This window comes from Magnolia sinica, chromosome 6 (genome assembly GCF_029962835.1).
Source record: "Magnolia sinica isolate HGM2019 chromosome 6, MsV1, whole genome shotgun sequence".
Classification (NCBI taxonomy): Eukaryota; Viridiplantae; Streptophyta; class Magnoliopsida; order Magnoliales; family Magnoliaceae; genus Magnolia; species Magnolia sinica.
In genome coordinates, this window is record NC_080578.1 from 33557494 (window position 1) to 33701672 (window position 144179).

Sequence of the window (144179 nt, forward strand, 5' to 3'; positions counted from 1 at the left end):
ATGACTTAAGGTTCAGTGAAAGGAAAAAAAAACAGCGGTATGTGAATTTTTCGATGAAATCACACTACCAAATGGTTTGGTTAAGATTAGACGCAAGTATTGTAAAACTCTTTACAGCTAGTATTTTGGTTCTTCTATTACTCATTATTAGAGTCATCTTGATGAATGTGCGAAGAGACCAATGTTGAGAGTCAAATATTGCATATTAACCTCCATTTATATCTTGGTTTTATGAACATGATAATACTTAATGTTTTGTTTTATTCATGTTTGTGTTGCAAGGTGAATTTAAGATCTTGGATTGAAAAGGGTCCTAAAAGCAGGGATTTGATGCTCAAGAATCACTAAGGCAAGAGATGGATCTTAAGAGATCAAGATTAAAGAATTCACATGCCAAAGATCTAAGAAAACTAAGTAAGGAATGAAGAAAATCAAAGAATTGAAGTAAAGAAAAAGAATTTTGAAATTGTCCTAAAAAAGCATATTCTGAAACTCTGGGTCATTTTGTGAAATTACGCAGAGTGAAGTCTAGTTTGGAAAACTGCGCAGAGTAAAGTCTATTTTAATAAATTGTGTAAATTTGATGTGGTTTTTAGAGTTTTTCAACTAGGTGCAAAAGTTGAAGTTCCACAACTATAAATAGGACTCCCTAGGATGTTCCTAAGATCTTTGAGGGTTTAAGAGGTGGAGCAAAAGGGTGGAGAAAACGTCGTCAAAAGTTTTTCTTTTTCATTCTTAGTTGTTTTCATATTTTTCTTAAGAGACTTTGGTCCAATTATGTCTGTGGTTGGCTAAACCTCTTAGTTAGGGCTAAGAGGTGAAGCTTATAGCATGATGGGATGTTTCTCTTACTTTAATTCATGTTTATGTTGAACTCCATGGATTTTAATTTGGTATTTAAGGAATACTTTTAGTTTTTAATGGTTTATTGTGACTCAAATTATAGTAAATCTGCAATAACTTTGAGTATCTTCTTTTCCTGATTTGAGATTGTGAAATTAGTAAGTCCTATTGTTCACCTCGCCCCTTGGGCATGGTAGAGTAATGGAATCCTTCTTAATCTTCACAATTTTCTTGCTTTGAGATTATGAGATTGGTAAATCCTATTGTTTACCATTGTCTCCTGGGCATGGTTAGGTGATGGAATCCCTACCAATTATCATAGTTCTCCTTCATTGAGAATTAGGTCAATAAAAGGTCAAATTTAGTTTTATTGATATATTTTCTAATTGGATAGGATAGGACTACAATTCTAATTGTGTTACTTGAATCAAGCAAAAGGGCTCCCTGATCACTACAAATAGATCCTTAGCACCCTAGTTCTCACCTTTAAATTCTTAGTTTTAATAATTTAATTCACAATCACTCTCTCAATCACTTCAGAATTAGTTTTACATCTTTTTCTAGTTCTACTTCTAGTTAATTTTAGAAATATACAAGATCAGTCCCTATGGATTCTACCTCGGTCTTACTAAGATTATTACTACATTTTGACCCTACACTTGGGGTTGTGAACAAGTTTTTGGCACCGTTACTGGGGATTGACAGTTGCAATTTCTGGATTTGATTAGTTTTGGAATTAACTTCCTATTTCTAGATTTAAGAACTTTTTAAATTTATTTTTTAAAACTAATTTGTTTTTAGGACTAATGTTTTGTTTCGTTTTTAAGTTAGGATTTTTCTGGATTTTTTTTTTGGACTAACATTGTTTTCTATTTTGTAGGATCCTAGCATAGAACTCTCCAAACTGGTAAACTCGTTCTAACTTCTCCTCTACTTACTTTCTATATTGCTGTAAGATTTTTTTCTCTTTCATTTTATTTTATGTTAGGATTAGGTTCAGGATTAGGATTTCACCATGTATATACAAGAGTGGGAACGTTGGTATGCTGAGCTAGTTTTAGAGAATGCGAGAAATTGTGAAGGGTTGTTAGATGATTATGTTAGAAAATAACTTATGTCTCAAAATTTTTCTAAAACCATCATCGAGAACCAACCAGAATATAATGCTCCATCGATTAAGAAGTCCTTATGTGATCATAGGCAGGAGAATAATTGCACCCCATAGATTAAGAAAACAGTACATGATTGTTAGGGTTATCATAATTATGGGAGTGAGAACTATTATCACTCATCAGACAATAAGAAAATAATGAGAGATTATATTATGGGTGATAATATGTACCAACAACCATCAGACTCTCCCACCTATGAACTGTATGGTTATGATCAGTGGAAAAATCAACATTGGAGAAATGAACCAATAATTGATTATAGTGACTATTCTCTTAGATCCCCTACCTTTGAAATCTAACCAGAAACGATCTAAAAAGATTCACATTTGAATTTCATGAACTATCAAGAACAGTTCAACAAATTTGTCGCAGACATGATGAAATCATTGGAAGCAATTGAATTGCGCCTCGATAAGGTTGAAGAGGCTAGGTTATCACAATATCAACCTAATCTACAAATGCAATGTGAGGAAAGTGATCCTAACTCAGTTGTCAAGATACTGAAATTGAGAATGAAGAGTTGGATTGTGTTAACGAGCATACAACTCAATTTCCCTAAGAGTTGATCTCGATGACTATCCAAAGGAATGATCAAGAGACATGGGTGTCTTTTAAATATAATGATACCGACATGCTCCAGTCATATGACACACTTGACTTCAATGAGGAGGGAGAGGCTAGTTTATTCGAGCCTCAACTCATCCTAAGAAAACAGTGTGAGGAAAGTGATCTCATCCCACTTATGAACTGTACTGAATTGAAAGATGATACGTATGTGGATGAGAATCATGAGTTTATAGCCCAAGATTCACTGGAATTGATTTCAATTATGGTTCAGGAAAGTGATCACGAGATACAGGACATTGTTGACCATAATGATCTACTCCATCCATCTGACACATTTGATTTACATGTGGAGGAAGAATCTCTTCTAAGTGAACCGCATGACTCTTTTGAGGCGTGTGTAGACCACTTCCCTGATTTAGATTATAATATGATTAGGGAGATGGACAAGTTGCTCAAGATGACTCTAGAATTTAAAACCACTTAGTTAAGACCAGCTTCTGAGTCGTCAACACTTGGCGATATAATGCCTCTACTGAGTAGTAATAATGAATAGAGTCTTCACATTAATGCACCTACTGATCCACAATCTGTCAATGCAGGGAAGGACAAGATGTATCCGGTGAGAATTGACTCTCACCAAGGTTAAGACCGAGAGATCATGTTTCCCTTTATTCTAAGAGAAGATAAAGGAATCATTGGGCATATCAACACAGACCTCAATGTGAAAAATGAGCCTCTCTCAACTGACTCTCTCAACTTTGTGAAAGATCGCTTGATATATTTTATAGATTCAAATGATCCCATGATAAAAGAAATAATGGATGCCTTACAAAACAATACCTTGGTGGTTGTTACTAACCAAGAGAACCCTTATTCTGAAGCCCCTCCTTCCACAGATCTTGAATGTTTACCATTAAGGGAGGATGAGCTGAAAGTTGAACCGAAGCCTAAAACTTCGGAATATGTTGAGACTACATCACCTACTAAGAATTTCTTTAAATTTTATCTACTTGTAGTCTTTAATTCACCATGTTGCACTAACTTTGAAACTTTCTATCTCAAGTGAATCATATGTACTTTGGACACCTCAGGAGATTAAAAGGAAACTTTATGCTGAGGTCTACAAATTTCTCTGAAAATTTATGCTCCAGTACATCTAAGCCTATTGCAAAAGGGGCTTTTGGATGATCTTGTTGAGAAACCTATGAAAAATTTATCAAGATATTGGCCGGAGGAAGAACCTTGCAGCATGAGTGAGTAGGTTTCCCTTGTTTTCCTAGTTAGGTTTACTACTTTCAAAGAATTTAGGATTATGATAGTTTGCTTTCTGCTGTTTTAAGATAGATTGCTTTCCACTGTTTAGGATAGTTTACATATTGTCTGTTCGGTCTTTTGTTGTAACCCATCTTCACATTGAGATCATTAGAAAAGCCTAAAAAATTTCTTATTTGGGTATTATCTTTCCATCACTTCCCTTTTCTTTTCATTGCCTTTTTTACATTACATACTTATTTCTTTTACATTGAGGACAATGTAGATTTTAGGTTGGGGGTGTGGATTAGACAAGCTAATCAGTGTTTTCTTAGTCTTTGGGCAAAAATTGTGAAAAATTGGAAAATTTTAAAAAAATTAGAATTACAAGATGCTTAATGTTGATACCTTATGTCTCTTGGAGTTTAATCACTTGGGAGATCTCAAAATTAAGTTAAGTCATTAATTCTCGATTAGAAGTTTTAAATATTGATCGAGTCATGATTTCACATTCACATCCAACTTACACATTAAAGTGTCAGTTTGATATTGAATTGTTAACTTGATGATTATTAAGCATGGAAGGAACCAACCTGGAGAATTTGTCCATCATGTTCAATAAGGAAAATTGAAAAGAAAGAAAAAGAAAATACCCAGCTAAAAAAATAGTTGTCGTCGAAAAGGGCAACCTATTAAAGATCTTTAAAAAGATCGACATAATGTGAAAGCCATCGATGGAAAAATCAAAAGCTAGAAGAATAAAAGATGGAATTAAAATATGAACTGTAAGGCAAGTTTCGGTTTAGGTTTTGGTTATCCTGGATGCTCTTTTAACTATTAATGTTATCATGAAAGTGAAGAACTGAACCTTGGATTGTGATAAGTCTAGACTTCACAATACACCTATGGAACTTAATGTTTGGAATTGTTCTAATTGGAGGATTAATGCTTTCAACTTGATTATGAAACTTACCGAGTACTACACAACATTGATGTATTTTAGAATTCTATTATCTGGATTATTTTTTTATAAAAAACCACTTGAGCTTATAGAAATTATCTTGTGGTTCTCGAAATATTTTTTGCATACTTTGCCCGGGACTAGCAAAATGCTGGTCGGCGATTGTGGCGAGGGTCAAATATTGTATCTTATCCCTCATTTATATCTTAGTTTTATGAACATGATAATGCTTAATATTCTATTTTACTCATGTTTGTGTTGCAAGGTGAATTTAAGAGCTTGGATTAAAAAGGGTACTAAAAGCATGGATTTGATGCTTAAGAATCACCAAGGCAAAGGATGGATCTTAGGAGATAAATATTGAAGAGTTCACATGCCAAAGATCCAAGAAAACTAAGTGAGGAATGAAAAAAATCAAAGATTTAAAGTAAAGAAAAGGAATTCTGAAATTGTCCTGAAAATCATATTTTGAAACTCTGAGTCATTTTGTGAAATTGCGCAAAGTGAAGTCTATTTTGAGAAACTGTGCAGAGTGAAGTCTATTTTAGCAAACTACTTAAATTTGAGGTAGTTTCTAAATTTTTTCAACTAGGTGCAAAAGTTGAAGTTCCACAACTATAAATAAGACTCTCTAGGATGTTCTTAGGATCTTTAAGGGTTTAAGGAGTGGAGCAAAAGGGTGGAGAAGCTGTCACCAAGAGTTTTTCTTTTTCTTCCTTAGTTATTTTCATATTTTTCTTAAGAGACTTTAGTCCAATTATGTCTATGGTTGGCTAAACCTCTTAGCTAAGGCTAAGAGGTGAAGCTTGTAGTATGATTGTAACGCCCCAAAAATCGGGGGTCGAGCAGAAGCTTAACTCCCGAGTTTCAACGCATCACTTATACAACATAGATAATAATGTTTAAATGTTGTCTATATTAGTGCATTAAACATGAGTGAGATTATACTAAAATAGCATATCATACTCCAAAGACAATTAGATTACGCAAGCGGAAGACTGTGATAAATATATACATTACATAAGTAGTTGTAAACCCCTAGAGTATGACCATGTGACCAGGCTGAATGTATACATGTTTGTTCCAAAATATATAAAATGACCAAATGTAATGTCCAACTAGTTTATATCCATGTAATCCCGTTGACGCAACTCCAGGCCTACATAGACCCGCTAGAGAGTTGCATGTAGGAGAACTCCTCGTCGTCATAAAAGTCAGGCTCCACCTCGTAAGCCTCGCTATCACCTATAGCTACAACAGTATCTGGTTGGTGTTTTAAAACATCATCTCAGAGTGGGAGTGAGTGATCAACTCAGTGGTACTATAAGGCAAAGGTTAATATGTTATCAATTTAATCAAGTAGTAATGATAAAGCAGTACAATAATCATATCCTAAGTACTCTTATTAATGCAGGAATGATATGTTGTAATGATGCATGCCCTCGCCCGCACTCCCTCAGCGACATCATCTCACGATCGCTGCATGCACCACTCCGGACACGTGCACTTCCTCACCAAATCACATGCAATGTGGTGCATGATCGTGTTAGCCAATACTTAATTAGGTTTATTCATACCGATGATCCATATAGGGTCGTCAATCCTAGTTAATCACATACGATAGGCAAGTTATAGGGCAACATCACCCCTGATTTAAAAATAGTAGACAGGCAAGTTCAGGTCGCTACAGGAGTCTCGTCACCTCGGCGTAGGCCTAGTTTATACTCAAGATCAATACGGGAAAGGCTCGTCACCTTAACGTAGGCCGACAGCTCGGATACAGTGTCTCATACCACCGTATTCTGCTCATGAGTTTGGGTTGCTCAATTGACACTACGGGGAGGCTCGTCACCCCAGCGTAAGCCGACAGCTCAACTACGGTGTCCCATACTACCATGCTCAGCTCATGAGTCTTAGCGGATCATGGTACCAAGGTTAAATGGACTTTTCACTAGTAACTGGTACCTTAGATTCAAGCAGTAGCATCCATACATGGTGAATATACATTAGGCCAATCAGGTTATTTTACAAGCTTGACTGGTACTAGTGCACGTTGCATTAATCGACATGGAGCGCATACGCACTCCTCGTGGCCTAACCACTGTCGATAATCATCGTATGACTCGGATTCATCGAGCGTATCCGTTATGGCAAAACTAGTTCGGCCACTGATCGTAAACCATTACCGATTGTCTGGACTACGTATTAGTCCCAACCATACTCAAACACAATAGGCATTCATATGTAATAGTTAAACAGCATGTGACAGCCAATTCAGATATACATCTCATTTGAGTATTTTAACAAACACAAAGTGCACATGTTGTTGTACATAGGCATTTCATCCATAAAGCACGTAGTAGCAAGATAGGTTACATGAAGGAAACTGTAACTATAGATAAGGTAATTGAGAATCCTATCTCAACACCCTCATTAAATACATTTCAACAAGCATTTTCTCATTTAGATATTTTATCAAACACTTAGACTGCACATATCAACATACATGTAATAAGTTAGTTATAGCATATATTATAGCAAACCCTTTCACAAAGGAGTAGTTGCACATACAACAATCATGTATTCTCAATCAATACTCATGGCAAGCACAAATCATAATTCTATATTCATTCAAACATTTCAACAAACACATGGAATGCACTATATTCAACATAGTTCATATATATGTGTAATATACGAGAAACATCACATCTAAATACAAGTGACAGCATTCAAGTCAGCAATAAATCATTAACTGACATTGAAAGCCTTGAAAACCATAACCTAAATGTTTATAATCCACACATTTCATCGATACGCCGATTACGAACTCAGTTCGTACACTACGTCTTTGTCTACGGCACAACGGCTACCTAAATCATGAAATAGGTTAGTTATTTCACCGATTCCTTTATTTGGATTCCTAAAACAGATTAAGGTTAGGATTTTTTGCCCAAAAATAGATTCGAATTTGACGGTGTAGCAACACAGGAGAGATGATTCGGCCCGTGGAGTGGTGGGAATGAATCCCAGCAACTATTTCTCTCTCTCCTCCCTCTCTCTCTTCTCCTCACTCTTTTCTCCTCTTTTCTCTTTTCTCTCTCCTAGGATTAGGAAATTCATATGGAATGAGAGAGGGGTGGGTTAAGGCCCTTATATAGGCCTAGAACTGATGTCAATGGCCCCAGGGCCATAGTATACTTAGGTTATAGGCAAAAGTCGTCTGTTTCGGGCCAACGGAGCTCATCTGGAGGTCCATTTCTTGCATACAGTCCAGAGAAAGTTCCCTAACAATGGATCTATGTCAGGTTAAGATTTTGGTCAGATCAAATTTGTAGATCGACCATGGAGGACCAGTTTCAGTTCAACGACCATCGTCACTCGATCAGGGCCACAAGTACACTGATAAGTGTTGACAAATTTTCCTGATCCGAGGGTGTAATTGGGTCAGAATCAGATGGTCTGAAATCTTAAATTTGGCCTGCAAACAAATAGCCCAATTCACTTAAGTTTGAGTTTATTTCCTAAAGATATTTGTATTTCTCACACACTTCGCTTCAGGCTCAAGTTGTGCATTTTTAGATACTATTTGAACTTGATTCCCGAGATGGTTGTCAAGCCCAGTAAGGCGGTCAAAATTGTTTAGTTTCGCAATAATCGGACTTTCGACATGCAGTCCAGGTCTGATACGGAGTTTCAGTATGCTCCCGAGAGCAATTAGGTTTTGAGATCGATCCTAGGTTCTTATATAATGTAGAGTTAGCGATTCTACTGGTTTTAGATCTTGCAGTTTGTATAAAAAGTAGTTCAAGCTAATCTACTAATTAATTTAGTCTAGTACTTAATTAATTTTCGTTTAATTTCTACATAATTTGATCCTTAGTGATTTCTGCCTGAGGTGGTACTCGGGTCTTTGTACGAATTTTTTCGAGACATTATAGTGATGGGATGTTTCTCTTGCTTTAATTCATGTTTATGTTGAACTCTACGGACTCTAATTTGTCATTTAAGGAATACTTTCAGTTTTTGATGGTTTATTGTGACTCAAATTACAGTAGATCCGCAATAGCTTTGAGTATCTTTGTTGAGACTCAAATATTTCATAATTTTCCCCATTTATATCTTGGTTTTATGAACATGAATCAGCTTAAGGTTCTATTTTACTCATGTATGTGTTGCAAGGTGAATTTAAGAGCTTGGATTGAAAAAATGTGCTAAAAACATGAATTTGATGCTCAAGAATCACCAAGGCAAGGGATGGCTCTTAAGAAACTAAGATTGAAGAATTCACATGCCAAAGATTCAAGAAAACCATGTGAGGAATGAAGAGAATCAAAGATTTGAAGTGAAGAATCCTAAAATCATCCTGAAAAAGTGTATTCTGAAGTTCTGAAGTCTATTTTAGAAAACTGTGCAGAGTGAAGTCTGTTTTAACAAACTGTGCAACGAGAAGTCTATTTTGAAAAACTAACTGAAATTTGAGGCGGTTTCTAGAGTTTTCTAACTTTATACGCAAATTGGAGTTCTCCACTTATAAATAGGACTTCTTATGGCATTCCTAAGCATCATTCAAGGCATCACAAAGCAAGATTTAGGGTTTTTAAAGAGTTTTTAATTTTATTAAAGTTTTATAAGTTGTTTTTCATTTTAGATTTTTTATTTGCATTCATTTATTTCTTGTTTCTTTCTTTCTCTATTATAATGATGTTTTTTCTAAGTTCCCTCTAGCCCAAGCTAGAAGGGAAGCACATGGGTTTAATAATTCTTTAAGTTATGATAATTGATTGTTTTAATGATGAGAAGAATAGAGTATGCATGTTATCTATTATTTAGGTTTAGTTTTTTTTTTAATCCTAATGTGATATGTTTCCATCAATGAGGATAGGCTTACCCTAGATCAATTAAATTTCCTAGATAGGAGAGGTTCTCAACCTGTTATATTTCTTTAATTTTCATTATCTTATAAATATGAATTCTTAAAATCACTGATGCTTGAGAATATATATCAATGGTACAAATCTATGATTTTCTAATCTTTTATATCATTTATTAAAATCTTTAAATTATTTTATTTTCCGATTAGGCCGACCATAGTGCTCGGATCCTAATTATGTTATCCATGTCATCATGATTTTGGAACATTAACTTATGTGTGGAACTTTGAAGCTTGGGTGCTGTTGTAATTCAGTTGAATTACTTCCATTCAAAACTCCTAAAATCAAATCATCAGTTTAGTTTTCTTTTATTACTTAATTTGTTTTGCATTTGATTTTCTCATTCTCACAACTCATCTCCCTGTGGGATCGACCCTGGATTCACGGGTTATTACTTACGAACCTCTGCACTTGGAGGCAAGCAATTAAGTTTTTGGCGTCGTTGCCAGGGAGAGATTGAGATAGATTAGATCTATGCAAGATAGCTAAGGTAAGTTCTTTTCTAAGGTAAGTTCTCTTCTAAACCCTCCAAATTTTTTGTAGATTTTCTTTTTTTTCTTTGAAAGTAAATTCAGTTGGTCGTTCAAGCACTAACTATGACATAAGGTTGTCCTGCTTGGGATTTTATCACCCAAGTGCTATTGTTGTCCTACAGTTGTTATTTGATCATAAAGATCATCCATTGAATCTATTTTCCAGATTAATATAGTTTAATTTTTGCATTAGTTTTACTTTTGTTGATTTATTTTTTATTTTTATTCTGTGGATTGAACCCTCATGGTCGGCCCTACTGCCTGGGTTATTGATTTATTTTGCTTTGTGGATTGAACCCTCATGGTCGGCCCTGCCCCCTGGGTTGTTGATATATTTTTTGCTTTGTGGATTGAACCCTCATGGCCGGCCCTACTGCTTGGGTTATTGATTTATTTTTTTACTTTGTGGACTAAACCCTCATGGTCGGCCCTACTGCCTGGGTTGTTGATTTATTTTTGCTTTGTGGATTGAACCCTCATGATCGGCCCTGCCGCGTGGGTTGTTGATTTATTTTTCTTTATGGATTGAACCCTCATGGTCAGCCCTACCGCCTAGGTTATTAGTTAAGTTTTTATTTTTATTTTAAGTATCATACTTGCTATTTGAATTAGTGGTATTTGTTGTGTGGCATTGATGGTTTATGTCCTGTTGGAGTAGGGATAAATTAAAAAAAAAAATCGACACTTATCCGAAGCCGGACTAGTTCCAGGCCTTTATCATTCACCTAGAAGAGGCACTCAACATCACTTGGATTTCATAGCAGACCCAGTTGATAATCCAAATCCAAATCCAAATTTTGCAGATCCAACTATAAATCAAAACAGAGAAAATCAACCTAATCCTCCCCTTGAGGATGAAAATGGAGTTCATAGGAATGTGTTAAACCAACCACAGACTTTACGTGAACGTCTACACCCTGAGAGATCAACTTTACCATCTTGCATAGTGTTCCCTAATCACACAGGAAACATTGATTTTAAACCAGGTATGATTCAATTGATTCATAAATTTAATGGCTTGGATTCTGAAAGCCCCTACTTGCACCTCAAGGACTTTGAGGAAGTAATTGCAACATTATAAGTAAACAATGGTAATAAGGATGTACTTAAGCTTAGGTCATTCTCACTTTCTCTAAAGGATTGGGCCAAAGCATGGTTCAACTCTCTAAAACCTAATACCATCACTATATGGCAAGCCTTAAGTAGAGAGTTTTTGAAAAAATTCTTTCCTAAGCAAAAAACAAATACACTTAAACGGGAAATCACGTCATTCTCCCAAAAGGGGAATGAACTATTTTTCCAAGCTTGGGAGCCCTTTAAAGACCTTCTACTTGTCCACATCATGGCTATGAACCATGACACGTGATTGATGCGTTCCAAAGGGGCTCACCATGGATACCCGTCAGTTCATAGAGATGATGTGTGATGGAACCTTTCTTGACAAGGATCATAATGAGGCTTGGGATTTTCTATATATGTTAGCAGAGAATATGCAGACATTGGATGTCTCTGCTAAACCAGACCAAACTAGACCCATTCCTAAAGAGAAAGCGAGGATGTATGTCCTAAGAGAGGAAGACGACCTTAATGCAAAATTCGCTGCATTAGATAGAAAGATCGAAGCCTTGAAAATTATGAAGGTTGATATGGTTAAAGCAAACACTTCATTAGATAATTTTTATAGCATTTGTGGTGGTACAGACCATGACACAAAGTATTGTCCAATAATCCCAGTTGTACAAAATATCACGCATGAGCAAGCAAATGCAATAAATAACTACCAAAGGTCAGTTATGCAACCAATAGGAAACACGTATAATCCAAATTGGTGTAACCATCCTAATCTTAGTTGGAGGAATGAACCACAAATTAATGCACCCAATGCACCTCAAATGCCTCCACAAAACAACTTATTTGGGGCACCTAACAATGCACCATATGTACCCCCGCTAAAGCGATCATCTATGAAGGATGCATTAACTGCATTCATGAACTCTCAAGCTCAAATGAATCAGTCTCTAATCCAATCAAATCAGGAATTAAAAATGGTTATGGCTAGGACTGAGACTCAACTAAATGCTAGGGAAAAAGGCACCCTTCCTTCTCAACCTGTGCCAAATCTTAGAAACACACATTTCATTGGAGACTCAAATCCAAGTAAGCTACATCATGAACAAGCTAAGGCTATCATTACCTTGAGAAGTAGAAAAGAAGTCGATAACAAGATAATGCAACCGGTAGACATACCGGAGGATGAGCCACTATTTCAAGAGAATGATGAACCGGCTATGGTTTAAGAGCCGTAACAACAAAAGGATAAAGAAACTAAGTCATATGAGCCTCCAGTTCCATTCTCATCTAGACTTTAGAATCCAACTTTTCCCATGAAATATGAAGAGGTGTTGGATATGCTCCAAAAGGTTACTGTCAATATTCATCTGCTTGATGCCATTAGACAAATTCCATTATATGCTAAATATCTCAAGGACTTGTGCACTGTAAAGAGAAAATTAAATGTGCACAAAAAGGCCTTTCTTACTGAGAAAGTGAGCGCTATCATTCAACAAAGGGCCGTACCTAAATATAAAAACCTGGGAAGTCCCACTATTCCTTGTATTATTAGGAATTTTCAAATTGAGCATGCTTTCTAGATTTGGGTGCAAGTGTCAACTTAGAACCTTATTCGGTTTACAAACAAATGGGGTTAGGCGAGCTTAAACCAACCACGATTACACTCCAACTTGCTGACCGCTTTATTAAGGTACCAAAGGGAATTTTAGAGGACGTGCTAGTCTAAATAGAGAAATTCTACTTCCCCGTGGATTTTACTGTACTAGACACTGAACCATGTATAAACGCTAGCGCTCAGGTTCCCATCATTTAAGTCGCCCATTCCTAGCAACTTCAAATGCAATCATAAATTACAGGAATGGAATGATGAACTTGTCTTTTGGTAACATGACTCTAGAGGTAAATATTTTCAATCTATGTAAGCAACCCATTGATAATAATGAAATCCATGAGCTGAATTTCATGGACTGCTTGATAGAAGAAGAGGAATTGGAACCTAGTCTAACTAAGGAATTGATTCAAGTGTTTAGGGACTTGAAAAATTCTGATTTAGAAAAAGTGCTTGCTAAAATTTGTGATGATAATGAGAGCACTACCACCCAAGACATTGGTATGTACCAATGGAGACCGCGCACTCAAATCCTATCTATCGAGGACTCGCAACCTCTGCCATCATCAACCAATGTTCCAAAGCTTGATTTAAAACCACTACCAAATAAACTTAAGTATGTATAATTAGGTAAAAATAAAACTTATCCTGCGATGATCTCTTCATTTTTTAGATAAGGTGTGAGACCCGTATCCTAGCCTGTACCATTCCATAGGCTTCCGCGGTCCTCCCGGTCGAACTCTGACGACCCGTGATCTATTATCGGTATTTGCACGCGATCCTGAGTCGTGTCCCATATATCAGAGTTGGCTTGACTAGAGACTTGTATCTTTGTGACTGCGCCATTGCGCTAAGGCAATACCCGGGCCAGGAGATGTGGGCCCACGTTCAGTTCGAGGAAAACATCGCATGTTGCTAATCCCAAGAGAATTCATCACATCAATCCCATCAATCATATCAATCAAGTACACATCACTCACACCCATCCCCAAGTACAACTATGCATTCCCAAAGTCAACTATCTCTCTTACACAAGTACTCCCATCACTCACTCCCCCATCACTGACATCTCTCATCTCTCTCATCTCTCTTATCTCTCTCATTTCTCCCAAGCAAGGAATCGTCCAACCTCGATGAGAGAGCTTGGAGTGGCCCACCTTCCTACCTCCCATCTCCACCATCCAAGATTCATCTCGACCGTTGACTCTCATCCATTGGAGCTCTAAAATGCGTTGATGGAAGGAGAAGTCCATGATCAAAGGTGGGTGATTTTTTTTGTTTGGATTTGATGATTAGAGGACCCACATGTGGTGGAACCCATCTTGATGTATGCAATGTATAGGGAGAGCCCATAGTGGCGGGGTCCTTCCCCTCTCACATTTCTCTCTCTCTCTCTCTCCCACTCTTTCTCACTCTTCACCTTATGTTGTGGACCCCACTGTGATGTATGATCCACGTCGTTCCATCCGTGGGGCCCACCTCGCTAGCCTATCCGCCCGAACAGATCTGGATGAAGGAAAATACAAATATCGGTTGATGTGGAATGTGGGTCCACCTTGATGGCACGTGTGGCCCACACATACGCGGGACCCACCTGCCATGGAGACGTGTTGGCTAGGCACCATACAGCAGTTGTATAGCGGCTGTAAAATAATCCAAACTGTCCGTGAATGGACGTCCAACCCTGGACGTTTTCAGGATATGTTATATACTATAATATATATATATATATATATATATATATATATATATGTATATATATATATGGCGTATACACATATTTGTATATGGTGGGCCCCATGTGGGACCCACCTACTGGATGTTGGTTGGTACTTCTCTCACCAACACATCCTGAGAACCCCAACCATCCATCTGTTTCATCCAGCTAATTCATAGATGGATGATGTACATGCCTCATATATTATATATAATGTATATAATATATTATATAATATTTATGCATGAGATAGAGAATGCTGTAGTGGATGGTCCACCACGTGGGACCCACTTGCATGAAGTGGATTGGCTGGTCTACAGCACACCAGCTATGTTAGCTGGTGTATTGACGTCAGCATCTGGGTCTGATCATCTAGACCATCCATCTATGTGGACCCCACCTCCCATCAGCGATGTAATGACACTAGTAAGTTTCGTGGACCCCACACGGATGTTTGTATCTACACCGTCCATTTTGGAAGGTGCACGTGGAGTCCACATGATGTATGGGCCTTATTCTCACTGTCCAGGTGGGCAGGACGGTGGGACCCACCTTCTGTGTATTTATTTTATACCCACACTGTTCATCTGTTCCATCCAGCCATCCATCTGGACATTTTGCTGGATGGGGTTCCCTTTGATTTATGTACTGTATATGCACACCGTCCATCTGGATAGTGCTGCATGGGCCACCCTATGATGTATGTGTTACATCCAAACCGCCCATTCATTTGGTGGACTCGTCTTAAGGCTTGAGACTAAAAATAAGGCAGATCTAGTTATCAGGTGGACCACACTGTAGAAATAATAGAATTGAATGTCTACCATTGAAACACCCCTTTGGGATTACAGAAGTTTTGAATTAATATAATATTTGTTTTTCCCTCCCTGTTCAGGTTCTTGTGACCTTATGACTAGACTGGATGGAAAATAAATACTATGGTGGGGCCCACTGGAATTCAGCAGTGGAAATCCTTATCACCACTGCCATTTGTGGTATGGTCCAGATGATCCTTGGGATATGATTCATTTTTGTGATAATGCTCTAAAATGATTTCTAGCTATAGATGAATGGTGTGGTTTGTTTGGGCCCATTTGATTCGTCCCATTTGATTCGGCCCATTTGATATGGCCCATTTGACTCAGCCCATTTGATGTATTTGGGGCCCTTGAGTGAGGCCCCATGATGATGTATGAGGCCCATTGGTGCGGCTCATCCATGAGGCCCATCATGATGCATATTTGAGGCCCATGTGATAGGGCCCACCTTCCTTGTATTTAAGGCCCATATGATGGGGCCCACCTGCTTGAATCTGAGGCCATGGGCAAGGCCCATTGTGATGTACTCGTGGTCTATGGGCAAGACCCATTGTGATATGTATTAGGCCCATGATGCGTGACCCTTTTGATGTATTCGAGGCCCAGATATGTAGCCCATTTGATGCATATGAGACTCATGTGTAGGGACCACATGTTATGTATTTGAGGCCCATGGGTTATAACCCATTATTATGTACTGAGGCCCATGGGTCGTGACCCATTGAGATGTATTTTCAACCCATATGACATGGCCCATTGTGATATATTTTTGGCCCATTTGGTAAGGCCCAATGAGATGTATTTTCAGCCCATATGGCGTGGCCATTGTGATGTTTTTGTAGCCCATTTAATGAGGCCCATTATGATGCACATTAGGCCCAAGGGTTGTGGCCCGTGCAATGTATTTAAGGCCCATGTGCAAGGCCCACCGGTTGTGTATGTAGCCCTTATATGAGGCCCATTGTGATGTATATTAGGCCTTTGTGTGAGGTCATGGGCCCACTTTATGTTTGGCTCTATGTGGGCCACTGCTTGGGAGCGATGTTGGTTGAATGTCTACATTGATGGGCCATGATGGTTGGATGTCCACATTGTGACCTTCCCTTAGGCCTTGTTAGGTTCATTCTCACCGATTCCGATTGTCGAGGCCGATTTCGATTGTCGAGGCCGATTCTGATTGTCGAGGCCGATTCCGATTGTCGAGGCTGATTCTGATTGTCGAGGCCGATTCCGATTGTCGAGGCCGATTGTTGAGGCCAATTTCGATTGTCGAGGTCGATTCCAATTGTCAATATCAATTCTGATTATTGAGGCCGATTGTATAAGCCGATTTTCGAGGTTAATTATCAAGGCTGATTCTAATTGTCGAGGTCGATTGACGAGGCCGGATATCGAGGTCGATTGTCGAGGCCCAGTGTGATGTATATACGGCCCGTATTTGAATTGTGATGTGCATTTGACCCATGTTTGAGGCCCAATGTGATGTATATGCGGCCCGAATTTGAGGCCCGTTGTGATGTGTATTCAGCCCGTGTTTAAGGCCCAATGTGATGTATATGAGGCCTATGTGATGAGGCCTATTGTAACACCCTGAAAATTGGGGGTCGTGCATACGCTCGGCTCCCAAGTTCCCAAGTGTCACTTACAACAAATTTTACTAATTTACGTTTAATCAGGCTTAAAATGCGCAACGTGGAATTCCTTGGAACATGAAGTACAATCACAACTAGTCTACTGAAATGAAAGAGGTCAACATATATAGGTCCAAAAGAATATAAAAGGGTCGCGCAAGGCATTGCCTGACAAAATTACAAAAATATGTCCAAAAAGAATGATAAGCCAAGTTCACCACTCAGTGATCCACAATAGGCTACTAATCTATGGCGAACCGCCCATCAGCTGGAAGTAGGACAGCTTATCCTCCTCGTCAATGCCAACACCGCTCGGCTCCTCGAACTCATCACTACCTACAGCTATTAAAGAGTCTGGTTGGTGTTTTAAAACACCGTCCCAGAATGGGAGTGAGTGATCAAATCAGTGGGTGTTATTAGTCTTAAGTCATAACAAACATCAATTATATTATGAATTTAATGAAAGGCAATCATTCAGAAATACCTAACTAATCTTGTTAATGCATATGCATGATAGATGATATGATGCATGCCCTCGCCACAACACTCCCTCAAGCGACTCCGTCTAACGATCGTGTATGACCAACACTCCCTTAGAGCGACCTCGATTGCCAAGTCGCCAACCTAGCTAGTGTGATGCGATGATAATGTTAGCCAAGTTCTTAGTTAATTCCATTCATCCAGCAGGTTAAAAAAACTGATACACCTCACGTATCAAATGCCCTAAACTGGTTGTGATGCCAAGGCCCCCCAATGTGAGAGGCCCGGGCACCGCCATCCTTGATCCTGTCAGGTTCCTCATCCCTGACTTCAAGCACATAGGGAGTACCAGGAAGAAGGGATCGCTCGCGGTCACTACGGGGAGGCGCATCACCCGAGCGTAGGCCGACAGCTCCGATACAGTGTCCCATTCCACCATGCCCAGCTCAGGAGGCGGTGGATCGGTTGCAATTTGGTTAGCGATGGGCTACAATGGTTGTAGGGTGTCCAGGCTCCATATATCTGTGAGCAAACATGGTTAACATACAAGGTTGGTCAGCCAATAGACTAGACCACATGATTTCAGGCAAGTACGTGGCGGAACAACATCAGGTACGAGCAACCCATGTAGTCTAACTACTGTCGCCCACATGCACTTGCCCAAATCCATGGGTTTAGCCTCAAGACAGACCTACTAACAGGGCCATCTTTGCTCTTCTCGTATTCCTGACCAACCCTAAGGGTTTGGGTGGTGATTCATCACATGCCAACTAACAGGGTTATCAACTAGCATAAACAACATCATGTTCTCATACACCTCCACATGCAATTCAGAATCTCCTAGCAAGAGAGCTAACAATATCATGAATAAAGGTGCATGTGTGTTGTGTGGATTGGTGAGGAAGTTAAGCACTTCCTACATCTCATAGAATCAAAATGCACAAAAGGTAATAAGGCATACATGCTATAGGGCAACATCATGTGAAGAAAACCAAACAAGACATAAACATGAGATCATCAATTCGTACCAAATCATGTGAGAGGCAAGGATAACATCATATGAGAAATCAACATGTAATACAATTCTATACAATTCCAAACAACCCAACAATTCCTAGGTTTTTTTCCCTGGATTCTCCAAATGCATCATCCATACAAACAAAATCATTAGACTCATACTACAATTGGTGCTAGGCCACCAAAGATTAATAGTCTGCACATATGGATCGTTGAAGGCTTTAGAAAATAATCTAGGGTCGCCAAACTCGCGGGTCAATTCGTATAGATCCTGAGCCAAATAAACTTGCATGTTAGGATCACATGCATTTCCTAGCTCAACCCCAAAGATTACAAAAAAAAATGGGTGCTTACCTCCCCAATCAGATGGAAGTGGGTTGCAGTTGTGGATATGGGAAAGGGGAAGGTATTTCTTTAAGGTTCCAAGCTTCCTTTGGCCCCACCTCCTACCACACACTCCTTTCCTTCCTTCTTCCTCTCTCTTTCTCCTCCTTTCTCCTCTTTCTCTTCTCCCTTTTCTCTCCTCTCTCTCATTCTCTAGGGTAAAATCGTATGAGGAGAGGGGGTGCCCAAATGAGGCCCTTTTATAATATCAGATTTTGTGTAAATGGCCCCAAGGGCTAGGTTTTTACTATACTAGACCTATGGGAGGATCTTTCTAAGCTCTAGGGCCCACTATAGGGCGTAGGAGTTGACACCAACCGTTGGATAGTTGGCCCTAATGATGATCTGCGTATGTATATGATCAGCTTGCCATTTGGATGCGTCGATCGACAGATATTATTAGAAGTCTGTTCAACGGTCACCGATAGTCGATCGGGGTCGCGGCTATACGGATATGAGTAGGAAAATATCCTTACTCCATGGGTAAAGTTTGGTTGTAAACCGATGGTCCAAAATTCTCAACTTTGCATAAGAGTGGATGACCCAATTCACTTAAGTTCCAACTCCTTTCTTTGGGGTATTTGCGCTTCTCATGCACTTGTCCTTTGGCTCAAGTTGAACGGTTCTAGGCAGTACCCAGGTCCGACTCCCGCGATGGACGTCAAGCCCAGTAAGACGGACATTATTCTATAGTTTTGGAACTAGTGGCCCACCAACGAGCGGTTTAGAGCTTGTTCGAAGAATCGGGGCATTTCTGAAATGAATTTGGTAGTGAGATTTCTCATGGGCAATGATTAGGTTTTAGATTAACTATGTTCATAGTGTGGCTTATTTATAACTAGTGAAAGTGGAGATTTGGTCATGATTACTCTAAACCATCGATTTTAGGCTAAAAGAGTAACGGGGTTGATTTGGTCTATTATTCAAGATCCGAGCCTTATTTGACTCGGCCCCGATTAGATCTTTAATTGAATCATGATTTTCTTGATTAGTTAGCGATGAGTCGGTTAGATTTGGGTCCTTTGTGAGTAAATCATGGGGCTACACCTGATGTTCAAGTGATCGAGCGGATTTGTTGGCTTATTACGGTTGATTAATCGGACTTATGTGGTTCTTTACTGGTACCAGCCGTGTATAACTAACATTGAGTGCTAATGGTCAGTAAGTGATATTATAAGCTAATTACAGAAGAAAATTTTAAGGATTTTTGGAAATCCAAAACAATTAAAAATCCAGGAAGTTACAATCTACCCCCCTTAAAAATAATTTCATCCCCGAAATTGCCTAAGGGTAATAAGTAAAGATATTATCATTTCATTTGCCTAAGTTTTATTGATTTCAAGTTTATATGCATGGTAAGGTGTATACTATCTATACTAGTTTGGCTCATTTTAGTCTACCCCCCTTAAAACTTTTTCGCCCTAATGGTTTACTACAATTTATTTATTTATCTATTTATTTTTTTTAAAGATTTGAATTCATCATAACGATTTCCCTTTATCTAGAGTAAAAATATTTGTTTTCAATGTTCAACCCACACGGAGAGACGGTTGTAGTAGGCTTGAACTTGATACGTCGATCATCTACCTGACCAGGGTAGAAGATTTATTGTATCCCTTCTTTGTCCTGGTGGATCCTGGTCTTTTGTTCGGTCAAAGCAATGAGTCCATTGGTAGTTGCACAGGATTGAGAATTGGGTCAAGCCACAAATACTTCGCAAGTGTATACCTCCGTAATTCCCTAGTCCGATCAATCTAAATGTTTAGGGAATGACCATCATTAGAAAGTTTAAATATCCTATATATAAGGTTGTCATTTGGTTCATGGTCTAAGAGAGTCCTCGTTTCGATTTATGTCCAAATTGGGGGTTAATAAATCTCTCAATATGCCTATGGTCAAAGATCACCCTAAAAAGTTTCTATAGGCACAAAATTTTATATGAATTACCATTGTATGCAACGACATTTTCTCTAGCCTACCTACTGTGTCCAGATATTTCTCTATAGTAACCCAATCATATATACTAATTTATATCCTTTCCTTTCCTATAGACTATATAGTAAGTTGCTCATGCAATTCAATTATTGAATCATTAATGATTGAAAAACAAAGAGGAAGGGAATTGGGAATCGTAATTGGAAGGAAAGGGTTGAGCACTTCTAAGCAAATGGTGGTATAGGTTCAATGAAGAGAAGCAAACTCCTCAACAACTAATGTTGGAATTATATGTTTAAGCAAATAGGGATTGGTTTTTGTAAATGGCTTCTCAAGGCAGAGGGTTTATCATTTGGATATAAGCAAGTTAGGTTCCTCATTATGGGATTTTGAAAGGGTGGAAGTACTAATGAGTGGGGGTATCCATATCTTGGTCACCATTTTGGAATGATATTTGGGCTAAGGATGATCTCATTTCATGAGAGGAGGCGCCCACACCATGTACTCATCACGGGAATTATGGTTTGGAAACATTACATGTTGTTGAAACCAAAAGCACCACAAGATAAGTAGCCTTGGGAATCTAATGATCATCTTGAATGGGGTTGATGGGGATGTCTTCGAGTTCCATTGGAAGCTACAGATATGGTTCACAATTTCATCAAAAGTACTCTTCCCTTCTTGAATTCAAGGGAAAGATTCTGGAATATGACGGCCTTCTTGAACGGAGTTGAGGTGGATGTTTATGAGTCTGACTAGAAGTATGACTCCTCTCCACGAGTAGAAGTGTGGATACTTGTCTCAGCCTAGGTTAGTTAGTACCTTAATGTGGAGTGTCATAGAAAAAGAAATATTATCTATGACTAATTTTGAGAAAAGTCACATTTCCTCTCTTACGTGTGCTTACTGGGTGTTAACTGCAGCAAACATAGTATATGGAATGCAATTTTGATGACAATAGGAGTGGAAATGAGAAATTTGTTAAGATTGATGGACAACTATCCCACAGCGACTGTCTGATATGTTGGCCTATAATTTATGAAAACCAGATATTGAGAAGGATCTTGTTCATTGAATTTGAGTTGGGTAGCTATAGTGGAGATTTGCATCTAGAGTTTTCATGTGATTAGCTATAAGACCAGCTACACTTTATAGATAGAATATTAGGCAGTCAAGAAGCAATATATTCATAGGATGTGTAGCAAAAATAAGGATGTTGAAGTGGACGCGTGGTAAGTTAAGGAAGGATAGATTTAGAAATGGATGCTTTACGTATAGTATGTTCGGCAATCAAGAAACAACACATTAGTAGAATGAGTGTAGCTAAATGTGGATGTGAAAGTGGATGAGTGGCAAAATGACGTAGGGTATAATTCAGAATGAATGAATTTATCAAACTTATGAGTAGCACCAACAAGTATTAAGATGAGGGAAAGTCATCACAATTACCAGAAAAATTATTAGAGTTCTAGAGGTGACCGTTGTCTAAACTAATGATTCATCATTAAGTTTTAAAATGTCTATATTTATTATAACACTTCTTATACTTGTAGTACTTGAATTATTTTAAAAAACTTTATGATGATTTATCATTAAGTTTCAAGTCATCCTATAAAATTTCATATTATTTGGAGTTGTAAATAAATTATTAAAATTCTAGGATCAACAGTTGTCTGAAATTAATAATTTTTGGACAGTTTATAGATCATCTTAACTTTAACTATATTATAATTTTTATTTTATTTTTTATTATTTTTATATAAAATTATACTTATCAAGTTTTAATCTGACTTTTCAATCACCTAAATTAGAGTTGTAACGAAGGAGATATGAATTTTTGAATTTGACCCAAAATTGCAGAAATTTCTGGCGGGGCAACTTGGGTCGGGAAAGGTCACGCGGGCTGGGCGGGGTCACGTGGGTTGGGCGGGGTCACGTCGGGCCGGGCAGGGTCACACGGGCTGGGTGGGGTCACGCCGACCACCTGGAGAGTTGGGTAGGGTCACGCCAGGCCTATGGAGAGTCCACTTTAGAACGCGGTTTCCTGGGCACTGGTGAGGCCCCCCAGGGTGTGCCATATATGAATTTGAGCTAGGAGAAGCTAATCTACACAATGGGACTATCTATTTTATAAACTTCCTCTCAGTTAGTGGCCAAAACTCATTTTTTCTTCAGTTTCACTATTTTCGATAAATTTTCATTCACCCCCAACTTCTTATTCCCAAATGGGTCGAATCTATCAAATTTGGCCTGATATTCGCTCATTTGGTCTAGGACAATGATTTTGACTGTCAAATCATTCAGTCTCCGGCTCGTTTCTATCAATGTCCCGGGAAAATTAAAGGACAGAGTGAATGTAGGTGAAGATTTTAAGGGGATAGGAATTTGGTCTTAGGCCTATTTGGCCAGTAATATTCAGCTATACTAAATGGAATTACAATGTCAATCCCAGCTCAAGATTGGGAATGGCATGTCTGAAATGAGTGTGGGATGGGACTCAAATTTATTTCACAGGCTTTGCTAAATGAGTCTTGTGTTGGAAGGTGTAATGTGGGATTTCTAATTCCCAAGATGATGAATTTCTAAGTATAATTGGGAAGGAAGACTCGGGATTTACCCTTAATTGATATATTCCAACAGGGCATTATAAAACATAGGATGCACTCATCACAGGGACAATACCTTACACCTGCATTTATCGTTACTCTAAAACTCATTTCACCCTAATCCCACCTATTTCAGTTAGCACGACGGGCCCTAGGAATATGGTGGACTAAACTAGCTAAATTTTCTAGTTAATCGAATCGAATCTTGCCTTCAAGTTCCCAATTTCTTGCCCAGGAATGGGCCATGGCACACTGTAAGACTCTCGGATCCTCTTCTGTAGCATTACTATTCCCTCTATCACTACTCATTACTAACTCCTTGGAAGTCCTACCTTCTGTCTACAATTGTTCGTTCAAGGTTTGGGATGGTCCCTAGCGTTCTAAGTCCTAGTTGCCTTTTCTATTTTGTATCCTCTCAAGTCAGCGAACGCGTTAGTGAGTTCATGACCCATGGCCCAATGGATTCTAAACTATTGTTCTGATAACATCTTGTAACACCCTGAAAATTAGGGGTCGTGCATACGCTCGGCTCCCAAGTTGCCGGGTGTCACTTACAACAAATTTTACTAATTTGCGTTTAATCAGGCTTAAAATGCGCAGCGTGGAATTCCTTGGAATATGAAGTACAATCACAACTAGTCTACTGAAATGAAAGAGGTCAACATATACAGGTCCAAAAGAATATAAAAGGGTCGCGCAAGGCATTGCCCCACAGAATTACAAAAATATGTCCAAAAAGAATGATAAGCCGAGTTCACCACTCAGCGATCCACAATAGGCTGTTAATCTATGGCGAACCGCCCATCAGCTGGAAGTAGGACAGCTCATCTTCCTCGTCAATGTAGCACTGCTCGGCTCCTCGAACTCATCGCTACCTATAGCTACTAAAGAGTCTGGTTGGTGTTTTAAAATACCGTCCCAAAGTGGGAGTGAGTGATCAACTCAGTGGGTGCTATTAGTCTTAAGTCGTAACAAACATCAATTATATTATGAATTTAATGAAAGGCAATCATTCAGAAACACCTAACTAATCTTGTTAATGCATATGCATGATAGATGATATAATGCATGCCCTCGCCACAACACTCCCTCAAGCGACTCTGTCTAATGATCGCGTATGACCAACACTCCCTCAGAGCGACCTTGGCTGCCGAGTTGCCAACCTAGCTAGTGCGATGCAATGATATTGTTAGCCAAGTTCTTAGTTAATTACATTCATCCAGCAGGTTAAGAAAACTGATACACCCCATATATCAAATGCCCTGAACTGGTTGCGGTGCCAAGGCCCCTCAATGTGCGAGGCCCGGGCACCGCGATCCTTGATCCCTTCGGGTTCCCCATCCCCAACTTCAACCACATGGGGGGTGTTAAGAAGAAGGGATAGCTCGCGGTCACTACGGGGAGGCGTGTCACCCTAGCATAGGTCGACAGCTCAGACACATTGTCCCATTCCACCATGCCCGGCTCACGAGGTGGTAGATCGGTTGCAATTTGGTTATCGATGGGCTACAACAATTGTAGGGTGTCTAGGTTCCATATATATGTGAGCAAACATGGTTAACATATAAGGTTGGTCAGCCAGTAGACTAGACCACATGAGTTCAGGCAAGTACATGGCGGAACAGCATCAGGTACGAGCGACCCATGTAGTCTAACTATTGTCGCCCATACGCACTCGTCCAAATCCATGGGTTTAGCCTCAAGACGGACTTAGCAACAGGGTCGTCTTCGCTCTTCTCGTATTCCTGACCAACCCTAAGGGTTTGGGTGGTGATTCATCACATGCCAACTAAAAGGGTTATTAACTAGCATAAACAACATCATGATCTCATACACCTCCACATACAATTCAGAATCTCCTAGCAAGGGAGGCTAACAATATCATGAATAAAGGTGCATGTGTGTTGTGTGGATTGGTGAGGAAGTTAAGCACTTCCTACATCTCATAGAATCAAAATGCACAAGAGTTAATAAGGCATACATGCTATAGGGCAACATCATGTGAAGAAAACCAAATAAGACAAACATGAATCATTAATTCGTACCAAATCATGTGAGAGGCAAGGACAACATCATATGAGAAATCAACATGTAATACAATTCCAAACAACCCAACAATTCCTAGATTTTTTTTTCCCTAGATTCTCCAAATGCATCATCCATACAAACAAAATCATTAGACTTATACTACAATTGGTGCTAGGCCACCAAAGATTAATAGTCTGCACATATGGATTGTTGAAGGCTTTAGAAAACGATCTAGGGTCGCCAAACTCGCAGGTCAATTCATATAGATCCTGAGCCAAATGAACTTGCATGTTAGGATCACATGCATTTCCTAGCTCAACCCCAAAGATTACAAAAACATGGGTGCTTACCTCCCCAATCGGATGGAAGTGGGTTGCAATTATGGATATGGGAAAGGAGAAGGTATTTCTCTAAGATTCCAAGCTTCCTTGGGCCCCACCTCCTACCACACACTCCTTTCCTTCCTTCTTCCTCTCTCTTTCTCCTCCTTTCTCCTCCTTTCTCCTCTTCTCTTCTCCCTTTTCTCTCTTCTCTCTTTCCTTCTCTAGGGCAAAATCGTATGAGGAGAGGGGGCACCCAAATGAGGCCCTTTTATAATGCCAGATTTGGTGTAAATGGCCTCAATGGCTAGGTTTTTACTATACTAGACCTATGAGAGGGTCCTTCTAAGCTCTAGGGCCCACTATAGGGCGTAGGAGTCGACACCAACCGTTAGATAGTTGGCCCTAATGATGATCTACGTATGTATATGATCGGCTCGCCATTTGGATGCGTCGATCGATAGATATGATTAGAAGTCTATTCAATGGTCACCGATAGTCGATCGGGGCCGCGGCTATATGAATATGAGTAGGGAAATATCCTTACTCCACGAGTAAAGTTTGGTCGTAAATCGATGGTCCAAAATCTTCAACTTTGCATAAGAGTGGATGACCCAATTCACTTAAGTTCCAACTCCTTTCTTTGGGGTATTTGCGCTTCTCATGCACTCATCCTTTGGCTCAAGTTGAGCGTTTCTGGGCAGTACCCAGGTCCAACTCCTGTGATGGACATCAAGCCCAGTAAGACGGACATTATTTTATAGTTTTAGAACTAGTGGCCCACCAACGAGCGGTTTAGAGCTTGTTCGGAGAATTGGAGCATTTCTGAAATGAATTTGGTAGTGACATTTCTCATGGGCAATGATTAGGGTTTAGATTAACTATGTTCATAGTGTGGCTTATTTATAACTAGTGAAAGTGGAGATTTGGTCATGTTACTCTAAACCATCGGTTTTAGGCTAAAAGAGTAACGGGGTTGATTTGGTTTATTATTTAAGATCCGGGCCTTATCTGACTCGGCCCCGGTTAGATCTTTAATTGAATCATGATTGTCGTGATTAGTTAACAATGGGTTGATTAGATTTGGGTCCTTTGTGAGTAAATCATGGGGCTACACCTGATGTTCAAGTGATCGGGTGGATTCGTTGGCTTCCTACGGTTGATTTATCGGACTTGTGTGGTTCTTTACTGGTACCAGCCGTGTACAACTAACATTGAGTGCTAATGGTCAGTAAGTGATATTATAAGCTAATTACATAAGAAAATTTCAAGGATTTTTGAAAATCCAAAACAGTGAAAAATCTAGGATGTTACACCCATTGTGATGCATTTGAGGGCCAGGCGATGGAGCTCATTGTGATGTATGTTAGGCCGATGTGAAAGGCCCATCGTGATGTGTATTAATCTCTTGAGTGAGGCCCATGGTGTTGTATATTTGGCCCTTATGTGAGACCATGGGTCCACTATATGTTACGCTTTATGTGGGCCATTCCTTGGGGGTAATGCTGGTTAAATGTCCACATTATCAAGGTCGACTGTCGATGTCGGTTATTGATACTAATTATGAGTATGTGACAACATAGCATCATAATAAATGCTCATACACATCATTTGCATGTTTGGTATGAGATATGATTGACCATTGTATATGTCATAGCGCCGGTGGTTTATGGGACTCCCTAATAGGCAGAGTTATCCCACATGAGCGCACAGTTGCGTAGGATTGATGCATGATTGGACTTCATGACTCATGCATCTTATATTGTGTGTTGTGATTATTGTACGCCCTAACAACATCAGGGCCATAGCCTCCATATGCATATCGTAGATGGCTAGATGGGACACCGAAAATATGTTATTAGCATTGGGCTGCCATAAATGACCCTAGATGAAAATCCCTAAACCTCTGAGTTCAGGAGACGGCCCAATGTCAAGACCGAGTGGGTATATGATCGCATGAGGGTCGTATATAGTAGGTCGCGTCTCTCACTGTGTCGTGGTCGGTTGGGAGGGGGTATAGCCTTACCCGTCCAATGGTAGGGGGCATAGCTAGGCTGAGTTTGACTAGCTCGTGATTCAGTCCGCTATCGAAGTGCCGGGTAGATATTAGCTGACTACTGGCCAGGCGGATAGTGAGATCTCTTCCACGTACATGGTTGCGTGTCCAGTGGGTGGTAATTGCATGTAGAGTATACTAGACCCCGGTGATGATCCCATAGATGTACAGTAGTGATTTGTGGACTAATTGAGCAGGAGTTATGTACTCAGCATTATACTCATTCATTCATTCATTCACTATCCACTTGGGTTGGTGGTGCATTATTTGTTACGTGTATCGTCACAATGGTCAGGATTTTAGTTGAGACGCATGACTAGCTTGAGATTAGGAGTTTACCACATTGAGTCTGACTATCCAAATTAGGTATGGGACTAGTTTGGATAGAAGTCCCTTGTGATGGACCCCAAGCCTGCGATACTACGTACTACCATCCCAACTTCACACTCCAGCATGGTTATTCCATTCACACTGCATATTGCATTACATCCATGGTATATGCCATTTTGGGTTACTGTGTTTCTACATTTATATGGTCTAGATACGGCTGACGGTATTCGTGAACTCATCAAGAATTGTATATTGCATTGCATCCTCGACATATAATATTTGGATCTTTATGACTCCTCATTTGCATAGCTAATCTGTATTGCGTACTCTGATATTGTTTGACTCGTGGACTTGTCAGTATTTTCGCTTACTCTGATATCATATGATTCATGATCTTACCAGTATTTTTGATATTATATGATTATGGCATTGTATTAAATACCTGACACTTACCTTGTGCACACACTTTCACCACCCTCTAAGCTTTTTATAAGCTTATGCATGATAAATGCGTGCAGGTGATGTTAGGTCGCAGCAGTGTTGAGCTTGGAGCGTGCAGCGGATTCCTGGAACTTTGATTTCGATATATGTATTTCCCTTTCAGCATTGTATTCAAATGTTTATATTAGTGGATATGTGATGATAATGTGATCTTTGTGATTTGGGTAAACTTGTGTTATGCTTCTTACGGGATAAATGTACATTGAAAAATCCTCCTTGTAGGATCCTAGGATCGGAACCTAGCGTATAGGCGCTAGGAGCCGAGAATGGGGTACTACGGAGGCTGTCGGCACCGGATTCAACGATTGAAAATTTTGTGAGCCCAGTTTCCAAGTTTGGGGCGTAACACAAGGATGAAGAGATTAAATTATTAAATGTTCTAGGAGACCACAAAGGAGCCTTGGGCTAGACCATTTCTGATATAAATGGTATAAGCCCTTCTATATGCACCCATCGAATCCACCTCGATGAGGACGCCAAACTAATTAGACAACCTCAAAGGTGTTTCAATCCAAACATGATGCAAGTTATAAAAAATGAGGTGATCAAATTATTTGATGTGGGAATCATCTACCTAATATCCGATAGTGTTTGGGTGAGTCCAACTCAAGTAGTCCCAAAGAAATCTAGAATAACTAATGTATAGAATTCTAATAATGAACTCATACCAACACGTGTCACCACTGGTTGGTGTGTTTGCATTGACTATAGAAAATTGAACCAGGTCACAAAGAAAGACCATTTCCCTCTACCATTCATTAATTAAGTTTTAGAGAGGGTAGTAAGTCACTCCTTCTATAGTTTTCTTGATGGATATTCTGGATATAACCAAATAGAGATATCCTTGTAAGACTAAGAGAAAATCACGTTCACTTGTCCATTTAGCACGTTTACTTTCAAATGGATGCCATTTGGATTGTGTAACGCCCCAGCAACTTTCCAACGGTGTATGTTAAGTATTTTTTTTCAAATATGGTTAAGAAGTTTCTTGCGGTTTTCATGGACGACTTCTCTATATTTGGGAGTAGTTTTGAGGAATGCTTCCATAATTTATCTCTTATCTTATTTAGGTGTGAAGAGAAGCACCTTGTCTTAAATTGGGAGAAATGTCATTTTATGGTTCAAAAAGGAATTTTTTTAGGCCATGTTATCTCCAAAAATGGAATTGAGGTAGATCGCTCAAAACTCGATGTTATTGTTAATCTACCTATCCCCCGAACTGTTAGAGATATTAGATCACTTCTAAGGCATGCTGATTTTTATAAAAGATTCATCAAGGACTTTAGTGCCATTACTAGACCCTTGACTAATCTTTTTCAAAAGGATGTTCCATTTAAGTGGATAGATGAGTGTGCAAGTGCCTTTAATAAAATTAAATCTCCCTTACCATTGCACATATCATGCGTCCACCAGATTGGACACTTCCTTGTGAAGTAATGTGCGATGCAAGTGATTATGCCATAGGGGCTGTTTTGGGTCAAAGGAAAGATAAATGGCCCTACGTTATTCACTATGCGAGTAGAACTCTAAACTAACTGCTCAACAACTGAAAAAGAGTTACTTGCAGTAACTTCTGCTTTAGATAAGTTTAGGTCTTACTTGCTGGGATCCAAAGTGGTCATTTTCACGAACCACTCGGCTTTGAAATATTTGTTATCTAAGAAGGATGTAAAGCTGAGACTTTTGAGATGGATTCTCCTACTCCAAGATTTTGACTTAGAGATAAAAGATAAGAAATGAGTAGAAAACATAGTGGTCGATCACCTTTCCAGATTGGTGTTAAATGATTCCACTGAGGAGATGCATATCCAGGACACTTTTCCTAATGAACAATTATTTACGATCTCCAAATTGTCTTGGTATGTGGATATAGTGAACTATCTTGTAATGAAAAAAATGCCCTATCATTGGAAGTCAAAAGATAGGAAGCATTTTAAACTGAGGTTAGGAACTTCTTCTGGGATGATTCGTATTTATATAAATATGAGACTGATCAAATTTTTAGACGTTGTGTCCCAGATGATGAAGTTCAGAGTGTTATTTCTTTTTGCCACATGGAAGCATATGGTGGCCATTTTTTTGCTAAGAAAACTATTGCAAAAATCTTACAATGTGATTTTTACTGGTCCACCATGTTTAAAGACACCCATGCTTTCTGTGTTGTTTTTGATAGATGTCAAATGTTAGGAAGAGTGTCCTGGTGCAACATAATGCCTTTATCCCCAATTTTACCATTGGAGATATTTGATTGTTGGAGTGTTGATTTTATGGGCCCATCTTCATATATTGGTTGGTGTGGACTATGTTTCATAGTGGATTGAGGTAGTTCCAAGTACGACCAATGACAACAAAGTGGTCATACGATTCCTCAAGGAAAATATTTTTTTATAGATTTAGAACTACAAAGGCTATCATTAGTGATGGCGGGTCTCACTTTTGCAATAGGACATTCGAGGCTTTGATGAAGAAATATGGCATCAAGCATAAAGTGAGCACCCCATACCACCCACAAACTAGTGGGCAAGCTGAGATTTCTAATCGAAAAATCAAACACATTTTATGTAAAACTATAAGGTTAGATAGAAAGGATCGGTCCCTCAGACTGTCTGACACTTTATAGGCTTATAGGACTGCTTATAAGACTCCGATTGGAATGTCCCCATACAGATTGGTGTATGAGAAGGCTTGCCACTTGCCTGTGGAATTGGAACATAGAGCCTACTGGGTAATAAAGAAATTAATCTTTGATATGGACCAAGCAAGTGGGCAAAGGAAATTAGAGTTGAATGAATTAGAGGAGCCGAGGAGAGACCCCTATGAAAATTCTAAAATCTATAAAAAGAGAACCAAAGCTTTTCATGACAAAAACATCATGAGGAAGAATTTTAAACCTCAGCAAAAGGTCCTGTTGTACAATTCTCGTCTCCAGTTCTTTCCGAGAAAGTTAAGATAAAGATGGACAGGCCCCTTCATTTTGAAGAATGTTTATACTCATGGGGCTGTTAAAATTAAAAATTCACGTAATAGCAATGTGTACAAGGTTAATGGTTAGAAATTGAAACCTTATGTGGAAAACTTTCATTTGGAAAAGGAGTCTAACTCTCTTTATGAGCCAGAAATTCGGATTGATGCTCCTAGTTTGACGGAGCATTTGTGTAGGATTTGTGTCATATTCAATTTTTTTAGTGTCACCTAGCAGGTGAGTTCTTCATAATAGGTACTATCTGCTCTTTTTTTTATTTTTATTGTTCTCTGTATTACATTATCATTACATTAGGGACAATGTAGATTTTAGGTTCGGGGGTGTGGATAGTCATCCATGTGAGTTTTTTTAGGTTTCAGTTTATTTTTTTATTTTTATTTTTTTAAGGTTTCAGTTAGGTTTAAGTTTATTTTTTTAAGGTTTATGGAAAAAAAATTAACATTTTCAAAATAACATTTTTATATAAAAAAATGTGAACATGATATTATGTGAATTCCAAAGGCAAAATTAATACTTAGTCTAGATCGATAGTAGTCAGAATTCTGATAACTGAAAATTACAGACTTGAGTTCAATTATCTAATCACTAGTTTAAAGTGAGTTATAATTTAATGTACTGAATTAACAATACACCCTAGCTAACTAAGTGAGGAATATGATATGTGAACTAGAATAACATATTTTGATTCAAATAAGGTTGAATGAACTAGTACTATTGATATATGCTTAAAAGAGAGAATATTAAAGAAAAAAAAAAGTGATGAAAAAAAAATTATTATAAAGCATGAATGCAATGACCATAACAGTCGTGTAAGTAATCCGAAGTAAGGATACCTAAGTATCCATTACTGTTACCATTACAAGTACGTTACCTTATGTTATGAAGCAAACCCGGTGGGAATCTCCATCTAAGGGTGGTCTATAATAATGAGGATATAATGATAAATGAAGAAATGTCATGAAGAAAATGAGATAACTAGAGATTTCATATTCTTAGGATGATTGAAAGGAATTAGGATAGGGAACATGTATATTTCTCAAAGTTAGACTACTGTCACGAGCACCCAAGTATATTGGATCATAACTATTCTAAATTTTGATTAGGTCTTTGAACTCAAGGATGTAATGGATTAAGAAATTGAGATTCTAATTAACTTCAGACATAGAGCAAGTATTGATTTGTTTTGGAATTCACATGATGAATGGAGGCATAATTGTATAAATTTTTGAGTGTTGAACTATTTTTCATGTTTTCAATATTTGTGGGTAACATTTCTGAAAACCCTCATGAGACTATAACTTGTCCACTAGGAGAAACCTAGTGGTTTAAAGGCTTGTTGCATATGATAAATGCAATCGAAATTACCTGTGAAAGTGTAGTTAAAAAAAATTTCGTTTTAATTTTGTTTCGAGAATTAATTTTAATTTTTATTTTTTTTACTTATTTTGCTCGGGACTAGCAAAATGCTGGTTGGGGGGGTGTGTTGAGACTCAAATATTGCATAATTTCTCCCATTTATATCTTAGTTTTATGAACATGAATCAACTTAATGTTTTATTTTACTCGTGTATGTGTTGCAAGGTGAATTTAAGAGCTTGAATTGAAAAAATGTGCTAAAAGCATGGATTTGATGCTCAAGAATCACTAAGGCAAGAGATAGATCTTAGGAAACCAATATTGAAGAATTCATATGCCAAAGAACCAAGAAAACCAAGTGAGGAATGAAGAGAATCAAATATTTGAAGTGAAGAATCCTGAAATCAACCTGAAAAAGTGTATTCTGAAGTTCTGAAGTCTTTTTTTAAAAAAAAAAAACTACACAGAGTGAAGTCTGTTTTAACAAACTATACAATGAGAAGTCTATTTTGAAAAACTGCATAAATTTGAGGCGGTTTCTAGAGTTTTCTAACTTTGTACAAAAATTGGAGTTCCCCACTTATAAATAGAACTTCCCATGGCATTCCTAAGCATCATTCAAGTTATCCCAAAGCAAGATTTAGGGTTTTTAAAGAGTTTTTAATTTTATTAAAGTTTTATAAGTTATTTTTTTATTTTAGATTTTTTTATTTGCATTTATTTCTTTCTTGTTGCTTTCTTTCTCTAATAATTATGTTTTTCTAAGTTCCCTCTAGCCCATGCTAGAAGGGAAGCACATGAGTTTAATAATTCTTTAAGTTATGATAATTGATTGTTTTAATGATGAGAAGAATGGTGTATGCATGTTATCTATTGTTTAGGTTTAGTTTTTTTTTAAATCCTAATGTGATATGTTTCCATCATATGAGATCCACATTAATGGATAGGTTTACCCTAGATCAATTAGATTTCCTAAATAAGAGAAGTTCTCAACCTGTTATATTTCTTTAATTTTCATTATCTTATAAATATGAATTCTTAAAATCATTGGCGCTTGAGAATATATATCAATGGTGCAAATTCATGATTTTCTAATCTTTTATATCGTTTATTAAAATATTTAAACTATTTTATTTTTTGATTAAGCCGACCATAATGCTCAGATCCTAGTTGTGTTATCCAAGTCATCATGATTTTGGAACATTAACATATGTGTGGAACTTTAAAATTTGAGTGTTGTTTTAATTCAGTTGAATTATATCTATTTAAAACTCCTAAAATCAAATCATTAGTTTAGTGTTTTTTTTTTTTTTTTTTGCATTTGATTTTTTCATTCTCACAATTCATCTTCCTGTGGGATCGACCCTGTATTCACGGGATATTACTTATAAACCTCTGCATTTAGAGGCAAGCAATCAATCTTCTGTTCCTGATTTGAGATTGTGAAACTAATAAGTCCTGTTGTTCACCATCATCCCTTGGGCAAGGTAAGGTGATGGAATCCTTCCTAATCTTCACAATTCTCCTACTTTGAGATTATGAGATTGGTAAATCCTGTTGTTTGCCATTGTCTCTTGGGCATGGTTTGGTGATGGAATCCCTGCCAATTATCATAATTCTCCTTTTTTTTTTTACACACGCACACACACACCCCCACACACTCATGTCCCGTAGTGGGATTTCGCCACCTATGGATACTGGAACCCTTGATTGGGTGTTAAAACTCCTAAGAGTCTACCACCGGAGTAAGAGTAAGGATTCATCATAGTTCTCCTTCATTGAGAATTAGGTCAATGGAAGTTCAGATTTGGTTTTATTGATATATTTTCCAATTGGATAGGATAGGACTCCAATTCTAATTGTGTTACTTGAATCAAGCAAGAGGGCTCCCTGATCACTCCAAGTGGATCCTTAGCACCCTAGTTCCCACCTTTAAATTCTTAGTTTTAATTACTTAATTCACAATTACTCTCTCAATCACTTCAAAATTAGTTTTACATCTTCTTCTAGTTTTGCTTCTAGTTAATTTCAGAAACGCACAAGATCAGTCCCTGTGGATTCGACCTTGGTCTTACCAAGATTATTACTACATCACGACCCTATACTTGGGGTTGTGAACAACTATGTCGATGGGTGGAGTCTAGTAACTACTTTCATTTACCGCTTCTAAAAATGACGACTCTCAAGTTACACTCTCCACCTAAAAGTATGATTAAGAAAAGCTGAAAGAGTGGTATGTAAAATTGGTAATATTTAATGAGAAGTTGTTTAGCATGGTAGAAAGAAAAGTTTTTATGAATTTTTACAATTGATAGTGCATGAGGATGTATACAATTGAGAAAGTAAACTTGAAATCTTTTTAAGCATCCTTATCAAGAATAAGTTTGACTTCAGATATGTGGATGGCATCGAATTAAAGAAATGAATATATTTAATTAACTACACACTTCATTGATGCAGATTTAAAACTCCAAAAGAAGATTATAAACTTACGCTACATTACTCCTCATACTAGTGTGGTAATGTCGGACTGTATTTACAATTGTCTTGTTGAGTGGAGCATCAAAAATAAAATTTCTTTAATAATTTTTTATAATGCCCCTTCCAATGACACTTTGCTTTCGTTCTTACGTAATCAATTCAAGGCATTTGAAAATTTATTCTTTGGTGGTAAAATATTCCAAATCAAATGTTGTGCCCACATACTAAACTTGATTGTACAAGAAAGGCTGAAAGCAATTGACTATACGATCACCAACATACGAGATAACATTAAATATATAAGAGGGTTACCTTCAAGCTTGAGTACGTGAAATGATATAATTAACGTTTGGATTTAAAATGTAAAAAGAAGTTGAAGTTGGATGTTTGCACGTACTGGAATTTAACTTATGAAGTGTTGGATACTGCTTTATAATTTAAAGTTGCATTCCCTAAATTTGTGGCGCATGATCAAATGTACACATACATGCTTAGTGATAAAGACTGAACAAAAGATGAACATGTTTATTAATTTCTCAAAGTCTTCTATGACCACATGAAGATTTTATTTTTTATTTTAAATAAGTATCATACTGCAAATTAGTTTCTTGTAAAAATTATTTTCATTATGGACACTCTAAAAAAATGTGTTGATGAGGGTCCATACACACACACACACACACACAAGTGATGACTCTGGTAATGCAAATGAAATTCAACAAGTATTGGGCTGACTGTCACTTGTTAATGGTCATTGTAGCTGTTATGTATCCACGGTATAAGATGACAATGGTTAGGTATATTTTCAAGTCCATTTATTTCAATTCTGAAAGAGTTCCAGTGGAGGCCGTCATTATTGATGTTGTAGTTGAAGAGTTGTTAACATCATATGTTGGTATTTTTGCTGCAACATTCATTACAATAGTTACTCCTCAATCTATGTCTAGTACTTCTAATGGAAGAAAGCGACTTCATGATTTTATATCCTTTTTAAACAAAGAAGAAACAGAGATGTAGAAAATTGAATCAAAAGTAGAGAAGTATCTAAAAGAGCTGGTTATACAGTTACAAGAAGATGATTTTGATGTTTTGTAATAGTGGAAGTCGAGAGCTTGTAAATACCCTAGACTTTTGGTAATAGCATGAGATATATTGTCAATTCCAATTTCGACTGTGGCATCAAAATCAGCTTTTAGCATGGAGAGTAAGGTTGTGAGAAAGTATCAAAGTTCACTCGCCCTAAAAACAGTTAAAAGCACTGATATGTACATAAGATTGGTTGCATTTAGTTTGGGGCAGTAGCAATTTCGATGTTGAGAAGAATGATGATGAGAATGCAAGTCAAGACGAGAATGCATCTAAAATTGCATGAATGAATATATGCTTTTAAAGTTTTGTATAAGTTTTCATATTTTATAATATATTTTCACTTTTTAAACTCGATGTTGTGCTATTTAGATAGTATATTTAAGACTTATTATTATTATTTTTTAAATGTCATGGCATGTGAGACATTTTGAACTTAATATTATTGACTTTTAATTTGTATTTTGTATTAAAAAATATAATAAATTGAGGTAGGCTCGACTCGACTTAAAGTAAACTCACCTCGAAAGATTTGGCAAACAACCCAAACTCCAATGGAAAGCTTGAGTGTGAGCTCCAAAAGAGCATGGATGAGTCAAGTCAAGCTTGGCCCACCTTGATTCAACTCAACTTAGCTAACGTATACACCTAATTTTACACCACTAGCCAAAGAATTGCACAGGTCCAAAGCTCAAGTGTACCCACCACGGAAAACCAACTCATACCATTAAAAACTTCCTAAGGTTATAAAAGTTTTCGATCAAGCTGATATTCGTGTTTGCCCTTATTCCATGTCCGTGTTAACTTATAAACAGGTTGGATCTCAAATAAACGTGATGGTGGACCCTAAGAAGGTTTCAACGGTGGTCGTCACTACCCCCAGTTTTTCTGTGGTGGGTATACTTGAGCTTTGGATCTGCCTCATTCTTTGGATCATCACTTAAAATGATCTCTCCAAATGGATGGATAGTGCAAATACATGAGGGTGGGGCCCACAGAACATGGTGACGTCACGCTACTGTCGGGTTCAGTAGCTAATCCGCATCCAATTGTTAAAACAAACCCCCATAAAAATCGGGTGGGGCCCACAAAATGTGGTGATGTCATGCTATTGTCGGGTTCAGTAGCTAATCCGCATTCAATTGTTAAAACAAACCGCCGTAAAAATCTACGTCGATTGTGGCCTATAAATGGAAGTTCCAAAGAGAATGCAATAACGTTTCATATTCAATTGAAAAAACTATATATATATATATACACAGAGAGAGAGAGAGAGAGAGAGAGAGAGAGAGAGAGAGTAATGGTCTCCTACAAACCATACCGCAAGGAATTTATGTGTGAGCCTTCATGTAAGCTGTAAGATGAGGAGAGTGGATGGGATTCAGCTACATTGAGAGAGGGAGAGTCTTTAAAAAAAAAAAAAAAGACTCTCTCCTACACTCGTGAGACACTCTTGGAATTGCAAACGGATTTCACGCAAAAGGCTTTCGTTGGAAGATCCTGCGCAAGGATTCTGTGTGGGGCCCACTATGATGTTTGTGATAAATCCAACATGTCCATATATTTTTCTAAATCATTTTAGGATATGCGACCAAAACTGAGGAGGATCCAAAACTTAAATGGATCACATGAGATGAAATAGTGAGGATTTAGTGACCACTGTTGAAACATTCATATGGCTACAAAAGTTTTGTATCGGTTTAAGTTTCCGGTGTTTTCATTTCATCTCAGTGAAAATGACCTTATAAACGGTTTGGATGGAATATAAACATCAAGGTGGAGCCTAGGATGGTTTCAACGGTAAGCATTCCTTTCCCCAATGTTTCATCTTGTATGGCCCACTTGAGTTTTGGATCCTCCTTATTTTTGATATAATGTCCTAAAATGATATCTAAAAATGAATGGACTGGTTGGATTTGACACAAACATCACATTGGGACCCACAAAGAATCCTTGCCTAGGATCTTAATGGGTAAGGATTTAGGAGGAAATCCGCATCCCTTGGAATTGGGAAACTGATTGGCTACTCCCCTGCCACCGACCAATGGCAGGTGGTCAGTGCTATGTGGGCCCCACCATGATGTATGTGTTTCATCTATGCCATCCATCTATTTTTTTAGATCATTTTATGGTATGAGACCAAAAATGGGGTATATCCCAATCTCAAGTGGACCACATTACAGGAAACAACGTTGAATGGACGTTGACCGTTAAAATTCTTTTGGCGGCCATAAAAGTTTTGGATCAAGCTGATCTTTGTTTTTTCCCTTCATATGGGTTTGTATGACCTAATCAATAGATTGGATGTCAAATAAACAGTACAGTGGGACCTAGGATGATTTTAACGGTGGATATCCAATCATTACTGGTTTCATGTGGTGTGGTCCATCTGAGATTTATATTCCTCTTATTTCTGAGTTCAAGTGCTAAAATGATATTTAAAAATGGATGAACAGAATGGATGAAACATGTACATCATGGTGGGGCCCACAGAGCACCGACCGCCAGCCATTGGGCTGGTGGCAAGGGAGTAGGATGACTGACGTCACTAAGCTCTGTGAGTCGCACCATGATGTATGTGTTGTATCCATACTGTCTATCCATTTGGAGAGATCATTATATGGCATGAAACAAAGAATGAGGTGGATCTAAAGCTCAAGTGGACCCCACCACAGAAAACAGTGGGGGTAGTGACACTCATTGTTGAAACATTTCTAATGCCCACCATGATGTATTTTTGAGATCCAAACTGTTCATAAGTTAACATAGAGATAGAGGAAGTGAAAACACAGATATAAGCTTGATCGAAAACTTCTATGGCCCCTATAAACGGTTTGGATGGAATATAAACAACAAAATGGAGCCTAGGAAAGTTTCAACTGTAGGCATTCCTTTCCCCTCTGTTTCATCTCGTATGGCCCATTCAAGTTTTGGATCCTCCTCATTTTTGGTCGCATGTCTTACAATGAGCTCGAAAAAAGGATGGACATGTTGGATTTATTACAAACATCATAGTGGGCTAACATCCATTTAACACTGTGTTCCTGTAATGTGGTCCACTTGAGAATGGGATATACCCCATTTTTGGTCTCATGCCATAAAATGATCTATAAAAATAGATGGACAAGAAAGATGAAACACGTACATCATGGTGGGGCCCACATAGCACCGACCACCCACCATTGTCTGGTGGCAGGGGAGTATCCAATCCGTTTCCCGAGGACTTGGATATCCTGCTGAAGCCTTTCCCATTAAGATCCTGCGCAAGGATTCTGTGTGGGGCCCACTGTGATGTTTGTGTGAAATCTAACTAGTCCATTCATTTTTAGGTATAATTTTAGGACATTATACCAAAAATGAGGAGGATCCAAAAGTCAAGTGGGCCATACGAGATGAAACATTAGGGAAAGGAATGCTTACGGTTGAAACCTTCTTAGGCTCCACCTTGATGTTTATATTCCATCCAAACCGTTTATAAGGTCATTTTCATTGAAATGAAATGAAAACACTGGGAACTTAAACCGATACAAAACTTTTGTTCATATATGAATGTTTCAACGGGGGTCACTAAATCCCCACTGTTTCATCTTATGTAGCCCATTTAAGTTTTGGATCCTCCTCATTTTTTGTCGCATGTCCTAAAATGATTTCAAAAAACAGATGGACGGGTTGGATTTATCAATTTATCACAAACATCATAGTGGGCCTCATACATAATCCTTATCGTGGATCTCCCAATGAAAAGCTTCGCCGTGAATTTCGCTTTCAATTCCAAGAGTCTTTCCGCAAGCACAAGAGTCTTTTTTTTTTTTTAATAAAGACTCTCCGTCTCTCAATGCAACTGAATCCCAGCTGCTCTCCTCATTTTACGACTTACATGAAGGTTGATACACAAATTCCTTACGATATAATTTGCGGGAGACCATTACTATATATATATATATATATATATATATATAGCAGTGATCTGTTTGGTCATACGATCGGAAATAATTCTTTGGTCATTCTCCATCAACAGGCGGACTCAATGGACCAATGGCGAAGATCACCAAACCATGGGTCCGACTGTTAAGAACTGAAACTGACTGTATACTGTGCAAAACATCCGTGCCACGTAGTTGATCCCAACTCCTGCCCGCTCATTTCCCGCGAAGGAAGGAGCCGTACGATTTTGTTTTCCCTCTGTCACGATACAGGATCTACCGTGCGTCGCCACCCACTGGGGCCCACATGCCGATTGATGTAACTATTCGAACCGTCCATGTTGTGGACTCTATTATGTGCGGGTCAGTTTTAGAAAGTTATACTGAACGGATGATTGTTACACAACTATCTGTAGATGAATTTAGAACAATTAAAAGAAAATTTTCAATGGTTCATATTCAACACTAAAAATCAGCAGTTATGATCATCAAGAAAGAGTAACTATTAGCTAATAGCTAATTTGTAATAATAATGGTAATATGGACGGTTCAGATCGTCGGACAATCTCAGCATCTGGGCCCTAGTAGGTGGCGACGCACGCTGAATCACAAGTTGAGACGGGCCAAAACGAACTGATTTGCTTGTTTCTTTCCGTTCGTTTCAAACATCTGGATCTGTTCTTCCGGCGTATCCTAACGTACGCACCCCGCTCACCTTAGCTTTGTAGGGTTACTCACTTCCTAATTGAATTGAAATTATTAGTAATGAAAAGATAAAATTTCCACATTCGATAAAATTTCCAAATTCTCATTCCCTTTTCGGATTTCAACGCAATTGTTGATTTCGATTCATTTCAATGCTCATTTTAGGTATATGAAGGGATGGATACTAAACGATTCTAGGGTTCTTGATACGATCCAGATTGTTCCAACATGTCTCGACCCACTTTTCCACCACACATTCACAAGTCGAAGATTCTCGGTGATAAATACGTAAGATGTGTTGATGTGTTGATTTTCTTCTCTGATCTATCTTTGTATCTGTTTTTGATTTTTCAATGAATCTCGTTTTGCATGTTTTGTGTTGAATTCAGCATTTTGTTTTGTGAGTTTGGTGTAGATGATTGGAGATGAGATTGGGAGAGGAGCATCCGGACGAGTATATAAAGGGTTGGATTTGGAGAATGGGGATTTTGTTGCAATTAAGCAAATCTCGTTGGAGAATATCTGTGAGGAGGATCTCAATGTTATCATGGTCTGTTTTCTCTGTGAAGTGCATGGTTTTGTTGAAGATGAATGCCAGACATTTTCGTTTTGGGTTTTACATGTATGGCCTTCCTTTAGTGTTCCAGACCGCTGGTCAAGTGGGCCCCATTGCAAACAGCCAATGTTGATAGGAACTCCCCCAGTGGATAACTTCTAAATTGTAATTATGGGCCTGCACATGGACTGATATAAAGAAACATAGCCAATGGTTTGAATGCAACAGGAAGTCCACCAGTCAAATAGCTGGGATTGCGTGGCATAACTTTCTCTGGTCCATTGTCAATCTACTATGGGGCCCACCTGATGAACTGTTTGGGTCACTGAAAAGCAGAACCTAGCTTGAGTGAAGAATTAGTAATTCAGGTCTAGCATTGTATTCTACCTGTTTGCTACTTCTGTTTCAATCAATGTAGAATTGCAACTCAAAGTTTGAATTTCGTCGAACTTTGGACTTGTGACATGACTTACAACCAGAGATGGAGGAAGAGAAGGCGTGAAACAAGTGAAAGCCTTTACTAATTACCAAAATGAAAATACCAGAGGTGCTTAGAAACTCAAACTCTATATGAATATCGAACGTTAGTCTCTGTTCAAATCTTCCTTTCGCCTATTGCGAGTTCAATATCTACAGTGACAATTTCAAATGCCTCCATGATGGTGTAAACCTTGATGTTCTAGCATACCAAGGCTACTTTCTTTTCTTCATCATTTTCTCCAAGTTCTGTTCACACAGAAGTGAACAGCAATCTTCCTTTTGCTGCATTAGAAGTTCAATTTCTACAGTGATAATTTCAAATGCCTTAACAAAGACGTATATCTTGATTCATTCTATCTTGCATGTATTCTAGCAATACAAAGGCTACTTACTATTCTTAGTCATTTTCTCCAAGGACGGTTTGTTCACACAGAGCATGAAGCACCTATAGTGCTTCTTTGAAACAATGGTTAGGTTAGGAAGGTGGATTATGACACACATAGAAAGAATCCTCAAACTACCCTCACAGTTCATTCAATTCTCTTTGAACCATCCTAGTCGCTTGAGTCTTTTGTCTAACTGCCAACTTAATCTGATGATACACTGCTCCTGAAGTTTTAACAGTCAAAAGCAGAGTTGTTGTGGTTGGACTCTTTGCAGCGTAAGCCTCAGGCAGCCAAAGGCATTAGCCTAAAAAAAAGCTCAATTAAATAATTGTCATAAAAATAGGAAATAAGGGAAAAAGCTAAAAAGAAATAGAACGGAGACAATAAAATAAATTATGATGAATGAAATATGAACTGTGTATACATCTATATATTAAGAAATGAAATTGTGAAGATCCAAGCTAGACAGAATGAAGGCGAGTTGGAACAAGAACCACAGAAAACTTTAAGAAACAATCCCTCTGGCTCCAAGTTCTGGGAGAAGTATGCAGACGAAAGGTTTTTCGAAATGAATAAAAGTTCAGAAGGCATATGAAGACATTTCATTGAATCTATAAAAATGGTATTTATATTGTAAGAATTATTGGTAATGTTTAGGCATATTTTTTACTATATGGTACATTTAAAGAAAAGGCATGTGCTATTTTCCAGAACTAGAATCCTACAACAGAGCCAACATGCTTCAAACTCAAAAGTTCATGGGAGTGTTAGTTTTTAAGTGAGAGTCAATTGATTTAAACTTTTGAAATGACAATGTTTACCTTGTGAGTCTCACCATCTTTTGTTTTCCTTTTGTAACACACTTTCATTGGTGGAAACAATCCTTACATCAGCAAGAAATCGATCTGCTGAAGGTACCTTCTTTCCTGTTGACACTTTTCTAATAGGGATATTAACTCCTTTATCCTGCATTGAATTACTTTTAACTTCTTCTTCTTCTTCTTTTTTGTAAATAATTTCATTCATATTCACATTTTGTGCGACATGCATCTCTGTTGTCAAATATTCCATCATCATAAATCATGCCAGTGCTTATTGTAGTCAACACTCTCTGATGAGTGGTGAACCATGCCTGGCACTACCTGATATTGATTTGATTAGTCGGTCTGCATTCTGGTTCAAGGGGAGTCTAGACTCGCTTGAGTCTTATAGGATGTGTGGTGTATGTGTGGAGTATTTTATTATGTATGGGTGTGTGTTATGTTTTGCTGCTCACTCAAGACACTATATCATTTTGTTATGGGTTTTGTAATAAAAGATTGGGGTGAGAGATTATCTAATCTCTACACTACCTCTTGCTTCTCTCTCAAATTTCCCTTCTTCTCTTTGCCTTCTCACACAATGTGATTTATTACATCATTTCAAAGCAAGTGGATTAGATCCACACCTTCAAAGGGGTTAAAAAAAACCTGACCTGTAACAGTAAAATACTCCACACATACACCTACATCCATACACATGCATACACAAATACACAATCTCCTACATGTCTAATGTAGATATTAGCTGACTCAATTATGTTCCAGAATTGTTGATATTGGATCTGGCAGCCATGCAATACAGTATTAGATACAGGAGATTTCAGACCACAGTTTTTTACGTTTATTGAATCCATTGTCTTCTATTGCAGATTCTGAATCATAAAAATATTGTGAAATATCTTGGATCCTTAAACACGAAGACTGACCTTAACATAATCCTTGAGTAAGTGGCATTAAATTGTCATTTGATGTTTGTTTCCTTTTCCTTCATGTGCTCTTCTCAAGTGGCAATGGTGCTGTTGATTTATTGAGAAGTTGTTGAAGTAATCTCGCATTAAAAAATACATGCAGTTATATAAGTGAGTGGAGTTCATGTAGGTATGTGGAAAATGGCTCACTTGATAACATTATCAAGCCAAGCAAATTTGGACCTTTCCCTGAAACGTTGGCAGCAGTTTATATCGCTCAGGTTTGCATATAAGTTAGCATTTTCTGCACTATCTTTAAGTTCTTGATACCTGAACACTAATCTCATCATGAACAGGTCTTGGAAGGTTTGGTATATCTACATGAACAAGGTGTAATTCATAGAGATATCAAGGGTGCTAACATATTGACAACCAAAGAGGTAATCATAAGCAAAGACCATTGGTTTCAATGCTACAGATTTCGTATGGATATTTTAATCTCTATGAGTCGTTAACACAACCTACCCCAATCAATTGGTACAAGGCTTAGATGATGATAATAATGATGAGTCATAAGCACCTTTCTGTGTGACTACTAGGTCTCTTTCCACAAAATGTGCCACACTTTTAGGGCATGTTTGGATACATGAAATCCAAGGGAAAAAACAATAATTATCCAATGATGATTTCTACTAGAACTATTGAAACATGGATTCCAATTTTGAGTTCTTGTTCGGGTAGGAAATGGAAATCTCATATTCCTCTCACAATACTCACCTAGTTTCTTCTTCCAAGAATCTGAATTATGGAAGATTGTAATGATTGTTTGGTGGAATCCACCCTTTTCTTTGCTATCCATACAACATAAATTGTCACATCTTCAAAGCAAACCCACCCTTTTCCTTTTCCACTACTTGGAATGGAAGCCATGGTTTCCAAATGGCCTTAGAGGAAACAATTTTTGCCACATAATTTTATCAGAGGTTCACTTTTGCATCTTATTTCCTCTCACCTTTGCCACCAAACTTTCCAAAAGTCTCAAAATTGTTTTTACCTGTTTTATTATATCTTCGTAAGCTGTCCCCTAACACGCTCTGACAAATCAACAACATCATTGACTTCTCTAGTAACATGGAAATGACTTCCCTTTTGCCATCAAAGTTTAGATTTAGGTCTTTTCAGAAAATCAACTGACCTATTCTTATCATGAGTGACGTTTGGGCTGCCTTCATTGCATCCTCCACCAAAGGCTAGATTACCCAAACACACCCTTCTATAATGAACTGTGGATCTGCACCATAGCTCTGCAGGATTAGTAGAGGGGGCACACTAATTTTCAGTATGGTTATGGTTTTAAAAAGGAAATCAATATTGGTGCATCTTATCCAAGTTGAATAGTGCACCATGGCAATTAAATAATTAGTTTAGATTTCTAGTATCTGTTTTTGTGTAGGTTGCTACAAACTGAATCATCTGGTGCAAAACAAACATTGAGGACTAATTAAACTGCAAAGCAAGGGTTGAGTCCTTTATATTATTGGAACTGAGAAATCATGCAATCAAAAGCAGAAAGATGATTAATCATTGTTCACATTGTTCCTTGGTGGGATGGAAGTGAATGCAATGGGTTTGCTGGTCTATTGGTCAAAACACAGACTGGGGACGAGATGAATAAAGCACAAAAGTCACCATATCATTGAAACACCCTGCAGTAGTATCAGTTCTTTTTACCAGTGGTGGAGTCTGCCTCCAATCGTTCCTCTAACCAAGATAAACTAAGCTGGTTGGCCGCAAGGAAGGAATCTCTCCCCAGCTGGACTGGAAGTTACAAGGGAGGAAAAGAAAAGGGCTACTGCTGGGAGCACGCAGACTTGACCAAAGACGCCAATGTAAAAGAAAAGGCTAGTCAGCTGGTAGGAGGGCTCAGAAACTAAACCAACTGGACTAGTGGGTTGGATCGAGGTAGGTTTAAAACAATAAGCCTCCTATGAGATGGAGCAGAGCTTCAATTCTCTTGAAAGAGGTCCTCTTGTTGGGTTGTCGTGTCATGGTCATGAGCCTTGGGATGGATGAGGGACCCTCCTTATATAGGCTAACAATGGATGAGTTTGGTGAATACAAAGAACCACATATCCACCAGGCTCAGCTTGAACCAATAAGGCATTGCCACATCAGAGCTGTGATAAGTAACCAAAACAATTGATACTGACCAGATAAGATGGGATTTATGTACCATAATTCCAAGCCTGCTAGTAGGCCGGGTACATGTGGGAGAATTAGAGGGAAGTTCTATAATGGTTGTAGGTTCCAAAAGGCATTCCTTTGAGTCACCAGTATTAGGTTGTTTGACATACTGAACAAATGAAATTGACCTTTTGCTTTTGCTCCTTGATATAGGAGTAGGACTATTTGGAGACCATAACACCTATAGTGCACCATGTTCTTAGAAGTAGTTCTTTGCATTTGTGCATTCTAGGTCAGTCCTTTTTGCTTTTTTAATAACGTCCATTTATTTATCTTGTGTGACAATTGACCTGAATTAAAGATTTTGAACTATGATATTTTCAGGGTCTTGTTAAACTTACTGATTTTGGAGTTGCAACAAAACTAAATGGGTCAGGTGTTAATACAACTTTTGTTGCTGGAACACCATATTGGATGGCCCCCGAGGTAGTCTCAAAATATTGTTTGATCATATCAATAATGATTTGGCTAAATCCCAGATTGATGGATAGCATAGTTTATAAAGCCTTCTTAGAAATGGAAGTTTGACCTTTAAGATGATGCTGAAATTTGTTTGTATCTAATTCATTATTCATGTGTTAAAACTACCTTATTGGAGAAAGCATTATAGAAATCAGTGGATCCTTTGTTTAGACCTGTTAACAATGTTGCAAGGCTCTATTGTCATGGACTATAATTGATTTTGCAGGCTAGACTATAAATTATGTTACTCTGCAACATGAGAGCTTATTTTCTCTTCACAAACTTTTTCTTTTTCTTTCCATTTATTCCTGTGACTTGTTTGAAACCCCTCATCCCACAAGGCCCTTCCACGTCTTTGGATTTTGAGTGCAAGGTCTAAAATTTGGAATGTGCAACAACCTGGTGCTACTTTCCTATGGTTCTAAAATTACTGTGGCGATAGCACCATTACACGCTGGTAGCTGTAATTAGCTGGACGGTTGGGAAATCTTAATGCTTAGGCTTCTCACAAGATATTCCACGTGACTGCGCACTCTAGCATGGGACCCCTCATAAGGCATGACCCTCTTATTACATGCACATTTCACATGTTAAGACCCTGATTTGCTCATGCTTATAAATTCTTTTCCTTTGGAATTACTCTTAAGAGCATGTTTGGATATGTGGAATCCAAGGAAAGTAAAATAATAATTTTCTATTCATGATCTCCATGAGCATTATTGCAACATGGATTCCAAGTTTAGAGTTCTTGCTTGGATAGTAAGTGGAAATATCATATTCCTCTCACAGTAATCAACCTAGTTTCTTGTGCTAAGAATCAAATTATGGAAAATTGTATTAATTGCTTTGTGGAATCCATCTTTTCCTTTTCAATCCAAACAAAAGAAATGGTCACGTCGAAGGAAAACCCTTTTCCTTTTCCATTGTTTGGCATGGAATCCTTGGTATCCAAACATGGCCATAGTTTCCCCAAGCCACATATGAATAGAAATTAATCTTGAACATGACTTATATATTGTGATGAGTCAAAGAGTAGATATTTTCAAATTTGGAATGTAGGTTACCACAATTAATTAGCGGCCGATGTCAATGGTGGGCTTCACCAGATGCAACTCTGTGAAGAGTGATGTTTCCAAGGAAACAATTATTATCTATTAATGTCCCATTGTAAACCTTACATGAAGGTGTATTGATATTAGTAATTTTAAATGCAGTTGAAATTGGTTGAATAATGTAATTAGAAGGTTTGACTAACACATTGAATATCATTATAGACTGTATATATGGAAATTAAGTGTGTCTATTTTTATTTAAAAGCTCAGAAAATGATCAATCATGACGTTTTCTTTGCAAAATGTGGTGGTAAATCTCTGCTGCAATTTGAGTTGAAGGGAGTTCAAGCCTGTGTAATGGTTGATAACAACAGGAGCATTATGGTTGCCTTTATAAAATAAAATAAAATAAAATAAAAAAACTTGAATATCTTGTTCATATTTCCCTCATAGTTTAAAACCTGGAAAACTAGACTCAATTCAATATCCAGCCCAGTTATGTGGACTCAAAGACTCGACCGAGTCTTTATTTGATTTGACTCCAGATTTAATTAAGTGATATTTAAGATAACAATGAGTATTTAAAACAGAGACAAGTATTTTAAATGGCCAAATGAAAGCAACTTGTAAGATTTGGCCCATTGGTGGTGTGGCATGATACTCTTATTTGAGGTTGAGGGTTCAAATCTCAGCCCTCCTGCATTTATTTTAATTCAAAATGATACCCTGTCCGGTGAATGACTTGGTCAAGTCGCGCCAAGTCGGCCGAGTTTTCAAGCCAACTCAGCAAGTCTTGTCGAGACTTGACCAAGTCACTCTATTCAGTCAGTTTCCATGAAATTTGGCTTAAAATCTAGCCAGGTTGAGTTGACTTGAGTTGACCTACCAAGTTTTAGAACTTGGTTTCCTTGGTAATTTTGGCAACTTGTGTGTCAGGTTTTTAACCAGTGGGGTTTTTTGTATCTTAAGAAGAGGGTTCTTTAAACACTGCATGGTTTGTTATCATCCTTACCATCAGACCTGAACTTTTCCAATGGATGGTTAATTGACTACTAAAGAATTCAATAATGCCATAAAAGTAATCTATGCAATCTAATTTATTCTCTTGCTTATCTGGCATCTTCCTTCAAGGAAGAGTTGGTGTGAGTTATAAACTCAAGACATGCCCTTTGTTTGTATACACCTTTGCGGATGGGTATCAGATAAAATTTAGCTGTGGTATATTAAGAATGGTCAATAGGATTCAAGTCTTTCAGGTTATTAATATTTTAGAAAAAATATTTACAAATCTTTAAATGGCATGAAAAATGAATTTGTGCTGGTATAACTGTTTTAGAGCTTGTCAACAACTTTCCATTAGTTCCTTGTCTACAGCTATATCTGTTTCAGTATGCACAATATTTATTATGGAGCAACGATATGGAAAGTCTCGCAGGGGAGCTTATTTATCTGGTTGCAGGTGATTGACCTGTCAGGGTCATGTGCTGCGTCAGACATTTGGAGTGTGGGCTGCACCGTGATAGAGCTTCTCACATGTTTCCCTCCTTACCATGACCTCCCGCATTATGCAGCCCTTTACCGGATTGTTAAGGTTTTTTAGTCAATCTTTTCCATGGATATCACTTTAATTGTGGTCATTTGATTCACAACATGGTGCTTGATTTCTTCAATAAGTGATGCTACTAGGGGCTTTTGTCTTTTTGGATTCTGTTTTTGTTCCTTTTTCCCATTTTTTCTTGTTTAAGTTGTTTGTCATTATTTCTGTTCTTTGGAGTGATGTTCAGATAGTATGTGGTAGTTTTATATGCAGAAGCTGTATCACTTTTTGACATCTTCAGTTGTCAGAAACCTATTAAGTTCATAAACATGAGTTTATTCCTTTTGGTTTTGTTTTAGTCTAAAGTCAGATATTGTGGTACTCAGGATGAGGTGCCTCCAATACCTGCTAACCTGTCACCTGACGTTAGAGATTTTCTGCATCAGTGCTTTAAGAAGGTAGTAGAAATGTCAGTTAGTATTTTTTAATTTCATTCCCTTCTTTTCTTTGTTGCTTGACTTTATTTTAACATTTAAACTTTAAGCCTTTTCTATCATAGTTTTTGCTTTGCATTTTCATGTCTGCTGATTGTTTGCCCACTTCATGCATTTGGTAACATATTATTAACCATTTAATTGCATGGTTTAACATTCAAGAAGCATATCTCAGGATGCTAAGCAGAGACCAGATGCAAGCACATTACTATTGCATCCTTGGATGCAAAACTTATCACGTTCTTTCCAATCTTCTGTCCGGCAAACAGGTGGAACAATGAGGTAACCACATGAAAATCTATCAATTTCTTAGCAAAATTTGTGGAGTGATTACAAGGTGAACAAGTATTTTAACTAACCTGCATTTGTCAGTTATGCAAACCTTGTTTGGGACCAGAATTGTCTACAACTCCTGTTCTACGAAGAATGTAAAAAATCCAAGCTCTGTGGGTTCCACCATTTTCTATATGTAAAATCCATCCATCAGGTAGTGATCATTATATGGACCGTACACACATAAGATAAGCTCAATTAGAAACTCATATGGGCCACACCAATGGGAACAGTGTAAAATAGCTCCCAAAACTGTTAAGTTCATGCAGTGTGGCCTACCTGAATTTTGTATCAGGCTGATTTTGTATCTTCCCTTCATCCTGGTGAGGTACACCTAATTAAGGGGCTTAATGAAAGATGTACACTTTTGTGGTCCCACACAAGAACCTATGGTTGGCATCCTATCCCTATCATTCCATGTAGTGTGGTCCATATGAGTAGTGGATCTAGCTGGTTTTTGGCCTCCGGCCTAATTTTGTGTAGATAACCTGATAGACGGAGTGGATTTCACATATACAACATGGTGAGCCCCAAAAACTTGGTAGGTGTTGTAGAGGGTTCCAGTCCCCTTGTTTGGGACCTTCCAGTGTGGCAGTACCTTCTATGGTCAAATATAAGTTGTTTTGATCAAAGACTAGTCATAATTCATTTACTGTTTATCTACCATTGGCTCAGACATTTTAGTTATGCTATCACTTGGTTTGCTTGATGATAATTAGTTTCTGCAGACCTCTTTTTCCATTGTTTGGTCCCAAAGGATAGTTCAGAAAATGTAAAGCTGGTTTTCTTTCCTGTCTGGCTGACTCTGTAGTATTGTGTCACTTACAGGTTGATGCAAGTTATTTTATTTCCTATTTCTTCATTCATGATCAAAACTTTTGTTTGCTATTCTATGCATTATCCCTGTCCTTTAACCACAATCCTGCAAATGTGGAGGAAATTCCACCCTTTGGGTTCGGGATAGGATCATTTCTTGTGATCCAAGAGAGTTTGAGGGAAGGACCTAAGGTGGCCTCAGTGCAGGAACTGGGGAATGGTTCCCCAATTCCCATATATTGTCAATTAAAGTCTCTTTATATGTACCGCAAATCTTGGTTGGCAGAGCTTCCAAATTCCAAGGCAACAAGGTGTGCTTTGATTCAGGGGTTTGGAAAACACAACCCACATTATGTGGGCTTTCATTTTCCTGTTTTCATCATCACCATCCAGGACTCATCCCAACTATTTGGGATACGCTACATGAATCCTTTTCTGCTAGTCGAGTCTATCAAGGGCCATAATTTCAGTTGGACCATACATCATCAAGTCTTTTCTTACTACCTGCACCCACCATAACTCCTGCCATTCCACTCCATTTTCCTGTATATTCCACCCCATAATCATAGATATGTATGAGGTCCACATATCGTGTCAGCCTTGGGAACTGGTAGTTTCCTAGTGCACCCTAGAATTTGTTGGTGAGTCCTTGTCCTGAATGTTCGTTGTCTATGCACTCTCTTATCAAGAGAAAGAAAAGCCTACTCTCTGTTTTGATGGTTTATTCACTAACGAATTTATGAAACCTGTACCCAGATTTTTTTCTTGTCAAACCTAATGGTTCAAGTTTATTTCAGGAGTACACAGCCAGAAGTTTCAGTGGATTCTGAAATCTCCATTGGAGATGATCAGAGCAATGGTGAAAACCCTACGAGAGAGAGAACCAACAGAGATGCTTCTAACACTGAACCAGTGAGAACACTTGTGACCGTAACCATTTCTCACTTGAAAAATGATTAATGATCACTATTTGCTTGAAACATGTGCATCAATTGACTCCCCAACATTCACATTTTTCATATTTCTGATTATTTGGTTATACTTTAGTGGTAAATGTCTTTTTGCAGATTGACACATCTGACTTCGATGCTTACCGTCTCTAATGTCATCGTTGATCTTGCATGCTTCAGGAACAGGAAGCATTTGGTATGAGGTCTGATAAGGATGTGCTTTCTGATAAAAATCCTACCTCCACTTTCGATGAAAAATCATGCATAAGATCTAGTTCTCATAGGCTTTCATCTACTAGAGTGGATGCTCCTAGCAATCTAACAAGCTCCCATAAGAATTCAAATATGGTAGGTCTGGATGAAAGGACGTTGAATGGGGAGGTGTGCGCTCTAGATTTGAGAAAGGAAGGCATTATGGGTGGAGAATGTGAAGGAGAGGGGAGTTCTGCTCTTCAATCAAAGATTAGAAGATATGGCACACAAAAGGTATAATGCTTATTATGACTTCTTCCTATTTCTTTGTTGGGAAAGAGAGACATTTTACTAAATAAATCCTATTTTAAAGCAAGGTTTCCATGATAGAGTTCGATCTGCTTGTTCATTTTTTATGTTTCTTTTACTAGCATGCTTTCTTAAGTTGTTTATATGACGCAGGACAACCCTAATTATGATGCATGCTCATGGAGATAATTAAACAGCGGAAATAAAAGGAATAAATGATCTAAAATTCTAACAGTAATCATCATAACTGAGAAAGTCATAAAGAAAACATGCAATGGAGCGGGCCATCACTACAACCATGGATTATGGAATTCAATTACTACTTAGGTTGGATCCGGCGAGGGATGAGACCTTCCGATCTTGCATGGTCACACCCAATCGATCAATGAAGATCACTAGTCCGAAGAACCAAGAAGTTTCTCGGATTAGGGATTTGAGAATTTGGGGATTTAGGGTTTAGATCGGTTCTCAAGATTTTGATCGAAGAAGGATTAGCCAAAACTGAAAAATAAAAGGAAGAAAATTATTACCTTGAAGAAGTTGGAGGGGCACAAGAAGAAATTAGAAGAAGAAGATCAAGGGGAGAGAAGAAGCACCATTAGAGAGAAGAGATGAAGGAGGCAACCAAAGGGTTTGCTTTTCATTAATCAATAGTTAAAATTCGAATTTAGGGCCTTAGCCCACTTAAATAAGCAAATAAAGACATAAAATTACTAAAATACCCCTAGAATAAGCAAATAAAGACATAAAATTACTAAAAGACCCCTAACTAAGTCAAAAACACGCAAATAACATAAGTACAGGAAAGTTTGGGCGCTCGGTCTTCTTTCTCCAATCTTCTTTCACATGTGTCTTCCCTGAGTGGGGTCTTCTATATGTCCAATCACATATGAAAGGTCTTCAGCTCCTCAATAGTCGCCTATCCACAAGGACAACACTTGTGGTTGGCGCTTTCTTCGTTGGTACACCTTGAATGCGCTTGTGTCTACATCATTATATTTTCTTGAGCATGTGTTATTTGACTTCATTTTCCTATATTTGGAGATAGCCCTAGAACCATCTCTTTTTGATAAATTACATATGTAAATAAGTATATTCCATTCATCATCATTACTATCATTATCATTGTTGTTGTTGTCGTTGTTGTCATCATGAACGCCTTGTCCAAGCTATTTGGGGTTGAAGGAATTGTATTTTGTATATTGTCTAAACTTCTTTTAAGATGCAAATCCAGAGACATTGTTGGACTGAATGAACATTAGTAAGACATATTAGACTCTATACCAAGCTTTTTACATCCTTGAATGAACATTTCTAGATTAGGCATGGATTTTCAGTGCCTTTCTTTTACCCAATTGTGAATATCATGGATTTGTGGCAATCAAATTGTTTAAAGGACTAATGACATTTGAAATTGAATATGGAGGGCCCACGGGCTATGCACAAAAGCTTGGCAGAGCTAAGGAATGATGGCCATGTCGATTATGACTAATTTAAAATTATGCATTCTTAAAATAAATTGCCTACTTAAACTAATATGCAAATTAACCTAAGCACTACAATTAGCTCTAAGGCTTCCAAGCCATTAGATGGTCCAATCACATAGACTATAAATGATGTGGTAATTAAGCAACTAGTCTATAACATTATAGTGTACATGTGTGCGTGGGAGGTACTAGCTATTAAATCCTAGCATTCTTCTAATCATGCATACATATAATTAAATATTTACCACATAAGCATAATTAAACAAGTGCTTAAATAACAATCCTAAATATAAGCATGTATAGTAATTCGGTTTCCCTACTCCTCTCCCAGCGGACGTACTCAACCCATGAGTGTACCGGATTTTACTATTGGAGTTTTTAAATCTGGTTCACCTCTAACCTTTACAGCCCTACACAAGGACCTTAGCTTACACTCCCATCGAAGGCTCCATCAAGAGACTTTAGTTGGTTTTCTATCGGCTAGCCAACAATCTTGTTCCTAATCCATGGACCTATGTTTACTCCCATTGGAATCTCTCTTGGAAACTAACACATACGCACCCGTATCCGTTGGCCTACACAAGGAGTTTGATTTAGGCCTTACACAAAACCTAGATTTAGGCCCTACACAAGAGCCAAGACCCTACACAAGAACCTAGTTGAGTTTGGCAATTCAAGTTCTAACACTCAATCCTACACAAGGAAGGAGTGCATATAGACTCTTATATATGACAACTTGTTTGATTGAGCCCCTTTTTAGTGCCTTCTCGAGTTGCTTAATCGATGCTTTCTTGTGCTTTAATCATCTCCCCTTTGCTCCCATGATCATGATGCCAATGCTTTTCCAAGGCTTCAGCTCCAAGATCAAAGACCTTACATGTGATGCTTCAATGTGGTGACCAAGGTGATGGGAGGTTAGGTAGAATCTCCTATAACTAATGGGAAGTTGTAAAGCCTAAGGGATTCTACTTGATGAGTCTTTTAGAGGATTTAGACAATGATATTTCTATAGAGGTTGAGTCTAATCTCTAGAAAATGGTGGAGTTCAAGCACATCTTCAAGGTGGAGGTTGGAATCCTCATTAGAGTGTTAATCTTAAGGAAGATAACTTAGAACTTATTGTATTAGAGGCTTGGGATGATGTATATGATCATGAAATAACCTAAGCTTCTATTAAACCAAAGACCCTTCAGATTGCTCGAAGACTAGATATTCTTCTATATAAAGGAATTGAGTTCCAATGGTCATAAAACGGGCAGAAACGGCTAGACATTAGCTTGCTGACCCGAGGCTTTAATCTGTCGAAATATTCAGTCACACATGGTATTTTTCACTGTCCAAATTTTGCCACTTTTGATCTGTCGACCCTCATTTTCGACCGGTCAAACTTAACCTTTGACCTATCAAAATATTTAGTGGCACATGATTTTTCTTGTTGTCTAGTTTTTGCCACTTTCAACCTGTCGACATTCATTTTCAACCAGTTGAACTTGACCTTCGACTTGTCAAAATGGTCTATCCATGGATTGAAAATTTTAGGATAATTTATTTTCTTTTTGTCCTTGATTTTGGCCGTTTCGACCTCTAAAGGCAGTTTTAGACTCCTATGGCTAAGGGATGATCAACAAGCTTTGCCTATGAGGTTAAGGATCACTTAAAGGTTCAAAGGTTTTTTATTTTGGGTTAAGGGTTAGAGTCAGCAAGGCACCATATTTACCTGTTCTTTTCTCTTTAATGCTCTAGCTTCACTTATGTCTTCGGTCTTTAGCTTCTAAGGGTTGAACCGACTACATGACATAAGGACTCGCGTGATTGACAAATAGGGTGTATAAAACAGTGCACTAGCAACATTGCTTCTTGTTAAATGGCTACTTGGTGCTAGTCTTGAGGGCCTATAAGAAGCGACAATGAGAAAAAGAAGGAAAAGAAAGATGGACTAGAGAAACAATGAGAGAGAGAGAGAGAGTGTGTGTGTGTGTGTGTAAGAATATGAGTTGCTTAGGATGCATTGAAATCATAGCCCTCTACTCTTATTTATAATAGAAAAAAGGTGAATGGACCTTATTACATGAACTTATGAATGGGCTCTATGGGCCTTATTCAATAATCAACCCTTTCAACACTCTCCCTCAAGCTGGAGTATCCTAATGAGCCCTAGGTTGGAACAAGGGCTAATATAATCAAACCTAAGAAAGAAAGAAATTCTTCTCTAACATAAGAAGTGAAGGAACTGTTGAACATTAGGAAGGGAGAGAAGGGAAGCACCGCTTGTTGTGAAAGATTAAAATAAGAAAACTCATAGAGTTAAAGAGGAAGAAGAAGGAAAGAACGAAGAAGAAAAAGAAATAGGAAGGAAAGAAGGGAACTATCGATGATTAGGAAGGGAAACAAAAAATACCCAAAAATATGCCATAATAGAAAAATCAGCATACCCTTTCCAAAGCAATACAAAAATCTGCTTCAACAAGAAAAATCCAATAGACCCTAGCCAAAGCAACACAAAAATCTGCTTTAATGGGAAAATCCCAGCAAACACTGCCCAAGGCAACACAAAAATCTACTTCAATAGAAAATTTTCAGCAAATCCTGACTAAGGTAACAAAAAAATTAGCAAGTCCTTTTGAAAAAATCTTTCAAAAAAGGATCAAAGAAGAATAAGAAAAAAAAAAGTGAAGGGAAAACAAGAAAATAAAAAAGAAGAAGAAACCCTAGGAGCACTTAGGCTCTGATACCATGTTAAATGGCTATATGGTGCTAATCATGACGGCCTATGAGAAGCTATAGTGAGAAAAAGAAAGGAGAAGAAAGATGGAAGAGAGACACAATGTGTGTGTGTGTGTGTGTGTGTGAGAGAGAGAGAGAGAGAGAGAGAGAGAGAGAGAGATAACAAGATTATGAGATGCTTAGGGTGTATTGAAACCTTAGCCCTCTACTCTAATTTATAATAATAAAAACGTGAATGGGCCCAATGGGCCTTATTCAACAATCTACCTTACAACACTTCTGAAGGGCATGAATTTAGTAGAACTAATAACATACCAGGAAATGCTTCCCTGTATGATTTTTTCTAGCCGTCCGAAGGAGATAAAGACAAGCAAGAAGCTTCAACCTTTGCCTATTCTTCACATATGAGCCAAAGCAATTTATTTCGTTGTGATGCTAGAAAGGGCATGGAAACAAAATGTAAGGCAAGAAAATGGGAGATGCTAGAAAGGATATGGAAACAAAATCAGTCAAAGTGTTTGATTCCCATATTCCCAAGCAACAACATACCCAAAAATTGTTCAAACAAACAAGGCACAAAATTTTTATAAATAGTTTTTTTTTTTCGTTTCTCTTTATTGTTGTATCTAATCATTAAAGTACAAAAAGTTACACATATAAAAACAAATACACGGCTATGTGTACAAACAAAAATAAAATAGATCCCTCCTCACGAGTTATCACAAAATGTGTTGGTGTTTCTTAGGAATGCCTGACAACTCCACCTCTTCAGTAAGCAAAGAAAATCCCTCTACTTGAGTTCAAACTCCTTAATCTTCCGGCTAAGTCTCTCGTTCTCCTCTCACAAGTGCTGAAGCTTGCCCTAGTAGAAGGAATGAATCGATCAAAGGCTACAAACTTCCTACTCCAAGGAACAAATGTCTCGTTCGCCTATCACAAAGATGATTCAGCCAGGATATCTCAGAAATCAAGTGCCTGTAGGTTGACACTAGAAAGTTAGGATGAAAGGAAGGACATCCTCCTGAAGGATCAATGGAATCAACAACAACTGCCATACTCAAAGAAGATACCATTGGGGTATTTGTGCCATCACTATGTACAATGTCATGCAAAGGCTGCTAACTCGGAAGGTCGCACACAAGGGCCTGCATTGCGATCTAGCGATAATATGCCTTTGTAGCAGAAGAATGCTCCTATCGCTTGTATCCAAGCGTTAAGTTGTTGAGACACACCACCCATATCTCTCAGACCTACCTGTGTAAATGACAACAACACTGAGGAAGTCAAGTGACCCACACGGCCACACCTAAGCAAAGCAAGGGGCATCCTAAAAGGTACTTGAACTAGACGAATAAACAAGATTGGATTGTAGGACCCCTAGAGCTTGACCAAGAGTAGTGGCATCCGATTCGAAAAGCAAATCATTGGGAGCCTTTGCAGCCATGAGGCTTCCCATCACACGGCCCAACTCTAGAACTCCAAAAACCAATGCAAATAGAGCTCTTCACTGGCCTTTACTATTTAGGGGAGAACTGACAACATCACATGCAAAATGTCAGAATGGTGGGTATAGGGCCAAGAGAATACATGTGTTATGCCCAAATACTCCCACAACCAAAGTTGCAAAGGGCTTGCATTAGCATGACAAAGGCAAGGGTTGAGTAAAAAAGGGAATACTAGAAAGATAGAAAAGACCTGCAGGAAAGTACAACATCCGCAGAGAACTTGGGTCTAACTAGAAGACCATGCGGTTAAATAATAGAAAGTCTCAACCAAGATGATGGAGGCAACACTATGGCAACACCAGACCAATTAAAGCACCTCTCATAGGTCCATAACTGAAGATTGTCACTAGCCCGAAAACAACGACTCTGTTGGTATATAGAACATCAAGGCATTATGGAAAGAAGTGAACCAAGTGGGCCTTGGAGCGTCACGAGCAATTGAGAAGTTGTCATACAACATCTCTATAGAAAACAACAAGGCCCCAATAAGATGGTCAGTAGATGGTAGCACTGCCTATATGCTGAAGAATTGCTGCAAGTCCTTCAAACAAACCATTCGAGTTGTGGGAAATGCAAAATCACACTAGGGAGGTAGCTCAACAGGGCTCCTCCAAAGACAGACCAAGTTCCACCCGGTTGAACGCAAAATGTTCAACACGAGAAGCAAATGGTACATGATGGTGCCAAGCATCCACCAAACTAGTGTCACATGGTACAACTGCAAAACCTCTTGAAACCCAAAGTCCTCCAACATGTCTAGCTCACACTCTTCAAGACTGTCAATCCATTGAGATAGACGCTCTGAGCAAGCACAGTAAGGACGGAGTCGGTTAACACAGATAGGCATGCCCTCAACTACCAAAGAGGATGACCAGGATCCAATGAATGAGCCGCCCATTACCAATGGATCGACACTTATAAGCACCGTCACGATCTCATTAAAGAATGTTGCCTCTTTGTCCGCGAACTCATCAAAAAGAGATAGAAGATCATAAAAAATGAAGGGTGAAAATGCCAAAAATGCCACTACTCCAGTCGTTGAAATGAGGATCGTCGCTGGAAGCCATGAAAATGGGAGCAATGGGGAGATTGAAAGGAAGGTATTTGGAGAAGAGGGTAGACGAGGTGAGGAAAAATGGCAGAGCTTGTTGGATTGAAGAGGAAGCCAAGAAGCATAAATCCAATTTCTGCTACCTGCTACAACATTCTCATTCACTACAATAGATGTAGGAGGGAGACAGGAAGTACAAAAACGACACAGAGAAACCAACAGAAATGCAATTTCCACTACCCCTGATCTCGAGGTAACCTGGGAAGCTAGTGAAAATTGAATTTACACTAGCTGTTTGGACCACCATATGAATGGCTAGATGAGGAATTTGGAGGATCTGGGACCCATTGTATGCATGAACAAGTTAAGACGAGACATTCAAGCCACAATAACAATGCATTCATAGGCACAAAGAAAAGAAATGTCTATTGTAAGTCCCATAGGGTCAATTTGTGTAAAGGAAAGGAGAAATAAATCAAAGCAAAGCAGAAACAATAGATCACTCCTTGTCATAATCATTGAGGTGAGGAGCCCAGTATGTGCCCATTGTTAAATCAGAAGCCCTAGAGATCCAAAGCAAGAGGTAAATTGTGGCCCAAAACATAATGAGCATACCACACCGCATAGTCCCTCTTGGGCACAACCAACTCATGAACATCCAACCCAGCCAATGCAGCCCACAGAAACCCCACGCGGCATGTCATCCCAATTCCTCGGCTCTCGGGGAAGTGCTAAAAGGACCCTTGACTCTCCAGTCAGCTGCTAGGACAATAGCTCTCTAAGGTACCACTTGTATGCCTTCAATGCCTCGAGGATTGCATAGTGAAGGGAGAAATCGAAAGTAGCAAGGGCCACCGGTGTGGCGAAAGTAGGAGAGGCACAATAGGGGCATAGGAAAAACTACAAATATGATCAACATGCATAAGCAAGGGTGAAAAAAAAAGTATAGGAAATTATCAAAGTTTAAGAAGCCACTCAGGTCCTTGGCAAAAAGGTTGTCGATCTACAATCGTCACACCACCTCGGACTGGGTCGGGGTCCTGACTTGATTATTTCGCTATGGCTGCATCCGGAAAAGGGGTGTTGGGCTCTTAAGCCAAGGAACACATTGGGGAAAATGGTCATAAACGCACACATGCGAAATTTAAAGCTATTAGGGGGAGCAAGAGTGGTTATGTTAAAAGGAAAAAGGCAAAGAGAAGTGGTGATACCTCGATAAGTGGGTAAAAACCGATGACAGAAATACTGGGCTTGGCTCACCTTGTCTAGGCTGACGAACAAGTGAGCGAGCAATACAAAGCCTAAGTTGTATTGAATTGGGAATTGTGATCGGCCACAAGAAAGAGGAATAGTGGCTCCTAGTGTGTACAAAAGAAGGGCATGAGCCTTCTGTCCCACCTCCTAGGAGGTGGAAACTATGTGGGCAAAAGTATGATGAAGCCACCACAACTTCACATTATGCATGTCAAACTCCTTGGCAGGAGGGGTGAAATGCAGCAAGCCCATGAAGGACTCCTCATTGGACACGACCATCTCTTCCTCATAAGGAAAGGTGGCACCCATGATAGGAATACCCGTTTGAATCAGCACATCTATAGGCACCTGAAGGGTACTTGAAACGTGTGCATCTCCACCCTCCATCTGTCTAGCAAAGAGGTAATCGAGCCGTTACTTATCGAGCCCATTCGCACAAAAAGTAAGGGGCCAAACAGAGAGCAGTCCAATATCATAGACGTGGCTAGGTGTGGCTGGTTTTGCTAGTCATTCAACTTGAGCCAATTTCCCTTAAACTGAAGCTTCAGAGCTGCCATGTTCACTGAAGCATGATGAGACAAGTGCGCTCTGGCATCCTCAGGAATGAAAGCATGATTGACCACCCTAGGAAGGCCTACATGCCATGGCCCCTCGATGCCTTACGCATCACAAGACCACCTGGATGGTCCTGATCAGCTGGATGAAGCTCATGAGAACTCCCCATGGCAAGACATGATCAGCTTGTAAGATAGCCTAACAACTACAACATGTTAGGTATGCGCAATAGATGAGGAAGAAAATTGAAGCCGATCAGATTCATTCAAACAAATTAACCCGATTTGAATAATCTTTCATTAAGACAGCACCAAATTATTGGAAGGAGGGCCTAGATTGAGTTCAATGGTTCTGATTGGACCAATTTGCATAAAGGATGGGCGATGCATGATGGGCTTTGAATGGGACAATGCACATGTAGTTTGGTTGTGTGACAGTTTAACCATGTTGTAGGTCCTAAATAAAAAACAAAATAATAATAATAATCATATTATATATATTTATGTGTGTGTGAATATATAAAGAAATAATATACATTAGATTTTTTTATAAAAGGAGGAAGGAAAGAAAATTTTTAGAGAATTTTTTTTTAAAAAAAAACAAAGGAGAATTAAAAATTCAGGAAAATAAAAAAAACATAAATATTAGAAAATTCAGAAAAATTAGAGAAAAATTCAAAATAAGAAAAATTAGAAAATAAAAAAAATAAATCAAGGAATGATTAGAAAAATTGGGGAAAAAACAAGAAAGCTTGAAGAAATTAGGAAATAAAATAAATATTAGGAAAAATTAGGAAAAAACAAGAAAATTAAATGAAATTAGAAAATATTAGAAAAACTTTAGGAAAAGTCAGAAAAATAAGGGAAGATTCAAAAAAAAATTAGAAAAAGTTCAAAAAATAAAGAAAATCCCAGAAAATTTTGGAAAAAATTAGGAAAATTTAGAATAAATTAGAGAAAATTCAATAAAGGAAAATAAAAAAGTTTAAGGGCTGACCTTCAAGGGTTGACATTCTCGAAGTAGATATCGATCAAGATGGATAGGCCGTAGTTAGATCCCCATAAGGTCGTCAAGTGCACGGGCGATTGCCGCAATCCCATCACCTTCAAGTGTATGCGAGTTATCTGTTCACCATACGATCTGCTAACACCAACACTTGAGTCTCAGTCAATTGAACTACTTTTAAGCCTAGCTAGGATGGTGGGGTGTCCATCACATTGGCATTAAATCGCCTACAACCTCTTAAAGAAGGGTATCTATAAACACCCCACCCTGATGACCAAGTAAATGAAACTAAGCGAAAAACTAAAAGCAACCTGAACCCAAAACCCTTAGGAAACCTACAACCAAATACCCTGTTTATGCTCCCTTTTACCCTTGAAAGCCTACCAAACAACCCCTAACCCAATCCAACTTGACCCAAGGCCTCTCTAGAACCATCTGAACATATAAAAAAAATGGTGAAAATGACTATTGTACGCTAATGGAAAGTCAAAATCCGTTAGCACGATTTAACCAATTAGAAATTGCTATGGAGCACCAGGACTGCAATAGAGCAAGTGGTATGTGTAGATGTGAGCGTAAGAAGTAGAAATCTGCTAGCAAAGGTCAACCAAGCTTCTAAAATATTATGTGCAAATCCTTGGGTTGAAGTGCATCAAGATTTGGGTAATTCTGAGCACCAGCAAGAATCCAATTTCCACTTGGTGTCAGATGACCATTTGCCCCTAATTTCTAGTAAAATTACAAGTTTTACTATTGCTCTAGACAATCCATGGGTAGCACATGTCCAGTGACCAATCAAATCATGTCAAATTATGTTTTTTCTCCTCAACTTTCCATTGAAATTACGTGGATTGTCTACCACGGCACACAGAAGGTGAGCGGAACTTAGAATTACGGCTAAGTCCGGGGTGGGGGGGGCTGTATGCACCAATTAAAAGCAATTGACACTTAGGCTTCCAAGCCAAGTGGGTCCAATTGTATAAACTACAAATGATACAATAAGTCGAGCCACTAGTCTATGTGCGAGAGAGATATTTTGTGTATGTGTGTGTACACAATCAATTAAATGGTTAGCATACAATCCATTTAAGCATTCATATAATTCAACCAATTAAACTTATAAGCATGAATAGAAATGTGCACACATCACAATCGCAACATAAGGATATATAGTGGTTCGGCTACTTGCCTACTCCACTCCTAGTGGACACACTCTCCTCGAGTGTACCAGATTTCACTATTTCGATGGTTTTCAATAGGTTTACTTCTAACCTTTTCAAATGTATACTCCCGTCAAAAGCTCCCATGGAGACATACGCACGTATAATCCCGTCGAAGGCCTACACAAGGACTTGACAAACGTACACTCTAATTAGATGCTTACTCAAGGACTTAACAAACGTACACTCACATCAGAGGCCTACACAAGGACTTACACACATACACTCCTGTTGGTGGCCTACACAAGGACTTGATCGAGTTTGGGTTACAAACTCTATACTCAATCCTACGTAAGGAAAGAATATATGAATTCTAAATCAACAACCTTACTTGTCGGATTGAGCCCCATTGTTGTGTTTTGGTTGAGATGCGTCTTCATTTCTTAAATATACTTCTTTTGTGCTCCCCCGATCTTTGAAGTTGATCTTCTTTTGCTTCCTTGATTTGGCTACCTTGCACTCGATGCGCTCTAGTGAGACTACTAAGGTAATGGGAGGATGTGTAATTTCCTACAACTAATGGATGGTTGGTTTCTAATGGGGATTGACATAGATGGACACTCTAGAGGTTGATAGACATTAATATTTACCTATGAGATTGATGTCTAAACTCTAGAGAAGACTTGAGATCATGTTTTTATATATATAGTAAATGAGCTTGAAATGCTTATTAAAGTGAAGAATCACTAAGAAGATAACATGAATCTCTTTGGTATAGAGCTTAGGAGGTTTGAGGAAGAGTGGAATACATTAGGGCTTTTAATTCACCAAAATCTATCAATTCCACAAAGATCCAGTTTCTAGTTTCATAGAGAAAAGGCTTAAACGGAACTATAACGACTAGTATTGATCGATTGAGCGACCCCTTCGATCGATCGAACTTAATTCGATTATAAGGTAAAAAGCTTGTTGGACACTTTTGTGTACTTCGAATCGATTGAGGTTTTTACGAAATAGGGCAAAAATCTTGTTGGACTATTTTGGTCATCTTCGATTGATCGAGTGAAGGGCCTTCGATCTGTTCGATCAATCAAACTTGTGCATTTTAGTTTTCTTTGTTTTCCACATGATCTAGCTAGCGCAAATCAGTTGATTAAGGGTTTTCCTAATAAAACCAGTCATCTAGGGTAGGTTGTTTTGGAACTAAAGGGGTCTAAGGTTAGGGTCACCAAGTCACCTCAATTTGTATGTTTCTTCACTCATTGATGCTCCAAGTCTTCATGTGTCTTCGATCTTCAGCTTTGAAAGGCTCAACCAACTAATTGACACACTAACACACATGATTGACAAACAAGTGCACTTACATCCATTATTTGCAAGAATGCCATTGGCTCATCTATAAATACCCCCATCCCCTCTCATTTGAAAGGGAGGCTTTGTTCTCTATAAGGAGAAAGAGAGAGTTCAAGAGAGAAGAAACTGAGAAGCATCCTATCCAAGCCATCTACCACATCCTAACTATCAAGTCTACCCGAGACATCAATGTGAGCCATTGCAATGTTTCAGTTCACTAGGGATAGGGTCGGGATTTAAGACCCACCATCATCTTCTCTAAGGAGAAGTGTAGCGGCTCTTATTTCTACTCTCAAATATCCCACATGCACACTCATTAGAGCGGTTCTCCTACCATTTATTTACTTTAGTTGTATACATATATTGTGATGGTTTCCTTCTCATGCACCACCTGCTTATCAACAGGCAGTCCTTAGTCGTATGTTATCTGTCTTGCCGAGTCCTTGGATCCTGACACATCAGAAACCTAGGATCATCTAATCTTGTGTCTTTTCTTTAAATAATAATCTCCTTAGTTATGGTTGATGCGAGCAAACCATCTCCATGACCATGGTCGTGGCCGTAGTTAAGCTTCATTAGGGGTTGTATGATAGCCCAAATTTAGGAGTATTTGGGTGTATTTCAAATCCAAACGTCTCACCTTTTTTGCATTTGGCAGCCAAATATTTGGAATTAAATGAAATCATAGGTATTTGAAATATACGATTTTGTTGTGTTTTGAAATCTCACCTTTCGTTGTAATTCAAGTGTTATTCAAGTGAAATGCCATTTTTGGCTCCTATTTAAAGGCAGGAGAGTCACATGTGTAACAAAGGTGTCACTTGGCTACTAATTTGATGTACCCATGGCATGCTAATGATACCCCAAAACAATCCAATAATCGGCTGCAATATGAGAATCGCATTAATAGAATGATCCAAATTGTCCAAACGTTGGATGGTAAAAAATGGCAATGAGTCACTCATTTGTGATCCTTACATTCTTTGCTCACCCAAGTCTTGGAATTTCCTCATTTTTTGCCAAAGTATATATTTCAATAGCTTATTATAATCATTATGTCAAATATTACATATGGATGTTAAAGCCAATTTAGTTAGTCAAATTCAGGTCCTATGAATATGTTAAAGAATTCCAATGCATTCCAAATACAAGCACCCAAACGGACGGTTTGGATTCCAGTGCATTCCTGCCAAATACAATTAAGGATTCAGAATCACGTTGATTTTAGTGAAACAATGATTTGGATTCCAATGCATTCCAAATACAAGCTCCCAAACAAACCATTAGTGTTTTTCTTTTTTTGTAATCACCATCTCCACCAAAGTTGAGCCATCGTGGTCACCTAGGTTTTGCTCGAAGTTGAGCATCAAGTTCCAATTCGGTCTTAGACCTTATTTGCAACCAATTAGGCAATAAGATATCCATAATCTTTAAATTCCCGAAAATCCCGAAATCCTGCAAAGTAGAGCCTGCTCATGAGTGTGGGCGGAGAAGGGTACTAGCCCCTTCCGTCTCTGTTATCGAGGTCCTTAGAATCCTCAGTCGCAGATCAATCTCAAGAGTCATACAAGTTGAAGGGTATTTGATTCCTCAACGCATTGTAAATCTACAGTTTCGAGCCAACCATAGATTCTGAGATTAACAGGTAGTGGAAGTCAAACGTTCTATTTCACATGACATTAATCACTGCACAAGTAAACAAATATATCACGTTAAAGAAAAAGAGAGTGTGAGGGTACCCCTGCGTGCACTTATCCACAAAACCTATGTTAATTGGACTTCTCCCATCTGAAACTGTAGTCGGTAGGTGATTTTTAAATAACATGCAGTAAGAATAAATTCCAACTTGGAAGAATTTTGGAACAGTCATTTACACTAGAGTAGATGACAATTTTTCTTTTTGTTCCGCTATGCCATTTTTCTGAGTATGAGAACATGTTCTTTGCAGCTCAATTCCATTTTTTTGAACATAGGTGTGGAATTCTGCAGACAAAGGACCAAACGGTTTGATTATTGTGCAGATGTCTTTGTCGAACATGAATTGAAGCCATAGGACTGCTGTTATGCTGAGGAAAATAACCAACAATAATTTTGGAACTCGGTGGATTTTTATTGATATAAGTTCTATAACAAGTAATTTTCATTGAACGACGATTTTCCTTTAGTCATGTCTTCTTTAATAAAGTTAATCATGTAGTGATAAAGAGATTTGTTCAGTCATTTATCTGCAAGGTTTATCTGTATAGTTTTTATAGTCATATACAAAAACTGTGCAGAATAGAAAGATGGCTTTTCGATCTTGGAATGTATCATTCTGGAATTGATAATTGTACCTTTCAAATGGGGCATGGTGCTTGGAATTGATAATTTTTTTCTTTGATGGACCAATTGTCAAGAGACAAGTTTTCCATTTGAATGATAGGAAACCCATTAAATGCTTTTATAGTATATTTCAGGCATAGCAGTAGTAATTTATAAATGCTTTCCTTCTAGCTTTGTAAAGATGCACTAATGTGACCATCATGAGAATTTTAGGAAGTGACTTCCACCACGAGATATCTGCTGGTTCCTATGTCATGGATACAGACCACAGTAAATATTAATGTTGTTGCTGCTTGATTGACCGCATTGAGTTGTGGAGGGTTTACCTTATCATGGACAGCATAAATGCAGATGTCATTGCTCATGACTAATTCAAACAATCTTAATTGTTTTTTTTTTTTTTTTGGGATATTTCCTAGAATTTTACTGCAACCATCTTGTTTTCATTTTTGTTCTTTGTCACCACTAGGATGCTGAGTTCAACAAACTAGTTGGGTCTCTGAAACCGGATGAGCCTGAAGATGTGATTGTGTCAGCCTGTCAGAAACTTATTACTTTCTTTGAAGAATTCCCAGATGAGAAAATTGCTTTTGTCACTCAACATGGTCTGCTTCCTCTAATGGAACTTCTTGAAGTTCCTAAAAATCATGTATGTACTCTCACTTAATTGTTTTTGTTTTTTTTTTAAAATTATTATTTATTATTATTTTTAAATCGTATGTTAACCTACAGTTTGGAGATTGCATGAGGTAATTGTATCCACAAACTTCTTGTTCCAATATCTTTGTTACATTTAAATTTTGAAGTACTTCGATGAACTGAACATGATCTTAAGAAGTTCTTTTACAACTTCAGGTTATATCTTCTGTTCTCCAAATTATCAATCTGATAGTCAAAGAAAATGCCAATTTCCAAGAATATGCTTGTTTCCTAGGTCTCGTGAGTATTTATGTACTCTCTCACTGATTTTTTATGTTCTTCAAACTCTTGTTAGAATGGAGCATGCTCTTGTTGTAGATTGCACTCATTTTATTTAAAACCCTAATCACAGATTCCAGTCATGATGAACTTTGCTGCGCCCAAGTGCCCTCAGGAAGTCCGCATGCAGGCAGCTTATTTCTTGCAGCAGCTATGTGAGTCCAGGTGCGGCTTGCATTTCTTGGTTTAATAGTTTTTAGCTATGCATATTTTTGAATGGAAAATTCTTTAACTATTTCTATTCATTGCAACTGGTGGGTTGACCAGCTCTTCTACACTGCAAATGTTCATTGCATGCCGTGGGATACCCGTTTTGGTGGGTTTCCTAGAGGCTGATTACATAAAATACAGGTAATGCAATCCACTTCCGCTTGGATTTCTAATTCTATTTCTGCTTGGTGTCTATCACAGTTATGTAGTGTTTATGCTTTCCATGTGACTCAAGATGTATTGATCAAGTTCTTTACATCTGCAGGGAGATGATACATCTTGCCATTGACTGCATGTGGCAGGTCTTTAAACTCCCGCACTCAACACAAAGAAAAGATTTTTGCTGTATAGCTGCAATGAATGGAATACTACCTAGGCTGGTCAACACCCTCTATAGTTTGAATGAGGCAACTCGGCTCGCTTCTTCTTCCGATGATGGATCCTTGCCAGCATTTGGTTTAAGTCCACGACCACAATCTGTTCCACAGGATCCTAGCCAACCTCTTTCGAAGCAGGGTGAAACACCACTTTCCTGCTCCAGAAAGCTCGGCCCCCGTGAGGTTATACCTGGAATCAGTGACCATCCTTTGCCAGCAGGAAACCTGGAAAGATCAGCTTCCCATGTCCAGCTGGAAGCCGCAGTCACTTCCTTGCCGGAGCTTGCAAGTGAAGGAGAGGCTGGGAACTCAATAACCAAGGATTCTGCAAAAAATACTTCTCAGGACTGGAAACGTTTGGGTTCATATAAGCACAATTCTTCCCTAGCAGAAGCTGACCTTCATCGACAACAAGGAGTCACTGGTAGAGGTTCTTCTGACAAGCCTCTAAAGCAGGTATCGAATGGTACCCCCAGGATTACTAATTCACTGGCTTCCGAGCAAGATCAGGTTGGACCGTTTCTGAGATTGTTAGAAAAGGAACCACCTTCTCGACATGGCTCTGGTAAGCTCGAGTATGTACGCCAGCAATCTGGTTTAATGAGGCGGGAAAGTAGACTGCCACTTTTACAGACATCTGTGGAAAGGAAATCAGCAGGGGAACTAGATTTCCTGATGGCAGAGTTTGCAGGTAAGTGCCTCTTTCTTAACCTCTGTTTGGTTGCACCAAATATCATGAAATTTGGTGCAACCAAACACACCCTTAATTTTTTGTTCCGCAAATAGTGACTTCAACTTAATACTGTTCTCCCCAAGCTATAGAGGTATTGATAATTTATAGGACCTTCAAATTCTATTTGTATACCTTTTTGGTGAACTAGCTGGGATCAATATGGAACAAATGATTTCAATATGCAACCCAACTTTCTAACCTAAGGCATAAGGTTCAAGCCCCACAGCTTTGGGCCATGTTATTAATGGTAGTTGTTTGTTAGAATGTGAAAGATGAGCTACAGATGTCCTAGAGGGGGGTGAATAGGACTAAACCAATTCCTGATAATTAATCATGGAAAATATATTCTCAATCGCAAAAGGTATTGAAACATTGATTCCAATTAAGTCGTAGGACAACCTTCACCTAAAAACTTTAGATAAGACCCTTATTTCACGACGTCCTTGAAATTAATCTTTCAAAATAATAAAAGCACAGAATATGATAAACAATCACCACAAATACACAGATAATTATAGTGGTTCAGTGTTTAACACAAACCTACTCCACTCCCAAAATTACTACTCCACGTAATTTTGGCTTTCCACTAGTTTCAAGGTTTTCATAGGATCACCCCAACAACCTCTTATAGTTTTTGTGATTTTAACAAGCTTACCATAATAAAACCTCAAGTGATTTTCATGGGCTAACCACCACAGAACCTGATGAGATTTCCATGCAATCTCAACAAAACCAAATGAAATAATAAACTGAAATCAAGTACTTATCTTATTGAAGATGAAGATGTGCAGTGATATTCTTTCTTGGATGATGATGAATCAATGTATGCTCAACCAGAAAGGATCTAGGGATATATAATTTCTCAAATAATAAAACCCTAAAAGCTGCAGATTCAATTCTCTAATCTCAAGTAGAGTATTGCTTACTCTCTAAAATTTCAATCTAACTTAAGAAAGAGAATTGGATAAGCTAAAAACAAAATGGGAATTGCCACACAAATAGCTTGGACAGGACCAGAGTTTATCTCTTTGCTTGAGGAAGAATTATCTCTTTTTTTAAAAAAAAATATATTTTAAACAATGAGAAAAGGTCTCTATTTATAGTCAAAGGATTTGGTTCTTCAGTCAGCCTAAGAATAGATTCATCTGGCCGAATTTCAATGATACTATTCCAACGACTATCAGATTTTGTGGGTTTAGATTTTATTGAAAATTCGGCTGACCCGAATGAAAATTCGGCTGGCCAAATATAGGGTTCGGTTGGCCAAATTTCCCTAAAATCTGAAAATACATGTTATTGGAAACTTGACCCAAGTCACCCTCGGGTTGACCAAGCTAGTTTAGCTAGCCAACTTGCAACTGATTTTACAATTTGAAGTTGTTGGAAACTTGACCTACACTGATGTCGGGCTGACCAGAGTTGAATTCAGCTAGACGAACCTGAGGTTGGGTTGGCTGAACATCCTCAATTTTACATGAAATTTTTTTCCAATTTAAAGTAATAAAAGCCATAATCAAGTACACCATCATATGGTCTTTTTCTAAGGTCATTTTACTTGTAGGTTAGCATACACTTGATTTTTCACTTAAAACCTTTCTGAACTTCTATGAAGTCAAGTCTCGCTTCTTGAAGCGTCGTAGAGGATTGAAGTGCACTGAAGATCCAACCAGTATTTTTTCTATGAAATTTGACAAGTACATGTATGCTTAGGACACTAGCACTTACAATCTCCCCCTTTGTCAATTTCATGACAAAACAATACATACACATCACACTCCACATGCACATCACATTATGAATAATTACAATAGACACAAGGACTCAACAACCAGAAACAAAATACGGCTTTGGATCAAATCTTGAACATCAAATATGTTATATGCTCCACTTGTTCCCCTTGAGAAATATACTCAAGAATACTCAAGAAAATCTTGTTTTCCAAATAAATATGAGATGGTTTCAGATAAACATAAGATTTTCCAATTTCCACAAGATATAGATGATGTAAAAGATGATGTCTCTCCCCATTTCATGTACTTCATATTCATTTTCTAATTTTGTGCAAGAGCTTCCTGAGATACATGTAAAGCATCCATTCTCTGTTCTAAGGAAGATAACCTCTCATCAAAATTAGATGGATGGTAGTCGGAATCATCTTCATCTCCTCGGAATCATCTTCAACTCCTGCAGATTCTTCCTCTAACTCATCGAAGATATCATCCATGTTCATGTCGCCTTCCTACCTTTCATCTTGAACTCCATGTTGCTTGGGTAGAGGCATCAAGTTCATCATATGTAGGTTGGAAGAATTAAATGGTAGTTCGAATTCCGGTGCCTCAATTGATGGAATTTGGACACGGAATTGTAATGCAAGTGATGTCATAAGATGACCAAATGGAAGGGAACCATGCCTGGGATGCATGTGATACTAAATAAAGGAATAACATATGAGGGAAGGAAGACAAATCCTGACTCCAGACCGGTTTTATTTCCCACTCTTGGATAGACATTTGAAGTGAAAATCCGGTGAAGAATGCGGTATTTTAGAAATAGTTTTCCGATAGGTAGGGCATTACCGGATCTCCAATCTGCATCAAAACCACACAAAACACATGCGACTAACTCTTTTTAACAATTAGACATTTTATCTAATAGATTTGCAATAGGAATTCCATCCTCCGCCAAATCAATTTCCATCAAAGAAGCGATGGTCGAGGGTGTAATTGATACTTGTTTCCTCTAAAAATTTAATTTTAAAGAATAATTCATTTTCAATAGATAATTCTAAAATAGATGCATACATTCCTTGCACAATGGACCGATAAGTTGTCCCTCATTGGAGAATTTTTTTTCCCCATCCTACCTCAGATAGGAGATCAAATAGACCGTATTCAGTAACATGATTCAGATTAACTAATCTCTCAATGATGATTCCTCTTGTTCTAAAATCCCCGAAGATTTTCGGGGTCATCCTCCGATGGACGAATGGACCGAACATAATAGGAACCGGATCGGGATGAGGAACCGGCTTGTACTTTGCATACAGCTTGTTTAGGTTAATGTTCCATGAGATTAAACAAGAAGAAATAACGGGAAAACAAGTAGATCAGATTCTATTTGAAAAGCTCACCAAACGGGTTTCAAGATTCAAGGAAAATGGTGAAATCAAGATGCGAATACAAAGATTAACTTAAATCAACAATAAAAAGGACTTAAATACACTTACAATGAAGATATGGAAGATGGATTCGCTGAAGGAAGCACCAGCGAGCCGAAGAAGATGAAGTGGATTTGGGGAAAATGGGTTTTTGGTTTTTCCACTTTTTAAAAAGTGGGGGGCCGCATGCTACTCGGCTGGCCGAACTTCATGTTCGGCTAGCCAAAAATCCATTTTTTTTTTCTCAGATTTTTTTTTTCATTTCATTTGTCTTTTATTTTTCTTTCAAAAATCCAGAATATAAAAAATAAGGATTTAAAGAAAAAAAACCAAAAAAAATATATTAGCATTTAAAAATATTATTTAATAAAACACAAGCCAATATTATTGATGCAGGACATGAAATTTAGATATGATGTGCAAGATTTCATATTTGAGATTACATAGTTCATAAACAATTACACAAATTCCACATCCCACACAAAAGTCCAAATATTCAATTAAGGGGAATCTATGTGGGTCCAGGCCTACACACGTTAGGGCTGGATTAATAAAAATTATGAACTAAACAATACTCAAAGGGAAATAGAAATCATCCACACATGCATGATAATCAATCCCTAATCCAAGGAATTCACCAATTTCAAATCAAGGAACCTTAGGGTGAGAAAAGAGATAGAAATTGAGGATTTAGGGAAATCTAGGGTTAGAGTTTATAAAATTAGGGATGAAAAGAGGAAAACAAGAGAAAAACCTGACCCAGAAATAGCTCCCGCGTGCAGACAGTGCCCCAGGGCTGACGCACGTGTGATGAAGGCCCGCCTTCCCAAATCGGCTTATTAGCCCTGGTCGGCCAGGTTGGGGCTGCAAAACCTCCAAATCTCACGTTGATCCGGGCTATGGTCTGGGCGTAGTGCTCCGTCGAAGTTTCAGCCCTCCTGCAGGGCCAGATTCTGAAAACTGGTTGTGGAGGGATGAATAGCTGCAAAGCAAATGGATTGGGCGTGAAGATGGTTGTGGGAAAGATGAAATAAGATGGTTGTGGGCGTGAAGATGGTTGTAGGAAAGATGATATCTGATGTTAATGTGTTTTGTACGAGAATGTTGGATATGATTTTTGATATATTAATAGCACTTGTGTTATTGCAATACAAATTCATTATATTCTAAATTATGGCATAATCAGCTAGCATTCGTTTCATCCACATAAGCTGAGTGCAGGCATTTCCTACAACGATATATTCCACTTCTTCAATGGATAAGGATACTGAGTTTTGCTTTTTGCTCATTCAGGAGACTAGACAGTTTCCAATATAGAAACGTCCACCACTTGTGGACTTTCTATCATCGATATTTTCTATCCAATATACGTAAGTATATTTTGCTATTTGAATAGGTGTATCATGTAGATACCGGAAACCAAGATTAGTAATGCTCGCAACATACTTGATTATCCATTTGATAGCCGATAAATGCGATTCTTTAGGGTCAAATTGATATCTTGCACAAATACCGACACTAAACAATATATTGGGTCTACTAGTAGTCAAATAAAGTAAACTACCATCTATCAAAAAAAATTAAAAATAAATAAATAAACTACCAATCATACTACGATAGCGACGAGAGTTAATACTTTTACTTGATTCATCCTTGGATAATCTGAGTATTGTACTCATCAGATTATTGAAATTTCTACCTTTTTCGAAACCAAAACTTTTAACCAAATTATGTGCGTATTTGGTTTGGGAGATGAAAATTCAATCTTCGAGTTGCTTAAATTGAAGTCTAAGAATATAATTTAGCTCGCCGACTATACTCATTTCGAATTCCTATTTCATAAGTTCTGCAAACTTAGAGGAAAGATTAGCACAAGTAGATCTATAGATAATATCATCAACATATATTTTCACAATCAAGATATCATATTTTGATTTTTTTTTGACACAGAGTTTTGTCAACACAACCCATCTGAAAATCATGGCCAAGTAAAAATTTCGTCAACTTTTCATACCATGCTCTAAGGGCTTGTTTCAAACCACACAGGACCTTTTTAAGACAATACACATGATCAGGAAGTTTGGGATCTTCAAAACCCTTTGGTTGTTCAACATAAACTTCCTCATTCAAGTCACCGTTTAGAAAAGTACTCTCAACATCCACTTGATATGTTTTTAAATTTTTATAACAAGCAACAAAAATAAACAGTTTGATAGATTCAAGGCAAGTAACTAGAGTAAAGGTTTCATCATAGTCTGTTCGTTCTATTTGAGTATAACCTTGTCCAACTAGTCATGCCTTGTTTCTGATAATATTTCCAAGCTCATCAGATTTATTTTTGAAAATCCACTTGGCTTCAATAAACATGTTTATCAGATGGTCTAGTAACAAGATACCATATGTCATTTCTTACAAATTGATTCAATTTATCTTGCATAGCCAAAATCCAACTTTTATCAGCTAGTGCCTCATTTACATTGTCCGGTTCTATTTGGGAAGTGGAGCAAACATTATTGCAAACATTTTCTAACTGTCTTCTGGTTGGAACACTAGTATGACGGTTACCAAGTATTTGATCAGTTGGATGGTCTTTTACCAACCTTAACTCAGTAGTATCTGATTTAGATGATGGTTCACTTTGATTAATAATAATAATATCATCATCACCATCATCTTGGTGAAGATTGGTATGGATCGACTGGTCATCAATTACGACATTTATTGATTCTTGAATAACCCAGTTCGTTTATTTAAAACACGATATGCATGACTATTTAATCCATATCCTAAGAATATTCCCTCATCGCTTTTTACATCAAATTTTCCCAGATTTTCACGGTCACGTAAAATGTAGCATTTTCTTCTGAAAGTACAGAAATGTTTTACGCTAGGCTTTTTCTCAAACCACATTTCATACGATGTTTTATTTTTTCCAGCACTAATATAAACACGGTTAATTATATAGCATGCAATAATCACAGCTTCAGCCCACATGTATTTAGGCAGTTCCATACTGTTTAGCATTACGTTTTCCATTTCTTGCAATACTCTATTCTTTTCTTCAGCAACTTCATTTTTGCTAAAGTGCTTTTAGAGCTAAGAATTCATGCAATATGCTATAGTCATTACAATATTTCTCAAAATTGCTATTTTCAAATTCAGTTCGATGATTACTTCTTATTTTAATTATGGAAAGTTCTTTTTCAGTCTGGATGCGTCTAATAAGCTTTTTGACTTTGTCAAAAGCATCCGATTTTTCTCTCAAAAATGCTACCTTAGAATATCTAGTGTAGTCATGAACTACTACTAGGAAGTATTTCTTTCCTCCTCTACTCTTCGTTCTTGTTGGTCCAACTAGGTCTATGTGAAGAAGTTCAAGAGGTCTAGTAGTGGATAAGGAGTTCACTTTCTTGTGACAACTCCTAGTTTGCTTATCAACCTGACAAGCATGACATACTTTATTTTCTTTCTTTCCGAGCTTGGGTAAGCCTCGGAAGTGATCTCTTTTGCTCAATTTGTATAGACCTCTATAGTTTACATGTCCAAGACGTTGGTGCCATAATTCAGTCTCGTCTATTTGGACCATGTAATATAAATGATTTGTTGAGCAAGTGTCATCAATGATATAACAATTTTTAGAAGTTTTGCGACCATTTAATATCACATGTCCTTCTTTATTTATTATCTCACATCCATGATCAGAAAATTTTATACTATGATTATTATCACAGATTTGAAATATACTAAGAATGTTATGTTTTAATCCTTCAACATATAACACATTCTCAAATGCAAGTAAATTGGGAAGATGCACATTACCTTTACCGATGATCTTGTAGTTGCTACCATCTTCGAATGTAACATAGCCACCATTGATTTGATTGATATTTGAAAGAATGGCTTTATCACTTGTCATATGTCTAGAACATCTACTGTCTAGGTACCATCTTGAATGACTACTTGCTTTGAAAGCAATATGGATAACAAGAGACTTTACCTTTGGAACCCATTTCATGACGGTTTTAGGCTTTGGAGGGTCTCTTACCTTTTGATGTTTTAGGGAGTTACGATTTCTCATATTTTTGTGTACTCCATTCATACCTGAGTTCGATTTCAACAACTCTTTGAGTAAGTCCACAATTTTATCAGTAAGGGGAGGATTTTTATTTTCTCTCCTTTGATATTTGTGGTTGTTGGCAGATATTTTTACATTAGAGAATTCTTGAAAGGATTTTGGATTTTTGAAGATACTCTTTTTACACTTCAACTCATTTAGAGTTTTTGCTTTACAGCTCGGGAATTCTCTTTTCACAAAGGTAAGTGTAGAATTCTTAGATTTTAGATTGATATCTCTACTATAACCAAGACTAGACTTGTTACCATTCCGGTGAGATGAAGTTAGTAGTTTTTCAAGTTTCTGGTTTCCTTGGGTATATTTCCAAGTATCCTTTGAACTTTGAAGTGAAGAAACTTTAATTTTCAATTTTTCATTCTCAAATTTAAGATTTTGCAGTTCTGAATTTTTCAAACTTAAATTTAGTTTTGATTTTTCAAAATAGTTAGAAAAATGAGATTTTTCCAAAATAACCTTTTCAAGTTCTAATTGTAAATCCTCACTTTTTTTCTTTTGATTTTTTTAATTTTTTTCGCAATTTTACAACTTTCTTTATAAAGACATCATCAGTTGCTTGAAGAAGTTCATTTTTAGAGTCACTTTTGTGAGTTTCATAATTAGATGTTTCACAATCTTCTGAAGAAGTGACTCTGGTTATAGCCATAAAGGCATTATGTTCTTTTACATTTTCCTGATCTGATTCATCAGTTTCTGAATTAGTTTTAGATTTTGATGATTCATCCCAAGTAGCAATTGTGCCCTTTCTTTTTTTTATTTTTCCTTTTTAGGACATTTTGAAGCAAGATGCCCAAATTCAGAGTATATCACAGGCTTTTTTAGTTGTATCATGTGTCATTTCAAGTATATCCCAAGCTTTTTTAGTTGTATCACACGAAATGATTCTTTTAAACTCATCTAGTGATAGAGCACAAGTTATAGGATTCAAGGCTTTTGCATTTGCACTACTTTCATTTTTCTAAGTATTTGTCCATAAGCTATAAGCAATTTCTTTCATGGGCATGGTTTTATCCTTGGCTATTACTTTCATAGTTGGAGGGAACCATTGAGTTACGATGGCTTGCCACACACTTTCATCAATGGATTTGAGGAAGATCCTCATCCTGGCTTTCCAATAAGAGTAATTTGAGCCATCAAAGGGAGGTGGCTCAGATATGGATAAACTTTCGAAATTTGACATCTTATAGCTCTGAATCTAGCTCTAGGAGGTAAATCCCAATAAGAGCAATCTCGCTCTGATATTACTTGAAAGAGAAAGATGAGCTATAGATGTCTTAAAGGGGGTGACTAGGACTAAACCAATTCCTAATAATTAATCGTGGAAAATATATTCTTAGTCATAAAAGGTATTGAAACCATGATTCCAATTAAGTCATAAGACAACCTTCACCTAAAAAGTTTAGGCAATACAACTTTATTTCATGACGTCCTTGAAATCAATCTTTTAAAATAATAAAAGTAGAGAATAAGATAAGCAGTCACCACAAATACATGGAGAATTATAGTAGTTCGGTGTTTAACACACCTACTTCACTCCCAAAATTACTACTCCACGTAATTTTGGCTTTCCACTAGTTTTAAGGTTTTCACAAGATCACTTCAACAACTTCTTATAGTTCTTGTGATATTAACAAGCTTACCATAATAAAACCTCAAGTGATTTTCACGGGCTAACCACCACACAACCCGATGAGATTTCCGAGCAATCTCAACAAACCCAAATGAAATAATAAACTGAAATCAAGTACTTATCTTCTTGAAGACGAAGATGTCGATGCGAAGATATTGATGAAGTCGAAGCTTCAAGTAGAATATTGCTTACTCTCTAATTGAATTTAAATCTAACTTGAGAAAGGGAATTGGATAAGCTAAAAACAAAATAGGAATCACCACACAAATAGCTTGGAAATGACCAGAGTTTCTTTCTTTGCTTGAGGAAGAATTATCTCATTTTTTTGTGTTTCAAACAATGAGAAAATGTCTCTATTTATAGCCAAAGGATTTGGTTATTCGATCAGCCTAAGAATACATTCGACTAGCCGAATTTTAATGATACTATTCCAATGGCTATCAGATCTTGTGAGATTAGATTTTATCGAAAATTTGGCTGACCTGAGCAAAAATTCGGTTGGCTGAATACAAGGTTCGGCTGACCGAATTTCTCTGAAATTCGAAAATACACATTGCTGGAAACTTGACCTGGGTCACCCTCGGGCTGACCCGAGATAAGTTCAGCTAGCCAAACCAAAGGTCGGGCTGGCCAAACATGCAACTGATTTTAGAATTTGAAGTTGCTACAAACTTGACCTAGGCTAATGTCGGGCTTACCCGAGTTGAATTCAGTTGGCCGAACCTGAGATTGGGCTGGCTGAATATCCTCAATTTTACATGAAAAATCTTCACAATATAAAGTAATAAAAACCATGGTCAAGTACACTATCCTTTGGTCTTTTCTAAGGTCATTTTACCTATAGGTTGACATACACTTGATCTTTCACTTGAAACATTTCTGAACTTCTATTCTTGAGATGTCAAGTCATGCTTCTTGAAGTGTCATAGAGTACTGAAGTGTATTGAAGATCCAACCAAAATTAGTCTATGAAATTTGACAACTACATGTGTGCTTAGGACACTAGCACTTATAGAATGTCCTCAATGATTTGCTTGTTCCAATTATCAGTAAGGATATACATGATTCACATTTGTCATTTCTCCTTGTTTTTGCTACTCATCTTTCTTATCAAATGATTCTTGCCCGATTTGTTTGTTTTATTTATTTATTTATTTATTTTTATTTTTTTTTATTTTTAAATGCAATTTGAATTTCATTAGTAGTCATTGTTTATTTTGTCTTTATGACATTTTAAAAATGGTTGGAGGTATGTATCATGATAATGTAATATAATATATTTGGATTTGGTTAACTTGAATTTGTGATGTAATATACTTGGGTTTGGATAACTTACTTGGATACTGCACTCCTAGTTTTCTTTCTGTTTGTGGGGTTAAAACATATTCATTTACATGGTACAGATGTCTCAAGACAGGGAAGAGAAAACAAAAATCTATATTCCAATACTAGTTTTTCACATAAAATAGGTGATAAGAGCTTCAAAACAGCCCGCATGGGGTCAAGAACCTCCGATGAAGGATCTGCTTCTAGATATGAAGTTGCATCTTGGACAACATCGGGCGTACTATCTGGATCTGTCATTCTTAGAGAAAAGGCAGGAAGTATGGCATCATCTGGGGTACTTTCACATACAGCAGCAATGCTAGATGCCGATGTTGCAAGGGAATATCTTGAAAAGGTTGCAGATCTTTTGCTAGAATTTGCTCGAGCAGACACCACAGTAAAATATCGCATGTGTAGCCCAAGCTTGCTGAGTCGTCTCTTCCGTATGTTCAACAGGATAGAGCATCCCATTCTTCTAAAGGTTAGTATGATGACCATTCATGAGGTGACAGGTGGTTATTTCTGCTCTAGTTATATGCATCTGATTCCATGGTGGCATTGCTGCTCATGTTTGGTGTCTAGATACTGAAGTGTATCAATCATTTGTCAACCGATGCAAACTGTTTAGAAAGTCTTCAGCGTGCAAATGCAATCAAACATTTGATTCTGTATCTTGAGCTCCATGATGGTCCATTGATCTCTCAAATACATAATGAAGTGAGTCTTTTTTTTTTTTCTTCCTTCACTCGTGCTATTTTTGTACTTGCTTGGTGCTAATATATCAGCTGAAATATAACCTTTGAGATGTATTGATTATATTTTTTGCTTATTGTTAAGATACCTTTTCTGAAGAAATTGAATGATGCATTAATCCGCTGTGTATGCACACAGGCTCACAAGAGCATGCAGATGTGCCTTTTTAAAAAAAATATATATTGAGATCTTGCATAGTGATTGGGAATATTATTTGTATCAATCAAGAATTTTCTTATATAGGTAGGGAAGCTAAGAAATTGCCACTACCTTAGTTAAAGAAGGCCTTTTGAGATCACCTATTCAGAGTCGTGATCATATTTACCCAAAATGCTGAGATTCCAGTTCGGGTGGCTAAGGCTGGGCTGCCCGGCAGCCATACAGGCCTGAGCTTGGGCCCCTAAACTTGGCCCAAGGGCTGATCTCAGGCTTCAAACCTAGGTCTGGTGTCTAGTCCAGGCCAGGCCGGGCCATGGGCCAATGATGAATGGCCCAGCCTGACCTGATGGTTGTCCATTAATCAAGTGGGTCTCATTCAACTTTCATTTGTAGTTTAAAGGCACTTTTGGATATGAGGTCATGTTTCTATCATCAAAACCATTTATATGATGGGACTCATCGCAATTAGAGGGGATATTGTAAAAATAAAATAAAATAAATTTAGATTTAGATATTTCAAACCTTTAATCATGTCATTCTTTTCCTTACAAGTCGGCCTTGGCCAGCCTGGCCCTGTAGGGCAAGCGCCAGGGCCGAGGACTATTTAGCCCAATTAGGGCCATGGCTAGGCTAGGTCTAGGGTTGGGCTAGGGCCAACCCCAGCCCGGCCCTAGCCTGACCCATTTCCACCTGTAGATTCCAGTTTCTCCTTTTCCATTCTGAATTAGAAAACCATCATTGCATTTTAAATTTGGTTTGCTGCTTTTGTTCATTTTGGGTTCACAGTCCAAATTTTATTCCGTTTAATCAATGCTGACTTTAGTTGAGATGCTTAGGGTGTGTTCTGATGCACAAGTGAATCAGATTGCTGGCTTTCAGTTCAATCAATAGGAAACGACAATTACTAATAATGTATCCTAGCATTGCAAATGAGGATTATTGCCATGAGATTGCAGTTGTTTTATCTTGACCCCACCTTGAAAGAAGCATAATTGCAATTCGGAGTCCACTCCTTCAATATGAATGCTATGAAAGTACAGTTTGGTTATTACTAATTTATTTGACTAATGATTGCATCCAAATTTACCCTTAAGTAGTGGTTCTTCCTGCCTGATTCAATTATTCTAAGGTTTAAATTTCAGGTCATGATCCAATCTAAATTCATTCTAACTGTTTTTTCTCTGTTTAAAGGTCCTCAATGCACTTTTCAATCTTTGCAAGATAAACAAGAAAAGGATGGAGCAAGCAGCGGAAAATGGAATTGTTCCGCACTTGATGCATTTCATCCACTCAGATTCACCATTGAAACAGTGTGCATTGCCTCTTCTGTGTGATATGGCCTATGCATCCAGTAACTCAAGGGAGCAATTAAGGGCTTGTGGCGGTTTGGATGTGTACTTAAGCCTTTTAGATGATGATCTCTGGTCAGTGACAGCATTAGATTCTCTCTCAGTCTGCTTGGCACTTGATAATGATCAGAGAAGAGTAGAACAAGAATTGCTGAAGAAGGAAGCAGTCCAGAAATTGGTGAAGTTCTTCAAATGCTGTCCAGACCAATATTTCATGAACATATTGGAGCCCTTTCTGAAAATCATTACGTATGAATTCTTGTTCTTAACATTGTTAATGAGGGATTGTATGATGCTATTGAATGAAATGGTTTTCATTTTTTTAATCCTGGCAATGGTAAAGGTGGTGTCCATCTTTCAGTAAGCTAAGCCATTGATCTTGTGGTACCTATCATGGGATGGCCTATCAGATTATCCTAGCTGTCTGATGGAAATGGAGAATAACTATCATTGTTTACAGCCACTTTGATGCTCCAATTGGATGTTTAGGACCATCTGATTAGGTTCTCCCCAATCCACCATTTTGGTGCAAAATATGAATTGTTCAGATCACCCAAATCTGGGCCCAAGATGTACAGATTGCTGGGCCAAGCAAAGGCTCTGAAACATCATATATTTCCTCTTTCTTAAGTCATTTTATTTCTTGTTTTCTTTTTATAGAATTCATGGACTTAAGACTGGAATGCAGAAAATCATCCCGAATAAACACAACGTTGGCTGTCAATGGCTTGACACCATTGCTGATCGCAAGACTTGACCATCAAAATGCTATTGCTCGCATCAATCTACTCAAAATGATAAAGGTGAGTTGGAGGATTTTTCCCATCTGTTGTGCTATGGTGTTGTGTATTTTACTTGTATTAACACTGTTAGCGGTGTATACATTTCTTGGTACTGCATGACTGCAAGGAAATTTAGTGAATTAATGCTTTAGCCAGCAGCCAAGCCACTGTTGACTTTGTTGGATAAGAAGTAGGACATTTCTTTCCAAAGGGAGTTTGTCACATGTCGCATTGGTAATTCTCCTAACATGGTTTCAACATCTTCCACCTATTCATTGTCTCTTCCATGGATTAGCCATGCTCGCATTTGTAGTCTTTGAGTCTTCATAACCTAACAACACTCTATGTCGGGGTGGGAAAACTTGACCTGACCTGCCAACCTGACCCAGACCCAATCCTGGAAGTCAGGGTTTGGGTTTACCCATTTTCTATATGGGTTGGGTTTGGACTTTGTTTTTCCACCCAAAATTAGAAGTGTTGGGTTTGAGCTTGTTAGGCTGGACCCAGCGGGTCATGAATATGGCCTGCCCCTTACCTTCTCATTAAATGCTGTGTGTGAGTGTGTCTGGATGGATAGACGGATGGATGGAACCCTGTGGGCCCCACCCTGACATATGTTAGTGAGCCATGGGCCTAAAAATGAGGCCAATCCATTACTTAGGTGGGCCACACCACAAACAACAGTTAAGAGTGGATGCCCGATGGTGTGGCCCACCCAAGTTCTGCACACGGCTGACTTCTGGGACAACTTATAACTTAGAGGGGACCCACCAAATGCACGGTATGGATGTCCAACACCTTGACCTCATGGGAAGCTCCCAATGAGGTCGACCTCATAGTACCTTTTCCATATGTGTGACTCTGTGTATGCATGCATGTGTGATATTTTTATATTCTTCTACAAAATGATTATTTTTTTGTTCTTAATTTATTATTTCACACTTTTAATCAAATGGAGCAGGTAGGTTGGGTTTGGGTCAACCATTTATAGATGGATTGGGTTGGGGTTGAGATTTTCAACCCGTTTCATAAATGGGTTGGGTTTGGCTTGGATGGAACAACTATTAACCTGAATTTCAGGAAGTGTTGGGGCAACATTTATTAATACAAGCTTGCTTGCTTCAAAGATTCCAGTCCACAATCCATGGCTGTCAGAAAAGAGCATAAAAGACAATCCTAGGGTTAGAAAAAGCTCTCATTTGTACAAGGCAAGTTGAAAAGGGAAACCTTGAAAATTGTCCAAGAATGGCTGGGATAGAACCCCTGTATAAACCCTGAAGTCTAATTGGTGGCAGCTTTGACACAAGTTCTGGGAATGAGAGTGTTGAAGCTTGTACTTGAGTCTGCCAAACAAAGAAACCATTATAAGGCAAAAGGGTGAATCATGCTGATGCATTAAACATCAAATTTACGAGGAGTATCACAAGGAACTGACCAGCAACAATAAATAAAATCAATATCAGAATCTCTTGGCTTCAAGAAAACTTGGATCCATTTCTCAATGCCAGTCTGTAGTAGACAAGGCTATACATTTTATTTTTTTTAAATAATGCTGGGAGCACAACATTTCATTCTTATGGCTAATATTAGTAAAGAAAAAGAAGAATATAGCTTGTACAGACAATAAGGGCCCCTCTGGTCAGAAACAGAAAAAGAAAATCATCCCTTAATACATGTGTTTAGGTTTACAGCTCAAGGAGTTTACTGGTTTTATCTTTATTTTCCTTGAAGATATACGGATTCTCCACTTAAGTCTTTTCCTTTCTTCTTTTGGCTTCGGTCTAGGCTTTTACTTGTGGTCCATTTCTGAGTCATTCATGTCAGAAGATTTCTCGAGTGATAGGTTCTGCTGAGAAACAAGGAAAGAGGGAATATAGGTTTTTATTGCAATGGAGAAACCTCATTCAAGATTACATTTGTCGAATGAATGCAAATATCATCTCGTGGGCACAATAAGTGAAGTTGTTTATTGCAGCTATGAAGATGAGGTACAGGCAAAATAGTGCAGCATCTTATCAATGATCATAAAAAGGTAAGGGAAAGAAAAGGGACTAATCCTAGAATTATCTCTTGGTTGTTTCAACATGGCAAAGAAGTCTGGGCCATCCATCTAATCAATACAAAGACGAACATTATTCCATGCCTCTATTGGTTGTACCAGGAAATTGCAAATTATCATCAAGATAACAAGACAACACAAGAACTTTGTATGCACTAAAGACTGTAGATGAATTTTATATGGTGCCAAGGACTATGGATGAGTTGGGTTACGTGACAGGTTGAGGAATTTGCATGTTGACTTGTTTGCCGAATTGAACCAAAAAGATGAGCATAAGCAGGTATAAATGCTTGAGGAAGAGAACTTCAATCCATCATTTTAAGTATCAACGATATCGGCCGATATATCCCACGATATATCTTGTATCCCACCCGTGCGATATGAAATACACAAGTAGTGGAATATATTCCACATGTTCGATCCGGTGAGTATTTTCGATTTTGAATCCTTTTTTTCTGTAAATCATGTTAAATCAATGTGAAATTGTTACAAATCCATGCATGTTTTGCATGAAAAATCATGGATTAGGAACTTCCATTTTATGATTTGGAGGAGATGTATTGAGTTGCTGGAAATTGAAAAGAATAAAAAAATTTCAATTTCTCGCAAATCGGTTGTAATCTTTGTGTCCAAACATGTATGTAACCTGATGTAGTGATTATTCTTCTGTTTTTTAATGTATTTCTTGTGTTTCCACATGTTTTCTTAGATTTATAAATTACATAAATAGACTTTGAATATACTTGCATCAATTCAGTTAGACAACACATAGATTAGGACCCCATACAAAGAAAACCTATTATGTGCACTTTTTTTTTTTTTTTTTTGTAATGTTTTGATTTATAAGTGTGTATTGATGTCTTTTTTTTAACAATCATTAAAGTTTCATTGAAAAATTTGACCAATTTCCCAAGGTTTTCCCAGGTTTCCAACAACAACAATACATTACGCGATACAATTGATATATTCCATGTGATAATCGATACGAATCCATATCCCAAGGGTGCGATATGTAATGCAATATTGATATTTCTAACACTCGTTGGACCCATCCTTGTCATGTCCTGAACCCAACCTAACCTGGCCTGACCTATTGCTACCCCTAGCCTAAATTACCCTGGATAGAAGACAATTCTTATATTGTATAGAGTGGAAAGTGTGCTATTCTTTCCAACCATAATATAAACACCATCTATCTATGACAATAGCCAGATTTTAACTAATAAAATCATAATCCCAGGCTTCAGAGAGCCACATGTATCAAGTTTCTTCTCTCTCACTCAGGATCTTCTCCAGAATTGTGTGCATGATTAGATCTCTTGTTGACATATTAACCCAGACTTTAGGTGTGTTATATGATGCTTGATTAAAAGATATGGATGTTTCTTGTTTGACCATTTGCTATTACCTTCTGATATAACTGGACAATTACAGCAACTATGGTCAACTAACTTTTGGTAGAACCTCAGTCATACAAGATCATCACATGGGACAGGTTTTTGGAGTTATGTCCATCCACCATTGAGGCCCACCGTATGAGCGATTTGGATTGCCAAAAAAAAAAAAGTTGGTGTCCCAAATGATCAACCAAACATCGCATGTCTCTTATAGTCTTAACACATGATTTATTATTATTATTATTTATTTTTATTTTTCTTGCAAATCCATCTTTGCTCAATAGTGACCCTGAAATGTAGGCTAGATTGGAGCAATTTACTGCAAGAATGTTACCATGCAGCTGAATTTTTACACCTCTGTCTTTTCCTTTCACTTGTTACAGCCATGGTTGTTTTCGATTACTGATTTCCACTCCACTGCATTTTGGCAGGCCGTCTATGAGCACCACCCTCGGCCAAAGCAACTCATAGTGGAGAATGACTTGCCTCAGAAACTTCAATGTCTGATTGAAGAGCGCAGAGATGGACAGCCATCCGGAGGCCAGGTCCTAGTCAAACAGTTGGCAACAGCACTGCTTAAAGCACTTCATGTCAACACTGTCCTGTAAATTCAGGTCCACCTCACCCTGTTTCCCCATTTTTATCCATTCTCTTTCTTAGAAAAATTGTAAATATGCTACATTTCCATTCCTTTTGTTCTTCTTTTCCCCCTATGTCCTCTGTTGGAGGAACAAGATAGGGTGAGACAATGCTCTTTTCCACAACTCTTAGGGTGTATAGGCTGCATTTTTCTTCTCATATCCTCTGCTAGAAATCGTATACCTTGTGCTGAGAACCCAAGGTACGGATTTTTATTTTTATTTCATACATGGTGCAGTTGTATATATTGATCATCACATTGCATCTTCAAAAATTTCAAATTTGATTTTTCTTCAGTTCTTGCTTCAAATCCTACCATTGATTAAATGTTACCGTGGCTTCTCTCACGCTTTTGCATGTTTAAGAACAACAGACTGCATGCAGGTTAATGATCACGTACAATCAAAACATGCGGTAATTACCCTATGTTCAAGCTGTTTGGCGACAACGTAATGTATGAGTGCCATCCAAACCGTCCATTGGATGCGATCCCCAATGTTAGGCCTATTTACCAAACTCCAGCCTTATCCAAAACTCAGCCGAACCACATGAAAAGGGGGAACAACAGTGACATTGGCGACAAGGACACCCACCGTATAAACTCCATGATGGAATGTGGGGCCCACGATCCTGTTGTGTACACGCCATCCAACCAATCATCAAGCTCGCCCATCAGGATGAAAGGATACCCTGGAGGTACCGCCGTTACAAAATTTAGGTAGGCCTCAAGAAGTGAATATATGTGTTTTAGGCATGATGTACATCGCTCACTGTGGTGTGTCCCAACTGAGTTTTTGATAGGATGATTCTTGGGATGTAGGGCTCCTATGGGGGGGCTGGATCATGATGTGGGCCCCACACAGTAAGATCATATGCCACGCATGTGATCATTCCCCATGTATAATCGCCACTGTGTTCTATGTCAGTACTAAAGAAATTGAACATTTTTAGTAACCTCTGGTGACCAGGGACTGTTGGTTACTGTATAGTAGGTCACACAATACATTGGGCCCTATTTCTTTCTTTTTTTTCTTTTTTGTTTAATTTTAATCTGGCATGTGGGCCTATGTCCTCTGCCAGTGGGATTATAACGGGGTTTTGCGAGAAACCCTTTTCCTCCCATCAAGAAAAAGCTCAACTGAGTATTGGCGCGGGAGCTTTTTAAAGTGTAGTGCAATGGCTATAGTTATGGCAGACCAAGGGCTACAGCAGGCCACCATCCCTACTAAAAATGGGCACTGTCGGTCTGAATCATGGGTGCGGCCCACCTTTCGATTGTTTTCTCCATGCGCGGTGGCATTTATTTACTGTACATACATTGCGAGTAGTGTTTGGCCAATTGTACCCCTGTAATTAGTAACAGGGAAAAGGAAAAGGCGCATTCAACTGGGGGTATTGTTGTCATGTCAGTTCTCTCGAGTAAATAGCTACTCCCCCTTTCTTCCTCTTTGCAACTGTGTGACATCTACTCTGTACATTTGTTGTGCCTGCTTATGTTAAAGCCCCTTCTCTCTCTATGTAGGTTGCACTTGCCATACCCCTTATATGTGCATTTTCAGTGTGGGATAATAACAGCATACAAAAGATGCTGATATTGTTTTAGAACATACATGACATCTATTATATGTCGTTTTAGGGTTTGTTTGGATTTAGGTGAAGCAAAAGAAAAAAATGTTTCTTGATAAATTTTATTTCCAAGAGTATGAGGGAAAGAAAACATCATTTTTCTTATTTGTTTTTTAATAAGATTTTTTCTAAAAATCTACGATATATTTTTAAAATTTGCTGTTAGGAAAAATATAGTGATTAGCAGGTTAGCACACAGGGAAAATGCCTTTCTTAGGTCGTAGGAGGGGAAACGAATTTATTTATTTTCTAACAAAAATAAAAAATAAAAAAAATGATGTTTTCCACAAATTCCCACAAAAACTTGACAAAGAACATAAAATAATTTTCATTGGAAACGAAATTTCCTTCACATAAATCCAAATAATCCCTCATTGATAATTATTGTATGTCTTTATACATTAATTTTGGAAATTTAATTGTAAGAATGATTGCTTCCATTTCATATCTCATGCCATAACTCGTATCAATCAAATCAGTGTACATATGTAGCAAAAACACAAAGCTTACATAATACCACATTCAATGCATTCCATCATAGATGAATGTGGACCATGATAATGTCATTCACATGGTCTTAACCATCCCATGCCACGCAATGGATGCATGTGTGGCCTTCTCTTTAATTTTACCAGTCCAAAGAAAATTTGCACCTCTGATGATCCCAACCGTCTGATTGTTGAACTTTTCAATTGTCCATTTAAAGGCTAGTGATTGGACAGTATTAGCTGAATCAGCATATTGTTTAAGTGGATCGCCTCGATCAGAAATTAATTCAAACAGATGAACAGACGAGATGAGGGCGTAGACATGGTCAAGACCATGATGTTATCATGATCTGGAGATTCCACGCCACCATCTGCTCACAACACACCTCTCTACCACATGTAGGGTGGTGTCATACCTAAACATATTCAAACCGACCAGTACACGTGGACACTAATGATATATTGTTTCCAGTAATGTTGTTTCCATGTGCTTGGACGTGGTTTTGCTACTGACCCAGCACCAGCCAGCCAGCTGGTGTCACAGCTTTGTGGGCTCCACCATGATGTATCTGATTTATCTACACCGTCCATTCATATTTCCAGGGCAATAAACCCAATTCTCAGGTGGACCACACCACATGAAACAGTGGGAATTGAACGCTTACCATTGAAAACTTTTTAGGGCCAGAGGTTTTGGATGAAGTTGATATTTGTATTTTTCCTTCATCCAGGTTTGTGTGACGTTATCAACAGGTTGGATGAAAAATAAACATTACGATGGGCCCTAGGAAGTTTTCAATGGTAAAAATTCGATCAACACTGTTTTCCTGTATTGTGGTCCACATGAGATTTGGTTCTGTCTCATTTTTAGGCTCATGGCCTAAAATGATTTGGAAAAATGGATGGATGGCATGGATAAAACAGATACATCGTGGTGGGGGCCACAAAACTTTAACATAGCTACCTGACTGGTGTTGGGGTCACTAGCCAAACTTCGTCCCATGTGCGTGCTTTCCCTTATTTGATGCCCTATGCATAACCGTACCTCACTACCCTTCAGATGATGATGGCCTCAAACCCTCGAGTTTTCACAAATGGGGCCCATTTCATGGCCCATCCTCATCAACAGCATGCACCATTTCATTTTTGTCTTATTGAACTGTTTCAAGCCTACGTACTCTTTTTGTTTGAATCGGTTCAATCTTCATCGCAACCGTTCGTTTTTCTTTTTCTTTTCCTTTCTTCCGCAGAAGGTGGGAAAACACTGTCTGAAATCTATTAAATAATACTTGAGATAGAGTACAGAACAGAAAGGGACCAAACCACTCTGTTTATTAGCCAACCACTCTTAGTTTTACTTATTCATTTCAGATTGATTAAATCTCAGAAATCAAAGCCTCTCCTCACTACATACCAATCCTCCATAGCTGATGATTCTCTGGAAAGCCATTTGACCTATGAGAGGCCCACCAGATGGAGTGACGGCCCTGAACTTTGGTTCAGGCATCTATACGCTGGGGCCCACCTAATGAGTAGCTATATATACACTATAATGTGTATTTATTAAATGGTCCACACACTATAATAACACGATGATCAAACCATCCTCATTATTCCTAGATTAACCTTAAATAGCCTGCCATTGAATGCAGCTTACCTTCCATTATTCCATCTCTCTCTCTCTCTCTCCTCATTAAATTCCATTCCTCGATTCTTGTCTCGAGTGGCCAAGATGCATTTCATTTTGACCAAGGTAGTGGGACCCACACCACTCCCCAGTCAATATCCATTGCCCGCACATTGAATTAAAGTTGCCTAGTTTTCTCAGTCCGTGGGTTCCTGTCCATTAGAAAACGGAAAGGGTCTCTTTTCATCCCAGAGGGAAAAAACATTGATACTCCTGACAGAGTGTGACAGTTCATAGGCAGGTAGATGGGCTCTGTACACGTGGCATGCATTTACTAGCATCCAAGACGTTTAAATAGTGGGCCCCAATAAAGATGCGTCGGAGCAAAATGATCACAACCAGAGGATGATCAGGTCTGAGATTGGCGTGGTCAACTGTCCATGTTCAGCACACTAACCACCATTATTCATTGGTCAGGATCATACAACAGATATGATTTTGAGCCACGGCCCATTTATGGAGGACCCCATGACTCCGAATTAGATTAAGGCAAATGTATGCCACGTGTGCAGCATGCATGTGGATGGTGGGTCATTGCATCATCTAGATGATGATCAGACCTTTTCATGCTTTCGTTACTGCCTTTTATAGAAGCTTCATTGATGATAATAATTACTTAGCTATTAGATTTGAATATGAGCCGTTCAAAATTTACTTTTTAATGTTCGAAATTCATCTTCATACACAATCATTCGTTCAAAGAATGTTTCTATGGCTGGCCCAGTAGAGCATAAAAGCTCGAATATGAATTGGTTTTCATATCAATATTTCGAAGTCGATAACTCTAGCATCGGACCCTTTAAAAAACCTCCGACAGCTTATTTCAAATTACCCTTTCTTCGTTTGAGAATGCTTTTGGATTGGTAGGGGAAGGTATCGTACCATCGCACTCTAGTGGCTTCGAGATCTGGACCACTGATCATGTGGGTGTCATCAAGTAGGCAACACGTGTACACAAAATGAAGGAAACGGATTGCCTTTGGCACCCCGTGGCCGAAGCTGTGGGGCCCACCATGATGTATTTGTTTTATCAGGCCTTTCATCTGTTGTCAGCTCATTATTGAGGCAGACCCAAAGCTCAAGTGGACCACACCACAAAATAGTCGTAATTGAACACCCACCGTTGAAAACTTCTTGCGGGCCACAGAAGTTTTGGATCCAGCTTAAATTTGTGCTGGCCCTTTATCCAGGTCTGTGTACCTTATGAACTGGTTGGATGACAAATAAAACATCACGGTGGGCCCCAGGAAGTTTCCAACGGTAGGCGTTCAATCCCCACTGTTTTCTATTTTGTGGTCCACTTGAGCTTGGGATGTGCATCATGTTTTAGCTCATGCCCTAAAATGGATGGACAGCGTGGATAAAACACAATACATTACGGTGGGTCCCACAGCTTGGGACACGTCCCTGTGGCATCCGCTTCCCAAAATGGACAATCAGCAATGCCCACCAACAATCAAGATTGCACATACATGTGGTCTTCTTCCTTGTCAAAGAAACTGGCCTGGTCTTCATGCACACATATAAATGGTGGGGCCAACATGATGAGTGTCGTAGACCTCACACAAGCCTGCCACATTGGCCAGTGGCTAGACCAGGATTCTCACATCGGATTCGTCCCCCCACCACTGATCACATCAAACCATCAGATCATCATCAGAAGAACACAATGCAACAACAGAACTTGCATGATCTCCTTTCCAAGGCTTTTTAATATATTATTTAAAAGCCCATGACCCATCTGTAATCCTTGGATTCCAAATATCCCATCTCTCCATACCCAAAAAGCAAGCAAATGAACATAAAGAAAAAGATTCAACTGAAAGTGATAGGCCAAAGAAAAGATGGTTGGAAAGGAGAAGGAAGAAGAAGGTAGAAAGAGACAACCAACTCCTAACTAATCCTACCTTAAATATAAATCAAGAATGATAATTAACAAAAAATTACAAGTTAATATAATCAGAAGAGCTATCCAAGCCCCCCTGCTTTCTTACTAATCCGAAGCGGATAATCCGATCCAGAGAATATAAAATCACTCTCCGAATTGATCACCACCGCTCATTACAAAAGATTGGTGTCACCAAAATCGCGATTTCAGAGACACCATGAAAGCCTAAAGAGTCAGTTCTTCGAGATCGAATCGGATACCAATTATACATCCGACCTCAGGTTAATACATAAACAAATCTAATTTTTAAATGCTAATGACCAAACAGTAAAAACCCAATTCACCTAACCTAGAGAGCAATGACCAGTAATGCAAAACAATGTATGATGATGGCGGACCGCCACGGCATTGATCTTGATGAAGATGATGGAACCCAATTAGCGAAGCGAGCTCTCCACATTGATGGCCCGTTCTGATGGACAGTCAGAATGCGTGTTTAGGCCCCTCCAGGGGAAGAAACAGGAAATTCCCAACACTTCCTTCTTCCCAATTAGTCGTTTCATTGTCGATGTTAGCCATTCGCACTGGGATAAATTTCCCCATTTATCAAATTAAGCCGTCGAATTCTGCTCAGTGGATGTTACTGGCCCACCTTGGGAAGGACCGGACCCCGCCACTGCAGTTACACCTGTTGCATTCCGCCGGTGGCTGTCACTGATTTCAGTCCTGCCATGGATCCTAACAATCTATGCACATTCTAATGAAATTGAGGTAGATATCTGACCTGTGGTCGCCGCAGCGGAAACAGGGAGCGAAAGGATTCCGGCAGCTCCATGATGCTGAGGCAAATACGGGTATTGTACCATTTGTGGATACTGCATTCCATAGCTGCCCTGTGACTGGCTACTCTGAGCATATTGGGCGTAGTAAGGATAGAAATTATGATAAAATCCGGGACCCGCCGCGTAATAAGGCGAAAATTGGTGCCCTCCATATACACTATAATAACTCTGCATCATTTCAAATTTTATGCTTCTATCACGTAATTCTATCGAAATCAATTGATATTGGATGCATAGAAAGAGAGAATACTAACCATTGGATACATGTTTTCTTGAGAATATCCCGTATACCTGAAACCCAAAATGTAATTCCATTGGAGTGTTTGGTTGCAAAATGGGAATTGAAGAAAGATGAAAAATGAATTTTTCATTTGTCTTTTTTTTTTTTTACCCGTAGGCGGAATAAGGAAATGAGTATTGAGCAGCATGTTGCTGGAAATATGTTGTGGTTGTGCCCTGATAATCGGGTGGGGTGGATCCGGGTGCGGATCTGAACCGACCCGTTCCTGCAAGAAGTATGGATTTTCAGGAGATTGAAATTCATGAATTCTAACTCCACGTGAAAGGAAAACTACAAACCCTGTTGAGGAGTAGATGGGCCGGAACGATGTGCACCGAGGGATGCTAGATTGCAATTCGCACGACGACCGTCGATCACGGGAGATGGGTCCTGGCAGGCTCTCATTGCTGAATCTGGGTCCTTGAAAGTCACCTATAAGAAGGAAGAAAACCAATCAAGATTCACAAATGAAGAAAATGAAAGAATGAGGAGAAAAAGAAAGAAAGACTTACGAATCCATAGCCCTTGGATCTTCCGGTGTTCTTGTCAGTGATAACAACAGCTTCCTGGATCTCTCCAAACTGCTCGAAATACCGCCTCATTGTCTCTCTTTGAGTCTCCCAAGCCAGCCCTCCTACGAAGATCTTCGTATACGTCGTGTCGCCGTACTGCGACTGACCGGCATTGCTTCCGCCGCCGCAACCACCACCCATCTGGAATTGCCGATGCTGAGACATGAAGAATAGAAAAAGAACCCAGCCCAAGAAAACAAAAGAAAATAGGAAAACCCAAATGAAAATTAAATTTTTTTAAAAAAACGAGAAAATCCCCTGTTTTCTCTCTCCCTCCCCTCTTCCTTCGAGCGCATACACGGAGAGAGTGTGTATATATAGAAATGTAGAGGTCTCAATGTCTCGAATGCAAGATCTCATGAACGTATTGTATTAACCTCTTCCTTCTCTGCTTCCAGAGCAACACCTCAGATTCCTCAGCAACGAGAAAATCATTACTTAGAGGAGAAATAGAGAGAGAGAAGGGAAAAGGAGAAGAAGAGAGATGGGAAGATATAAGGAGAGAGAGGAAGAGTACATGTGGGGCCCAGCGACAAGAGTAGCAGAGTCGTCCAATGAATCGAGAGGAGTGAGTTTTTCTATAGTTTTATAATGGGGTTGGATATATGCTTCGCTGGCTTCCAGCCTTCTATTTTCTAACCCAACATTAAATAATTAGTATTATATACGGTACAAATGGTGTATATGCATGATGTGGGGTTGTTGTGGAAAAAAAGCAATATGGAAGAAGATCCCTTCACAATCCCCTCTCTCTCTCTCTCTCTCTCTCTGCAGCTATTCTCGTAACCGAAAAAGCTCAGCAGAGGAGTTGCAAGTCGCACCCCTTTCAAGAAGATTGAGATTATATTAATACAGAAAACGCTTCGCCTCTCTCTCTTTCTATCCCTCACCTTGTTGGAACCCTCCATTCTCGCCGTTCAATGTCCGTAAACCGTCCAAAACTACTTTCAGTACTCCACGGGATATTTCAAAGAATGTGCCCTCCCTACAAGGGAAATCAATGGACAGCAGATAATCTCATTCGATGTATAGATGAAGGTTGCATGATTTTTCCCCATTTGATTGTTTTGACGGCTTGGATGTTCGATGTAAGTTGCGCGTTGGAAGGAAGAAACTGCCGTAGGTGAAAGGTCCCATCCAAGATTTAAAATATGGACCGTTGATCCTTGCCCAGCATTTTGTCATTCAATATATGATCCCAATCCATCATACCTGATTAACGCCCACTAACAAAAAAGGGTGGTTGTTACAGCTCTAATCCTCCCTTACTGAATGTAAACTATTGGGTTTTGATTCCAACATGGCCATTTGATGGTGGGCCCACCAAATGAACGGTTTCGAAACACTAAAAAGGAGGGCTTGCGAACTACAGATTGAGACAGTACGGCGGATCAGGAAAGAAAAAAAATAAATAATAATAAATAAACAAAAGTAAGTAGCGTCCATTTGTCTGAAGGAGTAATAATGGCGGGATGAGCGGCGAGTGAAGAGGGTAATATTAGGTATTAGAGAGGAAGCCAATGAGCTCCACCAGATTATTAAAACCCTCAAACCGAATCATGACTGTCGCTACCACCCAACGGCTTGGACACTGTCCAGATCGGTCAAACCTCTCTCTCTCTCTCTCTCTACCGGCTTGCATGAGCCACTGACTCTAACTCGGCTTGGCTTTTTCTGCTTCTCGTAAAGTCAAAATACCTATTTGCCCATCTGGAGTTATTTGATACTCTGGCAGAGTGCATTAGTCTATAGACGCGCGCTCGTAATCGTACCCGTATAACTCTAGCGAAACTATAGATAGATGACCAACCTGGAATGATAATTACCATACGTTGGAGTTATTCGGGCCTATGGATCACGCGTCATATTTTAGATGTGGATGCTACAATCCAGCGTCATATGTAACTCAGGTGGGTCACACCTAATGGATCGCTGGGGGAATGGGTAGGTGATGCCTTGGTATGGAACTTGTGTGGGGAATGTGTGGTCCACCGTTTTGTTTATATGACATCCGAACCATTCATCAGATATGCCCCAGCAATACGAAGGGGCAACAAAAGAATAAGACCATTTCAAAACTCGGGTAGGCCAAACCACTTGAACATACAGGTTAAAGGCGTGAGTTTGGGGTAAAGATGATAATTTGTTTGTTCGGTCAACACGAGGAGGGACAACAGATGTACGGTTTGGATTCCAAATACATATCACTAGTAGGCCCAGGCAGCACGAAGTCCGCAGTCTGAATCTAGGTGGGCCCCACCATGATGTTTACGAGAAATCTCCACCGTCCATTCGTTTTGCCAGTTCATCTCAAGATATCACACCAAAAATGAGGCATATCCAAAACTCTAGTTAGCCACACGACGCTAAAAGGTGGGGGAGAGAACTGCCTAATGATGAAATCTTCCTGGTCCGCCGTGATGTTTATTTGCCATCCAAGCCGTTCATAAGATCATTCCTTCTGGGATGAACTGCAAACACAAAAATATCAGGCTGATCCAAAAAATTTATAGCCCCACGAATGTTTCAACAGTGGACAATCAATCCTCACTAATTCCTCTTGTGTGGTCCACTTGAGTTTTGGATCTGTTTCACTTGGAGCCTCTTGTCCTAACATGAGCTGGAAAAACGGATAGACGCGTGGATTTCTAACTAACGTCATTGTGGGCCCTACCTAGGTTCCGACTACATGGACTTCCTGAAGTTGCGGCACAAGAAATCCGCGTCTTCGAAGTTATGGTAAATACTCAGATATAAGATATCATTGCCAGTCACCAGCCTTGATGATGTTTCGCTGTAGACAATCCTAACATATGATATGGGATTGATTTATTTTCATCCAACCACCTGATCGGTTGATTGCTTTTCATTTTAACTGTCCATTATATTTCAACCCATCAGTTGCTTTGAACATTATTTTTCTATAAAGGTTTTTTCGTTAACTCAACCATTTCGACATGTACATGGGAAGATATTGCATTGTAAAAAAATTTCAAAGATGTTTTGAGTATTTTTTTTTATATATGAAATTATAGGTAACAGTATGATAAGATTAGAATAGTTGAAAGGAATTCAAAAGTTAACTAAGTAGTTGAGGTTATGCAGGAGATCGACCTAGAGGTAACTGAGACAAAACCTTAGTCGATAAAGTAAAGCAAGTGGTCGATAACCGTACATAAGTGAAAGTAGCGGCAATAGGTTTCCAGAAGCAGATCGGCAATAGGTTCCCGACTAAGAATATAGAAAAGCTGATGAAGAGTTTATATACGCCCAAGCCAAGCAATTTCTTGTCTAGATTGAGAATGTTAATAGATAGATGACTAACCAGATCGAGGTCATGTATCAATTGATGACTATCATTACCGAAAGAGCACCTACAGTGACGCAGTATAATGTCAAATGAAGTTCTGTCGGTAATATGGTTTAGCTACCATCGATACCTCCCCTGCAGCGGAATACCCTTCCCGTTCTGATTTAGGATGGGCAGAATGCTCCGTCACTCACCGAGTTCAGGCGACCAGAGCAGGAGGTTAAAAATTTTATCATAAAGAAGAAAATCAGGATATACCTGAGGGGCAGCCCTTCCTTGAAAATCCACTATATCATGGAAGACAAAATCAAGTAGGCCATGAACCACCTCCAATGGCCAAATCATGCCATTTGAATCGTAACCAAATTATTCAAATGGTTAATGAAGTAGTAGGCCAAGTTCTTGGTTATATTATTACCTCAATCAACCATAAGTCATATTCAGTATGGATTGACCGACAGTCTCCATTGTCATGCCCACTTTTGCTACTTTTCATTCAAGACAGCCGAGTTTGACTTGAACGATTGAATTTGTTGTATCTCGATCAAGATGGCCAAGTTCGACTAGGAAGGCCGGATTTGTCGTTCTTCGATTATGATGGCCGAGTTCAACCAAGACAATTAAAATTGCCATTTTTCGATCAAGATGGCCGAGTTCGACCAAAATGGTTGAATTTGCCATTTTTCGATCATGATGGTCAAGTTCAACTAGGACAGTCAAATTTGTCATTCTTCGATCATGATAACCAAGTTCGACCAAGATAACCAAATTTGCCACTTTTCTCAATCAAGATGGTTAAGTTCGACAAGGATGGTCGAATTTGTCGTTTCTTAAGCAAGATGGCCGAGTTCGACCAAAGGTGAAGCGGTGTGGTAGGGCGGGGGGCAATGTTGTACCCTATTTCTGATTGTTCTCAGAAAACCCAATTGGAAAGGACACATGTAATAGTAAGGGAAAGATATTGTATGTTAAAGATCTTCATGAATGCTTGGAGTATTTTTTTACAAAATCACAACTGATGGGATAATAAGACAGAGAGCTGTTTAAAGGAATTCAAAAGAAAATCAAGTGGCCAAGAGTCATCAAGGAGGTCGACTGAGAAAGAAAGCAAGACAAAACCTTAATTGACAAAGTAAAGTAAGCAGTTAATAGTTGTACGGAAGTAGAAAGAACAGTTGATAAGTGTCCAAAAGTAGATCGAGTGACTAGGAGGCGTCCAAAAGTAGATTGAGAAACTAAGGAAAGCTAGAAAATGAAATATGTCTGAGAAGTTTGGCTGAGCAGTTAAAATGGAAAGATGCAGTCGAGTTGGTAAGGAAAACTAGAGTGGTTTCTAGGACAGGTAGCAAATTTAAAAAGAAGTCTCCAGAAGGCCATGTAGTGCTGAAACAGTTACAATAACCACCAGAGTGTGGGAAGCATCCAAATAATCGGTTTAAGACTATAAATAGTTTGATATTCGGTAAAAGAGGCATCTCATACCAATCAACCAAAATCAAATCTATCTTTCAATTATCTTATGCTCCTTAGCATTATTAGTCATTTACATTCCTTAGTGTAATCGATATTATCTTTCATTTACTTTCGTTAGTGTAATCAGTGGCAGTAATCAAGTAATTGCTAACTTTAGTTGTAATTCGAGTCTATGCTTATACGTTAGATTTGGTTTGAGTATCAAGCAAAGTTCTCAATTCAGAAAGGTGCTATGTAATTGATCTCTACAGTCGACTATAAGAATTTTCTTTTTATTTTATCTATACTGAAAAAATCCTTTCGTACGTAAGACAGAAGTGTAACCTATTTTCAGAGGACGAACCCCACCCTCTTATAATAACCTGATCATCTTAAGAAACACTATGCAAGTGGCTGAATAGGTGACCGACCTTAGTCAATCTCGGTCATATACGGTCGATTTTCGATGTATTTGGCTATCTTGGCGCTTGGGGTCATAGTTGTTCGGTTTAAATTGAGTTGCATAGTCAATTTTGGCATGCCCACACAAATCACGTGACTGAAATTGAGATCAAGTATGTGAGTACCAAGCAAAGCACTTTGGAGAGTATGAGACTTTTCCTCTGACATGATTCTACAGTTTTTCTAACCTGCTACAGCCTAATAAGAGAATATGCTTTACCCATCTAGGTGATTCTTTAGATTGGACACCTCTAGGATCATCTATGGCCTCAAAAATATCAATGAATGGATGATCCTAGCCATTCAATCTGATGAGTATTTTTACAATTGTGAATTGTCCATGCAACTTTCCTTTCAATTTTTCAATCAGTGTTTTGTGTATTGATGAGTGGCAAGTGGGGTGGGCTTGTACAATCCACGTCCAACCTATTTTAGGTTGGGTGTGGGTTGAGCTAGTGACAAATGGGTAAGGGTCTGAGCTTTGAGACTCTGTGCATACACGTGCCTAATATTATGATAGGTATGTTATGGAAAACACATGCATAAGATCATTGTAAGCAAAGGAAAATGACAAAAGAGAAGGAGACTAACTAAAACCCAAAAGGAAAATGAGAAACAAGAGAAAAGAGACAGAGAGCACAACATAAAAATGTGGAAAAAATGACTGCACAATTCGATGGCGATTGCCGTCGAATGCATTTTTAGTTCTTTAATGATAAATGATGTCGATAATTTGAAATTGGGTATTAAAAAATTCAGGTAAGAGAGCCCTCATTTCTACCTCTCATCCTCTCTCCCTCTCCCTCCCTTCGAGCCCTAACCCTAGCCTAGTGCTCTCTCTCTCTCTCTCTCTCTCTCTCTCTCTCTCTCTCTCTCTCTCTCTCAGAGCTCTCATAGCACTCTCTTGGAGATCTCAACGTGTTCATTTCGGCGCTCTATTGGCATTCTCTACTTCTCGACTTACTCCTCTTGGTGCTCTTTGTATCGTAGTAAGCCCAAACCTAGCAGGTGGGACTCACTATAATGTACGTGGGGTTTACTATGGGCCCCATTGTGATGTTAAATTAACTTATTGTTGTTGGAAGTTTGAAGTATTATTTAATTATATATGTAATTTGTCTACTATTTTGGATTTTATGTAATCTGTATACTTTTTGAATTTCATTTAATCTATACAATATTTTGGATTTCATGTAATCTATATACTACTTAGGAGTTCATATAATCTGCACACTAGTTTGGATTTCATATAATCTATCTAATGTTAGGTTTCATGAAATCTATACACTTTTGGATTTCATGTATTATATACACTATTTTAGAGTTCATGTAATCTATCCACTATTGGATTTCATGTAATTTGTACACTATTTTGGAGTTTATGTAATCTCTCCACTTTTGATTTCATGTAATCTGTCTACTTTTGGATGGATTTCATGTGATTTGTACACTATTTTGGAGTTCATGTAATATGTCCAATGTTGGATTTCATGTAATTTATACACTATTTTGGCATTCATGTAATCTCTCCACTTTTGGATTTTATGTAATTTGTCCACTTTTGGATTTCATTTAATTTGTCCACTATTTTGGATTTCATGTAATCTCTGCATTATTTTGGATTTCATATAATATGTACACTATTTTAAACTTCATGTAATCTATCCATTGATGGATTTAATGTAATCTATACACTATTTTGAATTTCATATAATCTGTCTAGTTTAAGCATGAAAAAATTATTCATTATAGCCACAAATGTTTACCTACAAATCATGAAAATTTATTCTAATTAATCGCTTTGAGTTCTAGGGTGCCAAAAATGTCACGCCCCAAACTTGAAAAATAGGCTCACAAATTTTTCAATCGCTGAATCCGGTGCCGACAGCCTCCATAGTACCCCATTCTCGGCTCCCAGCGCCCATACGCCAGATTCCGATCCTGGGATCATACAAGGAGGATTTTCAGTATGAATTTTTTTTTTTTAATGGAGCATAACCACAAGCATAGCCAAGTCACAAAAGAACATCATCATCACATATCCACTAATATAAATATTTGAGTACAATGCTGAAAGGGAAATACGTATGTTAAAAATCAAAACTCTAGAAGACCGCTGCACGCTCCAAGCTCAACGCTGTTGCAACCTAACACCATATGCACACATCTATCGTGCATAAGCTTATAGAAAGCTTAGAGGGTGGTGCAAGTGTGTGTAAGGTAAGTGCCAAGTATATAATGAAGCACATGAATTATAGATCATCGGGATAAATGGAAATACTAACAAGATCATGGATCATACGATATCAGAGTACGCAATGCAGATCGACTATGCAAATGTGGAAGCCAAATATCAGATGTCGGTGATGCAATGTAATATGCAAATCCTACTAAGTCTGTCCAAACCATATAAGTGTAAAAACATAATAACTCAAAATGTTAAGTACTGCGGATGCAATGTAATATGCGGTGCGAATGAAATGACCATGTTGGAATGTGAAGTCGGGATGATAGTACAAAGTATCATAGGCTATGGGGTCCATCACAAGAGACTTCTATCCAAACCAGTCCCATACCTAAATTTGGATAGTTAGACACAATGTAGTAAACTCCTGATCTCAGGTTAGTCGCGCGCCGAACCGAAATCCTGGCTATGCGATAGTACACGTAACACATAGTTACGCACCACCAGCCCGAGTGGATAGTGAATGAATGAATAAATGGATATGCAATTTCTACTCAATAAGTCCACATATCAGTACGGTTGCTCATTGGAAAAATCAACGGGGCCTATTATACTTCACACCGACTGCCTCCTCCCTAGCTGCATAGCCTAGTGGGTAGAAGAGACCTCACTATCCGCCTAGCCAACAGTCTGCCAATACCTACTCGGCATGTCGATTGCGGCTCCATTTACGAGCTGGTCATACTCAGCCTAGCTTATAGCCCCCTCACTCAGGCGGATAAGGTCACGCCCCCTCCCAACCGACCACGACACAGTGGGAGACGCGGCCTACTGGTATTTGGCACTCGAGCGCTCATGTTCCACTCGATCTAGACGTTAGGGCACCTTCTGGCCTCGGAGATTCTGGAATTTACACCCAAGGACATCCTAAGTGCCCACAGTGCTAGAACCAAGTATTTTCGATGTCCCATTTAGCCATCCACAATGTGCCTGTGAAGGCCACAGCCCTGATGTCGGTAGGGCGTACAATGATCAAGTTACATATATGTGAGATGCATGAGTCACACTATCCAGTCATGCAGCAATTCTGCGCGTACGGCGCGATAATGTGGGCACTCCATCTCATAAGGACTCCCGTAAATAGTCTACCTAATGGCGTATGCTATGATCAAACATTCCTCATATCAGGCATACATATGATGTGTATAGGTATGAATTATGGAGTTATACTAAGCATTTTATATGGTGATGAACTATCCTCACAACGAAGATGGGCCTTGATGGCCTACACACAACAAGTATGGGCCTATCAATGGGCCTTAGGGAGAGTTATAATGCATACATTTAACCAACATTTTCTTACAATGTGGACATCAAACCAACATTGCTCCTAAGGCATGGCCCGCTATAAATATCATTACATAAACCATGGTGGAATCACATTCAATGAGCCTCATGTACATCCCATTGAGCCTCGACCCATGGGTCTCCATTACATCAAATGGGCCTCATAAATATCAAGGTGGGCCTTAACAATGGGCCACAAATACATCAAGATGGGCCTTATCACATGGGCCTCATGTATATCAAGGTGGGCCTAAGCAACGGCCTCATACACATTAAGGTGGGCCTCAACAACGGGCTATAAATATGACAAGTGGGCCACATCACATGGGTCATATGTATATCAAATGGGCCACACCAATTGGGCCCCATGCATATCAAAAGGGCCATACCCAAGATAAGTGGTGATAATGATTTTCCACCATTAAAATTCCTAAGTCACACGATAACATTTGTTCCCCATCCAATCTGATCATAAGGTCACAATGACCTGAAAGGGGTTTTAATGGTGGATGGTCAAACCCACTAATTTCCATAGTGTGGTCCACCTAATCCTAGATCTAACTTAGTTTTGAACTCAAGCCTTAAAAATTTCTGTCAAAATGACTGGACAGTTTGGATGCAACACATGCATCAGGGTGGTTCCATAGATGGACAGCGAGGGTGAAATAGGTGGGGCCCACATAACTTGGTGATGTCATGTACACCATCAATATAGCTGGTGTGTGGCACTCCAGCCAACCTGCTTCATAAGGTGGGTCCACACGTGTGGCCCACCATAACATTTATTTTCCATCCAACGTTGATAAGGTCACATAGAAACAAATTTCACAACCCAAAAGGGTTCTAATGGTAGATGTTTAATCAACACTATTTCCTGTTGTGTGGCCCGCCTGATTGACTACTAGATGGCATGGATAGAACGCGTACATCATTGGGTGGCTCCCACTGTCTAGTGCTGTGGACGGTGCGGATAGAACACATACAGCATGGTAGTTTCCACCATCCACAGCCGTGGGCGGTGTGAGTAAAACACATACATCAATGGTGAGTTTCACGTGAGGCCCACCATAATGTTTGTTTGCAATCCAACCCATTGATAAGGTCACACGGACCTGAATGAAAAGAAAAAACAAATTTCATATGGATCTAAAGCTTCTGGGACACCCAAAATGGATTTCAATGGCAGGCGTTAAATCCCATTATTTCCTGTGATGTGGGCTGCCTGAGCCGTGTAAACGGCTGAGTTTTGGAGGGCCCACTACCCTAAGGGCCTCTATCAAAATGCACGGTGCTGATGTTCTCACACATCACGGTGGGGCCCACGGCTGGACCCGTGGTCCCTGCCCGTCGTCCATAGCATAGCAACGCCTGCTGCTCTGTCAGCAGCAACAGGTGCTGGTACCTATTTATATATATATATATATATATATATTGAAAAATTGGTTTTCCTGAGGTTTTTCTGTGGTAGGGCCCACACCAGGGGAATCCACCCCGTCCATTGGCTCCCATGGCTCAAAACAAGCCAAACAAACCCAATATTCTAGGTGTTTTGGCATATAAAATCATCAGGTGATTTTTCAATGGTAAAAATCACAGTTTGCTATGCTATGGCCCACCAGAAATTAGGATCAACTTCATTTTTCGGCTCAACGCCTAAAATGATTTAAGGAATGAAATGGATGGCTTGGATTAAAAACATACATTAAGGGGGGGCCTGTGGGAGTGGTCCACCCCAAAACCAAAAGAAATCGCTTGTTTTTTTTTTTAAATACAATTCATGTCCAGCGTTTTTGGACGCTGGACGGCTTGGCAGGACACATGTGTAAGGTGGGCCACCAAATGATGGATGGTGTGGATACAACACATATGTGAAGTGGGCCTCACCTACAGATGGCTTGGATAAAATATATGCTTCAAGGGGGGTCCATCCAAGTGGGCCACATGGCCATATCATCACATAACAAGAGAGAGAGAGAGAGAGAGAGAGATCGAGGGACACATGATGATGGAGGGACCCCGACACTATGGGCCCTGCCTTACATAATCTATAACATACATCAAGTGGGTCCCATTACATGTGGGCCCACCAAAACAAAAATCAACGGTGGTGATTCCTTCTCCACCCAAAATGGACAGTCTAGATGACCTCTCTTCATGTAAGGAGAAATAAACATCATGATGGGGTCCATGGAGAATGGCCCCATCATGGAATGATCATGAGAATCAAGGTGGGCCATCGGCCACACCTAGGGTCCAAAGTGAGATCCATACCATCAATCGGTAGGCCTCACTTGGCCCATCATAAAAATATGAAAATCTAGCTTATAGAAGCACCCACCGGTCGATCTTCTTGGTCCGACGGAATGCCAATCTCCTTGTGCTTCACTTTGATGGAGGGTGATGAGAGTTAAATGGATAGGATGAAGGATTTTTGGAATCAGGAGTGGGCCACATACATTACACTTTTCTCTCACTTGGGAAAGCAATGGACGTCCACCACTTGCTTAGAAAGTGTCAAGAGAAAGAGAGGGAGAGAGAAGGTTGTAAGGAGAGGTGATGTGTGATGGAGCGATGGAGTGATGGGAAGTGAGTGATGGGGTGATGGGCATGTACTTGACATGTATGGGTGTGTAAGAGACAGAGAGGGAGAGAGTTGACTTTGAGGTTACTTTTTGGGAATGGGACATGTACTTGATGTGTGAGGTGATTGATTGGATTGATTTGACATATCGTAAAGATTCTCTTGGGATTACAAACGCACGGTGTTTTTCCTCGAACTGAACCCGGGCCCACATCTCTTGGTCAGGGTATCGGATCGGTGCGGGAGACGTGACATTGGAACCGCGGCGATGGTGCGGCCGCAATGGTACAAATCTCAGATTAAGCCAACTCAAATCTATAGGATACGACTTAAGGTCACGTGCAAACATCGATTATAAGTCACAGATTGCCAGACTTCGACGGGAAGGATTGCGGGAGTCGATTGAACAGTATGGACTAGGGTACAGGTCTTACAGCTCTCCCCACCTAATAAAAATTTCGTCCTTGAAATTTATACTACCATCGCAGCTAATAAAAAACTCATAAGGAAGTAGGGAACATAACATCATATATAATCAAAACACAATATATCATCATAATCAAACACCTAAGAGATGGGGATAACACCCACGAATCTCAAGCTCTAACTCCCAAGACGCCTTATCAGCACTATGATGATCACATTGAACCTCGAATCCTGGAACAGAAACGATCGAAACTATACAGCCTCACAATATCAATGGTAGGGAGCTATATCAGAAAATCTCTAAGTTATTCGAACTCGAGGATTTAATCATTCTAAGTTCACAACACTCACGCAGTATAAGGTAGCTATCAGCAAATATGTGATGTTATCCTCAGGTATTCCCAAGTTATGCTCTGATACCAACTTTTGTCACGCCCCAAACTCAGAAAACGGGCTCACAAAATTTTTAATTGCCGAATCCGGTGCCGACAGCCTCTGTAGTACCCCATTCTCGACTCTCAGCGCCCATACGCCAGATTCCGATTCTGGGATCCTACAAGGAGGATTTTCAGTATGATTTTTTTTTGTAATGGAGCATAACCACAAGCAAAACCAAGTCACAAAACACATCATCATCACATATCTACTAATATAAATATTTGAGTACAATGCTGAAAGGGAAATACATATGTTAAAAATCAAAACTCTAGAAGACCGCTGCACGCTCCAAGCTCAACACTGTTGCAACCTAACACCACCTGCATGCATCTATCGTGTATAAGCTTATAGAAAGCTTAGAGGGTGATGTAAGTATGTGTAAGGTAAGTGCCAAGTATATAATGAAGCACATAAATCATACATCATCGGGATAAATGGAAATACTAACACGATCATGGATCATACAATATCAGTACGCAATGCGGATTGACTATGCAAATGTGTAAGCCAAATATCAGATGCCGATGATGCAATGTAATATGCAAATCTTACTAAGTCTGTCTAGACCATATAAGTGCAAAAATATAATAACTCAAAATGCTAAGTACTGTGGATGCAATGTAATATGCAGTGTGAATGAAATGACCATACTGGAATGTGAAGTCGGGATGATAGTATGAAATATCACAGGATATGGGGCCCATCACAAGAGACTTCTATCTAAACCAGTCTCATACCTAAATTTGGATAGTCAGACACAATGTGGTGAACTCCTGATCTCAGGTTAGTCGCGCGCACAACCGAAATCCTGGCCATACGATGGTACACGTAACAAATAATTACGCACCACCAGCCCGAGTGGATAGTGAATGAATGAATGAATGGATATGCAATTCCTACTCAATAAGTCCACATATCAGAATGGTTGCTCTCTGGCGAAATCATCGGGGTCTATTACACTCCACACAGACTGCCTCTTCCCTAACTGCACGGCCTAGTGGGTGGAAGAGACCTCACTATCCGCCTAGCCAGCAGTCTGCCAATACCTACTCAGCACGTCGATAGCAGACCTATTTACAAGCTGGTCATACTCAGCCTAGCTTAGAGCCCCCTCACTCGGGCGGATAAGGCCACACCCCCTCCCAACCGACCACGACATAGTAGAAGACGTGACCTACTGGTATTCGGCACTCGGGTGCTCATGTTCTACTCGGTCTAGACATTGGGGCACCTCTTGGCCTCGGAGATTCTGAGATTTTCACTCAAGGACATCCTAAGTGCCCATAGTGCTAGAACCAAGTATTTTTGGTGTCCCATTTAGCCATCCACGATGTGCCTGTGGAGGCTACAACCCTGATGTCGCTAGGGCGTACAATGATCAAGTCACATATATGCGAGATGCATTAGTCACACTATCTAGTCTTGCAGCAATCTTGCGTGTACGACGCGATAATGTGGGCACTCCGTCTCATAAGGAGTCCCGTAAATAGTCTGCCCAATGGCGTATGCTATGATCAAACATTCCTCATATCAGGCATACATATGATGCGTATGGGTATGAATCATGGAGTTATACTAAGCATTTTATATGGTGATGAACTATCCTCACAACAAAGATGGGCCTTGATGGCCTACACACAACAAGTATGAGCCTATAAATGGGCCCTAGGGAGAGTTATAATGCAGACATTTAACCAACATTTTCTTACAATGTGGACGTCAAACCAACATTGCTCTTAAGGCATGGCCTGCCATAAATATCATTACATAAACCATGGTAGAATCACATTCAATAGGCCCCATGTACATCCCATTGGGCCTCGACCCATGGGCCTCCAATACATTAAATGGGCCTCATAAATATCAAGGTGGGCCTAAACAACGGGCCACAAATACATCAAGATAGGCCTTATCACATGGGCCTCATGTATATCAAGGTGGGCCTAAATAATGGGCCATAAATATGACAAGTGGGCCACATCACATGGGCCATATGTATATCAAATGGGCCACACCAATTGGGCCCCATGCATATCAAATGGGCCATACCCAAGATAAGTGGTGATAATGATTTTTCACCATTAAAATTCCCAAGGCACTCGATAACATTTGTTCCCCATCCAATCTGATCATAAGGTCACAATGACTTGAAAGGGGTTTTAATGGTGGACGGTCTAACCCACTGATTTCCATAGTGTGGTCCACCTAATCCTAGATCTAACTTAGTTTTAAACTCAAGCTTTAAAATTTTCTGTCAAAATGACTAGACAATTTGGATGCAACACATGCATCAGGGTGGTTCCATAGATGGACAGTGAGGGTGAAATAGGTGGGGCCCACATAACTTGGTGACATCATATACACCATTAATATAGCTGGTGTGTGGCACTCCAACCAACCTGCTTCATAAGGTGGGTCCACATGTGTGGCCCACCATAACATTTATTTTCCATCCAATGTTGATAAGGTCACACAAAAACAAATTTCACAACCTAAATGGGTTCCACTGTTAGATGTTTAATCAACACTGTTTCCTGTTGTGTGACTCGCCTGATTGACGGCTGGATGGCATGGATAGAACACGTACATCATTGGGTGGATCCCACAGTCCAGTGCTATGGACGGTGTGGACAGAGCACATACAGCATGGTAGTTTCCACCGTCCACAGCCGTGGGCGGTGTGAGTAAAACACATACATCAATGGTGGGTTTCATGTGGGGCCCACCATAACGTTTGTTTGCAATCTAACCCGTTGATAAGGTCACATGGACCTGAATGAAAAGGAAAAATAAATTTCATATGGATCTAAAGCTTCTGGGACACCCAAAATTGATTTCAATGGCAGGCGTTAAATCCCACTGTTTCCTGTGATGTGGGCCGCCTAAGCCATGTAAACGTCTAAGTTTTGGAGGGCCCACTACCCTAAGGGCCTCCACCAAAATGCACGGTGCTGATGTTCTCACACATCACGGTGGGGCCCACGGCTGGGACCCATGGTCCCTACCCGTCCGTCCATAGCGCTGCAGCGCCTGCTGCTCTGTCAGCAGCAGCAGGTGCTGGTACCTATTATATATATATATTTGAAAATTTGGTTTTCTTGAGTTTTTTCTGTGGTAGGGCCCACACCAGGGGAATTCACCTCTTCCATTGGCTCCCATGGCTCAAAACAAGCCAAACAAGCCTAATATTCGAGGTGTTTTGGCGTATAAAATCATCAGGTTATTTTTTAATGGTAAAAATCATAGTTTGCTATGCTATGGCCCACCAGAAATTCGGATCAACTACATTTTTCAACTCAACGCCTAAAATGATCTAAGGAATGAAATGGACGGCTTGGATTAAAGACATACGTCAAGGTGGGGCCTGCGGGAGCGGTCCACCCCAAAACCTAAAGTAATCTCTTTTTTTTTTTGTTTTACCATTCACGTCCAGCGTCTCTGGACGCTGGACGGCTTGGCATGACACATATGTGTAAGGTGGGGCCTGCTCAGGTGGGCCACCAAAGATGGCTTGGATAAAATATATGCTTCAAGGGGGGGTCCATCTAGGTGGGCCACATGGCCATATCATCACATAAAGAGAGAGAGAGAGGGGGAGAGAGAGAGAGAGAGAGGGAGAGAGAGATCGAGGGACATGTGATGATGAAGGGACCCTGGCACTATGAGCCCTCCCTTGCATAATCTATAACATACATCAAGTGGGTCCCTTTACATGTGGGCCCACCAAAATAAAAATCAACGATGGAGATTCCTTCTCCACCCAAAATGGACGGTCTAGATGACCTCTCTTCATGCAAGGAAAAATGAACATCATGATTGGGTCCATGGAGAATGGCCCCATCATGGAATGATTATGAGAATCAAGGTGGGCCATCGGCCACACCTAGGGTCTAAAGTAAGATCCATACCATTAATCGATAGGCCTCACTTGGCCCATCATAAAAACATGAAAATCTAGCCTATAGAAGCACCCACCAGTCGATCTTTTTGGTCCAATGGAAAGCCAATCTCCTTATGCTTCACTTTGGTGGAGGGTGATGAGAGTTGAATGGTTAGGATGAAGGATTTTTGGAATAGGGAGTGGGCCACATACATCACACTTTTCTCTCACTTGGGAAAGCCATGGACATCCACCACTTGCTTTGAAAGTATGAAGAGAAAGAGAGGGAGAGAGAGAAGGTTATAAGGAGAGGTGATGTGTGATGGAGTGATGGGAAGTGAGTGATGGGGTGATGGGCATGTACTTGACATGTATGGGTGTATAAGAGAGAGAGGGAGAGAGTTGACTTTGAGGTTACTTTTTGGGAATGAGACATGTACTTGATATGTGAGGTGATTGATTGGATTGATTTGACATGTCGTAGAGATTCTCTTAGGATTGCAAACGCATGATGTTTTTCCTCGAACTGAACGTGGGCCCACATCTCTCGGTCAGGGTATCGGATCGATGCGGGAGACGCGACATTGGAACCGCGGCAAAGGTGCCATCGCAATGGTACAAGTCTCAGATTAAGCTGACTCAAATCTACAGGATACGACTTAATGTCGCGTGCAAAAATTGATTATAGGTCTCGGATTGCCGGACTTTGACGGGAAGGATCGCGGGAGTCGATGGAACAGTACGGACTAGGGTACGGGTCTTGCAAAAAATCAGTCGCATCCGAAACTCATGCGGGTCCATACCATCTGAAAACATGAAAAATCATATTTTACATATTTAAAAGCACTTAGTGGGGCCTACCTAGGTTTTACAATTGCCTAAAATTTTTTGTGACCTCTAATCCAAGTGGATCACCCATAATGTATAGTTATATGTCAAAACCACATGTCAGCGGGCCTGATATACAATATGGAAGGTTTTAATGGGTGGGTACCCACTCTCAACTGTTGCCTGTGGTGTAGTCCATGGCTCATCATTGAAGGTTGCATTGATTAATGAGATAAATGTTCCTCACACATAATGGTGAGCCCCATTACCCGACCTTATGGAAGATAAATATATATATTTCATCTATTGTTTATATATATATATATATATATATATATATATATATATATATGTAATATATATTATACATATATACTAGTTATACATATATTATTGTAATGCCCCAAAATTCAGGGGTCGAGCATGAACTCGATCCCTGATATTTCGTGTGTCACTTTTTCTTTGCTGAAGTTTAATTTCTATATATGATTACATTGGTATCTAAACAATCATAAAAGTTAACCTAAATAGTGTATACCAATATAAATAAAAGTGTATGCAAGTCGATGATCCAAAATATTCATCCATACAACCATCACATCACAAATTCCACTTAGATGGGGACTCAATATACATGTCAAAAAATGATCAAAGTGTAAATTGTAAGTTGTAAATGTTCCTACCCAAAACCCTCAAAACATCTCGACAATAGAACGAGCCAATCTACAACTGCCAATCTGGCGACTGGAAGTATGAGAACTCCTTCGTGAGGTCCACATACATATCCTTTAAGGCATCAGCCTCTATGGTACCTATGTCAACAAAATCATCTGGTTGGTGTTTTAAAACACTCTCTCAGGTGGGAGTGAGCGATCAAGTTAGTGGTTTCATTATCTTAAGTTACATATGATATCAATACAATTAGGGATAGGCAATGATAGTATTACAAAACATGAAATTCCCTAAGTTGGTTATTAAGGTGCATGGATGACATGATATGTGGATATATGTCCTGGGAGCAATAATAATTTTACTACTTTCTCATCAACAAAATAACCAATTAACTAAATAATGGTTCACCACCAGCATAACCAATAAATGTCATGATATGCATCATTAGCCAAGTAATTATTAATCCCAATTCAATCACAATCAAACAATGGTAAGGGCTCATCACCCATGGATAATCACAAATAAGTTAAGGGCTCATCAGCCAATACAAATCAAGGCAAAAATGCCTCATCAACCAATTCTTATAATAACATGATAGGTTGTCATCGATATCACTAATGACTAAATATCCTAATACGATATGGCACATCACCTCCATTAGTACTCAACGAACATTACGGGAAGGCTCATCACCCTAACATAGTCTGATAGCTCTAGCATAGTGTCTTATACTACCATGCCCGACTCTTGAGTCTTTGTAGGATCGTAACTCACTAACGGTTATGAATGGACTTAATTCACTAATAATAGTGGTATCCTAGACTTCTTTAAGTGTTATAAAATCACCAAGCATAAGAATGATCAAACCATGCATTAGAATGATTTGATCGATAATGGAAGACCTCGGGCAAAACTAACATTAGGAACAAACCATCCCATGTAGTTCCAACTACCATTAGTCATCCGTGTTAAACCCCAGTCGATTGTATAAGTCTGTGATATTCAACCCATGATGGTCATCCATTTACTCAAGTAACTAGCAGGGCTCAATACATCGTAATAATAATTTAACTTATCAAATGCATAACAATAGTCATAAAACAATTTAATATCACATTCGAGTATATCAATTCAATGTATATCAACATAATCTCCCATATATCAATAATCACATATATATACCCCACTAGGGTATATCAATAGAACAAATGTATGAAACATTCTAATCCAATGTATATCAATGTAAACCAATATGCATCAACAACATTTATCAAATGCCATAATAGGGTTCCAATAGAAGGAATTTCATATTGACCAGGCATTTCATCAAACATGTTAACTACTAACAATAATAACATTAGGATTGTAATAATAAGCCAATTAAGGCATCATTATCATATGAATTTCTAATTAATCAATTGACAATCATTGTCTATCACCCTTAAGGGTTGATAAAAGTCAACCTAGTAGAATAGTCTACACCTTAGGAAGTGGTTTCTCAATCTCTGACTTCATAGGGTTCAGTTTTAGGGGAAAACATTGATTCCTAAACAAACACCAAGAACTATATAAAATTAATTCCAATAGGCATAAATTGGAAGATAAGGTACAATTTTTATCTCTGATCGTAAGCAAAGACGAACTAGACAAAGGATTTAGTAACGATTAGGGTTCGATTAAAGAAGTTTGGTGAGAATGAGCACTGAATCTCTCTTGCTCTCACTCTTATTCTTCTTCTCACTATCTTTCTTACCTAAGCTAGGGCATGAAATTCGTATGGAATGGAAGGGCTGCCCAAAATAGTGCCTATTTAGCGCCAAGAGTGGTGCAAAGGGCCCTAATGGCCAGTTAGTTGGTATTGTAACCTTATGGGAGGTTGTTTTTAGCCATTAAGGCCCACTGGGAAGTGTACAGGTTGATCTATGTCATAGGATAGTTGTCTCTAGTGGTTGTCACACCCCAAACTCGGGAATAGGGCTCATTAAATTTTTAGCCACCGAATTCGGTGCCAATAGCCTTTGTAGTACCCCATTCTCGGCTCCCGACTCCCATATGCCAAGTTCCGATCTTGAGATCATATAATGAGGATTTTCAAGGTGGTTTTTTGTGTAAATGAGTATAACTACAAGTGTTCCCAAGTCACAAAACATCGTCACCACATATCGACTAATATAAAATCTTTGAGTAAAATATGGAAGGGAAATACAAAATATAATCAAGAACTAAAAAGACCAGCCTCATACTCTAGGCTCAATGCTGCTTATACGCCCTAGCATTACCTGCATCATAAAAAAATGTGCATAAGCCTCCTATGAAGCTTGAAAGAGTGCGTGTGTGCATGCACAATGCATATGACAAGAATATAAATATTAGGGTATGAAGAAGATGATGAAGGGCTAAGCTGCCAAGTCCATTAATGTTGTTAGTTATACTAAGGCTATGTAATACAAGGCCTACGTGGCCGAGTATCATATGCTAGAGATGCAATGCAAACATGCCAATCCTTAACTAGTCCACATATCAGAAAAGTTTATCACTGGAAACATCACCGGGGTTTAGTACACTCCAACACTGGCTACCACGCATCGCACACATGACCAAGTGAGTGGAAATGACCTCACTATCTTCCTCATCAGTGGTATGTTAATGCTCACCTAACTCACCGATAGTGGATCCATTTCATGAGCTACTTATACTCGACCTAGCTAACAGCTCCCTACCCTCGGGTAGATAAGGTCACAACACTTTCTAACCGACCTTGACACATTGGGAGACGCGGCCTATTGGTATTTGGCACACAGACGCTCATTGTTGAGAGTGAAATATTATATATTTCTCCATATTTATGCTTTAGTTTTATAAACATGAATGCACTTAGTTAATCTAATTAGATGTGTTCTCTTACAAAGTGTTTTTGAGAGATAAGGAGAAAAGGATGCTTAAAGGATGGATTTAATGCTCAAAGAATTACAAAGTGAAGGATTGGATCTATAGAGGTCAAGATTAAAGAATTCAAGAGTCCACAATCTAAGGAAACCAAGCAATGTGAGACCCGTATCATAACCCGTATCGTTCCGTAGGCTTCCACAGTACTCCCGATCGAATTTTGATGATGTACGATCTACTATCGGCATTTGTGCGCAATCCTAAGTCATGTCTCGTATATAAGAGTTGGCTTAACTTGAGACTTGTATCCTTGTGACCTCGTCGTCGCGGTTCCGACATCACGTCTTGCACGCTAAAGCGATACCCAGGCCAAATGATGTGGGCTCGCATTCAGTTTAAGGGAAACACTGTACGTTGCAAATTCCAAGAGAATATGTCCCATCAAATGTCAAGTATACATCTCATCACTCCCATCACTCACACCCATCCCCAGGTACCATACCCATCCCCAAAAGTCAACTCTCCCCATCACCCATCACTCACTCACCCATCCCTCTCTCTCTCTCTTACATCCCATCCTCTCTCTCTCTCTCTCATTTCAAACTCATTCTCCCAAGCAACCATGGGAGGTGGACGTCCAAGCTCTCCATGAGAAAGAGCTAGGTGTGGCCCACCTTCCTACCATCCAATCCCACCCTCCATGATCGATTTCAATTGTTGAAGTCCATCCATTGGAGCTCTAACATGCATTGACGGAAGAAGAGGAGATCTAACGGTGGGTGTTCATAAGCACTTGGTTTTATGATTTAAGGGCCCACATATGGTGGGACCCATCTTGATATATGATTTGTATCAAAGAGGGACCCATAGTGGTGGGGTCCCTTCACTACTCCGATCTTTCTCTCTCTCTCTCTCTCTCTCCATTTTTAATGGAGTGTGTCCTACTTGATCCATACTGTCCACCGAGTGGGCCCACCCGGCAGTCCGTTTGGACGAGCACAATTGGAGGAAAAATACAAATATCAGCTTAATACCAGGCATGTGGCCCACTTGACGTGGAACCACCATGAAGTATGTGATTCATCCACACCGTCCATCTGGGTAGGTGGTGGGATGCCACTGTGATGTGCATAGTTTAAATCCACAGCATTCGTCTAAGCATCCAAAGGGTCTGGACGCTTGGCTCTTTTGAAGATATTATATTATATTATATCATATATATATATATATATATATATATATATACATGATATGTATATATACATGCATATATATGTGGGCCACATGTGTGGGACCCACCTGATGTGCGGCTGGACGGGATCTACTAGGTGTGTCGATTTCATCCACACCGTCCATCCAAGGTGGGGACCCACCATAGTGTATGTGTTTCATCCCCACTGTCCAGCCATTTTTGGACGTGGGACCCACCCACACATACTACACATGTGGGGTAGGGCCCACCTTGATATATGTATTCTATACCTGCACCGTCTATCTGGACGGTGCTATGTGGAGACCACCATGATATGTGTATCATCCACGCTGTCCATCCGTTTTGGATGCGTGGACCCCAGCTATGATGTATGGGTTTAATCCACACCATCCACGCATGTGGGCCCCTCCATGATGTATTGTATATGCAAGCCGTCCACTTGCTAGGTCCTGTGCAGTGGGCAGCTGCTGCTACCCTGCACGTCAACAATTTTGTGGGCCCCACCTTGATGTATGTGGTGTATGCACACCATCCAACAGATCTGGATAGTGGACCACACCATGATGTATTTATTTCATCCACACTGTCCAAATTGTACTGGACAGTGCTGAATAGTGTTTGGACGGTGCTGATTTACTTGGACAATGTTTGAATGGTGCTTATTTACATGGACAATGTTTGGATGGTGCTGATTTACATGGACAACGTTTGGATGGTGTTAAGTTACCTGGACAATGTTTAGATAGTGCTGATCATCATTAGTGGGCCATGTGCCCCATGGAATGATAGTGTACAGTGGTACACATGTTACACCTACAACTATTGAAGTGATTTTAGTGTGGTCCAAGACCATTTAAGGCCCACTAGTGCGGCCCATCCATGAGGCCCATCATGATGTATTTTTGGCCCATGTGTGGGGTCCACTTGTTTGTATTTTTGGCCCAAGTGATGGGGCCCACCTGTTTTGTATTGAAGCCCATATGATGAGGCCCGACTTGATGAACACGATGCCCATTGTGATATGTTGGAGGCCCATGGGATGCAGCCCATTGTGATGTATTTTCGACCCATTCGTACAACCCATTGATGCAACCCACTTGATGTGTATGAGGCCTATTAGTGCGGCCCATGTGATGCGGCCCACTTAATGTGTATGAGGCCCATTAGTGCGGCCCAAGTGATGCGGCCCACTTGATGTATATTAAGGCCCATGGGCTATGACCCATTATGATGTATATTGAGGCCCATGGGTCGTAGCCCATTATAATGTATTTGAGGACTATGGGTCGTGGCCCATGGTGATGTATACTAGGCCCACGAGTGAGGCCCGTCGTGATGTGTATTAGGCCCTTGAGTGAGGCCCATCGTGATGTACATTAGGCCATTGTGTGAGGCCATGGGTCCACTATATGTTTGGATCTATGTGGGCCATTCCTTGGGAGCAATGTTTGTTAAATGTCCAAATTGATGGGCAATGATGGTTAAATGTCCCCATTGTGACCTTCCCTTATGCCGATTGTCAAGGCCGATTTCGATCGTCGAGGCCGATTATTGAGGGTCGAGGCCGATTCTGATTTCGATCGTCGAGGCCGATTATTGAGGCCAATTCCTATTGTCAAGGTTGATTATCGAGGCCGATTCCGATCGTTGAGGCTAATTCCGATTATCGAGGCCGATTCCAATTGTCGAGGCTAATTATCGATATTGATTATCAGTGCAGGTTGTCGATACCGATTATGAGTATGTGATAATATAGCATCATGATACATGCCCATAGGCATCATCTGCATATTTATTATGAGATATGGTTGACCATTGCATATGTCATTGGGCAGGTTGTTTATGGGGCTCCCTGAGAGATGGAGTTGCTCCACATCTGCGTACGGTATGCGCAGGATTGATGCATGATTAGACTATGTGATCCATGCATCTTGTATTTTGTGATATGACCACTGTATGCCTTAGCGACATCAAGGCCATGACCTCCACAGGCATATCGTAGATGGCCAGATGGGACATCAAAAATGTTTAGTTCTAGCATCGAGCCGCCATAGATAGCCTTGGGTGAAAATCCCTAAACCCTCTTGGTAATAGAGATGCCTCAATGTCTAGACCGAGTAGATATATATATGAGCGCATGAGGGTCATATGCCAGTAGGCCGCGTCTCCTACTGTGTCATGGTCAGTTGGGAGGGGGTGTGACCTTACCCGCTTGAGTGAGGGGGCAATATCTAGGTTAATTTTTAACCAGCTTAAGGAATGGGTCCACTATCGACTAGTCGGGCATGATATTGGCAGGCGGATAGTGGGGTCTCTTTCACTTACCCAGTTGTGCACTTGGATAGGGGTGGTAAGCTGGGGTAGAGTGTAATAGACCTCGGTGATGATCTCAAATATGTACGGTATTAATATGTGAATTTATTGAGTAGGAGTTGCATATTCATTCATTCACTATCCACTCGGGCTGGTGGTGCATAACTATTTGTTATGTGTACCTTTGTAATGACCAGGATTTCGGTTGGGGTGCGCGACTAACCTGAGATCAGAACTTACCACATTGTGTTTGACTATCCAAATTTAGGTATGGGACTGGTTTGGATAGAATTCCCTTGTGATGGACCCCACAGCTTGCGATACTATGTACTACCATCCCGAGTTCACTCTAGCTTGGTCATTTCATTCGCATCGCATATTGTCCGTGGCATATGATATTTTGGGTTGCCACGTTTCTGTACTTATATGGCCTAGACGGACTTAGCAGGATCTGCATATTGCATTGCATCCGCAGTATATGATATTTGGCTCATTATGATCTACATTGCGTACTCTGATATTGTATGACTCATGAACTAGTCGGTATTTCCGCTTACTCTGATATTGTATGGTTCATGCAGCGGACTCCTGGAGTTTTAATTTTGACATATGTATTTCTCTTTCAGCATTGTATTCAAAGTTTATATTAGTGGATATATGATGATAATGTTACTTTTGTGATTTGGGTAAACTTGTGGTTATACTTCTTACGAGATAAATGTATGTTGGAAAATCCTCCTTGTAGCATCCCAGGATCGGAACCTACCATGTGGGCGCTGGGAGCCAAGAATGAGGTAAACGGAGGCTGTCAGCATCGGATTCGACGATCGAAATTCTTGTGAGTCCGATTTTCAGGTTTGGGACGTGATAGAAGATGGTATTAGAGCATAACTTGAGAATACCTGAAGATAACATCACATATCTGCTGATAGGTACCCTGCACTCTATGATTGTTGAGTACTTAGAATGGTTAGATCCCTGAGTTCAAATAACTTAAAGATTTTCTGATATAGCTCCCTACCGTTGAGATTATGAGGCTGCATAGTTTATGATCCCGAATCCGAGGATTAGTATGGTTCACCATTCTGTTAAGGACGCGTCTTGGGAGTGCAAGGCTAAGATTAGAAAGCGCTATCTTCATCCTTTTGTAGATTGATTGAGCCTTGACATATATACTTGATGATGTTTCCTCTTCCCTTGCCTGTTCTATAAATTTCGAGGATGAAATTTTTTTAGATGGGGAGAGTTGTGAGACCCATATCCTAGTCCGTACCATTCCATAGGCTTCCACGGTCCTCCCGATCAAATTTCGATGACCCGCGATCTGTTATCGGCATTTGCACGTGATCCTGAGTCGTGTCCCGTATATCAGAGTTGGCTCGACTTGAAACTTGTATCCTTATGACCGCGTCGTCGCTGTGGTTCTGACGTCACGTCTCGTGCGCTGAAGCGATACCCAGGCTAAATGACGTGGGCTTGCATTTAGTTTGAGGAAAATGCCGCGCGTTGCAAATCCCAAGAGAATATGTCCCATGAAATTCAATTACATACCCCATCACTCCCATCACTTACACCCATCCCCAGGTACCATACCCATCCCCAAAAGTCAACTCTCCCCATCACCCATCACTCACTCACCCATCCCTCTCTCTCTTACATCCCATCCTCTCTCTCTCTCATTTCAAACTCATTCTCTTAAGCAACCATGGGAGGTGGATGTCTAAGTTCTCCATGAGAAAGAGCTAGGTGTGGCCTACCCTCCATAATCGATCTCAATCGTTGCAGTCCATTCATTAGAGATCTAGCATGCATTAGTGAAAGAAGGAAGAGGAGATCTAACGATGGGTATTCATAAGCTCATGATTTTGTGATTTGAGGGCCCACATATGATGGGACCCATCTTGATGTACGATTTGTATTAAAGAGGGACCCATAGTGGTGGGGTCCCTTTACTACTCCGATCTTTCTCTCTCTCTCTCTCCATTTTTTTATGGAGTGTGTCCCACTTGATCCATATCGTCCACCGAGTGGGCCCACCAGGCAGTCTGTTTGGATGAACCTGATTAGAGGAAAAATATAAATATCAGCTTAATCCCAGGCGTGTGTCCCACTGGACATGGAACCACCATGAAGTATGTGATTCATCCACACCGTCCATCTGGACAGGTGGTGGGACGCCATTGAGATGTGTATAATTTAAATCCACACCATTCGTCTAAGCGTCTAGAGGGTCAGGACGCTTGGCTCTTTTGAAGATATTATATTATATCGTGTGTATATATATATATATATATATATATATATATATATATATATATATATATATATTGTAAGACTCATATCCTAGTCTGTACTGTTCTGTAGGCTTCCGCGGTCATTCCGGTCAAATTCTGGCGACTCGCGATCTGTAACCGGGGTCTGTGCGTGATCCTGAGATGGATCCTATCGGTCTGAGTCAGCTCAACCTGAGACTTGTACCAGTCTGATCACGCCCTCGCCACGGTTCTGATGTCGTGTCTCTCGCGTCGAGGCGATACCCGAGCCAAGAAATGTGGGCCAGCATTTATTTCGGGGAAAACGCTACGCGTTGCGAATTTCGAGGGAATTTCTACAACATGTCCCATCAATCAATCAATCAATCAACGTCAAGTATAAGCCATACCCCAAGTACAACAACCCATCCCTCCTTTTCCCTTAAGTCAACTCTCTCTCTCCCCTCACCATCCCTCTTTTACAAAAATCAAACTCACCCATACCTTTCCTTACAACCATCCCATCCCTTTAATCCATTACTCCTCTCTCTCTCTCTCTCATTCCCTCTCTTCACTCCCAGGCAACCCAAAATACCACACATCCAAGCTCCTCTCTCCCAATCCAAGTGTGGCCCACCTTCTCATCTCCCATCTCAACCCTTCATCCTTCATCAACCTCCATCAAAAGGCAAGCTAAGGGGCATAGGAGTTCAAGGAGCTAAGGAGAAGGCCTAGAGGTGGGTGATCTACCGTCGTTTTCAATTTTAGGGGCCCACTTGTTGTGGGTCCCACATGATGTATGTATTGTAAAAGAGAGGGCCCATAGTGTCGGGGTCCCTCCATCACCCGATCTTTCTCTCTTTCTCTCTCTCTCTCTTTCATTGTGTGTGATGGTGTGGCTATGTGGCCCACTCGGATGGGCCCCACCTTGGTGTATGTCTCATCCACACCCTTCAGCCATTTTAATGGCCCATCTGAGTAAGGCCCACCTCTTATATGTGTTAAGCCTAAACCGTCCAGCATCTAGGGATGCTAGATGTCAAAAAATATTAGCATGATTCCAAGTCTCTTTGGGTGAACTGCTTGTGTAGACCCCACCTTGTGTATGGGACTAATCCACACCGTCCATTCCATTTCTTAGCTCATTTTAGGCATTGAGCCGAAAAGTGAAGATAATCCGACTATGTGGTGGGCTGAATCCTGGAAAAAATGGAGGTCTTTACTATTAAAATCCACCTGATGTTCCTATACACCAAAATACCCCGGATATTGGGCTTGTTTGGCTTGTCTTGAGCCATAAGAGAGAGTGGATGGAATGGATTCACCTGATGTGGGTCCCACCTAGGAAAATCCTTAGGAAAACATAAAAATTATATATATATATATATATAAAATAAACAAGGCAGCGCCTGCTGTTGCTGCCAACAGTCAGAGGATGCCAACGGTGTCCTGCTACGTCTGACACTGGGATGTGGGTCCCAGCTATGGCCCCACCATGATGTATGTGGAACATCAACACCTTGCACTTTGTGGGCCCCCCTTAGGGCAGCGGGCCGCCCCAAAAATCAATCGTATATGGTGTTCAGGTGGCCCACATTGCAGGGAAGAGTGTTGATTGAACTTCTGCCATTAAAACCCTTTTTGGCGTCTAGAAGTTTTGGATCATCATGAAATTATTTTTTTTTCCTTTTCATTCAGGTCCGTGTGACCCTACCAATAGATTGGATGGAAAACAGACGTTATGGTGGGCCCCACGTGGGACCCACTAGCCGTATGTGCCTTATATCAAGCTGTCCATCCAGCAAAGCTGAGACGGTAGGCCACCTTGATGTATGTATTTCTGTCTAGCCATCCATTTGGACGCTGGACGTTGTAGCTCTCTTTAATAATAATAATAAATATAACAAATAATATTCTGTTATAATATATCCAGTGGGACCCACTGGTGGGATAGATTGGCTGGTGTATTTACTAGTGTGGGGTGTCAGCAAGTTCCGTGGACACCACCATGATATATGTGATATTCCACACCGTCCATTGTTTGACGGTGGACACCACCAGTGATGTATTTGTTTCATCCACACCATCGAGATTGTCTGGGCGGTGCTGGACAATGTTTGGATGGTGGTACGTGGGCCATCGCGTTGCATGTGTTTCATCCACGTTGTCCAATCCAGGGGACGTGGACCCCACCTTGATTCATGTGTTTAGCCGTCCATCAGGACGATTCATTTGGTAGACCCATCTTTGATTTTTTTTTATATAAGCCATCCATCTATTTTACTAGCATGGGACCACCACGATGTATTTATTTCATCCACACCGTCCAGATTGTATTGGATTGTACTATATAGTGTTTGGCGGGGCTAATTTACATAGACAATGTTTGGGTGGTGTTGATTTAGTTGGGAAATGTTTGGACAGTGCTGATCACATTAGTGAACTATGTACCCCTATAATAGTGTACAGTAATACACATGATACACCTACAACTATTGAAATGAATTTTGGTGTAGTCTAAACCCACTTGAGGCCCATTGGTGCGGCCTATCTATGAGGCCCATCATGATATATTTATGGCCCATGTGCGGGCCCATCTGTTTGTATTTTGACCCATGTGAAAGGGCCCACTTGCCTTGTGTTTCGAGGCCCATGTGATAGGCCCACCTACCTTGTATTTAAGACCCATATGATAGGGCCCACTTGCTTGAATCTAAGGCCTAGTAGTCCGGCCCATTGATGCAACCTACTTGATGTGTATGAGGCCCATTAGTGCGGCCCATTGATACAACCCACTTGATGTGTATGAGGCCCATTAGTGCGGCCCATTGATATAACCCACTTGATGTGTATGAGGGCCATTGGTGCGGCCCATTGACGTGGCCCACTTGTCGTATTTAAGGCCCATGGGTTGTAGCCCGTATGATGTATCTAAGGCCCATGTGCAGGGCCCAACTTTATGTATATGTGGCCCTTGAGTAAGGCGCATTGTGTTATATATTAGGCCTTTATATGAGGCCGTGGGCCCAATTTATGTTTAACTCTATGAGGGCCACTGTTTAGGAGTGATGTTGGTTAAATGGCCACATTGGTGGGCAATCCACATTGAGACCTCCCCTTAGGCCTTGTTAGGCCATTCTTATCGATGTCGATTGCCAATTCTGATCATCGAGGCCAAGTATTGATCGATTCCGATTGTTGTGGCCGATTGCCGATTCCGATTGTCGAGGCCAAGTATCGAGGCCAATTTCAATTTATCGAGCCAATTGTATAGGCCGATTCTGATTATCAAGGTCGATTTCGATTGCCGAGGCTGATTGTCGAGACCCATATGATGTATATGTAGCCTGTAGTTGAGGCCTATTGTGATATGTATTCGACCTGTGCGATGTATAAGCAGCCCGTGTTTAAGGCATAATGTGATAAATATGAAGTCTATGTGAAGAGGCCCACCTTGATGTATTTATGGTCATCCATGAGGCCAACCTTGATAAATTTGTAGCTCGTCCATGAGGCCCGACGTGTTGTATATGAGACCCATGTAATGTGGCCCACTTGATGCTTATATGGCCCATATGGTGTATTCGAGGACCCATGAACAGGGCCCACGTCTTATGTATTTGTGGCCTTTGTCAAGGCCCAATATGATGTTTTTATGGCCCACCTTGATATATTAGTGCAGCCCATTGATGCAGCCCACTTGATGTGAATGAGACCCATGTGCAGGGCCCACATGTGAAATGTATATTAGGCCTATAGTGATGTATTTGTGACCCAGTTGATAAGGCCCATTGTGATGTATTTGTGGCCTGTATAGCGAGGCTTGTCATAATGTATATGTAACCCTTGTATGAGACCCATGTGAGAGGCCCATCGTGATGTGTATTAAGCTCTTGAGTGAGGCCCATAGTGCTGTATATTTAGCCCTTGTGTGAGGCCATGGGTCCACTATATGCTAGGCTCTATACAGGTTATTCCTTGGGGGCAATGTTGGTTAAATGTCCACATTGTCGAGGTCGATTGTCGATGCCTGTTATTGATACCGATTATGAGTACTTGACAGCATAGTATCATGATACATGCCCATACACATCATCTGCATGTTTGTGGTTAATCATTGCATATGTCATTGAGCATGTTGTTATGAGACTCCCTGACAGGCAGAGGTTATCTCACATGAGCACACGGTATGTATAGGATTGATGTATGACTGGATTGTATGACTCATGCATCTTTCATTATGATTACTAAATGCCCTAGCGATGTCAGGGCCGTAGCCTCCACAGGCATATCATGGATGGCCAGACGGGACACCGAAAATTTGTTCTAGCATCGGGCTACCATAGATGGACCTGGGTGAAAATTCCTAAACTCTTTTGGTACCAGAGGACGCAATGTCGAGACCGAGTGGATACACGAGCGCCCGAGTGCCAAATACCAGGAAGGGGTGTGACCTTACCCACCCGAGGGTAGGGGCAATACTAAGATGAGTTTGACCAGCTTGTGAATGGGTCTGCCATCAACGTACTGGATAGGTATTGGCAGACTATTGGCTAGGTGGATAGTGAGGTTTCTTACGCTTACTTGGACTGTGCTGCTAGGAGAGGGGCAGTGCCATTTGGAGTGTACTAAACCCCGGTGATGATCCCAGAGAGGAACTGTACTAATATGTGGACTTATTGATCAGGAGTTGCATACTCATTCATTCATTCATTCACTATCCACTCGGGCTAGTGGTTCGCAACTATTTGTTACGTGTACCTTCGTAATAGCTAGGATTTCGGTTGGGGCGCACGACTAACCTGAGATCAGGAGTTTACCACATTGAGTCTGACTATCCAAATTAGGTATGAGACTAGTTTTGATAGAAGTCCATTGTGATGGACCCCATAACATGCGATACTACGTATTACCATCCCAACCTCACACTCCAGCATGGTCATTTCATTCGCACTGCATGTTGCATTACATTCGCAGCATATGGTATGGCTAATGTTATTTGTGTTACTCATCAAAGATGTATATTGCATTGCATCCTCTGCATTTGATATTTGGCTCTCTATGACTCCTCATTTGCATAGTTGATTTGTATTGCGTATTCTAATATTATACGACTCATGGACTAGTCAGTATTTCCGCTTACTTTGTTATCTGTGAATTATGATTTTTCAATACTTTTGTTTACTCTAATAATTCCTGATCTTGCTAGTATTTCTGTTTACTCTAATAATTCATGATCTTGTCAGTATTTCTGCTTATTCAGGCATTGTACGATTTATGGATTACTAGTATTTTCGATATTGTATAATTATGACATTGTATTGAATACTTGCCACTTACCTTGTGCACATGCTTACACCACCCTCTAAGCTTTTTATAAGCTCATGCACGATAGATGCGTGCAGGTGATGTTAGGTTGTAGCAGTGTTGAGCTTGGAGCGTACAGTGGTTTTTTGGAGCTTGATTTTTGATTTATGTATTTCCCTTTCAGGATTATACTTAAATGATTATATTAGTGGATATGTGATGATGATGTTGCCTTTGTGAATTGGGTAATCGTGTGGTTATGCTTATTACGAGTTAAATGTATATATATAAAAAAATCCTCCTTGTAGGATCCCAGGATCAAAATCTGGCATATGGATGTTAGGAGCCGAGAATGGGGTACTATGGAGGCTGTCAGCACCAGATTCGTTGATTGGGATTCTTGAGAATCTGATTTCCAGGTTTGGGGCGTGACATATATACATGATATGTATACACACACACACACACACACACACACACACACACACACACACACACACATATATATATATATATGTGAGCCACGTGGGTGGGACCCACCTGATGTGTGGCTGGACGAGATCCACCAGATGTGTGGATTTCGTCCACACTGTCCATCTAAGGTGGGGACCCACTATAGTGTATGTGTTCCATCCCTACTGTCCAGCCATTTCTGGACGTGGGACCCACCCACACGTACTACACGTGTGGGGTAGGGTGCACCTTGATATATGTATTCTATACCTGTACCGTCTGTCTAGACGGTGTCATGTGGAGACCACCATGATATGTGTATCATCCATGCTGTCCCTCCATTTTAGACGTGTGGACCTCATCTATGATGTATGGATTTAATCCACACCATCCACCTGTGTGGGCCCCTCCATGATGTATTGTATATGCAAGCCGTCCACCTACTGGGTCCTATGTAGCGGGCAGCTGTTGCTGCCCTACACGTCAACAGTTTTGCGGGCCACACCTTGATGTATGTGGTGTATGCACACCATTTAGCAGATCTGGACAGTGGACCACACCATGATGTATTTATTTCATCCACACCATCCAAATTGTACTGGACAGTGTTGGACAGTGTTTAGACGGTGCTAATTTACTTGGACAATGTTTGGATGGTGCTGATTTACTTGGACAATGTTTGGATGGTGCTAATTTACCTGGACAATGTTTGGATAGTACTGATCATCATTAGTGGGCCATGTGCCCCATGGAATGATAGTGTATAGTGATACACATGTTACACCTACAACTATTGAAATGATTTTAGTGTGGTCCAAGCCCATTTGAGGCCCACTAGTGCGGCCCATTCATAAGGCCCATCATGATGTATTTTTGGCCCATGTACGGGGTCCAACTGTTTGTATTTTTGGCCCATGTGATGGGGCCCACCTGTTTTGTATTGAAGCCCATATGATGAGGCTCGACTTTATGAACACGAAGCCCATTGTGATATGTTGGAGGCCCATGGGATGCGGCCCATTGTGATGTATTTTCGGCCCATTAGTACGGCCCATTAATGCACCCCACTTGATGTCTATGGGCCCATTAGTGCGGTCCATGTGATGTGGCCCACTTGATGTATATTAAGGCCTATGGGCTACGATCCATTATGATGTATATTGAGGCCCATTGGTCATAGCCCATTATGATGTATTTGAGGACCACGGGTCATAGCCCATGGTGATGTATACTAGGCCTACGAGTGAGGCCCGTCGTGATGTGTATTAGGCCCTTGAGTGAGGCTCATCGTGATGTACATTAGGCCATTGTGTGAGGCCATGGGCCCACTATCTGTTTGGCTCTATGTGGGCCACTCCTTGGGAGCAATGTTGGTTAAATGTCCACATTGATGGGCGATGATGGTTAAATGTACTCATTGTGAACCTTCCCTTAGGCCAATTGTCGAGACCGATCATTAAGGCCAATTCCCAATGTTGATTCCAATTCCGATCATCGAGGCCGATTCTAATCGTCGAGGCCGATTGTCAAGGTCAATTCCAATTGTCGATTCTGATTTCGATCGTCGAGGCTGATTCTGATTGTCAAGGTTGATTATCGAGGCTGATTCCGATTGTCGAGGCTGATTTCGCTTGTCGAGGCCAATTATCGATGCCGATTATCGGTGCCGGTTGTCAATACCGATTATGAGTATGTGATAGCATATCATCATGATACATGCCCATACGCATTATCTACATGTTTGTTATGAGATGTGGTTGACCATTGCACATGTCATTGGGCAGGTTATTTATAGGGCTCCCTGAGAGATGTAGTTGCCCCACATCCGTGCACAGTATGCGCAGGATTGATGCATGATTGGACTGTGTGATCCATGCATCTTGCATTTTGTGATATGACCACCATACGCCCGAGCAACATTAAGGTCGTGTCCTCCATAGGCATATCGTGGATGGCCAAATGGGACACCAGAAATGTTTGGTTCTAGCATTGGGTCGTCATAGATGGGCTTAGGTGAAAATTCCAAAATCCTCTTGGTACCAAAGGATGCCTCAACGTCTAGACCGAGTGGATATATATATAAACGCATGAGGGCCGTATACTAGTAGGCCGCGTCTCCCATTGTGTCATGGTCGGTTGGGAGGGGGTGTGACCTTACCCGCCTGAGTAAGGTGACAATATCTAGGTTGAGTTTGACCAGCTTGAGGAATGGGTCCATTATCGATGAGTTGGGCTCAATATTGCCAGGCGGATAGTAAGGTCTCTTCCACTTACTCAGTTGTGCATTCGAATAGGGGCGACAAGCTAGCATAGAGTGTAATAGACCTTAGTGATGATCCCAGAGTTGTACGGTACTGATATGTGGATTTATTAAGCAAGAGTTGCATATTCATTCATTCATTCATTATCCACTTGGGCTAGTGGTGCGCAACTATTTGTTACATGTACCTTTGCAATGGCCAGAATTTTGGTTGAGGCATGCGACTAACCTGAGATCAAGACTTTACCACATTGTGTTTGACTATCTAAATTTAGGTATGGGACTGGTTTGGATAAAATTTCCTTGTGATGGACCCCATAGCCTATGATACTACGTACTATCATCCCAACTTCACTCCAGCTTGGTCATTTCATTCGCATCACATATTGCATTACATCCGCGGCAAATGGCATTTTGGGTTGCCACGTTTCTGTACTTATATGGCCTAGACGGACTTAGCAGGATTTGCATATTATATTATATCTGCAGTATATGATATTTGGCTCATTATGATCTGCATTGCGTACTCTGATATTGTATGACTCATGAATTGGTCGATATTTCTGCTTACTCTGATATCGTATGATTCTTAATCTTACCAGCATTTTTTATATTGTATGATTACGGCATTATATTGAATACTTGACACTTACCTTGTGTACACACTTACACCACCCTCTAAGTTTTTTATAAGCTTATGCATGATAGATGCGTACAGGTGGTTTTAGGTTGCAACAGCGTTGAGCTTGGAGCGTGCAGCAGACTCCTGGAGTTTTGATTTTGACATATGTATTTCCCTTTCAGCATTGTATTCAAAGTTTATATTAGTGGATATGTGATGATGATGTTGCTTTTGTGATTTGGGTAAACTTTTGGTTATGCTTCTTATGAGATAAATGTACGTTTGAAAATCCTCCTTGTAGCATCCCCAGGATTGGAACCTACCATATGGGCGCTGGGAGCTAAGAATGAGGTAATACGGAGGCTGTCGATATCGGATTCGGTGATCGGGATTCCTGTAAGTTTGATTTTCGGGTTTGGGGCATGACAGAAGGAAATAAAGCTGAGGATTCAAAGTGTAGAAAATTGAAAGTGCAGAAATCGACAGTTCGATGCCATCAATGACATCTTCGATGGCATTGAAGAAAGTATTGATGCCATCGAAGCCACTTTGATTTCGTTGTTGGACATATTTAGGCATTCTTCGATTCCATCAAGGACATGTTCGATACCATTGAAGCCAGTTCGATCCCATCGACGGAGGTTAGATGATATCGAGAAAATATATAATTTCAAAAGTTCATTGCTGGACAGTTTCTCAATTTCACTTGAACACTTCAATGAGAACTTGATGCCATTGAAGGTGCCATCAAAGCCGCGATAACTGTGTAAAATCAAGTCAGATTTGAAGTCGATGCAAATCAAGCCTATATAAATGGATGTTTTAGGAGTTTCTAATCACGAATTAGGCTAGAAGGAGCTGAGCAAGGATTTGTAATGCTTCAAAGAGTCCTCCCTCCTCTTCAATCCTTCCGTTCTAGTTAATTTTTATGTTTTTCTGTTTGAGTTTTAATTCAATCATGTCTATGGTTAGCCAATCTCTTAGCTAGAATTAAGAGGTGAAGCTTGTAATTCTTTTTAATGTTTATTTTACTTTGATTCAAATTATTTGGTTTATATGTTGAACAATTCATTGATTTTTGGTTTGAATGAAGATGGATGTTCAGTTTACTTTGATCCATTGTTGACTCTGGGCACTTTGAATGCTTAAGAAGACTATTGATATTCTCTTACATGTTTTACAATTGTTTGTCATGTAAAATCCATCGATCTATCATTGACTCTGTGCCTGATAGATGCTTTGAATTCCCTGTGATCAATACATTGATGCTTTATGAGGAAATCAATTCAATGAAGTTCAAATTTGTTTTGAATAGATGAATGATGATTTAACTGCTCCACTATCCGACTGGATAGGATAGGACTTTGATTCTAGTTGTATGATCCAATTGAATCAAGTAAAGTAACATTAAGGAAGCTATAAGTGGATACTTGGCACTCTAATATTCTATTTCTGATAGTTCTTTGCAATTACTCTTTTAATCTAGATTTTTGTACTTAGTTTAGATTCTAGTTCTAGTTCTAACATAATCTAGAAATTGCACAATAGCAAGCCCCTGTGGATACGACCTCGGTCTCATTGAGTTATTGCTACATCGCAACCCTTCACTTAGAGTTGTCATAACAGTTTTTGATGTCATTATTGAGGACATCGGTTGCATTTTTTCTGAAATACATTAGTATTGGAATTATATTAGGATTAAGTCTTTTTTTTTGTGTTTTTAGGATCAAGTTTTTTTGAATTTTTCGATCCTAACCTCATTTTTCTCTTGTAGAAACTAACATAGAATCATCGGTCCTATAACTTCCTTCCAACTCTTTTTGCTGTAGTATTATAGATTTATTCTTTTTCTGAAAATTTTCTTTTCTAGGTTTTACTTTAGACTTGGGATTGAGAGTGTTTCATGTCCAAATGGGTATGTGAAAACACTCTATGTCTTTTAAGTGAAGGAGAAGGATTAGTCGAAGGTTTTCCTATCCATCACCGAATTAGACACGCTTTGAGATCCTCCGTGCTAGTAGAAAGTATGGCTGTAAATCAACCTCACCATCCCACTAAAGAGCAACAAGATGAGAACGATGTACATAATGCTTCTCCACCTAGAACTTTATATGATTATTTACAACCAGTGAGGGCAAGTACACCTTCCTGTATGGTATTTCCACACAATGCAGGAAATGTGAATTTCAAGCCGGGAGTGATCCAACTACTCCCAAAGTTTCATAAACTCGATTATGAGAGTCTATATCTATATCTCATTGAATTTAATGAGATTGTAGCAACCCTGCAATTTAACAACGTTTCTAAGGACACCTTACAACTGAAATTGTTTCCTTTCTCTTTAAAAGAGAAGGCCAAGTCTTAGCTTCACTCCTTAAGGCGAAGATCAATCGGGACATGGGTTAAGATGACTTGTGGGTTCCTTAAAAAGTTCTTCCTTGTTCATACGACCTATAACTTGAGGATTGCGACCATAAATTTTTCTCACAAAGAGGAAGAGACCTTCCAAAGTTGGGAGAGGTTCAAAGATCTTTTGAATTCCTATCCAAATCATGGCTATGAAACTTGGCAGGTAAGAAGCTTTTTCTACGATGGACTGACTTTGCCCGTGTGCCAATTCATAGAGATGATGTGTAACAGGGAATTCATGAATAAGGATCTCAATGACGCGTGGGATTATTTCGATGTACTTACTAAAAATGCATAGTCATGGGATACCTCATCAAAGCCCGTCAATGCTAGGCCAACTCAATCTAGAGAGAATGGACGAATGTATGTCTTGAGGGAGGAAGATGATATGAATACTAGGGTGGCTAATCTCACAAGAAAAGTTGAGGCTATGGAACTTAAAAGAGTAGAAATGGTCAAACCCGATGAGACTACTGAAATTGTTTGTGGTATTTGTGCTAGTAATATCCACTTAACACAGGATTGTCCGACAATTCCTGCATTCCAAGAGTTGTTACATGAGCAATATAATGCCGTGAACAGTTATCAAAGGCTATTCAGCACCCCCATCTCAAACACATATAATCCACATTGGAGGAACCATCAAACTTCAGTTGGCGGAATGGACAAATGACTAATACTAAGAGAATTCCTCAATAGACTTTTCCATCAAATTTCAATCCATTATATCAAAAAAGATCTTAAGAGGATACAATTTAGAAATTCATGCAAAATCAAGAGTAATTCAACCAAAATACGTTACAGGCATTCCAAGATATAAAAACATCATTAGGAGTGTTGTCATCATCTATCCAAAGAATTGAGTCACAACTAACTGTTAGGGAGAAATGGACTCTTCCAACCCACCCTCTACCTAACCTGAAACAACAATGTGAATTAAGTGAACCAAGCTCTTCGAACCACCATGTGGAGTAAGCTAAGTCCATCACCACTCTTAGAAGTAGTAAAAATAATTGATAAAAACATCCCGAAGAGGGCTGAAAAGCCTAAAGACACGGAAGAATCTAAAAAGAATGATGGACCTAGCCATGCTAGGCATGAGAAAGAACCGAAAAAAGAGTATAAGCCGGTTGCTTCATTCCCTCAAAGGTTAATTTCATCAAAACCTCTATCTAACACTCAGGATACCTTGAAGGTGCTTAAATAGGTGAAAATCAATATTCATTTATTGGATGCCATAAATAAATCCCATCATACGCCAAGTTTTTGAAAGATCTTTGTACGACTAAGAGACAACAAAACATTTAAAAGAAGATTCTTCTAACAAAAAAAGTAAGTCTCATCCTCCAGCAAGATGTGCCACAAAAATATAAAGATCCTAATAGCCCAACCATCTCTTGTGTTATTGGGAATTGCCATAGTGAGCATGTACTACTTGAGTTAGGAGAGAGTGTGAATCGATTTCATACTCAGTTTACGAACAGCTTGGCCTTGGTGAATTAAAACCCACGAGGACCACACTTCAAATTACTGATCATTCGGTTCGTATACTGAGAGGATTGATAGAGGATGTGTTAGTCCAAGTTGATAAATTCTATTATCCAGTAGATTTTTATTATTTTGGATACTCAGTCTGTCATTGATGTGAGCACTCAAATTCTCGTCATCCTTGACTGACCATTCCTAGCAACATCAAATGGCATAATTAACTATAGGAACGGGATCATGAAACTAACTTTCAGGAACATGACATTAGAGCTGAACATTTTTAACATGTGCAAACAACTAGAGGATGTTGATGATGCCCACAAAGTAAATGTGATTGATTTATTCGTGGAAGATAGCTCACTTTTGAACCTATACTCTGACACTCTAGATAAATGCTTAGGCCACTCCCCTGATTTGGATAATGATGTGATTAGGGAGATGGGTACCTTACTTGATGCTACACTGGTATTTGAAACTAACCAGTGGAGGCCAAATTTTAAAAAATTACCCCAAACTATGATAAAGCCTCTACCTTCTAATGTCAAGGCACTGAAACTTGACGTAAAACTATTACCCACTGATCTTAAATATATTTTCTTGGGTTAAGATGAAATGTATAGGGTGATGATTTCTTTTCACCTTGATGAGGATCAAGAGAATATGTTTATTTCTACTCTCAAGGAACATAAAGGACCCCTTGAACGGACAATCGCGGACCTCAAGGGAATCAATCCATTGATTTGTATTCATTGCATTCACCTTGAGGACATTGCAAAAAATTCTAGACAACCATAATGTTAGTTAAATCTAAACATGAAAGGAGTGGTTAAAGCTAAGGTGTTAAAGTTGTTAGATGTAGGTATCATATGCCATATATCTGATAGCCAATGGGTGAGTCCAACTCAGGTGGTACCTAAGAAGTCTGGGATCACCATCGTAGCCAATACAAAAAGTGAACTCATGCCAACTAGAGTCACTACTGGTTGGAGAATGTGCATTGACTACTGAAAATTGAATACCATCACAAGGAAAGACTACTTCCCTTTTTTCCTTCGTTGACCAAATTTTGGAAAGGTTAGCCTATCATTCCCATTACAGTTTTCTGGATAGTTATTTAGGCTACAATTAATAGAGATAACCCTTGAAGGCCAAGAGAAGACTACATTTACATGTTCTTTTAGCACTTTCACATATTGAAGGATGTCATTTGGACTATGTAATGCTCTCGTCACTTTTTAATGATGCAGGTTGAGTATTTTCTCTGACATGGTGGGACAATTCTTAAAGGTTTTCATGGATGATTTCTCTATTTTTAGTACATCTTTTAGTGAATACCTTAACAATCTCAAACTTATGCTGAAAAGATGTGAAAAAAGAACTTTGTGCTAGATTGGGAAAATTGTCATTTCATGGTTCAAAAGGGAATAATCCTTAAACGTATCATATCATCCAATGGAATTAAGGTAGACAAAGCCAAAATTGACTTAATCTCTAACCTACCTCAACCCAAAAGCATATGCGACAAGCGATCCTTTTTAGGACATGCCAGCTTTTATCAAAGGTTCATAAAAGACTTTAGTCTCATCTCTTGTCCTTTATGTAACCTTCTTCAAAAGGATACTTTATTTGAGTGGAGTGGAGAATGCAAAAAAGCTTTCACTAAGCTTAAGGGCATGTTGATTAACGTTCTCATCATGCGACCACTAGATTGGAATCTTTCTTTTGAGATTATGTAAGATGCAAGCGACTATGCTATTAGGGCGGTGTTAGGCTAGAGAAAAGAGAAGAAGCCTTATGTTATTTACTACATGAGTAGAACTCTAAACTCTGCCCAAGTGAACTATTCCACTACAGAGAAGGAACTCCTAGCTGTAGTTTTTGTATTGGACAAGTTTAGGTCCTACTTTACAGGATCCAAGATTATTGTTTATATTGACCATGCGATGCTGAAGTACCTTCTTTTTAAGAAGGATTCTAAGCCATGTTTGTTATGATGGATCCTTCTACTCTAAGAGTTCGACATAGAAATATGAGATAAGAAAGGAGCGGAGAACGTAATGGCCTACTATCTCTCATAGCTTGTCATATCTGATTCCATGGAGACGACTCACATTAATGACATATTCCCTGATGAAAAACTCATTAAAGTGTCCCAATTACTTTGGTATACTGACATCACTAACTATTTTGCCACAGGTACATGCCTACTCATTGGACTGCACAAGATAAAAAGAAGTTTTTCACCAAGGCATGCAAGTTCTTCTGGGATGATCCATATTTGTTCAAATATTTTCCAGATCAAATCATTAGGAGTGTCCATGATAATGAACATCATAGTGTCATCTCCTTTTGCTATTCTCATGCATGTGGTGGCCACTTCTCGGTTAAGAAGACCACATTGAAAATTTTACAGTGCAACTTTTACTGGCCCACTATGCTCAATTATACACACAAATTCTACAAAGCGTGTGAGCGTTGTCAGAAATTGGGAGGATTGTCTTGTAGAAATATGATGCCACTAAACCCCATTCTCATCATTAAAGCATTTGATTGTTGGGGCATTGATTTCATGGGACCATTCCCGAAATCATTTGGAAATATCTATATTTTGCTCACTATAAATTGTCTCCAAATAGGTTGAGGCAATTCCATGCCAGAATAATGACCACTGCATGGTCATTAAGCTCTTAAAAGAAAACATCTTATCTCGATTCAGAACTCCTCGAGTCATAATAAGTTATGGAAGATCTCACTTTTACAATAGACCATTTAAAGTTTTGATGAAGAAATATGAAAATTTTCATAACGTGAGTATCCCCTATCATCCTCAAACAAGCGGCCAAGCTGAAATTTCAAATAGAAAAATTAAACAAATACTTGAGAAAATGGTTAACCTGAATCATAATGATTATTCACTTCGATTGACCGATGCATTATGGGCTTACCATATTGCATATAAGACCCTATTGGAATGTTGACCTTTAGACTTGTCTATGGGAAAACTTGTCAGTTGCTTGTGGAGCTGGAGCATAAAGCATATTGGGCAATAAAGAATTTCAATTTCAATCTTGAAAATGCCGGTTCGTTGCATAAATTACAATTAAATGAACTTAAAGAAATATGGAACAATGCATAAGAAAATTTTAGAATATATAAGGACAAAATGAAGGTGTTTCATGTCAGGAACATTCTTCAAAAATCTTTTATGCCAGACTAGAAAGTCATTTTATATAATTCTAGACTTCATCTTTTTCTCGATAAATTGTGATCTCGTTGGACCGGCCTCCTTAAAGTCAAAACGGTCTATCCTCATGGGACTATCGAGATAGAAAACCTGATGAATGATGACATTTTCAAAATGAACGGTCATCGTCTCAAACCATTTATTGAGAAATTTGACTTGGAAGATGTGTCCTTCCCTCTGATTGATCATATCTATCAAGATTAACATTCTAGTCTGGTGGAGGTCCATTCACATTTATTGCTTTCCTAGGATTAGAATAGTTAAGTTTGCTTTAGTTTAATTTTCTTTAATTTTGTAGTAATCCATTTAGACATTGAAGACTTCTTACTATTTCAATTATCTTCCTCAGGTACTATCCTTCTTACTCACTCTTCTTTTATTTTCATTGTTTTATGTTGATTTTATTTCATATTCTTTACATTGAGGATAATATAGATTTTAGGTTAGGGGTGAGATTAGGTGGACTAATCAGTAGTTTCTTAGTTGTTGAGCAAAAATTCTTGAATTAAAAAAAAAAATTAGTTTCAAAACTTTTTTTGAAGATGAATATTCTATATAATTGAATACATTTGAGTATTATAATAGGATATAGAATAACTTTTGAAAATCTGAAGTCTAGTTAATTAGTAAATTTTTGAATAAAGTTATTCTCTTAATGAATTGATTAATAGAAAGCTTAAATATCAATTAAGTCTAGCTCACAATTCACATCTAACTCATGTTTTGTGAAGTTTACTTGAACTCATAATCTTAACATGATGATTACTTAAAAGTGTTATGATCCAAGTTTAGATATCCTTATCTACCTTAAGTATAAAAGAAGAAGAAAAGGACCAGCTTAAAGAATAGTGAAATCGAAATGGCTACCTATTGTGTGTGTTTCAATGAGAAATCAAATTTTTTTTTTTTTTTTTAAAGAGGAAAGAATGAAAATAAGTATGAAAGCTATTGATATAAAACTAAAAAGATGGAAAAATAAGTAAAAGGAAATAGGTTCGGAATCAGTAACTTGTGTTAATCTGTCCACTTTGAAGTAATGAATATGTTAATGTTACGGAGAGAAGGCTAACTCTTACAGATTATAAGTTGGATTTTTCACTAAGTACATTAGGAGCTTGATGTTTAGATGCATTTTATTGATTAATTGTTAAGGGAGAACTTAGTTCATTTGTTTACTAGTGATATTAAGTTCTAGATTATCAATATTTCATTCTTATATCTTTGAAGTTTACTCATATGCACAGGATTGTACAGAATGTTATTTTCTTACAAAGGTTTGAAATTTGAATGATTGAAAGTTTGTTCTTCACAAGTTTTACTCGAGGCTAGAAAAATGCTGACTGAGGGGTGTATTGAGATTGAAATATTGTATATTTTTTCCTTGTTATGCTTCGGTTTTATAAACATGAATGCGCTTAATTGATCTAATTACACATGTTTTCTCTTACAAAGTGATTTTGAGATATAATGAGAAAGGGATGCTTAAAGCATGGATTTAATGCTCAAAGAATTACCAAGTGAATGATTGAATTTATGAAAGTCAAGATTAAAGAATTCACGAGTCCAAGATCCAAGGAAACTAAGCGAGAAAGGAAAAAAATTAAGGATTCAAAGTGTAAAAAATTAGAAGTGCAGAAATTAACAGTTCGATGACATCGATGGCAGCTTTGATGACATTGAAGCAAGTGTCGATGTCATCGAAGCCACTTCGATCCCATCGCAAAAATACAAGAAAATTTATTTTTTTTACTGGACATATTTGAGCATTCTTTGATTCCATCAGGGATATGTTTGAAGCCATCAAAGCCAATTTGATCCCATCGAAGGAGGTTCAATAACATCAATAAAATACGCAATTTTGAAAGTTCGTTGTTGGATAGTTCCCAATTTCACTCAGACTCTTCAATGATAGCTCATTGCCATCGAAGCTGTGATAGCTGCGTAAAATCAAGTCAATTTTGAAGTCGGTGCAAATCAAGCCTATATAAAGGGATGTTTTAGGAGTTTTTAGTCACGAATTAGGCTAGAAGGAGTAAAGCAAGGATTTGTGGTGCTTCAAGGAGTCCTTCCTCCACTTCAACCTTCCGTTCTAGTTAATTTTTATATTTTTCTATTTGAATTTTAGTTCAATCATCTCTATGGTGGGCTAATCTCTTAGCTAGAGTTAAGAGATGAAGCTTGTGGTTATTTTTAATATTTATTTTACTTTGATTCAAATTATTTAGTTTATATGTTGAACAATTCATTGATTTTTGCTTTAAATGAAGACGCATTTTTAGTTTACTTTGATCCATTGTCGACTCTGGGCACTTTGGATGCTTAAGAAGACTATTGATATTCTCTTATATGTTTTGCAATTGTTTGGTTGTAAAATTCATTGATCTATCATTGACTCCGGGCATGATAGATGCTTTGAATTCCCTGTGATCAATATGTTGATACTTTATGAGGGAACCAATTTAATGAAGTTCAAATCTGTTTTGAATAGATAAATAATGATTTAACTGCTCCATTATCCAACTGGAGAGGATAGGACTTTGATTCCAATTGTGTGATCCAATTGAATCAAGTAACATTAAGGAAGCTATAAGTGGGTCCTTGACACTCTAGTATTCTATTTCTGATAGTTTCTTCACAATTACTCTTTTAATCTAAATTTTTATACTTAGTTTAGATTCTAGTTCTAGTTTTAAGATATTCTAAAAATCGCATGATAGAAAATCCCTGTGAGTATCACATCGGTGTCACTGAGTTATTAGTATATCATAGCCCTACACTTGGGATTGTCATAACACTCATGTCATCCACTCAGTGTCGACGTTGAAGTATCTTACTGGTACCACAGGGTTTCAGGACTTTCACTCAAGGATGTCCATAGTGCCCAAGTTCTAGAACATATACTTTTAGTATCCAATCCGACCATTCACGATATGCCTATGGAGGCTATAACCTCGATGTTTCCAGGGTGTGAAAGTGATTGTGACATACAGGATGCGAAATACATGAGTCATACTATCCAAGTCATGCACCAAACTTGCGCATACCGTGCGATCACGTGGGGCGACCCTATATCATATAGAGTCCCCTAAGTGTTTTAAGCTGAAAGGCATATGCTATGAACAATCGTCATCCACAATAGGTATACAAATGATGCGTATGGGCATATAATTGGGCATGATATCCATTACATTAAGCATGTTATCAATGTATCCTATCAGGCCAAACACATTAGCATGTTATTAGACATATCATGTGATAATTGGCCTTAATTGGCACATCATATACAGAGAGCGGGACTCGAATGGCAGGCCCCACTAGAAATATAGAGGTCTATTTGGTGTAGCCCACGTTAGACTAACATCGACTCCTCATGTAGCCTGTACATAAAAAGTCAAGCGGATGTAAGGCATGGATAAAATGCATATACCAAGGCGAGGCCCACTTGGAATGACCCGGATGGACACCCACATATGCAATATGTGTGCCACTAAGCTACCAATCTATTGGACACATGACCCATTGACGATATCCCAAAACAATCAGATTATCAACAACATCACTATAATTACTTTTAATTAGATGTTCTGCACCGTCTGAACCTTTTGACGTAAATTGATGGTTATAGATCGTTGCTTAGTCACTAGGATGTGATCTTGTGCTCATGACCCATCTGAGTCTTGGGATTTCATCATTTTAGGCAAAGTATATGCTTCAACGGATTTATTACAATCATAATGTTAACATTACATACGTACACAAATTAAAAATATTAAAGTTGATTTAATAATTAAATTCAAACCTTTGCAAATATATTATGCATGTTACCTTAGAATTGTAAGGATTTTGAATCCAATATGCTAAACATGGCTAAGGGATTTCAGGGATTCCAAGTCTAAGGGGACTCCAAATCCAAGGGATCCCAAATTCAGGGATTCCATATTCAGCAGGATTCCAAAACAATCAGATTTCTACCCTTACAGTTCCCTGTGGTGTCACCTAAGATTTGAATCAGCCTGAACTTTGGGCACATAGCCCAACATGATCTGTAGGAAAGGATGAACGGTGTGAATGGAACATAAACATCAAGGTGGGCCCATCAAGGTGGGTCCCACCCCAGGTGCTCCAAAAAGGGTCAGCCTTCCCTACCCAACTGTTTTTATCGGTGCGGTCCACCTGAAATGTAGATTGGCCTGATTTTGGGCCCTTGGCCTAAAATGATTTGACAAAATGGATGATCGAAGCGAATGACACATAAACATCATGGTGGGTACCCACAAGTGGGCCCTATTCCATGCCCCCTCCCCCTTGGTGGGTGTCCGCCCCTTCCTTGGATGCTGGTAACAACCTCAGCGCTATTCTGACATTTATTTTTATTTTATTATTTTTTATCACCACCACGGTGGGGCCCATTTAGATGATCCGATTCGTACACTGGATTGGCCAACTCAAGCAGGTCCGATAGGCCCTAACTTGAACTGGTTTGGATGATCAGGGACCCATGGTGGGCTTGGAAGGTTTCAATAATAAGAAATTATATCCTGTGGTGTGACCTGCTTGAAATACTAGCCTCATTTTTCAACCCATGGCCTAAAATGATCTGGAAATTCAGATGGATGGCATGGATTCAACAAATACATCATGGAGGGGCCCACAAGTGGGACACCACTCCCCTCGTGCATGGTTAACGTGGTGAGGCTGGTTACCTAGCCACACCGTTACTTGTGGTGTGGTCCACCTGAGGGTTGGATCAGCGCCATTTTTGGATATGGCCAAAATGCCCTGGGAAAATAGATGGATGGTTTGGATATAAGAAATACATCATTGTGGGTCCCATGAGTGGGAACCCACTCTCAATGCCCTCTCATGCAAGCATTGTTGGTAACTAGCACATTGCTGCTCATGGTGTGGGCCCCACAACACTCTAAGGGAAAGGAAAAAGGGAAAGGAAAGGCAATGGAAGGAAAATCCCGCCATTGGGGTAGCCCCCCGCCACCATAGGGTCCACTATATACTCCACACAGGATAAGTTGGGTCCCAATTTATGGGCCCACCAAAAATGGATAATAAAAAGAAAATGCAGGGTTTTAATATATATATACAAAAAAAAATGGATATTGCCACCCTCATGGCAATATCCCTCCATTGGGACTCTTTATTGCAATATAAACGCTCTTTATATATATATATATATATATATATATACATATATATATATTGTCAATAACAGGATATTAGACTTTGTCCTTTAACTCTATTTGACCTGTTTTTGGACAACTTCCCATATAAATGGATAATGTGGCTTCAGGAATCATCCATTGATTTGGGCATTTGCAATTTTCTCATTCATATCTTTTAGGACATACGCCACTCCTTTGAGGACTTGGACGATGATGTATGGTCCATCTCATGTGGGAGACCATTTCTTCCCAAGAGCATGATCTACTTGATCGATCAAAAATATAACCTTCCAAACCATATCCCCTTCTCCAAAAGATCTTCCTTTTACCCTTTTATTATAAGTGCAAACAACGATTGCTTTATTGCGACGGTCGAATCAAGGGCCCTCATCCGAACTTCGTCTAGCCCTTCAAACTCAGCCGACATGGCTTATGTAAATTCAGAGGAGTCAACTCGGCCTGATAAGTGGTCCTTATGGATGACACAATGACCTCCAAAGGCACTACTACATCATGTCCATATGTTAACGTGAATGGACTCATTCCGATATTCATACGAGGTGAATTTATATAAGCCCAAAGTGCTTTTGATAACTTCATGTGCCATTCTCAAGAGTTCTCCTCAATCATCTTCCTCAAAATGTTTTTAATTACGTTGTTACTAGCCTCAACCTAGTCATTGGCCTGTGCATAATACAGCATTGAATGCAGGATTTTATTTATTGGCCATCTCCCGCACTTCCTTTGTTGAAAATGCCGCACCTCGATCCATCATGATGTATTATGAAATTCCAAACCAATGGATAATAATATTTTCGATGAATTCTATAATTTCTCAGTGACCAACTTCTTTCATCGGCTTTGCTTCCGCCCATTTGGTGAAGTAATCAGTCGCAAAAATTATAAATGAATCCATCCATGATGAAGGTGGATGAATCTGACCTATCAAGTTGATCGCCCAACCGCGGAAAGGCCACGACTTTATGATAGAATGTATCTCTGTTGCGGGTATATGCTGAATCGGCCTGTTTATTTAATAAGCCTTACAAACCTTGGCATATCGTATATAATCAACCGTCATTGTCAGTAAAAAATACCTATAACACTTGAGTGTGAGTCTCATTTTCCTCCCTGCCTGGTGAGCTCCGCATATTCCCTCATGGACTTCACCCATTGATAACAAAGCCTCTTTTGTAGACAAGCATTCGAGTAAAACTCCATCAGCCCCTTTTTTATTAAGTTCATTGTCGATCATGACAAAATTTATAGCCGAACTTCTCACATATCTATCGACCTTAGTACAGAGGCTTTACAGATAGCCCATGAGAGGAGCCCTCTAATCTCCTTCCCCTAACTCTACTTGACATATCTCCACAATATCTCCTTTTTTGAAAACAGATGGTAGAGATCTTCTCTGGACTACAATTGTTCTTTAGGCCGATCCTCTTAAGGCATGGAGCCCCGCAGCTAATTGCACCATTTCATTGGCGTGCATGTTGTGATCCATAGTTACATGCATCAGCTCTACTTCTTCAAAATGATCCAACATGTATGTTGCTAAGGCATAGTATGACAATAAGGTTGTAATAGTACACTTGAATTGTTATGCCCCAAACTCGAAAATCGGGCTCATAGAATTCCCAATCACCGAATCCAGCACTAACAGCCTCTGTAGTGCCCCATTCTCGGCTTTCGGCACCCATGCGCCAGATTTCGATCCTGGGATCCTATAAGGAGGATTTTCAAACGCACATTTATCCTGTAATAAGCATAACCATAAGTTTACCCAAATCACAAAGGCAACATCATCATCACATATCCACTAATATAAACATTTGAATACAGTGCTGAAAGGGAAATATATATATATCAAAAATCAAAGCTCTGAAAGACAGCTGCACCCTCCAAGCTCAACGCTGCTGCAACCTAAATCCACCTGCACGCATCTATCGTGCATAAGCTTATAGAAAGCTTAGAGGGTGGTGTGTGTGCACAAGGTAAGTGTCAAGTATGCAATATCAGAGCAATGCGGAAACATGCCGGTAAGTCCATAAATACCATCGGTCTTATCCAGGCTATGCTATGCGAAAACATAATAAACCAATACCATATACTGATGAAGCAATGTAGTTCAACTATGCAATGCAGTGACATAGTAAGCCAAATATCATATACTGAGGATGCAATGCAATATGCAAATCCTGACGAGTCTACGAATACCGTCAACCTCATCTAGGCCATATAAATGCAAAAACATAACAACCCAAAATGCTATATACCGCGGATGTAATGCAATATGCGGTGCGAATGAAATGACCATGCTGGATTGTGAAGTCAAGATGATAGTACGTAGTATCGCAGGCTATGGGGTCCATCACAAAGGACTATATCCAAACCAGTTTCATACCTAAATTTGGATAGTCAAAGTCAATGTGGTAGACTTCTGATCTCAAGTTAGTCGCGCACCTCAACCGAAATCCTGGTCATTGCGAAGGTATAAAATAATTAATTGCGCACCACGAGCCCGAGTTGATAGTAAATAAATGAATGAATGAGTAAAATGTTGAGTATACAACTCCCACTCAATAAGTCCACATATCAATACTGTACATCTCTGGGATCATCACCGAGATCTAGTACACTCTATACGCGATCA

General features: G+C 39.2%; 2 protein-coding genes across 4 annotated transcripts; one reads left to right on the forward strand and one right to left on the reverse strand.

Moving 5' to 3' along the window:
• The first annotated feature begins 25142 nt into the window (after nucleotides 1–25142).
• Nucleotides 25143–87967, forward strand: LOC131249587 (MAP3K epsilon protein kinase 1-like). Its single transcript, XM_058250386.1, is given in 22 exon segments — nucleotides 25143–25160; nucleotides 41714–41791; nucleotides 43378–43396; nucleotides 44373–44484; nucleotides 44640–44730; nucleotides 44806–44889; nucleotides 47018–47119; nucleotides 49667–49798; nucleotides 50131–50202; nucleotides 50414–50520; nucleotides 52185–52299; nucleotides 52518–52823; nucleotides 67724–67903; nucleotides 68110–68193; nucleotides 68306–68397; nucleotides 68500–68583; nucleotides 68708–69510; nucleotides 79875–80278; nucleotides 80380–80514; nucleotides 81901–82307; nucleotides 82747–82861; nucleotides 86728–87967. Coding segments are annotated over 22 exon segments (3717 nt in total). The 3' UTR covers nucleotides 86905–87967.
• A 4644-nt stretch (nucleotides 87968–92611) lies between these two features.
• Nucleotides 92612–95119, reverse strand: LOC131248637 (uncharacterized). Of its 3 annotated transcripts, none has more exons than XM_058249002.1 (6): nucleotides 94259–95119; nucleotides 94046–94178; nucleotides 93858–93972; nucleotides 93721–93757; nucleotides 93409–93634; nucleotides 92612–93332 (listed from the first exon to the last, which is right to left on the reverse strand). In XM_058249002.1, exons 1-6 carry the CDS (start codon nucleotides 94481–94483, stop codon nucleotides 93307–93309), a joined length of 762 nt encoding a protein of 253 aa, XP_058104985.1. In that variant the 5' UTR covers nucleotides 94484–95119; the 3' UTR covers nucleotides 92612–93306. The 3 variants fall into 3 exon arrangements, with proteins under 3 accessions (XP_058104985.1, XP_058104986.1, XP_058104984.1); XM_058249003.1 differs by having other exon boundaries at nucleotides 92612–93312; nucleotides 93409–93532; nucleotides 94259–95110; XM_058249001.1 differs by having other exon boundaries at nucleotides 92612–93312; nucleotides 94259–95106.
• Between the last annotated feature and the right edge of the window lie 49060 nt (nucleotides 95120–144179).

Bases quoted from the DNA above. Each gene is read 5' to 3' on its own strand.
- LOC131248637 (XM_058249001.1), bottom strand. From the start codon at position 94,483: ATGTCTCAGCATCGGCAATTCCAGATGGGTGGTGGTTGCGGCGGCGGA. The intron at 93,758-93,857 runs GTAAAAAAAAAA...TTTGGGTTTCAG, and splicing joins TTTCCTTATTCCGCCTACGG to GTATACGGGATATTCTCAAG. The intron at 93,635-93,720 runs GTTAGTATTCTC...GAAATGATGCAG, and splicing joins AAGAAAACATGTATCCAATG to AGTTATTATAGTGTATATGG.